Raw genomic sequence first — 144,179 nt, 5'->3', positions numbered from 1 at the left:
CCATGAAATCACCTACTATCCCACTTAAGCTAGTGCCATTTCAGGGTTTTCTGGCACTCCAGCTGATACCAATTCTAATGAGTTATCACCTACAGCAGGGGTCTAGAACACAAATTCCACCAGGAGCCAAGTAGGCAACACACCTTAGTGATGCCTTCAGGGAACAGGAGAATGTATTTATCCATTGACTTTTATTTATTTTTTCATTCAGTTTTCCATTAAGCAAGTATTTATAAACCCCATCATGTTCCAGGCACTCTTAGGCAGCAGAAAGCCCAAGACAAATCAGATTTGGTCCCTTCTTAGAGGAGATCCATTCTGGTTGAGGAAGATATTTTAAACAGATAAATATAGAAAAAATGTTATGGAATTGCAATAGCTGATGTACAAACAGTGGTGGAAGCGCATAAGAGATTGAAGTCAATGCTAAATAAATATCTGAAAACAAGAAAAGATACTGCCCTCCCAAAAGATGAGAGATGAAAGGAATTCTAGATAAAGTCAGGAACATTCTATTCCCTGTTGTTGCAATTCCCTTCCCTTCAAGGGAGTTGCAGACCACTTGGTGGAATGGAGCCTAGGTGGGCTCCACCCAGAAGACATTGGGGAGGAGCATTAGTACAGTATCAGCAACTCTAGGACTTGGTCGGGATTGTTCTGCAGCTTTATTTCTCACTGAGCCCCCTTACAGGTTTTGATAGTATTGAGGAATCATAGTTCCTTCCCAGGAGCACATCATTGTAGAAGACATGATGTTTAAGGACTGTAGGCACCACACCTAAAGATCTGACCCATAGTAGGTGTTTATTAAATGTTGGTATAGTAAGACTAGTCTTCCCGAGGATTTTTGTCTCTCTGCTACTCTCCTGTTCCAACACCCCAAGTAAAAAGTCCTGGATGTGGATTTCCTTGGTGGCCTGGTGCTTAAGGATTTGGCATTGTCACTGTCATGGCTCTGGTCACTGCTGTGATGCGGGTTCTATTCCTGGCCCAGGAACTTCCACATGCCACAGGCACCCTCCCTCAAAGTCCTGGATGTTTGGGGTCATTAAAGTATGTAAAAATTCAGCATTGCCCAGGACTGACTAATCAGATCAGAAACTAGGTGTAAAAACAATCCACTTGGCACTATCTGTGTACACCCAGTGTGCATCAGCCCTGTCTGGAGGAGGTCCTTTAAAATAGGTGTAGAAGGGACATACCTGTATTTTTTAGGAGCATTAATTAAAAGAGAATGTTCAAAGCAAGAATTACAGAAAGCACAAGAGCACACTGATGATGACTTCTCACTAACTTTCACTTGGTTTCTATTGCTGCTTGGTCTTGGGATGCCTCCCTGCTCTAATTTCACTCTAGTCCAGTAGTGCCAGTTGCCAGGGTCTGGATGGGGTGTCATGGAAGCCTGAATAAAACAAGCCATCTCTGGGGCTCCAGGGTTTCCCTAAGGGCTCAGAGCTCAGTTCCCTGCACAGAAGCCCTGTTCACTCTTCAAACAGAGCGGCAGATTTCTGCTACAGACTCGGCATGACCCTTTCTCTTCCCCTTTCCATCTTTTACAATTTCTTGAGCTCCAAATTGCCGTAAAGATAACCACGGGGAACACATACCTGCGCTATTTTCCTCTTGGAAGTACTTTCCTCGTGGGAAAACTCTCTTCAAAGAATGCTTTAAGAGAATAGAAAAGAACAAGGCTGGGCTGCATTCGTCAGCTGATAAGGACCTTGGAAATAACTCCTCCAGCTGCTCATTTCTAAAAGTGGAAAGCTGAGACCCAGAAAACTGGAGTGGGTTGCCTCAAAACACAGAGAGCACTTTAACACAATTCTTCAGCAGTCTGAAGTGTGTGTACTTACCAGTCCTTTTCTCTGCCTACCTTTTAAACATGTTCAGAACAGATGGAAGAGTGATCCACCACACTTAACCCTGGGCACACACAAGAGCCTCCAAGGGAAGGGACAGAGCCCTCTGGGAGCCTCCTCAGTCCAAGTGTCAGGAGACCTGGGTGGCTCTGGAAAGCCAGTGGAGAGGGGCTGGGGTGAGGGTCAGACAAGCAGCAGGGATTCCAGGTGAGAGTAGAGGGCTGGCCTTCTCCTCCCTGGTCTGCTAGCTTTGAACCTCTTGGGCCCAGCAGGTGGGCAGCAGGGTTGGGGGCATTAGCATCTGTTTTTCCACTTTGATCTTTTGTCTTTTAAGTGTTGCGGAAGATCTTGTTGGCTGGAGCCTGACTAAGAAAATGAGTGTGAGAGACTGTGGCTTCAATACTGTGAAACCATTCTCTTCTCAGAGCCCACTGCCTGTCTCATTGCATCCTTGCAAGTCATTTCCCTGCACCTCCTGCCTTTCAGTTTTCCTAATCTACAAACTAAGAGCGTTGGATTCATCCAGTGATTTTCAGACTTCACATTTCAGGAGAGGAAGCTCACCCTTTTTTCAGTTTATATCCAGAAACTCAATACTCAAAGCAAAGCACAGTTGCTCTGCCTGAAGCTGGAGGTAGAGATCCCTATTTGGATAACCTTGAGATGCCCTTCCTGAGGGCGGCTGACCCCTAAGTCTGGCCAGAAGCATGGGGAACACGGCTTGAAAATCTCAGGACTCCTTGACTTTTAAGTCCCCTTCCTTTTCCCTTTTTAATTCTAAAGCTAAGCCTTAGGAACTAGGGGCTGGGGACGGGGAGTGGTGCAGGAACTCTAGTCCAATTGTAAAAAATGAACTGACTGAAAGTTCATGGGCACATGATTGGCCCAAGATGTGGAGCGACTCTGCCTCTTTCTGTCAGGTCTTGCCCCCTATTATGCCTCCATGTGGCCAAAGAGAAATGAAACAGGAGGGGAGGCGGCAGGGAACAACCTTTAAAAGAACGGCATAGTCGTAGAGGATATGACAAAAACTGGTTAGAACCAAGTAGGTCCAAGATGGTGGATGATTTGACTTCCAGTGGATCTTTAGCTTCATGAAATGGTCGTTGTAACACAGCTGAATGACACACGTACAGGGGCCATGACAATTCCGAGGCCAACCATAAAGGCCAAAACATGGGCGATGGCCCAATTCCTAGAAACCCACTTCCCAGAAATAGTTGGAATAATCCTCCCACTCATTAACCTATAAAATTTCCCAGCTCATAAAAACTCACCATTCTGTATTTCAGGGCCTTCTCACCTCTCACCTTCTGAGAGGGCCCACTCTCTCTCTGTTGAGTGTGTTTCTCCCAAGGCTGCTCTCTCACCTTTTGAGATTGGGTTCAAGTCCCAATCTGAGTTTTGGCTGGGTTAGAATCCCAGCGTGTGGGTCTGAGGCTCAATCTGAGGTGTAAGTTTTCGACAATACTTAGACTTCCCTGAATATGATGCTTTAGACTTCCCTGAATATGATGCTTTTATTCTTCTACGCCCCCATGTTCTTCCTTGTACTCAGAATCTCATTCATACTCTTGTCTCTTGAATGGGAACATTTGTTTCCAAACTGTAATCAGTGGCTCCTCTTCCCTGAAGACTGTCCCAAATACCAAGCTCCTTTTCTTTGTACCTGTATAATTCTCTGTAGCTGCCTCTGCCATAATATGTCACAGTCATTGGTGATTTATCCCCTTGACTTTTCCACTAGAGGACCATATATCTGATTTACATTTTATGGACTTTTCTCAGGGTATCTTGCACATAGTAGATATCCAAATATGTGTAGAGAATGAATGGATAAAGGAATGAAGGTGTTCTTGTCTGAGAGCTGAAACTATTTGCAGTGCATTCTGTCTTTCCTCTGCAATTGCTCAAGCTTACATTGCCCTCCTCATTTCCCTGACTTCATCAACTGTGCTTACACTGCTCAGTTGTATTTACAGTGCTTGAGCCTCTTCTGTCCTTGTTTGCCACGAACCAGCACCTGAAAATGCAATTCCAACACAAAGGAAAGAGACTAGTGTTCTCAGCAGTAATGTCCCTCATTAGTAACTGGTGCCAGGGAGGATCCAATTAAATGAAATAATATAGAAAAGGTGTTAAGATTGTGTCAGGCACATAGGAGGCACTCAATATATGTTAGCCATTATTATTGGAAATCTGTATCTTTCAAGCTGATGGTTACCTGGAAGAAGACTATTCATAAGTCTTTCTTGGCTCTCATTGTCAAAATGGCCCCTTGACCATCGCAGCTGGCATTTGGGCCACCTGCTTCCTGTTGCTGTTGGTTCCCTGCTTACTAGTTTCATTCCTACCTCTGCGTAGGTCATATCTGCTCTTTACTCATCAGCCCACCCTCACCTTGAACTGTCAGTGGGGGCAGAGTAACATGCATTCCCTATTCAATTTTAACTATACACCAAGGGCCATGTGAGGTCATTTATCCACTCAAAAAATATTGTGAGCACTGATTCTTTGCTGGGCGAGCTGTGCTGGGTGCTGAGGCTACCGAGATAAATGAATCAGAGCCCCTGCCCTTCAGAAACTCTAATATATAAACAAAGTGGTACATGTTAACTACATCTAGGTATGAACCCAGTGTCTGTTTCTGTGCAAGTGTTCCTGGACATTCCTATTCAAGTGGAATTATTCCACCTTATGACAGGAGCCAGCAGTAACCGCATACCCTCCCCCCCCCCGCCCTTTTCTCCAGAATCAAAACAAAATTTCATGATACTTATGGCAGGTTAGAGAATTTTTAAACAACCATTAACTCACTCCTCCTCTTGTGGACAAGAGCCCCCTTTCCCCATTCATGCTGAATATGGCCACGTGGGCTGCTTTGGTAGAAGTGGCAGTGTTCAAGTTCTGAGCCCAAGCTTTGAGAAATAGCCTGTGCTTCTAATTGCTCCTCTGAGAGCTCCCAACCCTCTCCATGAGAACAGCCCTGATAGCTGCTACCCTCTGCCCTGGACCCACGGTGAGACATGTGGTGCAGACCTGAACTTGCCCCCGAGTCTGAAACAGAGATACTGCAACAACCTGAAGATGATGTGCAAGAAATCAGTGCTTATGTTTTTTACGTTTTGTGATTCTGTACTTTTTTTTTTTTTTTGCACAGCAAAACTGACTAATACCGTCTTTAAGACTCAGTGCTCAATATGACCATACCTATACTCTCTGGCCTCCTCTCCGTCCAACACACCTAAGTCCTTTGTTCCCAAGCCCACTGTGTGAGGTACTTCCTCTGCCTGGACTTGTCTTCTTCACCTTCTTATTGTTCAAAGCCGGGGTCAGATTTTCACCTTTTTTCATGATACCCTTCTTAATCTCCACTCCCAAAATAAAAATAAATGAATAAAGACAGTGATAACTAACACTTTTATAATAAATTGCTAATCCATTCACTAAGTATTGATTGGGCACCTGCTCCAAGCAGATCTATGCTCTTCTCCCTGTGTGGCCCCCAAGCTCTTTATCCAGATCCGTCTCAGGGTCAACACCCGGCATTGCCATCGGCTGTTTAGGAGGCCTGCTCTCCCAGAACCATTGCTTCTTCCAGGGTGAAGGCTGTCTCTTTCATCTCCTTGTCTGGTATGAGGATAAACACAAAGTAAACGGCAGTTGAATGCAATCTCCTTGTGAATAGTAGCTGACAGCATATGTGGCCAGTTCCCTGAATGAGAGAAAGAGGCCAGAGGGTCCCACAGCTGGGGCTGATGCTGCTCCCACCTGCAGCCTGGCCTGGCCTCGGGTCCAAACCAAATCTGACCAGGGCAGGAAGTCCTTAAGCATCTTCAGAATCTAATCCAACAGGGCTTAGTGTCGAATCACCCTGTTTATTGGCCTCATGGGTGAGTCATTTCCCCAGCCCTGAGTTCAGGATTTTTCTGGGTCGCCTCTCCACTGGCCCAACCTGGAAGGTCATCTATATGATCACGAAGCTTCTGGGCTGCCTCCCTCAAACCTTCCACCAGCTAAGGCACCTCCACAAAAAGCTGGGCCTTCTTACTCAGTGCTCCCTGCACAGGACTGGCCTGCCTGGTTCCAAGTTCTGACAGCGTCTCCAGTCTAGGTTCCTCTAAGGAGGAATTCAGCTGTGGTTTTGCCGGTCCCTTCTCCTGTTACTGTAGTTCTGCCCTTGGAACCCAGCTCGTTTCTGGGGCCTGCTCCCCTGACTCTGAGAAAGTGAGTATGAAATCCCCATTAGAATTTAGTGACTGCAGCCACCACTAAATACTCAGGTCTTTGGAGACAGAGAGTTCATCCCAAAATACAGATAGGATCATCTTTTACATGCCACTGAAAAAAATATTGAGTGGATAAATGGAAGGATGAATGTCCAGCCTCCGAGCTCACCATCCAAAGGATAAGGGAACTAGAGTGAACACAGTATTTTATTTTATTTTGTCTTTTTTTTTTTGCCTTTTCTAGGGCCACTCCCATGGCATATGGAGGTTCCCAGGCTAGGGGTCCAATCGGAGCTGTAGCTGCTGGCCTATACCACAGCCACAGCAACAGGGGATCCAAGCCGCATCTGGGACCTACACCACAGCTCATGGCAATGCCAGATCCTTAACCCACTGAGCAAAGCCAGGGATCGAACCCGCAACCTCGTGGTTCCTAGTTGGATTCATTAACCACTGCGCCATGACGGGAATGCCGTGAACACAGTATTTTAGATCTCAGACTAAAACCGCATTTCTACCTCTCTTATTCTTCACTTGATCTAACCAGCACTTCTTGCTGATCCTAACAGTTCCCAACTCAGCCTAAGTCCTCCTCCATCACACTTCCCCCAATTGCCAGCCTACACCTATTTTCCTGCCTCCACTATTTCTGCCAGTCTCTTCTGGCACAAGGCTTGTATGGCTGGATGTGACAATGTTGAGACATGTCTCCATCTGGTAAGCTCTGGGACCCTAGTCCTTAGGTTCTTCCTCTACTGGCAGCCTCTGGTAAAATACCCCAGCCATTTAGAGGGTGTCTCCAGAGCTCAACTCTGTACCCCTTGCCCTTCTCTAAACCGTGATGCAGGGTTGGTTGATGGAAGGGGACTGAGTGAGGCTTTGATGAATCTCAGCATTTCCCCATTGCTGTCTAATTCCCTGACGAGCAGCCCTGCCTCGTTGCTGAATACTGATGGGGCACAGAAATAGAGAAAGTCCAGAAATCCTGCAGGTCCCTCCCTGGGCTGCAGGTCTCCGGTCCTCACAAGACTGGAAGCAAATGATTCTGCTAAGAACCCTCACTATGAGACCCTGCCACATCTGGAGAGGATGAGAGGTTGGAGACCCTCCCCTACATCGAGCAAGAGGAAAGTGCCTTCCAGAGGGAGTGTAGAACGTCAGACATGGCAGTGAGGGCTTCAGAGGGACACCAAGGGATGGACTTCATGGGAGCATATTCCTTTGCTCCAGAAACAGCTCTGGCTTTTTCAGCTACACTCAGATCCAGTTAGCTGCTGAGGACCCCTCAGCCTAGGGAGCTCACCAGGGGTTGGAAGGATGCCCTTAGGAAACACAGTCCTGGAAGAGGAGAGGGCAGATTGTGCTGCTCGGAATCACATAGTCTCAGAATCTTGAAACCAAAAGGGCCAGAGATACATTGCTGTCCAGCCAGATCTCTATGACTCCTCTGATGAAAGGCTATCCTATATTAGAACACCTCAGGCCACAGAGCCCTCACTGCCTCACAAAGCTACATATTTCTTCTTCACCCATTCTCTTCTTCCTTAAACTGAGCTGAAACCTGCCTCCCTGTGAGATAAAGTGTCGCATATCCCTCAGCTCCTCCGTCTGAGCTCCTGGGATGCCCCAGCTTTGGGGACATTTACTAATCTCCCAGTTTAATACACACTTCTAAAGTGGCCAGAATTCTATTTCTCTTTAAATGTCTCTCTGAGGCTCAGAAGAGTGTCAGAGAAGAAGATAAACTTGTGAGTTGGGTCATTGGAACATCCTGATGTCTTCAAGGTGTTTATTTATAGCCCTCATGTAAAGAGAAGCATCACCCCAGCCTTAGCTTGCAGGTTCCCTCCCACTCTGGGGTCAGGGTAGGACAGGACATGTGGCAGCTGAGGGCAGCTGCCACCCCACCACCTGCGCGCCCCCCACGCCTGTGCACACATTTTTCATCCCTAACACCCCTTTGCCACTGGGACTGCCTTTTTTTAACATGCAAATTTCGCATAAAATCCTTCAAATGAAAACAGGTACTTTTCATTTTCCTCCCATAAACAGACACTTTCTAAATATTTAGACATCTGTATATAATGCCCTTAAACTGTTTGTTCTAAAGCATAAATAGGTATCTCTGTGTTTGAGTTAGTGTCTGATATGTTTCTCATTTAAGGAGAAAACATAAAAAATAATTGGAATAACTACAGCCAGGAACAATGCTTACACAGCATGTCAGTGTCTTTTATTGTGTCTTAAAGTAAAAGCTTCAGTCCTAGGAGTCTTTTCTTCTCCATCAAACAAAAGCACAGCTCTTGCTTTTAACCCTTCATAGGACTCGGCTGCCTCAGGCAAGGGGGACCAGCAAAGGACCCATTTTTTTAGGGCCTGATTTGCTATCTAGTTGCAGTCATAATACTTAGGGGCAGTACACTGACTCCTCATCCTCAACTTTTCATTAAGCGAATGAATTCCCTTTTTATTCCTAAGGAGGGGAAAGTGCCCTCCCCTTCCCCAGCCCCTAATTGCTTCTCAAGGCCCAGATGAAATGAGGAAGAATGACTCCAGCACTTAGATCTGCTCTTCTGAGTTCTCTGGAATCTAGCTGAAGGGTCTGTGATCATCCATCCACCTCTACCAGAACTGGGTGGGAAATACAATTCAGAGGGGGGAGAATTAGGGAACCAGTGTGGATACAGGTCTAAGTTATTTCCTCCAATCAGCTTTATACTCATTTTTTAGACTCCATCTCTCTTTTTCTAGTTGCTTTCTTAGATGATCCAACCTACAGTATGAAGTCAGGTGAAGTTAGTGTTACCCTCAAATCCTTACTACCAAATGTGATGTTCCCAGCATTCGAAGCTCCCCTCTGTACACACAGATGAAACCTTGTATTTTTACTGCATTCTTAAAATGGAGCTTATACAAGATACTAATTAATGAATGGTGTTCCAGTAGATCTAATTCAGCCTTCACTGGATTGTCTTCAATAGCTCTGCCAAACTGTTATCTAGCCTTTTGTTGGCCCTCTTGGTGATGGGGCAGTCTCTCTTTTAGGAGATAGCCTCTTTCATTGCTGGACAGCTCTGACTGCTAGAACTTTTTTTTTTCATAAATAGGCTGAAATTTCCTGTAATATCCACCCCTTGGCCCTGCTATGGACTGAACTGCATCCCTACCAGATTGATATGTTGAAGCCTTACCTTCTAATGTGATGATATTTGGAGATGGGTTAGATGAGCTCATGAGGGTGGGGCCCTCATGATGGGATTAGTGCCTTTATATGAAGAGATACTAGAGAGCTTGCTCCTTCCTCAGAGGCACAAAGAAGAAGTCATGTGAGGACACAGAGAGATGGTGTCACCTACAGGGCAAGAGAAGAGGCCTCAGGAATAAAACTTACCTTATTGGCACCTTGATCATGGATTTCTAAGCCTCTGGAATTTCCATTTCTATTGTTTAGGCTTCAGCAATATGGTGTGGCCTCCAGTCTGTGGTATTTTGTTAGAGGAATTTGAACAGATGAGGACAGGTCCTGTTTATTCATTCTTTCACTTAGCAAACATACAATGAAACCCTAGTTGTATAAGACACTCTGCTGGGAGCTTGAGATTAAAATAAAAATGAGGAAGTTTCCATTTCTGCAGAGTCAGTTTGGAAAACAAACAAAAAAGCCAGTAATTTCAGCACAAAGTATACTCGAGTATAAAGACTACTGTGATAAAGGCAGCAAAGACCCAGCAGAAGGATCTGTTTGCTTCTGAGGCAAGACCAGCATCTGAATCCACAGAGCATGAGGGTGAACCATGCAGTCTCATTTCCGTAGTGTGGGATCTGATCTCCACCAGCAGGACAGACCATCCCCACAGAAGCAGTCTGGGCCAGCCCCCCCGCCCCACCGGCCTGCAGGAGAACCCTGAATCCCATGACAGTCCAAACATCTGCAGAGTCTCAGAGCCGGGGGGTTCTTCCCTTCCGACTGGAGAGTGACTGCAGGATGGACAATGTTGCCCAGGTCTCATGCTGGTCTAATGCAGCAGCCAGAGGGATCCTTCCAAAACATGAGATCACACCATTCCCCATCACAGAGCCCTCCATGAGCTGCACATCGCTCAGGGGAAATGCCAAAGCTCTCATGTGGCCAATGAAGGTGTATCATCCTGAACCCATCACCTTTCTCATTGTTCTCTTTTTATTTATTTATTTATCATTGTTATTTCCCCCTTGGAATGGATTACCAATGAGATCCTGCTGTGTAGCTCTCATTGTTCTTTTAATCTCCTGGTTGCCCCCTCCTCTCAGCCACCCAGGCTCCTAACTAAAATACCCCAGGCCTGTCCCCACCTTAGGGCCTTTTCATGGCTGTTCCCTCTGCCTGGGACGATACCCCTCCCCCATTCCATATGGTGACCACCCTCCCCTCCTTAGCATTTCTGCTAGAATAACACCTTTTCAATGAGCCCTCCCTAACCATACTTTTAAATACAGAACAGTCCCATGCTGTCTCTAGCTCTATTTTTGTTTTCTCTTGATGGTTCTTGTTTTCTAAAATAGTTTATTTGTTTATTAGGTCTACTTGTATTACTGCCCCTCTCTGCCCCCTTCAATACTCATACATACACATGCACTAATGTAAGTCACTAAATGCAGAGTGTTTGTCTGTTTTATTCACTAATACATTTCAGTTATCTAGAGCTGTGCCTGGCAGAGTAGGTACTTGCTATGGACTAAATTGTGTTCCCCAAAATTCATGTTGGTACCTTAACACCCAATAATATGGTATGTGGAGATTGAGGCTTTTGAAAAGTACTTAGGTTTAGATGACGTGACAGTCAACCTTATTAGGATTAGTATCCTTATAAGAAAAGACCGAAGAGTCTCTTTCTGCCATGTGAGGACACATCAAGAAAGTGGCCAGGAGCTCCCACTGTGGTGCAGCAGGATCGGCAGTGTCTTGGGAGTGCTGGGACGCAGGTTCAATCCCTGGCCTGACTTTAACACAGGTATTAAAGATCTGGTGTTACTGCAGCTTTGGCTTAGGTCAGATCTGATCCCTGGCTGGGGAACTCTATGTGCCTGGGGCGGCCAAAAAGTAAAAGAAGAAAAGAAAGTGGCTATCTGAGAGCTGAGAGTCTTCACCGGGAACTGAATTGATCTTGAATTTCCCAGCCTCCAGATTTGGGAGAAATAATATTTTTTTATAGCAGCTTGAGAAAACTAAGTACTTCTCTGACTCATTTAAGCTCAAGTAAATTCCTTCATTCATTTAGTCTTTTTGTTTATTTAACACATACTTACTTCCTTCCCATTATAGACAAACCTTCTAAATCTGACTACTGATCTTATTTCACCTTGGTTTCCTTTTTATACATTTACTGCCTCTGATCAGAGCTTTGACTTATGCTGCTATGACTGGGAAGGAGTAACTGTGGTTTCTTTGTGAACAAGCAGAATAACAGCTCCTAGATCCCAGATCCAAGGAAACCCATGTCTCCATCATCCAGGGGGGCCTAAAGTCTGTAGATAACTAACCCCATTAGCCTCTTCCAAGGCATGTGGGGGAAAACTCCCATGAAGATACTAGTTTCTGAAGTTAAATGCTCTCCTGGGACAAATCCCAACCAAACCAAAGAATATTTGGTGTTCAAATCTTTTCTTTTCCTTCTCTGAATTTCATGCATTTCATTTGTACAGTGGAGAAAAGAAGCACCTACCCCATAGAGTTTTCATGAGGATTAAATGAGATTGTCTGTGGTATGGACCTAGCACAGCATCTGGCTCATTATAAGGTTAGTTGCTATAAGCTTTGATCAGAAGAAGCCAGAATGTCATCTGGAGGTACCTTGGATTTATCAACTGTCCATCAGCATCCTGGCACCAACCTGCATCCATAAGGAATATTTGCAACACACACTGTGGGATCAGAGGGCCTAGGCTTTGATAAGGAGCACCACTGGGTTTCTGGGCCTTCTATGCATGAAACTTTTGGCAGTGTGAGATGGTGAATCTAGGTGCCCCTTCTTTCCCTATGTTCTGATTGCTGCTTATATGCATTTACTGAGAATTCCACCTGCATCCCCAGAGTTGCCTGGTCCCTGAGATAACCCTTAGAATGACAGAAATGACCAGCCAGTAGGGCTTGGAACAAATCTTGTCATTACAGACGTGGCATCTTATCTTCCTGAGAGGAACCCTTGCTCTCCTTTCCCATCAAACTACACATTTATTTAAACCCCAAGGGGTATTTATTGTAGATTGAGTTTCCAAGAAAGTCAACTCTGAAACAGAATATAGGACACAGGATGTTTATTTAAGGAGTGCCCTTGGGTTCAATACTTGAGAGAGGGCAGGAAGAAACTAGCAGAGAAAGGAGTCTAGTTGTGGTACAGGCTCAGTGGCAGCCTCAGCCAACTCCCTGGGGCCTGTGAAGATGGGATGGCCCTTCAGGGATGTCTGGGATGGGCTGGCTGGTGGGGGCTTTACACTCCTGCACTGACCTGAATGTAGGCTAAGTGGGAAGGGGTTCCCTTGGGCAAGTGGATCTCCATAGCTGAGACAGATCCTAAAGGGACTGAAAACTGGTGGCCCCTCTGCCCACAGCACTCTCAGTGGCTGAGGTAACAGGTTCTTCCCCTGAAGAGGGAACTGGGAGGCACATCACAGCATGTGCAGCATCCATACAGCATGCTGTCCAGCCAAATGGCCTTCAGCCTCAGTTCCCCATTCAGGGTACTAGTGACCCAAACACACCTTTTTTGACCATGGTCTAATAACTTTCCAGTTCTTCCTGACCTTGGGAAATAGGACAAAAGCACTGTGTCCCAGCTCCTTGGATGGCCTATTAGTGCTATTTTTGACCAGTTACACAATCCCAGAGTGTCCTTGACCCTCCTCGCTTTATCTTTTTATCACCAATCACACTTAAAATTACTCATTCAACGTTTGTCTTTCCAACTAGCCTACAAGCTCTAGGAGGTCAAGGGCTCTCTTGTTGTCCAGTCTACGCCTTTAGCGATAAGCACGGAATCTGATGCACAGAAGAAACCCAGCAAATATTTTTCCAGTAACAGAGGGAAAAAAATAGAGTAAGTCAGCTCCTTTTTTCAGATTTGAGTAAATCATAGATGTGAAGGCAGTTATTAGAGCTCCTTGATCTTCTGTACACAAAATGTGTTCAGTTCTTTCACCTGTTCCTCCTAGGGACTGGCTTCCAGACCTCTCATCATCTTGGTGAGTTTCCACTGAACCCAGTTTAGTTCGTCATTTTGGAAAATGGGGTTTCAACACTTGAGTCTGGAACACTAGCGACCAAAAGAATAAAAACTCAAATTTACTCTACTAGTCACCTTGCATCTGATGCTTTATTCAATCCACAATAATAGCTCTCAAGGTAGGAATCACAAGACAAACAAGGGCTTCTGGAAGTGAAGTAACTTGTCTATCTAAAGTCACATTGTTTATAAGCAGAAGGACTGGGATTCAAACTTAAATTGTTCTGACTCCCCGAAGCCATGCTCTTTCTACTACGCCAGGCCTCTCTGTTCCATTAAATTATATTTAACCACCAAGTCAGGGACCATCTTGGGTCCAAATATCTCAAGCATGAATGAGTTGAGACTTTTCCAGGCCTGAAGGGTCAGAACTGGCACTTGGGTCCATGGAGAGCAACACATCGGGCCATTCCATTGCAAACCATGCATCAGCCTCACAAAGGAAAAGACGTCTTGGGCCAGGACAGCTGAAAGGATGTTTATGGGAAGAAAACCTGGTGGAGATTAAATCCTGTGCACCCACAACACCCTTGATCCTAGACTGTTGTTTATGGCCAGAGCAGCAAAAGATCCAAACAGAAACTTTTTTTTTTTTTTCTTTTTCCTGGTAATAGCTTTTGGGATTTATCTTAGGACAAAGAAAAACGGTTGCTGACCTGAGCCAACCGTCCCCACCTCCCTCCCCTCCAACCTCCAAAAAAGCAACATAACCCCCAAATCACAAATGGAAATGAGAGCAGATGAAGCACAAACTTCTCAACTTTTCACTTTTAGTCTGGTTTCCAGCTCTGGGCCTTTGGGACGTGTCAGGAACCAGATGAAGTATGTGAATTTGGAGGGTGATAGTTGTCATTCTGTCTCCTTATGGAGGACATTTCAAGACAGCTGGGCAAGAGGAGTGAGGCCAGAATTATTCTTATAGTCCAGTTATCTTTGAACAAGTCTCCAAAACATCAGCTGGAAAAAAATCAAAATAATGTTTGCAGAGCCAGCGAGCATATTTTCTGTCATTTCCAATCTTATTTTTATCTTAAAAATATACAAAAAAAGACAAGCGCATTAAAAAGAATTGGAGAGAAATTTTGCAGAAATAAATTAAGAAACAGACAAACTTCACTTCTAGTCCCATTTTCCTTATGCAAATACTCTGTATTTGTGTGGGTTTCCTTCCCACCTTTTTTTTTCCCCCTGTATGCTACCAGGTTGCAATCACAGCGTTCATATCATGCTTGTTTAGGTCCACATATTTTCAAGTAACATTATATCATAAACTTAAAAAATTAGTCTCTATTATCATTGAGAGCTGCATAATATAACTTAATTGTTCCTTGACTCTAGCATTTAAGCTGCATTTTTATTAACATGTTAGATTGCTATTATTAATATAATAGATTGCTAGTAAATTAATTATTGTTTCAATTTAGTTGTAGTTCTCAAAAACCAAAGATATATGACAAAAGAGCCCTTATTTTGTAGGGACATGTAAATTACACAGAACACTGATTAGAGAAGAATGAGATCCTAGAGTCTTGGCATTAGAAGGAAATGTCAAAGTCATTTCATTCAAAATTCCAATTGATGATGGTCTCCTTTATGTTTATGGCGAACATGTTCAATCACAGAAAGCTCTCTCCTAAGAGAAGCAGCCAGTTCTGTCTAGAATAAACTCTGCTGCCTTTCTATCTCTAACTTCCCCAGTGTAAAAAGAGAATGTCTGTCTCCACCCCTCCCCATTAGTGGTAATCAGTCCTCCCCCATCCCAATTAAGGGAGCAATCCCCAAAGTCACTTAATTTGTATCTATTCATGCCATAAATATTTATTGAGGGCCTCCTATATGTCAAACCCTTTAATAGGCACTGGAGATAGAAGGAGAACACAGCATGCCAGCCCTTTTATTCTAGTACAGACAAGTCTAGGAAGTAAAAGACATGCAGAATGGTACCTAATGCAAACTGGAGACATGGGGAAGACCACCCAGAGGAAGTAATGCTGAAGCTGAGATGCGAAGGCTGAGTTAGCCAGTCAAAAAGTATGGGCAGTCTTTTAGGCAGAGGAAAGGGTGTATGTAGAAGCCTATCACAGAGACACTAGTCGGAGATGCAGCCACTAATGCATAGATGTAGGCAGCATGGTCTTGCTTATGCCCATCAAGACAGGCTTTTTGTTGATGATTCTCCTGCTAATTAGAGAAGTACGTACTATCCTAGAACTAAGGATCCTCAGAGATCATCTATCTCACTGTTTCCCTGAATTTACACGCAGTGTGCCGAGGAGTAGAAGTTCCTTGGGTGATAAAGGCTTGTACTGGGAAAAAAAAGAAAAGACTCCTATGTTTAAAGATATTCTAGAAACACAAGGTTAGGCAAAGAGAAACAGATATTTTCATTCCAGGATTTTTGGAGCCTTTGACAGGCATATCAGTGCTGTCATTCTCCAAGGAACATCATTACACCTGATGTTTCCAAACATATTTTACCATAAAATAATTTACATGTAATATCTGATGGAACCAGGTTTCCCTGGAACTTTCTTTGGAAGATGCAGGTATAGACCAATCCTGGATTTTTACAGATGAGGAAACTGAAACGTAGAAAGAAAAAATTACTCCCTCCAAATCACACAAATAAATAGACCGTTGCAGGCTCTAATATAACTTAATGTCTCACTAAGCCAATGTCACTATAAGCTGTCCTTCAGCATGTCCTGGGGAAACCACAACATGTCCATTGCATTGCCCATGTCATGTCATGCAATACCCACAACTGTCCTGAGAAATTCTGGTTTGCCTGCAGACAATTCTTTTATGATTTTTGTTTTTTCCATTATAGTTGATTTACAGTGTTCTGTCCATTTCTACTGTACAGCAAAGTGACCCAGTCATACACACACACACACACACACACACACACACACACACACTTCTTTTTCTCACATAATCTCCTGTCATGTTCCATCACAAGTGGCTGGATATAGTTCACTGTGCTATATAGCAGGATCTCATTGCTTATCCACTCCAAATGCAATAGATTCCATCTATTAATCCCAGAATACCAGTCCGTCCCTTCCCCTCCCCTTTGGCAACCACAAGTCTGTTTTCCAAGTCCATGAGTTTCTTTTCTGTGGAAAGGTTCATTTGTGCCATGTTAGATTACAGATATAAGCTATATCATATAATATTTGTCTTTCTCTTTCTGACTTTCTTCATTTAATATGAGAGTCTCAAGTTCCATCCATTGTGTATATATACCACATCTTGTTAATCCATTCATCTATTGATGGACATTTTGGTTGTTTCCATGTCTTGGCTATTGTGAATAGTGCTGCAGTGAACATGCGGGTGCATGTATCTTTTTCAATGAAAGTTTTGTCTGGATATATACCTAAGAGTGGGATAGCTGGGTCATATGGAAATTCTATATTTGGTTTTCAGAGGTACCTCCATACTGTTTTCCATAGTGCTTGTACCAATTTGCATTCCCATCAACAGTGCAAGAGGTTTCCCCTTTCCCTACACCCTCTCCAGCATTTGTCATTTGTTGACTTGTTAATGATGGCCATTCTGACTGGTGTGAGGTGGTACCTCATAATAGTTACGATTTGCATTTCTCTAACAATCAGTGATGTTGAGCATTTTTTCATGTACTTGTTGGCCATCTATATATCTTTTTTGGAGAAATTTCTCTTCAGGTCTTTTGCCCATTTTTCAATTGGGTTGTTGTCTTTTTTGCTGTTGAGTGGTATAAGTTGTTTGTTTATTTTAGAGATTAAGCCCTTGTCAGTTGCAGCGTTTAAAACTATTTCTCCCATTCTGTAGGTTGTCTTTTTTTTTTTTTTTTTGTAATGGTTTCCTTTGCTGTGCAAAAGCTTGTCAGTTTGATTAGGTCCCATTGGTTTCTTTTTCTTTTATTTCTGTTGCCTTGGGAGATTGACCTAAGAAAACATTTGTAAGGTTGATGTCAGAGAATGTTTTGCCTATATTCTCTTCTAGGACTTTGATGGTGTCTTGTCTTACGTTTAAGTCTTTAAGACATTTTGAGTTTATTTTTGTGCGTGGTGTGAAGGTGTGTTCCAGTTCCATTAATTTACATTTGGCTGTCCAGTTTCCCCGGTACCACTTCATGAAAAGACTGTCTTTTTCCCATTTTATATTCTTGCCTCCTTTGTAAAAGATTAATTGACCATAGGTTCTGGGTTTATTTCTGCATTCTCTATTCTGTTCCATTGGTCTCTATGTCTGTGTTAGTACCAGTACCACACTGCCTTGATGACTGTGGCCTTGAAATATTGCCTGAAATCTGGGAGAGTTGTGCCTCCTGCTTGGTTTTTGTTCCTCAAAATTGCTTTGGCATTTCTGAGTCTTTTGTGATTCCACATAAATTTTTGGATTGTTTGTTCTAGTTCTGTGAGAAATGTCATGGGTAATTTGGTAGAGATTGCATTGAATCTGTGGATTTCTTTGGGTATCTGTGGCCATTTTTGCAGTATTATTTCTTCCAGTCCATGTTCATGGAATATCTTTCCATTTCTTTGAATCCTCTTTAATTTCCTTGATTAATGTTTTATAGTTCTTGGAATATAAGTCTTTCATCTTCTTGGTCAGGTTTATTTGCAGGTATTTAACTTTTTGGGTAAAATTTTAAAAGGTATTATATTTTTATATTCCTTTTCTAATATTTCATTGTTAGTATATAGAAATGTAACCAATTTCTGAATGTTAATCTTTTATCCTGATACCTTGCTGAATTTGTTGATTGGTTTGAATAGTTTTTGTGTGGAGTCCTTAAGGTTCTCTATATATAATACATGTCATCTGCATACAGTGACAATTTTACCTCTTCTCTTCCAATTTGGATAATTTTATTTATTTTGTTTGTTTGCTGTGGCTAGGACTTCCGATACTATGTTGAATAAAAATGGTGAGAGTGGGCATCTTGTCTTGTTCCAGATTTTAGCAGGAAGGCTTTTGGCTTTTCTCCTTTGAGTATTATATTTTCTATGGGTTTGTCATAAATGGCTTTTATTTTGTTACAGTACATTCCTTCTATACCCATTTTGGTAAGAGTTTTTGTCATGAATGGATGTTAGACTTTGTCAGATGCTTTTTATCTGCATTATTGAGATGACCATGTGTTTTTTGACTTTGTTTTGTTAATGTGGTGTATGATGTTGATTGATTTGCTCATGTTGAACCATCCTTGTGAACCTGGGATGAATCCTACTTGGTCATGGTGTATGATCTTTTTAGTATGTTGTGAATTCAGCTGGCTAAAGTTTTGTGGAGAAAAGATATATATTCATCAAAGATGTTGGCCTATAGTTTTCTTTTTTAGTAGTATCTTTGGTTGTGGTATTAGGGTGATGGTGGCTTCATAGAATGTCTTTGGAAGTGTTCCTCCTTCTTCAACCTTTTGGAAAAGTTTAAGAAGGATAAGTATAAGTTCTTTGTATGTTTGGTAGAATTTGCCTTTGAAGCCATCTGGTTCTGGACTTTTGTTTGTTTAGAGTATTTTTATTACATATTCAATTTCATTTCTAGTGATCTAGTGTTCAGTTCATCTGTTTCTTCTTAATTCAGTTTTGGCGGGATGTAAATCTTTAGAAAGTTGTCCATTTCTTCTAGATTGTCAAATTTGTTGGCATATAATTATTCATAGACCCCTTATGGTTTTTTGTATTTCTGCAATATCTGTTGAAAATTCTCCTTTTTCATTTATTATGTTGTTTATTGGGGTTTTTTGTTTGTTTGTTTGTTTGTTTCCTCTTTTGGTGATTCTGGCCAGAGATTTGTCAATTTTATTTACACTTTCAAAGAACCAGTTCTTGGTTTTATTGATTTTTTTCTATTGTTTTTTTGAATCTCTATTTTATTGATTTCTTCTCTGTACTTTATGATTTCCTTCCTTCTGCCGACTTTAGGTTTTGTTTGTTCTTCTTTTTCTAATTCATTTAGATGGTGGGTTATGCTGTCAGTTTGAGATTTTTCTTCTTTTTTGAGAAAGCCTGTGTCACTATGAACTTCCCTCTAAGCACTGCTTTTGAGGCATCCCATAGATTTTGAATGGTTGTGTCTTCGTTGTCATTTGTCATTGGATTTTTAGTAGCATGTTGTTTAGTGTCCAATTCTTTTCCTGTGGTTGATTTCTCATTTCATGCCACTGTGGTCAGAGAAGATACTTGAAATAATTTCTGTATTCTTAAATTTGTTGGGGTTAGTTTTGTGCCCCAGTATGTGGTCAATCCTTGAGAATGTTCCATGTGCACTTGAAAAAAATGTATATTCTGATTTTTTTTTTGTATGTAATGTCCTGAAAATGTCATTATGCCATTTAGGATATCTGTTGCTTTATTGATTTTCTATCTAGAGGATCTTCCATTGATGTGAGTGGGATGGTAAACTACTATTACTGTATTCCCATCAATTTCTCCTTTTATGACTGTTAGTATTTGTTGTATGTGTCTGGGTGCTCCTATATTAGAAACATATATATTAGCAATTGTAATGTCCTCTTCTTGAGTAGATCCTTTATTCATTAAATAGTGTCCTTCTTTGTCTTTCTTCATGGTCTTAATTTTAAAGTCTATTTCCTCTGATATGAGTATTGCAACCCCTGCTTTCCTATCTTCCATTGGCATGAAATATCTTTTCCCATCCCCTGACTTTCAGTTTATATGTGTCCTTTGCCCTAAGGTGGGTGTCTTGTAGACAAGAGATTGTAGGCTCTTGCTTTTTTTAGCCAATCTGCCACTCTATGCCTTTTGATTGGAACATTCAGTACATTGACATTTAAGGTAATTATTGACAAATATGTATGTATTGCCATTTTGAACCTGGCTTTTCAGTTGATTCTATGTTTCTCCTTCATTCCTTTTTTTTGGGGGGGGGGATTGATGATTTCCTTTTGTTTTATGCTTGTGTACTTTTCTTTTTGGTTTTGTGAAGTACAGTTTGGTTTTGATTTGTGGTTACACTGTTTTTCAAGGATGTTAACCCTTTCCTATATCTGCTTGCTTTAGCCTGATAGTCATATTGGCTCAAACACATTCTAAAAAAAAATAAGAGTCTAGATTTTCTTACTTCCCTTTCCCACATTTTGTGATTTTGAAGTCTGTTTTTAACATCTTCATGTTTGTCAGTTTTCTGTTCCTCTTGTTTATCATCATATTTACAATAGTTTTTTGTTTGTTTGTTTGTTTGGTTGGTTTTTTTTTCTCTCTTTTAGATCTGTATACTGGCTTATTTAAGTGATTGCTTTCCAATTGTGATTTTCTCCATCCTATTGCTTCTTACTGCTTTTTGATTTAGAGTAGCCTTTCAGCCATTTTAGAATGGGTTTATTAGTATTGCTGTACTCTTTTAGCTTTTGTTTGTTGGAGAAATTCTTTATTTTTCCTTCTATTTTAAACGATATTCTTGCTGGGTAGAGTATTCTAGGCTGCAAATTTTTCCCTTTTAGAACTTTGAATGTATCTTGCCACTCTCTTCTGGCCTGCAATGTTTCTGTAGAGAAATCAGTTCATAGCTTTATGGGGGTTCCCTTATAATTAACGTGTTGTTTTTCTATTGCTGCCTTTAGAATCCTCTCTTTAACTTCTGCCATTTTTATTATAGTATGTCTTGGTGTGTTCCTATTTGGGTTAAACGTGTTTGGGGCCCTCTGTGCTTCCCGTATCTTAATATCCATTTCCTTTAGTTTTGGAAAGTTTTCAGACATAATTTATTCAAATATATTTTCTTTTTCTTTTTTTATTACTCAATGAATTTATTACATTTATACTGTACAATGATCATCACAGTCCAATTTTATTTTCAATCCCCTTTTCTTTTTCTTCTCCTCTGGAATCCCTATTATGCATAGATTGGTCCGCTTTATATTATCCCATACAACTCTGATATTACTTTCATGTTTTTTCATTTGGTTTTCTGTCCGCTGTTCTGATTGGATGATTTCCATTATTCTATCTTCCATGTCACTGATTTGCTCCTCTACATTATTCATTCTGCTGTTTAGTGCCTTTAGCTCAGTTTACATCTCTGCACATGAATTTTCTAATTTTTCTTGGCTCCTCCTTATAGGTTCTAGTTCCTTTCTAAAGTAATTTGCATTACTGTTTATATCCACTCTTAATTCCTTCATATTCACTGTCTCCCTTTTGAACTCAGTGTCTACTAGACTGCAGAGGTCTGTTTCATTGTTTGCTGTTTCAGGTGAATTCTCCTGTTCTTTTAACTGGGAATTGCTCTTAAGCTTCTTCATTTCACTTATATTTTTCTTTTTGTGTGAGTTTAGGGAAACCAACTAGTCTTGGAGGGCTATTTCTATGCAAGAGCACCCCTTTGTGTTTTGTGAGGGGTTACTATTTATTTTTGGCATGGGGTCTGGATATTTGCTGTCTCTTTCTTCAAAGTGAACTATTATCCCCTTAATAGGGTGCTGAGTGTGTTTTCAGGGAGAAGGAGGCAATGGGCCGGGCTAGTAGTCAGTGCCTGATTGCTGGGCTCTTGACAAGAGCAAGGACCTGCAGGAAGATGGCATAGACTACTCCTTGTTGCAGGGCCCTAGGAAGTGGAATGAGCCTCAGACAGATTTAGGTGGTGCCTGAAGCATTTGGTAGTGGCAATAGGAAGGTGGTGTGAGTTCCCAGAGGAGTGAGAGCAACAACTGGTGGTGGAAGGTGGTGTTTTGTTGCAGTGCCCTCCTCTGTGGTGCCCTCTGAAGTGATCAGGGCAGCACATGGTGCCTGTTCACAGGCCCCTCATGGTGGTGGGCCACACCTACCTCTGGAGTCAAAGATAACAGTGGTGGTTTTCCCGTGCCGGCTGTAGACCATGCAAGAAGCACCCCATCCCTCTTAGCCCACTCAGAAGGTGCTGTATAAGCTGTTCCTTGTTGCAGGTCCTGGGAACTGCTGGAGAGTTTCGCAGTGGCAGCAGCAGGGTGGGTGTGTTCCCAGGGGAGTGAGAGCAACAATGGGTGGTGCTTGGTTGCAGTGCCCTTTTTTGCCAACCTCTGAGGTGACTGGGGCTGCAGGTGGAGCCTGTTCACAGACCCCTACTATTGGCAGGCCATGCCTCCCTGTGGTTTCTGAGATGACTCCTGTGGTTTGTCCCTGACACCTGTAGATCATGCAAGAGGTACCATGTTGTGCTTAACCCCCCACTTCCCTTAGCCCACACAAGAGGTGCCCAGCCACCCATAGCCTGCACAAGAGGCACCCGGTCTCCTGTAGCCTGAGCAAGTGACCTCTCTACCTGTAGCCTGCACCAGAGAGTCCATGTGTGTGTGTGCAGGGAAAAAGAGTTATGTGGTAATCTGCCCCTCCTCTTCTCACCCTCCCCAACAATGGCGCCTTGTTTTTCCTGCAGGCCCAGACCTCCTTCCCTGTTCCCTTGGCTGTGGCATTCCATGCCCCAGCCCCTGGCATTTGGCTCTCCAGCCCATAGCACACCACTCCCTAGCCCCTCAGGCTGTCTCCACACAGCCAACCCTAGACCTCTGCCCAGAACTGACCCCAGAGGAGCCTGAGTCTCAGTGCCCAGCCCCAACCCAAGCATCTCAGACTGTGGTGTCTGGGGTGGTGGTGCAGTTAATCTGTGTGGGTCTCACTTTGCTGGTGCACTTTTCTCCATGACTTTGAGGTCCCTCCATTTCAGCTGATCTCCCTGTCAGTTAGGTGGCTTCTCAGGGTGTGAATTCCTTTCCTATTTAACACCTCCCTCTCAGGAGTGCTAGTCCCATCCTGATTCCTTTTCTCCCTCTCTCTCTCTCTCTCTCTTTTTTTCCTTTGTTCTACCCAGTTATGTGGAGGGTTTCTTGCCCTTTTCGGAGGTTTAAGTTCTGCCAGCATTCAGTAGATGTTCTGTGCAAATCGTTCTACATGTAGATGTGGTTTTTTTTGATGTGTTTGTGGGAGAAGGTGAGCGCAATATGTCTTGATTCTCTGCCATCTTGATCCTTCCTCAGATAATTTAATTAAATAACCCTACTTGGAGTTACACTTATGCCTGTCATGGGGGCCTCTTCCTGAGGGCTGTACCTAGGCTCTGTATCCTATTAAGTCCTTCCTGGTTGCCTTTCTATCCTGGTGCCATTGCAAGACAGGTGGCAAAGGGGCCCTGGATTCAGGAGCTGTTGAGTAAAAAGGGGCTTTAGCAGTCATCCAGTATAATTCCTCAGCCAGTGGAGGAGCACTTGGTTGAGGAAGTCCCTAGTGCTTTTCAGGGATAGGGAGCTCTCTACCTCAACCCAGTCTGGGTCTGGATGGCTTCCAGAAAGAACAATTCTATAGGCCCATTACAGAAGCATAGTCAGCAACCAAGCACAGGATTCCCTTTCCACCACAGAAGACAGTGCCCTGTGGGTATGAATGTGCAACCTCAGACACTCCCACCCTCTCCTTCTCCAGCTGCACTGCAGAGATGAGGACAGAAGCTGACTCTGGGAGCTCAGTGTTGGCAGCCAGCAATCACTGTTTTTGACTTAAGTTGCAAAGCGTTTGAAGTTGATTTGTCTCAAGAGAAGCAGCTATGGATTTGGCTTTGATTGCTGTTAATTCTCTTAATGAGAACATATATAAATAAAAGTAGCAGGAAGCGAGACTTTTACTGTCTTATTTATTTATTTATTTATTTATAATGACAACAGGAGACAAAACAAATAGGAAAATGCTTTCTTGTGGGCGCTGGGCCTATTTGCCACAAGAAGAGGCTGGCTGAGTCCCAGCTCCCCAGGAAGGAACTCGTGAAAAAATGCGGCCGTGGGGGAACAATAAAACTTCTAGGAAGAAGCTTGTGGCTTCAGAAGGAAAACAGGAGCAGCTTAGGGAACAGAGAGCTCCTGATGAAATCAAGATTTGCATGTGCTTAGGTCTGGGGGCTTGGGATGAGGGAAAGGGGGAGCCTTGGTGAGAGAATATTCCCACCAACATGGGAAGCTTACAGACACCATAAATTTGCACTGGGCCTTATTCTGAACATAATCATCACACCTTGAGGAGTGACAGTAACCCTGGCAAAGGGACGGCAAAGAGGTGACAGAGAGGTGCATCCATCCATTTGTTTGTCTGTCAGCAGCTGAATGGCCAAGTCTGCCTTAGGCCCTGACTTTATGGACACAATTATTTGCTCCTCTAGAGCCTGTAGGTTCTCAGGCACTAGAGGAGCCCATCCCAGCACAAGGTCATGACCATAAATTAGTCCCCAGAGGCCCAGGAGCAAGCTTCTGGGCCTGGCCTAGCTCTTGCTGGCCTTGTTGCAGGCCTGTCCGAGTGGGACATTCCGAGCCAAGGAAATCAAGCTTCTGTCTGATGGATTCATGGACTGGTGGAATGTTAAGTCTAAAAGGCGCCACTGGGATAAATAATTTGCTTGACCAACTAACAGATGAGGGAACTGTAGAACAGGCAGAGGGAGGGGTTTGCTCACACTCACACAGTTGACAAGAGTCAGGGCCAGGTGTGAGAATCTCATATCAGCTTCCTTTCCTAGACTCATGACAGAATAGGTCTGGGTGCAAACAAAGAGAGCTATGCTGCCTTCTCACACATCCCTAGTGTCCAGTGTCAACCCACGCTGACACACCATCAAGTAGTGCTAGTAGGGAGGAGCACGACAAAAGAGCTGATCTCTGCTTCAGGTACTCACATCCCCCAGGTGACATCCTCAGAGCATGAGCACATTTAAAAAGTGAGGTAGTTATCAACATCCCCACATGCAATGTAACTTAATATTCTTTTGATTATGTGACTGTCTAGTCCAGAACATTCAGAAGCTTTCCGGTATCCAGCATATTAAACTTCTGTATCAGTCTAGGTTCAGTCAAGAAAATTTAGCCTTGATGATATTAGGGGAATAAGGGGGATTAATGCTGGAATTAGGACGCTGATGTAGAAAGAGGTGGTAGGCGGGGATGAAGATCTAGAAGGCTACTGTCTGAGGAGTAGAAAAGCATTCATTAGAAAAATCCTGATGAACTGGAACAGAGGTGTTTTCTAACCACTATGATCATGAAAGGGTTGAAAGGGGTCTTGAAGCCTGCAGTCTTCTGAAAAGGATGACCACTTCAATTCCACCTTCCAAAGCTCATGCATCTTCCCATTGGCAAATGAACCCAAAACCCTACAGGGAAATATATTTGTCCTCACAGCCATTTGGTGGTAATGCTGCTAAGATTACAATAACACAGTCTTAATTCTGCGGGCTGATTTTATTTTATTTTGTTTTATTTATTTTTGTTTTTTTGGGCCGCACCTGCGGCATGTGGAGGTTTGCAGTCTAGGGGTCAAATCGGAGCTGTAGCTGCTGGCCTACACCACAGCCACAGCAATGCAGGATCTGAGCCACATCTGCAAACTATACCACAGCTCATGGCAACATCGAATCCTTGACCCACTGAGCAAGGCCAGCGATCAAATCTGCATCTTCATGGATACTAGTCAAGTGTGTTAACTGCTGAGCTATGACAGGAACTCCTGCAGCCTGATTTTAAAAGGCACTTGCCGCTCAGTCCCTTCAGTCTGATACTCCTTCCTAGATAGACAAGGGCATGGAAGCACAATGCCCCATGACAGAGTTGTGTGTGTGTAGCTGAGGTTATCGCAAGTACCTAAATGGTCATCATTGCAGTATCCAAGTCCATAGTCTAAATTTAGGTGACCGAATCCTTGTGGAGCAAAATGAGATAAAAGGAGCCAAGGTGAGTCCAGTAGCTGAGACCTTGGGATACTGAATAGATGGTGAATAGAACAAACAGAGTGATGTGGAGCCAGAGGCCTAAGATGGATCCTCTAAGCTGGATTTCAGGTGTTTTCAGCGTTTTTTAGGTTGGTGGTCTACAACAGTGGCTGTCCATGGGAATCATCTGGGGAGCTTTTATGAAATACTAATGTCCAGGCCCCAAGCACTCAGTGAGTTTTGATAAAGTATATGATGTTGGCTGAGAGTGAGTGTGGCAGGGGGTAGGTAGAGGCTGACTAGGAAGCTTGAACAGTAAAGAAGATTGGTACAGTTTTATTTTATTTTTATTTTTGTCTTTTTTTTTGTCTTTTCTAGGGCTGCATCCATGGCATATGGAGATTCCCAGGCTAGGGGTCTAATCCGAGCTGTAGCTGCCAGCCTACACCAGAGCCACAGAAATGCCACATCCAAGCCATGTCTGTGACCTACACCACAGCTCACAGCAGTGCCGGATCCTTAACCCACTGAACGAGGCCAGGGATCAAACCTACAACCTCATTGTTCCTAGTTGAATTTGTTAACCACTGAGCCACAACAGGAACTCCATGATTGGTACAATTTTAAGGAAGATACTAGAAGAAATTGACCAAAGATGAGGTTAAAGACCATGAATTTGTAGAGTACCAAAGTTTAAGATTATTTGTTTTTTTCTCCAACATTTCTAAGCTGACAGGTATAGCAGCCAAAAACTAGAGTGTGAAAGATACCTAGAGTTGGAGTTCCCGTTGTGGCTCCGTGGTTCACAAACCTGACTAGGAACCATGAGATTGTGGGTTTGATCTCTGGCCTCAATCAGTGGGTTAAGGATCCGGTGTTGCCGTGAGCTATGGTGTAGGTTGCAGGTGTAGTTTGGATCTGGCGTTGCTGTGACTGTGGCATAGGCCAGCGGCTACAGCTCCAATTAGACCTCCAGCCTGGAAACCTCCATATACGGCCCTAAAAAAAGACAAAAAAAGGAAAGAAAAGAAAGATATCTAGAGTTGAAGTTTTGTCAGGCATATATGGCAAAAGATACAAGGGCCAGGAGACAAAGGGTGTCTTATCAACCATGGGGTCCTTGAGGGATAGGGAAATAAGAGAGAGGATGGCAGGACCAAGTGACAGTGTGTGCAGGGGTGGTGACAAGGAGGAGATGAAATTTCTGGGAGGGATTGGGAAAGTAAGAAGCAGAGGAAGGACTTTTCTGTAAGAATAGTTCCAGGTGATAAGATTAGCTCTGAAGTGATGTAGAGAGGATGGTGAAAGGAATCAAGGAGGCCCAGAAATCATGAAGAAGTGTGTTTGATAAGTGACCTATATAGATATTGACATTGCATGAGGTTGTGGAATGGAAAAATTGTGATGAAATTTCCAAACCCTCAATAACAGAAAGGAAGGGCCTGGACGTCAGCAGGTGACAATCGTAGGTGGGGGACAAGGGCCTTAGAGTGGATACTCGGAGGCTCTTCAGCCTCAGCCAATACATAGCACTGGACATGTCAGCTATGATGCTGACCTTGTGTATAACTCAAAAACCAACATCTGAGAATGTGTTTAGGACAAAATCAACTATATCCATAAACTTACAAACTTTATTATGTGCCAGGCCTTGTGTCAGGGGCTTAGGAAGGTACAAAGATAAATCAGTGATAGACCAAAGAACATTCTCTCATCATGCTTTTTTTTTTTAAATTTTTGGCCACCCCAAAGCATGTGGGGCTCCCAGTCCAAGGATCAGATCTGAGCCACAGCCCCAGCTGCAGCAACTCTGGATCCTTTAACCCTCTGAGCTGGTCCAGGGATTCAACCTGAGCCCTGGTGCTGCATCTCATTGCGCCAAAGTGGAAACTCCCATTCTCTCACTCTTGAAACATGTTTTCTGCATTGCTTAATACTTACTTTGCTCATTGATATCAGGCACATTTTGCTAAAACTCATCATCTTATTTGTGGTGATATTTTGAAGCATAACTTCAGCAGGGAGAGAGGGAAGGCATATCATGTGATTTTCCAGGCTAGGATTTGTAGTAGAGAGCAGGCACCATTTCATAACTTCTTTACTGTCTTAAAGAAAGTTTACTGAAAAGAAATGCATAACCTGAAAGTTGAGAATTATGTTTTGTTCAGTGGTCTTACTGATGACTTAAGCCTGGGAAGGCAGCCTCTCAGATAGCTCTAAGGGACATTTCAAAAAGTAAGGGTGGAGCCAGGATATAGAGGAAATTTTGCTGAAGGACAAAAACATGTAGTTGAACATCAAAAGATGACTGCTAAACACGACAACAGACATCTCAAGTTAATAATGTTAGTGCTTTTCTGTGTATGGGGAGATGCAAGAGGCTGAGCTTCTCGAAATTATTCCTTTGCTACTCATTTTAACTATCTAGGGCCAGTACCCTGTTTTTCTCCAACCTGAGTTCCCATCAGGGTGCACCATGGGGGCAGTTGCAGTGGTTGATGGCTTGATGGCTGCAACACCTTTTATTTACAGAAATAATAGGCAACATTTTTTATCCACAAGAAGGATAATGAAAGATTAGAAACTCAGCCTTCAAGAGAACACAGTTTTGCAAGTTCCATTGGAACCATCTAGCCTACAGGATGTGCAGCATATATAAAGGAATATAAAATGGATTCTTCTTTCTCAATTTTAGCTGAAGACAATATATTCAACATTCCATAGTGAGGTGATAAACCATGAAGCAGGAATTGCGAAAGATATGTGAAAACCGGGCTATGTAGCTCTTAACTCTCACCCACAAGAAAAGTTAAAATGAGTTGGAGATTAGAAATGGATTTTGTAGAAGAGTCTATGTATTTTGAATCTCAGCTACCTAAGGGAGAAAATTGGAAGGTATTTTTACCTTTACTCTCAGGTCAAAAGAGAGGAACGTCAAAGAAATGACTAGTGAAACTTAATATGTGTTTTCTGGGCATGGGATTGGGGGACTTTTTGTGGACATGTCTAATAAATCTATGGAAATAGTTATTATAACCAGCCAGCTGCTCACAGGAGGAACAAAGGAGAGAGAGCTACATTTGGGGTAACCTCTTCCGATTTGAATGAACAAAGAAAGCAGGACCCCATGTGGGCCCATGTGAGAGAAAGCCTGCATGGGGTCATCTCAAGTGTTACCCAAGAGACCTAATGGAAAGGGATGGAAAGACCTTAACAGAAACAAGCAGGGGACACCATCAAGTGTCAAGAGCCTGTGAAAGTAAACGACGAGCTGGAAGGGAGCTCTTCATCAAGAGGGCTGCAGATGAAGCCCTCCAGCGATGAGGGTGGGGTGGAAGTCCCTGGAGAACCCAACCATAGGTGCTCTCACTCAACAAGACCACTCACATCAGAACTCTCTTGCTTCTCTTCCTTGTGGATCACTGTGCTCCAGCCCTAAAGGCATACAGAGCAGGAGGGGGAGAGAAAAAGAAAAACACTGGGTGGGGAAAGAAAAAGTGGCCACCCGTACCCCATTTTCTCACCGCAGCCTGCCCCTCTGCAGCAGAACCAAGGTGAGAAAAGGAGAAAATCACAACTGTAAATTTAGATTGGAAAATGCATTGCTACATAAGATCAGACTCCTCAATTTGTAAATTAAGAATATGTTTTGAGACTCTAAGTGGCTGGTGAGTTTTTTTTTTATTACCTAAGAATAATTCAAGGGATAGCCCAAGGTTTTCTCCAGGGGCCGCAGAGGAATTGGCCTCACCAAAATAAGTTAAAGAAGACTAGGAAATAAAAATTAAGTGGGCTTCTAAGGGATACAAAGGGTCAGAAAGAAATTCTGAGGGAAGATAGGTGTGTGCACCAGCTTTGGTTTGGAGATGGTTTCATGAGTGTGTATCCATGGAGAGTTGTGATTGTACCCTTCAAATATGTGAAATTTATTTTATGCCAATTGTATCCCCCAAGAAAGTTGTTACTAAAAAAAATGAATTTGCTTTCTGAATTTACATGAGTTTAGCTTGTTGGTTGTAACACATGTAGAATTCCTTCCACTCCACCTTCCTTCGGCCTTAATCATCCTGTCCTGGCGACACATTTCACCACCACAGGAAGTGGGCTCATGCGTTACTTCATTCAAGTCCAGATAATACTGACTATCCAAATTGTATATTTTTATATAATACATTTGAATTATTTATTGATTTATTTTTGAGGTATTATTTAATGTATTTCAGAGCAACGTTGATGGATAAAAAGTTTAGACGGTAGGAGTTCCCACTGTGATGCAGTGAGATTGGTGGCACCTCTGCAGTGCCAGGACACAGGCTCGATCCCTGGTCCAGCACAGTGGGTTGAAGGATCTGGTGTTGCTGCAGCTACAATATAGGATCTGATTCCTGACCCCAGAACTTCATATGCCATGGGGTGTCAAAAAAACAAAACCAAACCTAACAAACAAACAAAAAATTAGATGGTAAAGATATGGATGTCTTCATTTTCCTTCATAAGTCTTTGTACTATAACTTGCATTTTTCTTAATTTAACTTAGCCTTGATTTTAATTCAGAATATCCATAAACACATGTGAACTCATGAAAACAAATCCTTCTGGGCTTTAATTTCTGTGAATATTATAGACCTAACATTAGCCATGTGGAAACTCAAAGAGTCAACAAAATTATAAACTGTTAAGAAGAGCAGAAGAATAAAAATGATTTACTCCCCTTCTTTCTAAATCTACCAACCAGGGATATGGCATTATTTTCTTAAATGTTATTTCCTCTGCTAGCAGTTTTACAATGCTTCTATTATACCCCCATTTTTCTCATGAATAATATTTTATCACTCCCTAAGGAACTTTGTCTATATTCTCTGATAGAGAGTCTGAAAGGGTTAGATATCTTTTGAATTCAAACTGCTTAATTGGAGTGTCAGAAGAAAGTATCAGAAGTCACTCCTACTGACCCCCAGTCTATATTCCAAAATGTGAATTATCATCAGACTGGAATAGAATTAGAGGACATTAGGAAAGCTACTACACTATTTTAAAGGATCTAATCTATAAAATTTCTGTGAACATTTCTTCCCTGAGATTGTCTTGCAACCAGATACTCATTGTAGTTTACATCCTTGATGTCCACAGAAGCTTTAGTCAAAACAATTTGCTAAGTTTTAAAAAGATAGTATCTTCTTTACATCACTCTGAGACCCAAAGGAGAAGTAATGAAATGGGAGTGAGGAAGGACCATGGTCAAACTCTGCCTACAAGGAACAAAGTACACTTGTGTAATCACCACATTTCTGGATTGGGATTCATCCACCCACTGGTACTTATTAAGTCCCTGTTATGTCATGGTACTTTCTTAGGTACAGTAGGAATGGCTAGAGATACCTGTACCTCAGTTGTGGGGCAAAGATACTGCTTTGGGTCTGATTTCCCCCAAATTGAATCTTGTATACTGAGGACAGGAACAGGAAACTGATACAGGGAAGGGAAAAACGACAATGTCAGTGACCAAGCCGATCACTGCTATAGACCTCAGCCAATCAGCACAATTCTCTATCCTTCCCTTTGTGGTTGTTCAAAGGTGGGCTTTATGTCAGTACAATACAGAAGCTAGATTGTTTGCTAGTTGGGAAAGGGTTTCTCTGGACATGGACCAAAAGAGAATATAGACCCAGATAGATATCTCATGACCATGAAGCCAAGCCTAAGATGAAGCTGACCTGTGAAATGTGTTAACAAGAAATGGAAGGAAAGGAGTTCTTCTTGATATCTTTGATCCTTTGAACTAAACCAGCCTCAGGATTTTCCCTTTAAACAAGCTAAGGTGCCCACCTATTGCTGAAGCCAGTTTGAGGTAGTTCTACTGCTACTTGGCACATAAAGAATTTTAATGGATATATTGTTACGGTATGCAAAGCATTAGTGTAAGACCTGACATATAATAAGTGAATCACAAATGATGCCTAGGATTACACAGAAGGAAGGGATGGAAAGTGAAATTAAATCTTATATAAATCCCTCAAAATTGTGAGTTGCATATGTATATACATGGAAATAGGAGGAGGATATAAAAACTTGAAGAGGATAGTATATGATAAAAATCACCAGCACCTGCCCATCTCAGCCAGCCAAGCTTGAGAGAATGAAGCCCTTCAGCATGCCCCAATGTCAATGAGAATGCCCAATGGCAGAACATTAAACACTCTTCACCCCAGCAGGTATGATAAATCTTTCTACTCAGGACATGGAGGAAGTTTCTGCTTTCCTAATATCCACTGCAAAGGCTCCTTTCATGGGTATACTTCTCAGTTCCTGCTTAGCCTCTGGTTCACTGCTACATCTGCATCTTGAGCTGAAATCCACAAACTTTGCCTGGACACTAACAACTAAATCATCCCATCCCCATGTACCAGCCAGATTCATCTTTCACATGCATGCACATCATTTCCCCAGGAGAGCCCACTGTGGCAGGGCAGCTGAGGTTGAGGACAACTAAGAAGTAGCTCTCCCCCATGATTGTGGGGTAGTATATGCTCTCCATGAGGACTCAGACAATTCTCAGTTCCCTGAATTGTTGCTCATCGAGACAAACAGTTCAGAAACAAAGCATCCACCACACTAACTCTCCCTGGAACTACCATTGATGGCCAGTAATAGAATGACTTGAAGTTAGGGGCACAGCTCACCTGGCCTGCTCCAGGAGTCAGGGGCATTCACCACCATAATTATTCCCCAGTCTCCCAGGGCATCCCTACCCAACCCCCAAGGCCAGAGAAAGTCCCTCCCTTCTTTATATCTAAGACCTGCTCTATTTCCCACTCGAGTTCCGATTCATAGATGAATTGGTCTCATGATCTTCTCCACTGCTTCTAATGACAATAGGAGAAGCAAAATAATCTGAGATGGTTATATTACCCTCCATGGTTCAACAGGTACAATCTCATACCATGGTTACTTCATTACATAATTATATATAAATGAGTCTGCCCCTCTCTCTGGAGAGGAGGTTTTTGGAGGCAGGAATCATACTATATTTCTAATTCACGCCTGTATTCCTAGCTCTTGTTTGTGTATCTCGTATGTAACAGAAAGTTAATCTACATTTGTTAAATACATAGAAAGCTAGATAGGTGAATGGAGACATGGATGGATAAATATGTGGATAGATGGATGGACGGATGGGTGACAGATGGATGATAAATCAATAAATTTGAAATTGTCCCTAGAGCCAAAACAATGCCTCAAGGGCCAAGCCTTTTGACTTAGAAAAGAGTAACAAACATCAATATTTTCTATTAGAGCTTAAAAGACTTTCTCAGAGAAAATCATCTATTGACCCTCCCCCCAAAATTTCAAGTTATGGATTCTAATCTGATTTTGTAGTTGAAACCAGAGTTGAGAGAAGTCAAATAAGTTGCCTAAATTGAATAGCCAGCTTGCTACTATTACATCCTGGGCCTAAAATCAGGTCCTATGCTCCAGGGTACAGACTCTTTCCTCTGCTGAATTGCCTCTTATAAGAGAGAATGGGGAACCTCTCATTTCTTGAAGTTAAATTAGACTTTCTATAGAAATAAATGTTTAGTAGGTAGATTAAGAATCTGATGGTAACATGAAAGAGTACAGGATAAAATGAACACAAAGGCAGAGTGAGTTATTGCTGAGGAAATGCACATTTGTATTTAATGTGATTTTACTTTCTTTTCTATTCTTTTTTTGTAAACCACCAACTTGCAACAATTAGATTATAGTTATAGGCAGCTTGGAGAAGGATGTTTTGAATTAACAACCAAATTGTCAGGTTTCTTTGTGGAGCATTTTATTGTTGGGTACATTTGGAGACAATCAGTGCCCTGGGAGGCCCATTTGTCATTCACATCATTCTGCTGAGCAGATGACTTACCCACAAAGCATTCCCCTTGCTTTCCTCCTCCCAGCTCTCAGCACTCCAGCCATGCTTCCTTGGGCTACCAGAACTGTGCACAGTATCAGAAACTGGAAGGGACCTCAGAGAACAGTGAGTGTGAGCCTTGGTTCACGTAGGAATCGCTGTGCAAGGTCATCTATCACAATCAAGTCCTGTGATGGAAGTTCAAATACAAGGTCTTCCCTAGTTCTTCACTACGTCTTGTATCTCAGATAAGCTCCATAACTTTTCTAACTTCTGGTTCTCTCATCATATAAACTTTCAGAAATAAGGTGAGGACTCCATGATCAGATACCTCATACTGTTTGCTGAGTGCTTATAGAAGGCACTCAACAAACAGGAGTGTTCCACTTCCCTTCCCTTGATTGTTGGGACCCTTAAAATGTTGTGGGGATATGTTCCTTTGCATCTTTCCAGCTCTGGCTTCTCTGACCGTGAAGAGTAAGTCTTTCTCGTAGTCACCTTTCAGATATTGACAAATAGCTCTCGTTGCCCCTGTGCCCTCTTTTCTTCCACATGAAACAGTTCTGAGCTTTTCAGATCTTTCTCATAGCATGGTTTGTCAACCCCTCTTTATCCTGGTCTCTCTGATCTGCATGGATCCTGTTTTCCCAGTCATCCTGATGCAGTGTCATAATTCATATCAGTAGGCCGGCTATGAGGGTGGTAGTTTGTACCTCACACCTCTCCATCTTTTCTTCTCTCACCTCAATCTCAAACTCTTCATGCCTTCACATGCCCCAGACTCACCTACTCAGCATAAAGAAGGCCATATTGTTGAATCTGGTCCAGATGCAAAAGAAGATATTGAGAGGAAGGTGGGCCTCCAGATGTTTCCATGAGCAACTTTCGCCTGTATCCTCATAGCAACAACTCTCCCCACCTGTTTTAAAGGGGAGGGCCCATATCACCTCCCTTGCCCTCTGATGAGGCTATTAAGGATAATTTTCCTTCTCCAAAGGCTTCTGCAGGAACACATGAGAAAAAAAAATCTGTGGATTCTTCTACAATACTTTTGGTTCCTCATAAGCATCAGCTAGAGAGACAATGCCAAGTAGTTGGGGCATCAGTTAATGTGGGTCCCTTACTCATTCCCATGCCAACTATTGATACATTAGTAAAAGCTAAGGTAATGTTCAAAACTCTAAATATGGGCCAAAGGCTTTAACATATATCCAAAGCATCTGGAAATATAAAGAGATTCATGATAAACTGGGGGCAAAACAGCAACTTTAATCTCTGATTTACTCATTGTTAGAAAAGCAAAGACCCCAAATACTTAATGCCCAATGAAATCTCAAGCCAGGACTTAAAATGTGTAGACTTAAAATAAAACTCAGAGTAGAGGTGTATAATTTGACATCAGCTCAAGTCTAAGGGTTCAAAACCAGGCCTGGGAAAACCAGGGCCAGGGCAATGGGATCTCCAGCTTGTTTCAAAGCTGAGTCACCAAAGGTGAGTAGAGGTAAGTGGGGTTAGAGAAAAGCACTGAGCTGTGTGTACCCTGCTGGAATTCGCAATGCTTTCCTTCTTCCTGGAAACGGGGTTGGAAGGTTGGCATGGGTCTTTGCTCAAGCACTTAGAAGGGAGCAGTTTGGAGACTCCTAGTCACAAATGATGTCCTGAAAACTCAGGGGACTGAAAATCCAAACTTTCTTTAAAACCAGTGGTCAGTGGCAAAATGCTCACTCACTTGGATCATTTGGAAGGTGGATACTACTCTGATTTAAAGACTGATTCTGGAAGTGTTATAATAGTGCATAATGACTTTGAAACAGACTACTCCATCCTTTCGCTTTCTGAATGGAAGAAAGAAGTATCTCTGCTCTTTCCTGCCTTTGGGCATAAGCTGAACCCAGAATGTTAAGAAAGGGTAGACCCATCATATAGAATAAGTTACTCCAAGGTCATTGGGCCCAAAGAACTCCCACTTCCTGTATATGCCAGGAGGTCATATGGGAGTTGCCTGCCTTAAATAATATTGTAAAAATATTTTTTATTCATATTCATTAGAGTTAAGGCATTATATCATCCTAGAAAAAGCTAACAAATGTCTTATTAAGGAACTAGTTTTTTTTGAGCCATTTGCTTTGAAATTTTTTTTATTATTGCTTTATATTTTATTTTCATACTTACTATCATTCATTTAAGTATAGTTGATTTACAGTGTTGTTTCAGTTTCTTCTTTACAGTGTAGTGATCTATTCATACATTCTTTTTCTCATATTATCTTCCATCATGGTCTGTCCCAAGAGATTAGATATAGTTCCCTGTGCTGTAAAGTAGGACCTCATTGCTTATCTATTCTAAATGTAATAATTTGCCTCTGCTAATCCCAAAGCCCCTGTCCATCCCACTTCCTCCCTCCTCCCTCTTGGCAACCACAAATCTGTTCTCTGTGTCTGAGAGTCTGTTGCTATTTTGTAGTTAGGTTCCTTTGCGCCATATTTTGGATTCCACATATAAATGATTTCATATGGTAATTGTCTTTCTCTTTCTGACTTACTTCACTTAATATAAGGATCTCTATTTGCACCCATGTTGCTGTAAATGACATTATTTTGTTATTTTTTAATGTCTGGATAGTGTTCCATTGTATATATGCACCACATCTTAATCCACTCATCTGTCAATGGACATTTAGGTTGTTTCCATGTCTTGGCTATTGTGGATAATACTGCAATGAACATAGAAGTGCATGTATCTTTTTGAATTATAGTTTTGTCTGGATATATGCCAGGAGTGGGATTGCTGGGTCATATGTTAGTTCTATATTTAGTTTTCTGAGGAACCTCTATACTGGTTTCCATAGTGGTTGTACCAATTTACATTTCCACCAACAGTGAAGGAGGGTTCCCTTTTCTCCACGTTTGTTATTTGTTGACTTGTTAATGGTGGCCATTCTGACTGGTGTAAGGTGGTACCTCATTGTAGTTTTGATTTGCATTTCTTTAATAATTAGTGAAGTTGAGGCAAGAACACACAGTGAAGGAAAGATAGTCTCCTCAATAAATGGTGCCAGGAAAACTGGACAGCTACGAAAACTGGACAGTTACATGCAAAAGAGTGAAATTAGAACACTCTTTAATAACACACACAAAATAAACTCAAAATGGATTAAATATCTAAATGTAGGGCCAGATGCTATAAAATTCTTAGACGAAAGCATAGGCAGAATGCTCTTTGACATAAATCACAGAAACATCTTATTTGATCCACCTTCTAGAATAATGATAATAAAAAAATAAATAAACCAGTAGGACCTAATCAAACTCAAAAGCTTTTGTACAGCAAAGGAAACCATTAAGAAAACAAAAAGATAACTCATAGAATGGGAGAAAATCTTTGCAAACGATGCAACCGACAGGGGCTTAAACTCCAAAATATACAAAAAACTCCTACAACTCAACAACAACAAAAAATGATGAACAATCCTGTTGAAAAGATGGGCAGACTTAAATAGATATTTCTCCAAAGAAGACATATGGACAGCCAAGCAGGCACATGAACATATGCTCACCATCACTAATTATTAGAGATATTCTATATATCTTTTAACAATCACTCCTTACAGAATCCAGTCCTCTAAGGTCTAGATGATTTCTTCCCTTCATATCAATGAGAACACTTAGATGTAAAATGTCTCAGAGTGACTTTCTCAAGGTCCCAGGCTTTAGTTCATAAATCTGACATGACTTCCCCTGGACAGTATCTGTCAATGGTATCCTCCAAAGGCCTGGATCCCAAGGAGAGAAGAGCTAGGAGTAGAGGAAAGAAATTTAGAGGAATTTGAACTACCCAGTAGTAAGGTCTGGGCCAAGTCATTGTGCCTCTCTGAGTCTCAGTTTTCCATTTAAGAAGTAACGATGCCATTCCTTACTTCACAGAGTTGCTGTGATGATCAAATGGGATCATAGGCAAGAATGTTCTGTGCATGGTTAATGTATATGGTCAGTGCTGCATGTGAGTAAGCAGAATCTGATTCTGTCACCAGAAACCAATTTCAACAAAGAAGCTGGGAAGAAGTTACACAGAAGAGGCACAGGACATAGTAAATGAGAGGACCCATTGTCCAACCTTCAGGGCTCTCAGAGGCCAGCTTCCAGGGCTGTAACCTCTGGAAGGATCTGGTAGAACTGGGAAAGCAGACTAGAAGCTGCCTTGATACTTATTCAGCTCGTAGAGACCAAATATCCCACTGCACATGATGTCCAAGGAGGAACAAATATAGATGCCCTCATCTTCCCTGAATCATTGATTGTGTTTGTCTTTTGAAAAGTCCTATTGCTGTCTTTATGGCAAACTGTAAAAAAGTATTTTTGCTCCTCATTTATCCAAGAATAACACAATCCCCCCCTAAATAGCTATTTTATTATGACCGCAATCAAAGCTGAAAACAATTTCATTTTCTCCTTTGAGGTACTTGGAAATGATTTTTATCTCATAATGAAGTGAGACAGCCCAGGGCTTGCTTCTTAGAGAAAGCAGACAAGGGGTATGAATCCAGGGACCCAGGAGTCAGAGCTGCCTGTGTTGGGGGAGGGGGTGCTTCCCCCAGCCTGTGACCAGATGGCATTTCAGAAACCATTTGCAGTGCTCTTTCTCAGCAGGCTCTCACCATACACAAGGGCAGAGCCACAGATTCACATCACTTGGAAGCAGGGAAATATACCCAGGTGGGAGAAAACCAGTGCTTCGACAGATTCCAGGCCAGGGTAGGGATTGAGAGAGGAAAAATGATCTGTGACAGGGGATAGGTACGTCCCAGTGGTGCCCTCTCAGCAGCAAGGCTCCATCTGGGGCCCCATCCTGGAGAACGGCCTCACCACTGCCCCAAGACAGTCGCCTGAGTCCTATGTGATGCCCCCATGTCCCCATATGTCTTCAGGTGTCAAGTCTTCCTTGTTTCTCTCTTTTTGTCCCCGCTACCCCCCCCCCCCCGAATTCACCTCCCTCTGTGGGACCATCTTTGCTCAGACACTATTCTAGACACTCACCTCTAGATAATCACAGCATCCCCTGAGTGGTCTCTCTGCCTCTACCTTGCCTCCACCCATTCCTCCTCCATGTCACCAGGCCTGTCTTACACTTCGGTCCTCTACTAAAATCCTCCAGGATCTCTCAATTACTTTGAATTAAGTCCCAATTTCTCAGTCTGGTATATAAGAATATCCAATTATTTGGCCTCTGCTTAACTCTTGCTACTTCGAAGAATTATCCTTATGAGATTATTATATAAAAATGAACCTAGACTCTTCTCAACATATTACACAACATTTTATGATGAGCAGTTTCAACAGAAAATTGAAAGAATTGTAGAGTGAAACCCAAAGACCTTCAACTTAGATTCTACAATGAACATTTTATAATATTTGCTTTATCTCATACTTATCTATCCACTCATCCATGCCTCCATTCCCTGCATAAATTTAACTTATTTTTTTGATGCATTTCAAAGTAAGTTCTAGACATCAGTGTCTTTACTCCTTAACTTTCCATATACATGTAGTATGATCATTAGATTTGTATACCTTACCCCTTTCCTCCAAAATGGTTTCTGAAAGCATGGGTACATTAGGACTAACAGATTTGCAAAAGGCAAGCTAGGCATTAAAAAATAAAGGGAAGAGAAAAGGTTTGTAAAGAATCTCTGACTGAAGAAAATTATGCAAATGAACGCAAAAATACCTCTGAGCTTCCTAGAAACCAAAAATCATATTAGGCATATTGCTTTAATCTTCTTGTAGAAGGCCTAGTAGGGACAAAATTTTTCAAGTCTTGGAGTCTGTGAATTTGTCAGAAGGGTATATTTTTAAAGGGCACTTAGTATCATAGGAAACAAAGCCAATAGAGTTTAATGGTTAAGAACTCAAGACTCTGAAGCCAGAAGTCTTGGATTCAAATTTAGCTTCCACCACTTGCCATGTGTTGGAGCTTAAGCAAAGGCTTTGAACCATACAGATTCCTCATCTACAAAATAAAGATTTCACAGTACCAACTTCATCTTGTTTATTTAATCAGATCATGCACTTAAATCACTCAATGTAGTGCTGAGCACAGAGTAGGAACTCAATAATTATAGTTGTTATTTTAGCAATAAAAAGAAAGGCTCCAGTAGAAGGTGATATTAAGCATTAAAGCATGGTTTTATAAAAGTTTTTATATGGGTGGACACAAGTGATAATATTCAGGAACAGTGTTTTCTTTCAATCTGGCTTAGTACAATGAAAAACCTAGACACTCTTTGAGGAATGTAGATGTCGTTGATTGCTTACTCACCCACTAATGATACCTGCTTCTTCTTTCTAGAAGAATCTAAATTTTTTTCAGGTAACAGACAAAATTTAGGGCAATATGTTCATCCCCAGAACATGAATAATTCTAATTCTAAATCAATCATGCTGATTTCACTCCCATACGACAGTGATTGATCTAGAAACAAATAACTAGATTTAAAGATCAATATGTGAATGTGCAGAGAGCCATCTTCTAGTAAAAAGAGAGAGAAAAATCCAAGGGAAAGGCCTATTCCTCACTTTCTGTTTTAGATGTTAACATGAGGATGTGATGCATGGTACTGTAGCAGCCACTTTGTGATTATAAGGAGAAAGCTAAGGAATTGCAGAGAAGCTGACCCAAAGCCTTGTGTCCTAACTGCTTGTTATGTGATCTGAATGAATATTTTCAGCCATTTTTAGATAGTCATTCCATAATATTTAGCTGTAAGTATTATCTTCTTTAATATGATTTTTTTCCATTATAGCTGGTTTACAGTGTTCTGTCAATTTTCTGCTGTACAACATGGTGTTCCAGTTACACATATATGTATACACTCTTTTTCTCTCACATTATCAGGCTCCATCATAAGTGACTTGACATAGTTCCCAGTGCTACACAACAAGATCTCATTGTTAATCCATTCCAAAGGCAATAGTCTGCATCTATTAACCCCAAGCTCCCAATCCATCTCACTCCCTCATGCTCCCGCTCCTCCTCCCCCTTGGCAACCACAAGTCTATTCTCCAAGTCCATGCTTTTCTTTTCTGTGGAAAGGTTCATTTGTGCTGTATATTAGATTCCAGACATAAGTGATATCATGTGGTATTTGTCTTCCTCTTTCTAATTTACTTCATTCAATATGAGAGTCTCTAGTTCCATCCATTCTTAATTAATCATTAAGCAAAGAACTAATATTTCCCTTCAGATTATCCCCATGGTTTATTAATATCTATGACTGGTTTGACAATAGCTGGAAAAGGTTTTAAAATGGGTTAGTCTTACATTGTACATAGTCACCAAGAGGAGATACCGGCCATGCTTTAGGAACCTCAGGTTTGAGTAGATCATGGCAGTCATTTTCTCCAGCAGTTGCAGAAGCCCTGCTCACTGAGTTCAGCAAATGTTTGGTCAAATAGCCATACCACCAAATGGCCCGTTACCCAGAAATTCCATTTAGAGAGAGAGTAAGCTTATAATTTGTCAAACGCATTGCCTGGAAGCATCTTGAAATAGTGTCTTCAAGAGGCTCTTGTAGTTAAGGATTCTTGATATCTGTTAGCACAAAGACCAAGCACCTATGGCAGACGGATAAGTCAGGCCACATGGATGAGGGAAATGGCTATTTGCCCTGTGCCATGTTAAAACATTAATTTATTGAAACCAATGTTCAAGGCCATAGAAACCATTGTGTATTTCATCATCACATAGCAGGGTTTGGGTGGGAGGAATGAAATTCTGCTGTCAAAGCTGAGGTGCTACTTGGTGTAAATATAAGTATTCATCAATGGGACCTTTATTCTATGTTTGATAACATATCTTCAAAATCATTATGAAAGTAAGGGGGAAATGCATGATTAAATATAAAACACCCAGAAAAATGACTCTTTAGGAAAGTGTTTAATATGAGCGATCATTATGGGAGGAGTTGTGAGCGCCTCAGCAGAGTTGTAATCTATGTCCTCTGCAGAGTATGAGGAAGGGAAATGGAAGGGAACTAACTTTAGATTGATGTGGTGCAGACTGCTTGCTCTCCACTAAAATCCACCCCCTCTTCTTCCTGGGCACACAGCAAATGGCACTTCCTAGCTGCCCTTGCAGTTGGTCATGACTATTTAACTAAGTTCTAGCCAGTGGGTTATGAATGAAAGTCATATGTCTTCCATTTTCAGGCCACTCCATGCTCTTATCTACTTCTGCCATTTTGTTCTATATGAGGCCATGCCCTACAAGAGAATGAAGGCTCAGTATGGAAAAAAAGCTGGATCCCTGAATTGCTGCGTGGAGGAGAGCTGACCACCACACCTAGACACCTACTTGGAATTATCATGTGAGTGTGAAATAAGATCACATCGTGTTTAAGTTATCACACATTGTTTGGTTCTATTTGTTGCAGCAGTTTAGCCTGCACTAAGGGATACACATTTGTGTATCTACCAAGTGCATGGATGTTTTCCCCCTCTGGAGTCCTATATCTATTATAACACACACATGAATATATACAAGACCAATAGAAGTACATTATTTTAGTCTTTGTTAAGGTAATTTCCTCTAGAAACTCAGCTTTCTTAAAAGAAATAAATAAAGGAATGAATATTTGAAAATCCTGGTAAGAGCAGAGGTGGCCTCCTGTGGTTTGGATTCCGTAGCCCTTTCCTATGAAGCAAGAAGGTGGTCCAGAAGGGGAAGGAGGCAAACTAAATGATGGAAGCCAAGGTACTGAACAATGTGATTCCTTCCTCCTGACCCCCATACTATTCACAAAGTTTGCATGGCTCACCAGTGCTTTTAGGTGAGTACTGCATCCCTAAAATGGTTTCTTTCTGGAGGGCATCCATAAAGAAGTTTGGAGTCCTGCATTCATTTGGGTATGGAGAAAGGTTCAGATGCTCACTTAATTAGGGCTCTTCCAGAAAAATGCACAAGGGGCTCTCAGAGTGCAGGAGAGGAAATGCTTTCCCTGGCAAAGTCAGAGAAAGCTTCAGGAGGAACTGACTCATGTTGAGAGATGAGTCGAAACCCGCCAGTCTAGAGAAGGGGCAAGGGCATTCCAAGTAGAGAATAACAAATGGATTTCTGCCTTGTCAGGCCATGGCCTTCACGGATCACCCAGATTACTGGGCCTGGGTGCCTGACCCTGCCGTCTCACCATGGTAAATGCAGTTAGCATCACCCTTATCATGGCAGCTTGTATCTCTGAGGTTATCTAAGGACAGGGATAGAAAACTCTGATAAGGGGCTTGTGTGCATCCCAGCAATCTTGTCAATTAGCCCCGGGCTGGTCTGTGTGCCTGCTCCTTCCAGCCCTAACACTTGCTGGTGAAGGGGACACTTCCTTTTATCGCTGCCAATTGTGCTGTCAAGTTTGGTTTACAACACAATAAGCTTACAGACACTTAGAATTAATGAGTTTCTCATAAGTGTTCGCAAACACATTAAAAATGAGCGGAGAAAATTATCTATGGATCCCAATAAGCTGCATTTCCATGTACGTTCAGTTTTTAGTAGACTTGAATTGGCTAAAAGCCCTTGTCATTTGTCAGGTAGGGTGTCAGCTTAACGGGCCCCGGAGCTCATTTATGGGTCACCATCTCCCACTAAACTGTCTAAATTGTCTGCCTGAGCTTCCAGAAACCCAACTACACCTGAAGGGGTGGATCCAGAACATGAGCCTTAGCCGAACCTGACATTTGCATATTTGTACCCCAGTTCTTGGGGAATCCACTGTGGAATTCTGGGGGAAATTCCCTTTGTTTTTCTCTTCTTTTTTTCCTCCAAAATTTACATCTGCAAGGTAGATGCAAGTTGTGGACAGTATGGGAAAAAGCACTTAAGGATTTTGGATTTAGTTTGGGTCTCTTGGCTTAATTGCTGTGTAACTTTGCGAAAGTTAAGTTCTCCCAGCATCAGTTTCTTCATCTGTAAATGGAGATAATCATAGTGGACTTGACATAAGGATTAAGTGAAACAAAGAATGCAAGACACACCAAGTGGACATAGCACTGCGTGTTGAGTGTTGAGCACTGTATAGTAACTCAATTTATCCTCCTAACAGTCTTACCTGAGGAAAGCCCTATTTTGTAATCCCATTTCGCAGGTAAGATGACTGAACCCCTGAGTGATTAAATAATTTGTATAAAGTCACTGAGCTAGTAAGCGATGGATCTGGGATTCAACCTTGGACACGGTGATGTCAGAGACCTTCCTCTGTTGAAGGGTACTGGCTGTGCTCCCTGCTGCGGTACCTGGAAAGGAGTTGTCAGTGTTCTATGAATGTAGGAAAACTAGAGAGACGAATAAGATATGCACCCCAACTTTAAGAAAATACCCAGTGTGTCGGGGAGATTTGTCTTGACCAGTCTGTCAAAACCATTTGAGCCCTTAGTGTTAGAAGTGGGGCAACCACATGTATCAGTTTTGATTACAGCAAACAAATGACCACAAATGCAGTGACTTAAACCAACACCCATTTATTCCCTCACAGTGTCCATGGGTCAGGAGTGCAGGCACAGCTCAGCTGGGGCCTCTGCTCAGGGTCTCAAAGGCTGCAATCAAGAAGTCAGAGGTTTCCTTCCTGGAGTTCGGGGTCTGCTCTGGCTGTCATGGCTGCAGGCAGAATTCGGCTTCTTGCATCTGGAAGGCAGAGACCTTCAAGTCCTAGAAGCTGCCCTACATTCCTGCTTGTAGTTCCTGTGGCTCTCTCCACAGGCAGCTTCAAGGCCCCCAGAAGAATCTCTTTAGCTGCCTGGACAGAGTCTCAGATAAAGTACCATAAGCGACGGAGTGACCATTCTGTCACCTTTGCCATATTCTGTTGGCCAGAAGCAAGTCACCGTGCATACATGTGTGCACAGGGAAAGGATTAGAAAAAGACATGACTCAATAGGAATCACCAGAGGTGTGTCTGTCACACCACATAACCTATTGTTCAATGGGGACATTTTTGAGAGTTAAAAGATGTTACTAATAATTGCTGGAAAAACGGGCATAAACTGGGACTGTCCCAAACAAACTGGGATATATGATCATCCAAGCTGGAAATAGTACAAGCCACTTACAACAAGGGCAAGTGGGGGCAGAGTGTAATTCTGACCAGGTGGATCTGACCAGAATACTCCTTTGAGCAGATGATTTTTCAATCAGGCTGTGAAAGATGGGTTAAATTTCTACAAGCAGAAAGAGGACGGGGCAGGAGAGCGTTCCAGACAGAGGAAGCATGTGGAGAGAAGACGTAGCAGGGAGAAGGAAACAGGCCAAGTTCTCAGAATGAAGTGTGTTTCAAAGCCTTTATTCCAAGGAAGTGGGCATAGGGACCTACCTTGCTTTGTGGTCTTTGGCTGGGCTTTCTGAATGGAGGGCACCTCTCCAATTCTTAATGCATCTTGGATACTCTAGGAGACCCGCAGATTAGGGGAGAGAGGCCCTGGGCTTTCTGCTTCCTAGGAGGGCTTCTTTTGCACGCACATGTGGCTAAGGAGTCCTCTACCTCACCACTCTTATGGGGAAAATTCTAGAGAAAGAAACAAAAAGGGGGGTTGGCTCACTCCATAAAAGTGATCAATGGTTTGTCAGAATTGAGATTCAGTAGCCACATGAGTCTACAGATCAGCTCTGTGATTGTCTTGTTCAGAGCTGTGGGTGGTGCAAGTTCACTGCGTCCTTGTTTCTGCTGGGTCACTTCTGTGCAGCCGTTTGTGCTTGGCTAACCACCCTGCTTCAGGGGAGGTCTTGTTTATTTCCCACCCTTCCCTCCCCTCCTGTGACTCAGTGTCTGCCGTGAAAGGGGGGTTTCCTGGCCTTGTACCACTTCATCCCTCACTTAGACAAACAGGAGTGATCCTTGACGTGGCCACTGATGGGTCCTCTGCTGCCACCAGCCCACTGGTCAGGTGACACACGCAGGCACCACACAAGAACCATGTCCAGAGAAGGGCCAGAGAAGGTGCCATGGAGGATGAGGGCTGTGGTTCAGACAGGTCCTGAGTCAGCTGCCCAGGCTCCAGCAGAGAAGTTGGGATGGAGAGACCGAGCCACATCTGTGCCAAGCTGCTATGGCCTTGGCTTCCTGCGCAGGGGCAGCAGACTGGCCATACCCTCCAGCCTCGGAGAGAATGAAGCTAATCCACATGGTCAGCACAAGGAAGGGAGGGGGAGAGCTAGACAATCCAAAGAGCTGGATCACAGGTCTTCTCCACCAAAAGGCAAAGAATATACATTTCCTGTGATACCCTTACTCCTTTACGCACAGCTATTGACCAATCTCCATCTATGTGCCAGGCCCTGCGCTTGGCACTGGAAGTTCAGCAGTGACCAGAACAAAATCTCTGCCCTCATGGATTTTAGAGTCACAGGGAGGGAGGGGCAGGGCAGAGATAATAAGGAAGGAAACAAATAAATCCAAGGTAGCATAAATAAAATGGAGTGGAGGGAAAGGGAGTTTTCTCTAAGGAAGTGACATTTTATCTGAGATGAGCTGGAAATAACAACAGCATTGCAGGTAGAACGTGTACAGATGTCCTACAGTGGGAAAGAGAAATTGGGAGAAAAAAACAAAACTGTGTGTCTGGACTTAAGGATGGAGGAAGGGCATGGTCTGAATAAAGTAGGGTTGGAGGCAGGTCACAAATGTACCTACCACTGTTGAAATGTTCACCGCAGGGGGTGCCTGTGTGAGGGCGTGGGTAATTAGGATATTTCTGTACCTTCATCTTTTGATTTTGCAGTGAACCTAAAACCACTCCAAAAAAAATAAGACCTTTAAAATGAGGTAGGAGGAAGCTGGGCCTCTTTTTCAAAGGCAGTATACTGGATGATATAGATCTAGTCTTCCCTGGTGATAACAGTCTGACAAGGAACAGCGTTCCTGGTTCAGAAAGCAACAGCCATTGCTAGAGAGACTAACAGAGGGGCTAGACAAATACCCTGACCGTCCAACCCAGCAGCCACAGGAGTCTCCTGAAAAGGCAAAGTAGGCTGATGAGTGTGGTCCCACTGCTGGAACAACTTCTCTAATCAGCAAGTCCCACTTGGTCTTCAACAGGCAATGTCTTCAGGGCAAAGGATTCATTGAACCCATAGTGGAAACAGAGCATAGAAAAAAATACATCTGAAGGGAAGAAGAAGGTAGGAAGGAGATTAAATGGTCCAAGGCTGGGGATGATACTGCCAACATCGACACCCACCAGGAGAGGGGTTTCCAGGTGCCTGGGGCAAGTGGCACTCCCAGCAGCGAGGCCTGAAGAAGCGTGTAGGGAGATGGGAGAGGCAGGCTTCCTTCCTTCCCCATGCTTCCAGCAAGAGAATGGCCACATTCAGAGTTCCAGCCCATCAACGGCACACTTTTTAACAGAGAGGAACTGTTAGTTTTCACCTCTTTCCCAGAAGGCAGTTCCCCGTGGAAAAACAAAAAGACCAATGGTGTGGCAGACACTTCTGCATGTAAATTCACTCCAAAGAAAGAGTTAAAGTGCTTTCTAATATAAATTGGTTTTCGGTATTTCAGTGCCAATATAATTAGATTGTAACAAGCAAAGCCCTGTAACATAACACAGCGAAAATTTGAAAATTTGATTCTGTCTGGCAAACAACCAAGTCCCTGCGTGTGCGCAAACCTGACATTAATAAGCTACAAGAGATTACATGATTTAGAAAAGAAGCACTTGGTGTTACCAAATCAAATAATAGATCTCTAGGCTATAATTAGGAGAATTGGGACTCAACAATGAAGTCATAATACTGTAATTTAGCTGTGAGTAACAGAGCCATGGAGGCACATTAGGAGGTGGGTGGTGTCTCCGCGGCATGCAGCTCCCAGGGGGGCGCCTGCTCCAGCACCCCGCACGCAGACACCTGTTGGCACCACAATGCCACAGGATGGACCCTGGCCCGCCATGGCTGCATGGCAGGGAGCTCTGGGGCCCTTGTGCTTCGGATGCAGGACTTTAAAGATGGAGCTCCCCAGGGGACAGCGGAGGAAGGCAGAGAGGCCCCCAAGGCGATGCGGGCAAATTGCTGCCCTGCAGTGTGTTCAGGGCTTACAAAGGACACATTAAAAACGCAGAAATGTAAACAAGGCAAAATAAACACTGTAAAAAATAAAAAGAGAGTGAGAGAGGCCAGCAGCCTCATTCATAGTCCCTGGGCTGCAGGGGATTGTCAGGTTGGGCGAACACATTTTTCCTCTGCAATAGTTTCTGCAGAGACTGTACAGAACTTAACCACCTCCTGGCAGAGTAACACAATCCAGGCTCTTAGGTCATCAAACCATACAATTTCACATTGAAAAGAAACCTTAGCAGGGCTTCTTAGTCTGGGGTCCCCCAAGGGGTCTGTGGATAGAACTGAATTTCAATGTAATTGGTTTTCTTTGTAATCCTATGAATTTTATTTTATGCATTTCAAAACATTATTCTGAGAAGGGAGTCTGTAGCAGACGTTGGAAGCGTCCCTCTGCATATCCCCGGACCTTTCTGGATGCTTCAGCTGGCTTCTAACATCCAGTGTCTACGTCCCTGGGCCTGAAAACTCTCTATCCCACCCACTATGTAAAGCAGCATTGCTTGGTACCCACGTGGTACGCAGGCTGGAAGTGCCAGAGCAGGGTGGCTAATGCTCAGGAGCAGGCATATAATTATCTCAACTCTCTCCCCTTTCAGGTGGGTAAATACTGAGAAGTGGTTTTGCCCTCTTTGTCCCAGAAAAGCCTGCAGGATTAAGTTCTCATTGTCCATTTTTTTGGCTGCCTTGCCTTCCCACTTCTCTGGAATTATTTCCTATATCTCTCAAATCAGTTGGTTGCATTCAGGATCTGCTTCTGGAAGAACCTAAACAAAACAGTAGGGTCAACAGGTGGGTCAACAGACTGTCAAAGGAGTCAAAAGAAAAAGATTAAGAAGCCCTTCAAGGTGTGATTCAGGTCTTCTCTGCACCCTCATCACCATGTCACAAGTGATGAAACTAGAGCTCAAAAAGCTGTGTCATAAGTGCTATGTAAAAAAAAAAAATTCTATGTATCTTGCCTACAAAAGGGAGCTATGAAGTATGATATTCACTTTCTATGGCTATTGTTGTTGTAGGAATGACTTTCTTTTTTCTTTCTTTTCTTTTTTCCTTTTTTTTTTTCTTTTTAGGGCTGCACCTGCAGAATATGGAATTTCCCAGGCAAGGGTTCGAATTGGAGTTGCAGCTACTAGCCTATGCCACAGCCACAGCAGCACCAGATCTGAGCTACATCTGTGACCTACACCACAGCTCACAGCCATGTGGGATCCTTAACCCACTAAGGGGGCCAGTGATGAAGCCCACATCCTCATGGAACTAGTCGGGTTCTTAACCTGCTGAGCCACCATAGGAGCTCCTATACTCTGAGCTTTCAATCTGACTTCTCTTTTCTCTTCATTCCTTCCCAAATCCTCTCCAAAAGCAGTCATTGACCTAAGACTGCTCGAAAGCAGGGTCCATGGCTGGATGCTGTTTTCCATTCTTCTTGAATGCAGGGCATCTGGCAGGGGCCTGGCACTGCATGATCCTGTACCTGTTCCAAGGCATGAACCAAGTTCAGGATGTAGGATAAGCTATAGCAAAGCTATAGCTACCACATTCGACACAAATACTGTTTCCATTCAGTTACGCCTTGAGCCAGATGTTACCTGTGTCCAAGCTTTATCTGTTCCAGGGTTGCACAGTAGGCTTTAGTGCTGGGGTAGCAAAGAGTGTTCTCGTTTTATTTACATTTATATCATTTATGTATAAAGGACAATGTTTTAATTATTATTTTAAAAGGTTTTAGAAATACTGCAATATAATAAAATGATATAAGGACATCAGGGAGAAAGACAACAGAAATACAATTATAGTAGGAAGCCAGCATAAAGTTAAATAGAAACACACAGTAATAGTAGTAGTAGTAATAATAGCGAGCTCTTCAATGTATTGATTACCTCATTTAATCCTCATAATAATCTCGGGAATTTAGTATTATTGTTTTTAGATGGGGGAAGTTCCTTAGCTTCCTTAGATGTGGAAACTTGCAGGAAGAAGTGTAATATTTTGCTATTCATTCCTCATGTGTAAAAGTTACCTCTTCTTTCTGTACTGACCCTTCTCATAAAAAAAAAAAAAAAAAAACGGGCCCCCTTCCCCTCCAAGTCAAAGAATTAGTCTTGGCTTGTTGTTAGGACAACCATCTAATTTATTTCTTTACCTTATTTTGAATAACTTGTTAGATATTACTATAATTGTCTTTTAGTTAATGACTCTGAATCTCTTAAGTTTTATACGTTTTGACACAGAACAAAAAGCAAAACCAAAGCCATTTCAGGTGTGGTGGATAAATTGTCCCCAGGCAAGGTGACTTTCCCACAAGTTTACAGAGCCAGAAGTTCTAGCCAGGTAGCAAGTATCAAAAAAGGAAACAGATGAACAAAAAGAGAAAACCTAGGCCAGGCAGGCTTTATCTGTGGGTCTTGAAAGATGATTCCTTGGACACAATAGCCTTGGCCTTCATTGTCTATTCTGCAGCATCTCAGCATGACGATTGGAAAGAAGAAATCCAGCTATGCGATTTCCCTACTCTAAAGCATTCCATACATCACCGTCAGAAAGGATTCAGATTCAGTCTTCTTAAAACAGCATTCACAGCCCACTCTTGCCCACATGGCTTTACATCTTTCCTCACTCCTATTAACTCTCCTCCAAACTCTCACAGAATGCTTCAAATATGTCATGTTGTCTTATCCTTTTTCTCATGATGTTTCCTCTTTTCGAGGAACCACTATTTCTTTTTGCCCTCTGCTAAAGGTTTGGCTGACCATCCTCTGAGCTCATACATTAATAACATATTCAAGCATCTGACTTCTCCCCCTTTGACACTTGTCTCCCCGGATTTCACTCTGCTCCAGGCCGATCCACAATGGATACCTCCTCCTACTCAGGAAGGACTCAGTTCAAACATCACTTTCTCAGACAAGCCTTCTCTGACCACTTTTACGTAATGCTTTTCACCTCTCATTCTTATAATGGGAAATAGTTTTGAAAAAGATTGACGGATTTCCTCTTTTCATTTTATGTCCATGATCTCTTTCCTTTGCCACCTTCTGAACCTGTGGTGGTAAGATGGGAGGGGGGTGAATTGCAAGGAGGATTAAGGATTTTGCCAAAAAAAAAGGGCAGGAGGGAGGAAGGAAGGAAGTTAATTTTTTACCTTTACAATTTTGAATTTTGTGAAAAGTCAGGCTTGTAAGTCAGATTTTCCAGATTGTAGAGAAAGATTTCTGAATTCTTCCTGTTTAGCATGTCAAGTGCCAAGTCTGCTAGACTAGGTCATATTCCTACATTCCCCACCACCTCCCTCATGTTTAAGCCATGAGCATTTTTTCTTTTCTTTTTTAACACAATAGTTTGTACTTTCTGTGTTATTCCAAGTTTATATAATCAGCATATATTCATTTCATAATTATAAAAAATAAAGAAAAATTGTGTCAAATGTCCATAACAGTTCTCCAAGAGTAGAGAATTTCCAGTTGTTTTCTTAGATCTTTTTGTTCTTGTTGCTAATTTTTAATCCAACTTTTTACTTTAAAAATTTTATTTTTTTTGTCCTTTGTCTTTTTAGGGGTGCACCCACAGCATATGGAGGTTCCCAGGCTAGGGGTCGAATCAGAGCTACAGCTACACCACAGCCACAACAACGCTGGATCTGAGCCTCATCTGTGACCTACACCACAGCTCACGGCAATGCCAGATCCTTAATCCGCTGAGCAAGGTCAGGGGTCCAACCTGTGTTCTCATGGATATTAGTTGGGTTCATTAACCACTGAGACATGATGGGAACTCCTAGAAATTTACATTTATAGAAAAATGATGAAGATAGTACAGAGCGTTCCCATATGGCCCATACCAAGTTTCCCCTATTATGGACCTCTTACATTTGTATGGTATGTTTGTCACCATTAGTCAACAATGACACATTATTAACTAAAGTTCATACCTTATTCAGATGTCCTTCATTTTTTTACCTAATAGTCTTTCTCTGTTCTAGGATCTCATACAGTATAGTATACTACAAGTAGTCATTGCATTTTCTTAAGCTCCTGTGGCTATGACAGTTTCTCAGACTTTCCTGGTTTTTGATGACCTTGACAGTTTTGAGGATACTGGCAAGGTATTTTGTAGAATGTACCTTGACTGGGATCTGTCAAGACCTTCCATTTTCTCGTTATTAAACTAGTTTATGTTTTTGCAGAGAAAGGCCACAAAAGACAAAGTGCCATTTTCATCATATTAAACAAAAATACATGCCATTAACATGATTTATTATTGTTGATATTAACCATGATCACCTAGCTAAGGTAAATGTTTGTCAGGTTGCCTCACTGTCAATTTGCTCTTTTTTCTCTTTTCCCATACTGTGTTCTTTGGAAGGAAGCTACTATGTACAGCCCATACTTAAAGGCCAGGGGCAGGGGAGGGAGTTATGTTCTACTTCCTTTAATGCAGAGTATTTACATAAGTAATCTAAAATTATTCTTCAAGGAGATTTGTCTTGCTTCTCTGTTTATTGTTTATTCAAATATTTAAATCAGCATGAAATCATGAATATTTATATTGTATGGGGAATAACCCAATACTATTTTATTTACCTCTTGCTTGAATTGCCCCAGCTTTGACCATTGGGCAATCTTTCATTTGGCTCCTATTTTCCTTTGACATGACCTATCATTGTGTGTGTGTGTGTGTGTGTGTGATTTGAATTTTTTAGCAATTTCTTAATTACTGTCACTACAGAATACTTTGGGTACATCTTGAATGCCTGTTACCCCACTTCTAGAACCAGCCATTTCTCCTTTACTGGAGAATGGTATTAGAAACCAAGATCGGGGTACTAGGGGTGCTCATTGCTGCTGGAGTATCATTGCTTCTAGGCTCTCTCAGCTGACAGAACAAGGAATTATATATGTGTATACTAGCTTATATGTGTGCATATATCTATAAATATTTCTTTATGTAGCCATCTATATCTTTATGAAGCTAAGCATGAGTTCATACTGATGTCTCCAGTACTAATCAGTTAGCATATGGATCATTTTACTCTCTTTGCTTATCTCTAACCTCCTGCTCCAACAGTAAGAAACTTGGTTCCCACCATACACCATCCATTTATTGGTTCAATTCTAGATACATATATAGTGATATCAGAATTGTTAACACATACTAGCATGGGGAAATTTTTTCTTCAGCTAAAATAGAGTGCTTGGGTATAGTTTCATTATTCTGTTGTCTTCCAGAATACACTCATTTCCAAAGTTACTTATGTCAGCATCTTTTTACCCCAACACTCTAAACGAAGTTTGTTTATACGTTTGTAAAACAGTCATATTGTTTTGTCACATCCTGCTTTCTATCCTGGGATCCCTTGACCTCCTAAATGATTTTTAATTTGCCTAATTAATGATTACTCTTTTGCTATAAAAGGTCTTCACAAAAGTATAATGATGAAATGTACTCATCATTACAGCATCACGCAGAATAGATTCACTGCCGTATAAAAGTTCCTTGGATATCATCTATTCCACCCTTCTCTGCACGCTTCTGTTGACCACTGATCTTTTCATGGTCTTTGTAGTTTTGCCTTTTCCAGAACATCTCATAATTGGAATGGCATTTTATGTGGTCTGTTATCGCCTCTCTTAGCATATAAACTATGCTTCTTCAAAAAAATTTGGTAGTTTCCCTGGAATTTCCAATGGACGTGTTTAACAGGTCTAATTGCACATTCAAATAACACTATACTGCCTTGTCTGTATGTATGAAGATACAAAATATGCCCAATTTCTTCCTTCTTTCTCTTATGCATTGTCATCATTTATCTCACTTACCCTTATGCTATAATCACCCAATACATTGTCATTATTATGACATTAAACAGTTACCAACCAAAAGTAAGAGAAATTAAATTTTATTTTATTTTTTAATGATTTTTATTTTTTCCATCACAACTGGTTTACAGTGTTCTGTAAATTATCTACTGCACAGCAAGGTGACCCAGTCACACATACACATATACATTCCTTTTCTCACATTATCATGTTCCGTCATAAGTGACTAGATATATTTCCCAGTGCTATAAAGAAAAATTAAATTTTAAATTTACCTTCATTCATTACTTTGTTTATTCTTCTATGTAAATCCAAATTCTTACATATAAAATTTTCCTGCTGCCTGAAAAACTTATTTTTACATTTCTTGTGATAAAAATTTGTTAGTAATGAAGTCTCTCAGTTTTTGTCTATCAGAAAATGTCTTTACTCCTCTTTCACTTTTGAGGGGTAGTTTTATTGGTTATAGAATTCTATTTTGGCATTTTTTCTTTAAAACTTAAATGCTTCACTCCATTCTCTTACTTGTGTGGCAGTCTGCTGTAATTTTTATCTTTTTCCTTAATAGGTAAGATTCTTCCCACCACCATGGTTTCTTTATTTTCTTTTTATCTTTTTTTCAACTTGAATATGATATGCTTAGGTGTAGATTTGTGATATTTCTTGAGATTCTCTCAGCTTCCTGGGTCTGTGATCTGGTGTTTGTTACTAATTTTGAAAAATTCTGAGCCATTTTTTACTTTAAATATTTGTTCTGCTCCATTCTCTCTTTCTTCTCTTTCTGGTGTTCTGATATACATACGGTATACCTTTTGAAACTGTCCAACAGTTCTTGGTTATTCTGTTGCTCTTTTTCTTTTTTCATTCATTTTTCTCTTTGCATTTCACTTTCAGAAGTTTCTGTTAACCTATTTGCAAACTCACTGACAATTTCCTTGGCTGTGTCCAGTCTGTTGATAAGCTCACTAAGGGCATTCTCCATTTCTGTTACAGCCTATTGAATTTCTAGCATTTCCTTTTGAGTCTTTCTTAGAATTTCCAGATCCATTTATATCACCCATGCATTCTTTCATGTTGTCTGCTTTTTCCATTAGGCCTTTAGCATATTAATCATAGCTATTTTAAAAGCCCTCCCAACATCTGTGTCGTATCTGAGTGTAGTTCTCAAGTTCATTCTGTCTCTTTGGACTATATTTTTTTTCTTGACTTTTAGTATACTTCGTAATTTGTTTATTGTAGTTGAAAGCCAGAAATGCTGTATCAAGTAGTAGGAACTGAAGTTAATAGGCCTTTATGTGAGAATTTGTGTTAATTTGGCTGTTTAATGTTTGCTGTAGGTGCTAGAGGCTCTAAATTTCCCCTGTGTCTGGTTTTGTCTCCCCTGTTGTCTTTGAGCTTCTCTAAGTACTCTTCCTCAGAGAGAATCTTATAGTTCTTCTAGCTAAAATTAATCATTGTTATGCTGGAGTTCTGTGGGTATAGTGTCCAGGTAGGTAGAAAGGGAAACATTATATAATTTTAGGGTTAAAGCTTGGTCTTCTAAAAGGCTTGTGTCTCTGTGCTATGACCTTTACAGTGTTTCTGTATTGGTATGGCTTTTTCCCCCTTAGGTGGGGTGGGAAAGCTAGAGAGGGATGGAGTTGGCTACTTGCCTTTCTCCTAGGTGGGATAAAATTCTGCATGCTTCCTGGAGGATAGGGATTTTTATGGAGAATGCTCTGAATGTGTTTCACAATGTTCACTCTTCTCCTTTCCTTGCCAGAGCCACCAGGGGATTCTTCTTGGATCTTCACTGTGAGAACCTAGTGAGGTTTCTAGAGGGAAAACTCATGAGGGTGTGACTCCCCTAAGGCTACAGCCCTCTGGATTTTTCCACCCTCATGTAGCCCACAGTCAGCCTCAAAACAAATCATCAACACTACCATTTTAGTGTTCCTGCAAGTTTATGGCTCCAGGGCTCCAGCAGCTTTGGCTGCAGGTAAACATCTCATGAGTGTCTCTCTGGATTCACCAGTTACTCTAGATCTTGTGGTGCTGGTTTACCCTGTTACCTTGGTTCTCTGACAGGTCTAAGAAAAACCATTGATTATTTGTTTTCTCATCTTTTCTAGTTGTAAGGCTGGGAGTGATAACTTGTAAGCTCTTTTCAAGACAGAGCAGACACTGGGAGTCCAATCCCAAGACTTTTAACCTTAGAGTAGGAAAGCTTGTGACATAGAAGAAGAATTCTATTCTATTCTACCTGGGGGATTTTGAGAGAAAGAATAGAAACAGAGGGATGGGGAGAGAAGGTCTAATGTCAGGGTTTTCATTTGTCTTCCTCTTCATCTCAAGGCTGAACCTTAAGGAGAGTGGCTTAGAAACAGATTGGGGTGGAGGAAGCATGAACAGCGAGTTTTCTGCCCTGCTCCAGTCATAGGACTCTGGGGAAGAAGCAGCCCCTTACAGCTGCCCCTTCCTCTGCTACTCTGATAATGCAAAAGGGTTAGCAGAAGGAGATACTAGATTATAGCTCTGCTAGGCTTCTCTTGGTCCCCATTGGGTGTATAAAAGACTCACAAGTTCCTGAAAGGTGACTCAAAAGGAAGCCAATGGACCTGCCGTGGAGTCTGCCCTAACAATGGTAACCATAAATCCTGGATAAGAACCCAGATGGAGGTCAGGGCTGGTGGTGTCTGGGCAAAGGCAGGACCTCAGATGGGTCTCCAAAGCCAAAAACAGCTGAGATGAAGATCAGTTATCCAGGGAATCCAGATTAAGCTGAGAGAGAGAGAAGCAAACCTAGGAAAACACATAGGCACAATGGGTCATCAGGCAGAAGAAGCTGTTTGCTTCAAAGACCAGAGAAGCTGGAGGACAGTACAAAGTACCTCAGGACCTCAGGACTCTTTCTCCTAGAATAGCACAAGGTCCCAGGGAAAACACTCTCTTCCCCTTGTCACCTTGATTTGCAGTCAAAGGTAGGGAAGCAAAATCCTTCAGACTTTTTAGATTTTTTGCATCAGACCAAAATTACAGATTGAACCAAGAAAGATAATTATTTTCTATGCTAACCATCAGGAAACACATGAAGAATTGTAAAGAAATTTAGAAATTTAGATGAAATATGTTTTCTCTCTGCTCATCTGTGTATAGTAGGCAATTTGTGACTCCACTGTATTCTCCTTTCTATTACTCTAATATGTGTTCTTTATAACATTTTTCATTCTCTGAAAGCACCTTATTTATTTGTCTGATTAGTCTGCTTCCCTGGCAGAAAGAGACCTCTGAGAAAATAATAGCCTGGCCTGTCTCAGTCACCACTGGGTCCCCAGCCCCTAGAGGAGGGTCTGGCACACTGAAGGTGCTAAATTACCCTTGTCGAATAAATGGTGGTTTTTATCAGGTGAGAAAAATGGGTATAAGGGTTTTGAACCTCAATTATTGTATTAACTAATTATATTAATTTATTAACTAATGTTTATTAAGCACTAAGTATCTATTGATTCATTGAAATACTTTTTTTTTCTCTTTTTTTGGGCCGTACCTGTGGCATATGGAAGTTCCCAAGCTAGGGGTTGAATTGGAGCTACAGCCCTACAGCCGCCAGCCCAGACCACAGCCACAGCAATGCAGGATCCCAGCCGTGTCTGTGACCTACACCACAGCTCAGGGCAACACCAAATCCTTAACTCACTGAGCAAGGCCAGGGATCGAACCTTCATCCTCATGGATGCTAGTCAGATTCGTTAACCACTGAGCCGTGATGGGAACTCCCTCATTTAAATCCTTTTAAGAACACCATGTAGTCAGTACTATTATTATCCAGTTTCCAAATGAGAAAATGGAGGCGCAGAGAAGTTAGGTAATCTGTCCAAGGTCACAGAGCTTAGAAGAACAAACAAGACAATGTGACTGCAAAGCCTGAATGCCCATCTACCCACACCACACTGTCTCTCAAAGTCTCCTGTGTGGCCTCAGCTCACCGCCTCCTTCCCCTCCTCCCTACAGCCAGATGAGCCACAGACGGCTAAGTAGGCAGCGAACACTTCTCAAGATGTTTTCATCGATTTTGCCAACACTCAGCTGCTTTATCGGCTCTGATGAAACATTTGTGACAACCACAGCAATTGCAATGATCATTTCCATGCTGAAAACATTTGCCTACAAAGCAGACATTTTCTCTTCAAAGTAAACATTGGTGCTGCTGAGAAGCTGCCACCCACACCCATACATGCTGCTTCCTTAGAATTTAGAACGCCTCCAAGGCAAAGTCCCCCCAAGCATCCATGGTGACACACAGCAGGATGTGGACTTCTCCTCCAGGTGGTCTCACCTGCCACTCCCAGGCCAGTCGTGAGGTGTCTCTCTTCATCTCTATCTCCCTCCCCTCAACCTCACACTTACTTTACACACACAAGCAAAAGCAGGCACAGGGGTTAACCCTTCCCTATGATGTGTATTTCGTGTCTTGACTCTGCTTGATATGAATGATGCTTTATTGATCTTAAGCCCAGCACTTAATGCCTTTGCTTTATTAATTTGTTAATAGTAAACAGAGAAGACCTTGAAACCCTCTGAAGCTGGTCCTTTTACTGTCCAGAGAGAAATAAGACAGAAGGCAATAGAGTTGGATGGGAGGAGGAAGAAGTAGTGCCTTAGGAGAAATTCCCAAAGTATGTTTTAGTAACTTCTCCTCTAAAGAATATTAATAGGGCATTTGGTGTGGGGGGTGGGTGAGGAGGCTCGCACTGCCAAATAAGATTAACAAATGCAGAGTTAAGCTGAATTTAAAGTAAAAATTTTCTAGTCTGCAGGACTTCTCAGAGCCTTTGAATTTCCAAGGTGCATGGTGAATCTCTAAAAGGGCATGTCCTGTGTAGCTTTTTGCAAATGCATTTGACCACGGAGCCATTTCTTTGCCAGGCTCTTTAGGGTCCTAGCAGACATAAAATCAACTGAAGAAATGCCATCTGCACAGGCAAGGAGAGAACCTCCTCAGTCTAACAGTGTTTTTGCATGGGTGTGAATGGGCAGACCACAGCAAGCCTGCCATTGGCACAGATGAAGTTTTCCGGAAAATGGAAGGACTATCTCTAGGCCCAGATGGCAACTGTGTAGGAAGAGCCTCCTAGGTACCTGGGAGAATGTGCTGTAGACATAATGCAATGAACCATTACCTGCTAGGCATCATGCTGGGTCCTCTCAGGAAGCTAATTCAGCTCTGGACAGCCCTGTAAGGTTGGCATTATCATCCCATTGCACAGAAAAGGAATTCAAGGACCATGAAGGCTGGGCCATGGACTCACACGGACAATATAAAAGGCTTCTAGATACCAATCCAGTGCCTTCTCTACTTTAGCTTCTCAGATGAAAAGTAAAACCCAAAAGATCAGGCCGAAGTTGGAAGCAGTTACCTCTCTTTCAAAGGTCTGGCATCTGTAAGACCTGCCCTTTCCTGAAGGACCTGATCAGAAACCACCTTTACCTGGGGCAGCTGGTGGGCAGGACAGGGACCCCCCTCCGCAAATCAGTCAGAGTCTCTTCTCGCACCTCATCTACACACCAAATCACGAACTTTGCCAGTGCTCTTAAGTGATTGTGACTGTTGCGTTTTCGAAATATCAGTCGGCCTGTTCGAGTAATTTTATACTTAAATTATTTAAATGCAATCTATCCATTGAAGCAATTTCCCCTGCACAGGAGAAGTGTTTTCTTTTTTAGGGAACTGAAGCATGATAAATAAATGAATAAAGACTTGTAGCAGTGTCTCTCTCTCTCTCTCTCTCCTGAAGAAAGCACTTCGGCTGCAAGTCCCTCCTGTCAGAAATCTTGGAACTCATAATATTCCCTGTGGTTCCTCTGCTCAGCATTAAAAATAACCAAAGACTCAAGTCACAGTTTTTTTTTTTTTTCTAGACATGAAGCACATTTTACGCCACAATGCCCGGGATGACACAGGGACCGCTCAGAGCTTGCTAATATTCTCCGCTGCCTCTCTCCCCAGGCCTGCAAGCAGTTAGAATGGCTTAGTGGTGATCACAAATGCTGTCCCATTTGGAAAGCGCTTCTTTAAGGCAGTGCAGATTAAAATTCATGAAAGGAGGCTTGCTTGCATAAATAAATTAAAAGCTGCAAAACTAAAGTTTAAACACCCATACACAACTAGCATTTTGCAAACACCATATGCATCGCGGTTCTCAATTCTGGGCTGTCATGCAAGAAGTCAGGAAAGAGGCCTCATTGGGTTTGAATGCATAAAACTGGAAGCACCTTGATCACCTTTGGCACAAAGGAGCCTCAGCCACAAATTGTGAACTAATTGATTTGAACCTTGTCTAAATGCATATGGATTTTAGGAGAGCATGCCAGTATCTGGAGAGTAACGTAAAACCAAGAGAGAAAACAAGCACAGGCTTTGTAATCAGACAATGCCAGGTTCAAAAGCTACCTTGAAATGACTCTGTTGACTTGTGCAGATCATGGGAAGCCTTGGCTACCCAGTTTTCTCAACTGTAAAACAGACATAAGAAAACTAACCTCTAACCTTAGACTGTTATGTGGGCAGTAAATGATACACTGTGCCTAAAGCAGCTAACAGAGAGGAGGTGCTCCTAAGCTGTCAATCTCCTGCTTCCTGCTTTTATCTTACATTTATACAGTGCTAGCACTGTGGAAGGGAATGAGTTCTGGGGTTGGGAAGCTTCAGATCTGAGCCCCAGCTCTGCCATTCACTGTCTGTGTGACTTCAGAGAATACATTTCGCAAGAGAATACATTTCCTCTCTGGGAACCTCAGTTTCTCCCTTTGTAAAGTTGAGATGGTAATATTACCTCTCTCCCACACATACATAATATTTGCTAGTTATCTGGTCCTTGCAAAGCTACAAGCTAGGCATGGACAGCAACTCTGTCTCCATTTCCTTAGTAAGGAAACCTGTGCTATCAGAGAGAGGGCAAAGTGAGTACAAAGTGACTTAGCAAATGAGTGGCAGGCCCAGGACCAAGGGGCAGATGAGCCTAACCTCCCTGGCATCCTGGACCTTCCTTCCATTTCAGTACCTTTTTGCTGCCCCATGACTTCTCAGGGCCCACAGGGTAGTACCTGGTCCCAGATATAGCATTAAAGTGTCTACCCCACCCTGATGGATTGAATATGTCTTCACCCCTATGCTCCAAAGCCTTGCTGCCAAATTTTGATTATTCAGTGCAATAGGTTGAATTTCTGTCCTTCTTATGTAACAAGTATGCTTCTTGGTGGGGTTTTCTGAATCCCAAGCTGCTAGTCTCAGAACTGGAGTTCCACAAAGCTTGCAGATGGGAGTAGTGAGTTCATGGGGTAGCTGCCTAAGTCAGCTTGGAAGAGGTTCCCCTTTATGAGTTACTCTAATAGAGGAATCATATAGGGAGCCTGGAAATACCCATCTTTCATTCTCTACCTAGTGCTCTCTGGGAAGATATTAAACTTCAGGGATCATTAAAAATCAGGCCCCGGAGTTCCCTGGTGGCCTAGCGGTTAAGGATTCGGCACTGTCACTGCTATGGCTTGGGTTCCATCCCTAGCCCAGGAACTTCTGCATGCCATAGGTGTGACCAAAAGAAAAAAAAATTGTATACTTTGGAGTTCCGTGGTGTCTCTGCAGGTTAAGGATCTGACATTGTCACTGCTGTGGCTTGGGTTCCCAGGAATTTCTATACACCACAAGCACAGCTTAAAAGACGAAAGGAATCAGGCCTAAATTCAGTGGGGACAGATTTTAAAACGCAAGTTGTATCTGCCAGTATTCTTGGGGGCAAGCAACAGAAATAAAATTCTAGCTATTATAATCAAATTAAAAGTGTGAAAACATAGACAGGTAATCTGAAATCCTCCTGCGACAAAATATCTAGAAATGCTGGAAAGAAATGCTAAACACAGTATGTATAAATTCCTAAGGGTTTGTGAAAAAGTAAAGGAAATCCCAAGGGGGTTAAAATGAAGAAGAACCTATTCTTCTGTAACTACCTTGGTAAATAGGTGGGGAGGTAGGAAGGGACCTGGGGGTATCAGTCTCATTGACCTAAAGGCTTGGATTTAATATCTACCTTAGAACAAAAGACCAAGCCTTGGATCTGCACAATTTGACACTGCAGCAAAGGCTCTTTGATAAAGCCAGGACCCTCAATATGATATACCATGAGTAAAAGAATTGACTTAAAAAATCTACTCAGTCCATCCTATGTTCAGGGCTGCTTATCTATCTTGATTGATCTCTAAGAGAGAAAATAAAATTTTCTCTAAGAATATGTAACCATTAGGACATACCTCACATAGGTTTGGAATTCAGATTTATACTATGCTTGTTGTTTGGTGGCCCTGCCCTCTCAAATCAAGAAACTAACAAAAAATTTAAATCCCAAACAAGGGATACTTTGGGGCACCTGGAGCAAGACTCAAAAACTCTCTTGAAGTTTAGGCCTTTAATCCAGGTAGTATAGAATACAAATAAAGCCCCACTAAATGTGGGTACGTAATTCAATATAATGAAACATTTGATTATAGGAGAAACTCTTTGTTGCTTATCCCAAGAATTTCCATTCTCCCTGTTTATATCCAAAACTAATAAAGGTAGACAATAAAATAAAAATCAGAATATGTATTCTCTCCACATAAAATTGATTTTATTAAGTTGGTCTGCCAAAGATATTAAAGCATGAGTATTTAAAAATTTCAAAGATAGCAACTAATAACAAAATTTAATTAAATAAAGAGCAAGACATGATAAAGCCAAAAAAATTGGGAAATGAAAAGATATATGTGAAAAGGAACCAACTCACGTTCTTAGAAGTGAATAATATAGTCATTGAAATAAACACTAAATAAAATAAATTCTGAATCAGATGCAGTTGAAATGAGAATTAACAAACTAAAAGATAACGATAAGGAATTCACCCAGATCTTAGCAGAAAGAGGAAAAAAGTTTTGTTTTTTTTTTTAACTTGGTGGAAAGAACTGTTAAGAGGCTTAACTAGAGAGGCTTCAACATATATCTAATTGGAGGTTCTCATAAAAAAGATAGAAGAAATGAAAGAGAAATAACATTTTATAGAATAGACCTCTGCAGGATTGAAGAAAGATAGGAGGACTTTTGGTTAATGACAGAGGACTGGATGCATTCATTAAACTTTAGTCATTCCCTAAATATCACTAAAATGATAGTAGTGTGATTTAAAAACATATTATCAAAGGGGGAAAAAAAGAACAAGAGAGAAGGCGATATCAACAAAATTTTGAAAGCTGGAACTCAAAGAAGAAAAATCTGACTTAGAAAACTTGAGGAAAGCTGAATCTTAAACCAGTAGCAGGAAAAATCAAGAGGCAATTCAAATAGTACTACAGAACTCTCCAAAGTCTCAGGAATTCACAGCAGCTAAGAATTTCTGAAAACCAGGGTGAAGATGGAGCTAAAAATAGGTGAAATGGTGGCAAGTCTGTTTAAAGACCAGTTAGACTCTATACCACACTTCATAGCCAGGCAACTGCTCCCACTCACCCAGCAGAAATTTGGAGCTTCATTCTCTAAAACAGAAGTTCTTATAGTATAGTTTCAAGACCAGCTTTGACATCATCTAAAGAATTTATTACACAAGCAAATTACTGGGCTCCACTTCTGACTTCCTGAAGCAGAGCTTTAAATCTGTGATTTAACAAGACTTCCAGGTGAAGTTTGAGAAAAACTGCTCCAAAACAAAGGAGTATGGACTGCAAGGCATCAAGCACAATTGAGGTAGATCACATACTAAAAATAGGGAGATTTAGTTAAAGTTTACTTACTGAATGCTGAGCTTCAGCATTATGTCCTCCTTGGCTCCAGGACACTGGCAGATAGAATGCAGATGGTTCCAGGATCAAAATATTTTCTCTGGAGAATACCGACATGGAGGGTTCTACAAATTAAAACCCACTCAGGGCACAGTTGACAAGTCTCACAAGTGCCTACCTCCTCTATTCAGCTTTGACATCAGAAATATGATCAGACAATTGAGGACTATCAGAAATCCAGACTTTTGGTGAAAGTTTTTGACATCATAGATATTGAAAAGGAAAAAAAAAAATGGTGCAACTCAGAGGACACAGAGACTAAGGAGAAGCAAACTTTGAAAAGTACCCATTATTCATCGCTTTTGAAAATTAATAGTGTGACCAGGCAGAGAAAACTGGAAACTTAGAATATTTGAGGAACAAATGGAAGATCTTGGAAATTAAAAATATGATAAAAAAATAAATGAAAAACACCACAGAAAGTTTTAAAAGTAAGGTCTCCAAGAAAGCAGACAAAGATGAAGAGAGGAAAAATTAAAAATTAAATTAAAACTTTTAAGTCCAAGAGATCTAATAACCAAACAATAGAATTTCTAGGAACTTTGAGGAAATTAGATGAATGCAGTCCACAAAAACTAATTCAAAAATTTTTATCAGGGTTAAAGAACATGAGTTTCTTGATTAAAAATATTCACCAGAACAATGGATTTTTTAAAAAAATGACTTAAAACAAGGCATGTTATTGTGAAATTTCCAAATAATAGGGATCATTAAAAAAATTCCCTAAGTTCCCAGGAACTAAAAAAAAAAAAAAAATCACATAGGCTCAGGAATCCGAATGGCTTCAAGCCAACATCAAACTGGAAGTTGGAAGGCTATGAAACAATGCCTTCAAAATTCCAAGGGAAAATAATTTCCAACCTTGAATTCTATTCCCAAGCTTTTAGTAGATAAAATAAATAAATAAAGTATAAGAGTAAAATGAAAACATTTTTAGACCAAGACGGTCACAAAAAAATTACCTTCCATTCAACTTTCTCAGGAAGTCACTAAAGCATGTACTCCAACAAAATGAGGGAGTAATCTGCATAAGATGATGACATGGGGTACAGTAAAGGCAAGAAACAGCCTAGGATGGAGGAGAGGGCAGCCCCTAAGATGTTGGAAAGGCAGATCCCAGAAAGATCGCTTATATACAAGACAAAGGTGATTGAAAAAGGTCAAGAGGCTGCTGGAGAGTAAATGATGGAAAATTTGATGTAAATAGAAGTCTTTAGGGGAGAGTTAGACATTTGGCAAAGAGTTTGGAATTTGGTGTCTGATTTGTAGACACAATCCTGAGCAAATGAAAAATATGACAAATATTAACTCTAGGAAACCAAATGTGAGGGAAAGGGAAAAAAAAAACAGTTTGCTAAATGAATTCCCTGTAAAGATCATTATAGGGAGATAAGAATATAAGTACTAAATATTTATCTCTCAGAGTTATAATATCATTGTATTATAATTACAAGGATGTGCAACTATAAATGTAATAAAATTTGTTGAGTAATAAAAAAAAAAGAAGGATGTGGAATCTGGAAAGAATGTATAATGTGAAGTTAGGGAGAGCAAAGATTGCTAAATTCTCCTCTTCCATCACAGGAATTCCTTAGATAATGCTTGAGCTGAACACGTAAAAAAGTAGCAATATAAGCATGTTGCTTAGAGGTATGGGGATAAGTAACCAAATAGCCAGCTCAGAGGGTAAAGTGGTGGCCTCTGGGAAATGGGGGGGTGACCACATGGGGACAGGGTGCTTCTTTTTGGTGACTTTATAAGTGGAATTCTCCAAATTTTCTCCATAATTAATTTAAAAATAGAAGAAAGGAAAAATTAAAAGGGGAAACATAGCTTAGATAAAGGCTTGTGATTTGGGTTAGGACCTTGTCTAGAGTATTGTAATCCTTGGGGGACAATTTCTATTCCAAGAAAGAGTGTTAGTGTTTTTCCTACTTAAATTGGTTCATTTTAGTAAATATAATTTTAGGGGGGAAAAAGATTGTTTCGCAGGTGAAGTGAAATGTTCCAAGGACAAGTTGGCCTTTGACTGATCTGGGAAGACAAAGCAGGGGAGAGGAGCAGGAACCATTTCTTTCGGTTTCTGGGAGACCTTGTTGGAGTAACGTGAGAGCACCAAGGGCATCTGAGACATGCCTGACAATGTCAAAACAGCAAGTGGCCTCGTCTTCCACTTTATATTTTGAAATAGGAAAGAAAACAGATGAAATAGCTTTTTCATTATTTTCCACATCCCAAAAGGAAATTCACTTCAATTTTAATAACATCTCTATTTCTTATTTATCATCATGCAGACCTTATAAAAATCGCAAACTCTAAATTTGGGAGGATAGGGTTGCCAGATGAAAAAGAAAACGTTTCTGTCATCTACTCTCTCTTTTTTTATTAAACCAAAAATAAAACCCACGTTACTTCTGAAGGAGAAAACAGATGGATAATAGCTAATTCAACAAATGGCTGTGAAGTCTCACGAACCTGGCTCAGGGCTACACAGCCAGGAACAACACCCAAGGTCATGGCCCAGACACAAGGCCTGCCTCACCTCGCCCTGACCTTGCAGCTCACACTGATGACACGGCTAGTCTTGGACAAGGTCCACCACCACTCCCACACAGCCACGAATGATGTGCCACTTCTCTACCACCCCAGGAAATGCTTGCTCCTTGTCCCTGCTCCTTGCATCACTAGAAATGATTCAAAGGCCAGGTGGTACTCTGAATTCCAGGACATATAGCCATTCCACAGTTACAGAGAGAGATAGGAGAAAGAGTATCTGGCATTGTCAGCTACCCACTAAGACTCCTAAAATAGAAGAGGGGCTTTAGGTCAATGGCAGAGACATATACTATACATACAATAATGTAAGAGCAATAGTGACTATCATATTGAGCCCCATTAGATGGTAGTAAAGCATATAGATGCTGCAGTCAGACTAACTGGATTTGAACCCTGGCCCTTACATTCTTTAGCTATTCTACCAAGCAGATTTCCACCTCAGGGCTTTTGTTTCCCATTGATCCACCTCCCTGGGATTCATTTCTCTCCAATATGGGGTTCTTCATCTGCTTTATTTTCTCCATGAGGCATGCTGTTCAAAGCTCCATCCTCCCTGGCTTTCTCTAGCCTCCTTCCATGATTTTTGTTCTTCCTAGAACTCATCACCATGGAAAAACTTATATAGTTTATTTGTTGATCTTTTTCCTTATTCTTTCTTCCCTCGTACCCTCACCCCACTTGGAGGTAAGCTCCAGAAAAGAAAGGGTTTGTCTGTATAGGTTACTCTTGTATTCCCCAAAAGCCAGAAGAATGCTTGGCGCATAGTGGATGTTCTATAAATAGCTGGTGGCTGAATGAATTGGGTCTGACACTCAAGTCATTTCTTTGAAACTTAGTTCATCAATTGTGATATTGGGTTAATAATAGCATCTAGAGGGTAGGATGGTGTGAAAAATTAATTAAGATTGTGTGTAGGAGGATGAGTGTCTCCTTGCTCAGCCAACTTGCCTTCCAAACTTCCATCTCAAAACTCCACCTCCAAATTGAGTCTGTTAGAGCAAAGTCCCTACCACTTTAGGAAGGCTGTCTCAGTAGAACCAGAGAACAAAGACATCACATTCTTGGGGTTTAAGTTCAAAACTCTCAATCTATAAGTAAGACAAAATATTTAGGAAAATCTGTGATCAAGTAGAACCAGTTTTTCCTGTCTCAACCTCCCAACCCCACAAAATCTTCCCATGTAAGAAGGAGGTGAGAGAGCATGTGAGAGGAAGCAATAGGACTCTCAGAAATGGCTCTTCCATGTCTCACCATCCTACCCCACCCCACCCCCTGGTATCATTGCAAAAGGGGAAGAGTGGTCAGGATACTCAGGCAGAGGCTGTAGGCACCCGTGAGTCTCCAGTGGCTCCAGCACGACACTGGGAAACACCCAGGATTTCCCATACCCCATAGAATTGTGTTAGAGTTAGGAGAGCAAGATACCACAGCAGAAAACAGCAAGGTGACCAAAGACTAGGAGATACATCTTGGAAGCTTCCATCATTGAAAAAATAAGGGCCTTGGGCCAGAAACCTCAGCCTTTCCCCCACCCACACCCATGCCAGGATACTACGCAGCACCAGAAGGCAAACACCACACCAAGGGGAAGGAAAGAAAGAGAAACATTCTGAATTGACTGAGCTTAAACCCAATGCAACTTAGAAAACACTGAGGTGACTGATTCCCAGCCAAGACTAGAATTGGGTGTCCGCCATCACACAAAATGGGAGCATGAAATAAAGTTTTGTAAACGAATAAGTGATTAATAAATAAAAATAAAAATGAAGATTATATAAAAATACACAGAGCATTACGTTTATTTGACTCACAGAATATGTGGCCTATGAAAACCACCCCTACTCAAACATGTGAAGGAGATATTACAGTGTCTGGCACTCAGTAAGCAATGAAGTAAGTGGCAGCTGCTGCTAGCACTGCCTCGACCGGCCAGACACCAGGCCACTCACTTTATGTGCATCATCTCTAACATCCCCAACAATCCTGCAAGGAATCTTAGAAGACAGGGAATTACTATTTCTAATTCTTATAAGACAGATTATTATTTCTATTCTGTATTTAGTATAAATGGAAAGATTTGGTGATTTGGCCAGAGTCCCACACTTAGGAGAGGTCAGAGGTGGCTTTGAACCTGGGTTGCCTGTTCCCCTCCTAGGTGCTCAGACATCACTCTGCTTCATAGGGGAGGGCAGTCCTGCTCAGTTAGGTAGGGGTTTGCTCTGTTAACAGGTTAGATGGGGCTGCCCTGAACTGGGGGACTCCCGTCAGTTATGACAAGAATTACAGGCAGTGAACAGAAGTCAAATCCATGTGGGCCTCCCCAGGGCTACACAGATGGAGACAGGGATTGCTCCTTGGTGTGAAGAGAATCCAGGGGTCTGTGGACTCTGAACTGAAACACTGCTGGGTATTTTCTCTGGGTCTTGGGTGTGTGTGCACGTGCATGCACATGTTTAAATGTCTGTTTGATTGTTTATATTCAGGATGGTCCAAAAACTTAGAAAAAAGCTCTAGTATAATTTTATTCACAGCATTAATAAATAAGATTTTTCTTCTTTTCCATTATGGTATGTTACAAGATATTAGATATAGCTCCCTGTGTTATATAATAGGACCTTGTTTATCCATTCTATATGTAATAGTAATAGTTTTTTCCTGCTGGTCCCAAACTCCCAGTCCTTCCCTCCCCCAGCCCCTCTCACTTGGTAACCACAAATCTGTTCTCTATGTTTGAGGGTTTGTTTCTGTTTCATTTGTGTCATATTTTACTTTCTGCATATAAGTGATATCATACAGTATTTGTCTTTCTCTTTGAGACTTATTTTGCTTAATAATCTCTAAGTCATCCATGTAGCTGCAAATGGGCATTATTCCATTATTTTTTATGGCTGAGTAATATTCCATTTTATGTATATATGATATCTTCTTTATCCATGCATCTGTTAAAGGACACTTAGGTTGTTTCTATGGCTGGTTATTATAAATAGTGCTGCTATGAAAATAAGGATGCATGTATCTGTTCAAATTATAGTTTTATATGGATATATGTCCAGGAGTGAGATTGCTGGATCATATGGCAACTCTATGTTTAGTTTTATGAGGAACATCCTTACTTTTCTCCATAGTAGCTGCACCAATTTACATTCCCACTAACAGTGTAGTTTTCTCCACACTTTCTCCAGAATTTGTTATTGGTAGGCTCTTTTTTTTCCTTACATGTGGCATATAGACATTCCTGGGCCAGGAATCAAATCTGAGCTGCAGCAGCAACCTATGCCACAGCTGCGGCAACGCTAAATCCTTAACCCACTGTGCCAGGCCAGGGATGAACCCTTGCTGCCGCAGAGACAACACTGGATCCTTAACCAAATGCACCACAGCAAGAATTTCGTTATTTGTAGACTTTTTAATCATGGCCATTCAGACCCATGTGAAGTGGTACCTCATTGTAGTTTTGATTTGCTTTTCTCTAATAATTAGTGATGTTAAGAATCTTTTCATGTTCCTATTGGTTATCTGTATGGCTTCTTTGGAGAAATGTCTATTTAGGCCCTTGTCAGTCATTTCATTTGCAAATATTTTCTCCCAGCCTATAGGTTGTCTTTTCATTTTGTTTATGGCTTCCTTTGCACTGAAAAAGCTTCTAAGTTTGTTTAGGTCCCATTTGTTTATTTTTTCTTTTATTTGTATTGCTTTGGGAGACTGACCTAAGAAGCATTGGTACAATTTACATTGGAGAATGTTTTTGCCTATGTTCCTTCCCTTCAAGGAGTTTAATGGTGTCATGCCTCACATTTAAGTCTTTAAAGCCATTTTGAGTTTATTTTTGTGTATGGTGTGAGGGTGTATTCTAACTTCATTGATTTACACGTAGCTTTTAAACTTTCCCAAAACCACTTGCTGAAGAGACTGTCTTTTCCCCATTGTATATTTTTGCCTCCTTTGTCGAAGATTAATTGACCATAGGTGTATGGATTTAATTCTGGGCTCTCTCCTCTATTCCATTGATCCATATGTCTGTTTTAGTGTCAATACCATGCTGTTTTAATTACTGTAGTTTTGTAATATTGTCTGAAGTCTGGGAGGGTTATGCTTCCTGCTTTGTTCTTTTTCCTGAGGATTGCTTTGACAATTGTCTTTTATGGTCCCATATAAATTTTAGGCTGATTTGTTCTAGTTCTGTGAAAAATGTCATGGCTAGTTAGATAGAGATCACATTAAATCTGTAGATTGCTTTGGGAAATATCCCTTAAAGGCTTCTAACCAATCATTCAGCCCAAGATCCTTTTGTCAAAAAATATGTATGAGAAGGGCAAAGGCCTCCACTGGGAAGGAGTGGAGATATCAGTGGGAGGAAATCCTTTCCATTTCAGCTGGGGCATTATCTGGGCAGCACAGTCTAACCACAGCGGCAACAGTGTAGTTAGCCCCACTTTGTGAAAGCAAGAGAGGCTCAGACAGGGGCGCAGCATCCACATAGGAGCTGCAGAACCCAAATAAATGCCCACCAAGGAGTGCCAGCATGTCACGTGTGTCTTTGCTGGAGCTATGGGTGAACTGGGTAGGAAGTCAGGTAACAGCCCATCAGGCATGACGAGATGAGGATTTTGGAAAATGAAGCAGTAGACTGTGATGGAGTCTCTGTTTTTCACAAGGACCAATTACCAAAGCCATAAGAGCTGGTACCAGAATTGAGGCCAGCTAAAACTGCCTGATAAAGTTCCGCCCCTTCCCTGCCTTCTAAGAGCTCAATGTCCACACATAACAGAGGTTGGGGGTGGGGCACTTCAAATGGGAAGTTTTGGACCGAAGCCCAGGAGGGCAGAAACAGACTCTTCGGCACTAGGAAACTTTTAAGAGATTAAATGAAATGCTCTGGCCCATGACATGCGCTAACCACAATCAGCGAAAGAGAAGGGGGTCCCTGTGTCCAAGATGCAGGCTGGAATGTGTGTATTATAAAAGGGGAGGAGATGCAGCTAGGGAAACTGCACCATCAAAAGCCTTATGCTCCTCCCCACCCCCAGTGGTGGCTTCTCTGAATCCTGATGTCTTCATCCTCATAAAAGCGCGCATCTCTGCCAGAGAAAGAAATTGCCCAAAGCCAAAGCATCAGTTAGATCTCAAAGAGGTCTAAGATAATAACTAGCTTTACTGAGCTCTTCTGATGTGCCAGGCCACATTCTAGGTATGATTTAGTTCTTAAGTCGTGGAATCCATACAACCATACTTTGAGATAGGTACCATTTACTATGCCCATTTATAGGTAAGCACAGAAGAGTTAACACAGATTACACAGCCTGAGATCACACAGCTAGGAAGTGACCAAGCTGCGATTCAAGCCCAGGGAGTCTGGCTCCACCACTGAGAGCCAAGCCACTTCACCACTCTGCCTCCTCTGTGCTCACTTTTACCAAAGCTCTGAAGCCAATATGTTGCCATTTTCTCCTTTGCCCTCAATCATGAGCTCCTTGAAAGCAGATATCATACCTTAAAAAATACGACTCTAGTAAGTGTTCAGTCAGTGAACACTTGACTGAACATTGAATTGAACAATAAGTTTAAGCAATCTCCATAAGTCTTGCACTATAGCAGAGGAGAAAGGTGACTGGGAGAAAAGAATATTTGTTGACCTCTTGACATGTCAACAGCACCATGCCAAGAATATTGCATTTATTCCCCTCTTTAATTCCTTAGAATTCTCTGGGAAGTAAGTATTCCTATTAGTCCAGTTTTACAAGAGAAACTGAGACACAGAGAATTTAAGTAGCAGGCGCAAGATCCCACAGCTAGGGTTCTCTTTGAGACATTTGACTCCACTGCCTCTGCACTTAGGTGTGACCGGATATACTACTGTGGGCTAGAATGGGCCACAGGAGAAGGAGGCAAGCCAACAAAGGGTCTAAGGAGGAGGGTATGCCTTCCAACTAGATGATCAAGGAAGTCCTTCTGGAGGAAGCAGCATATGGTCTAGCTCTTGAAGGATGGGTAGGATCTGGACATGCATAAATGGCAGGGCTGGGCATTCCACAGGGAAATTGTTGAGCAAACACCCAGGCAGAGAACTGTAGCATGTGCAAGAAAAATCAGAGTCCTTTTCACTTGGCTGCAGCTCAAGATGAGTGAAGAGGAATGCCTGAGATTCAGTCAGGAAGGAAGACGGGAGCCAAATTGCAGAGCGTTTTGAGTGATAAGCCTGGGGACTTGGATGGCGTTCCTAGGCAGTAGGGAGCCATTGAATGCTTTTGAGCAGGGAGTGATATATTAGAGCTGTGCTGAAAATGACGTAGCAATCAGAAAGAGGATAGTTTAAGGCAGGGAGATAGGGGCAGGATAAAGAGCAATTAGGATTACTAGAAAAATGGGCTCAGGATCTTAACCAGGCAGAGAGAGAAGAGAATGGAAGTAAAAGATAATTTGAAGCCGGAACCCATTACTTAGCTGTGGGTAAAATATGAGGGCTGTGATGGAGGAATGAGTTAAGAGCCGTGTTAAGGTTTTCCCCTGGACTCAGAGAATGACCATTCCCTTAGCAGAAAGCATGTATGTGGGAGCACAGACCTTGTCAGGGCTGGTGGGTCAGTGAAGCTAATGAGCCAATCCCCTCACACTGAGAGCATCTTCTAAAGGGTCAAATCTAAATTCCAGGCCATCTGCCCCCCTCAGCCAGGAGAGGTCCAGTTGGTAAGTCAGGGCTCCATTTCCTTTGCTTAGACAAATTCTCTTTCTAGATTTGATTTATGCAGGGCAATGTGTATCCGATATCAGGGTCAGGCTTTAGTAGCTGCCAGACACACACGCACACCCACGCAAACACACACACATGCACGCCCACCACCACACTAATGACCAGCAGCTTAATGAAACCCCCTCCTCTGTGTGAGCCGCGTTAGTGAGTTGATCCAGTAATAGAAGACAAGCCGTACAAATTGAAAACTAAAAACTTCCAGATTTCATCCTGCTTTTCCTTATGTCACTTATTTTATGCTGCATGAATTGGATATTAGTTTCCCCGTTTCGCTGAAATGTCGGATCACTAGGGTAGCTTGAGCAGACTCAATTTCGCTTCGAGTAATAGAGTGAGATTATTCAAAATTATTTCCAGTGGGCTGAGCCTGCCTGTTCCTTCTGTTATGAGAATAGAAGTAAACAACTCGCCACCCTCTTCGCAAGCTGACATCCTTGACACTGCGCCCCTTTGCCTAGCTCCTTAATCGCGAGAGCATTTTGGTTTTAGCCACGCTCAATTAATTCATCCAGGAAAGGGTCCAGTCAGAAAGAGTTGATTTAAAGTGAGATAAACTGGGCATCTGCTTGGAAAACCAGATGATCCCAACTATGTCTTTCATCGTGAGAAAATGAAGAGCTCTCTCCACGTTTAGAGCAGTAACTTCTCAGGAGCGTTTTTTTTTTTTTTTTTTTTTTTTAACCCTAAGAGTTTAAGCAACAGCAGTGGCAGAAGCGATGCATGGGCTGCCTCTCCTGGAGTGTGACAGGCTGTGCTATTGAGGATGAAGAGACTCCTAAGCCACCCACCACCCCCGCTCACCTCTGGGTCTGGCAGGACCAGGTGAGAAGGGCTGGGAGTCAGGGTAGGGTTTTTAATCCCCAGCTAGACATGCAGCTGGTCCCTCTCGCCGTTGAACACGAAAGAGCTGAGCTAGCACTTGGGAAAGTGGGATGTCAACATTTTTTGCTCAAATTTGATAAGCAGCGGAAGATTAGCACCTTCCTCGAGTCTCTGTTTCGAACAATGTTCCTTTCAAGGCATCCAAATTTGGCAGAAAATCCAGACCCTGCAGACAGCCCTGAGGCTTGCGGGGAGGGGTGGGAAGAATTGAGCAGGGGAGGGAAGATATATGGTGACAAACCCCAAACCCACAGCTTTTCATGCAGCAACGCTCACTTGGGGAAAGAAGGAAGCCTGACCACGTGCGTTTTCCACCATAGGGGCCCTCCTTGGGCTGGTTTTGGGGTGTTCCCGGCTGAGAAAGAAGGCCAGACGGAAAAGCATCTGTCCAGTGGGCAGGCAGACCCTGGCCCTCAGTGGCCTCGAGTCACCCTAGGCATCCTGCTTCACTGTGCCGAAAGCATTACATGGCACAAAGGAGCTGGGGAAATCAGGGACCAATCAGAGCATTAAAAACAGGCTTTTCTGGCCTCCCAGGGAAGGCTAGGGTTTCGGCTCGGCTGCCATCTCCTCACATTTTCCACTGATGTCACCCCAGGCAAATAATTGGTGGAGAAGAGGCTTAAAGGGGAAGAGAGGGGCTGTGTGAACAGAACACAGCAGGATGGGGAGGAAAACAGGGCTGGGACTGGCCCCAGCTGTGACCATGGGGAGCTCTCCCTCACTTGGGAAGCGGGAGTGCAGGCCAGCCGTTTGCTGGGAAAGGAAACGCTCCTCTTGTTTCTTGATCAAAAAAAATGCGAGGGGAGGTTGCTTCTCTCAAGAGTGGAGAGATGTCTCTTCGTGCCAGCCCCGACCGTGGCTCCCACTGGCCCAGCCAGAAAACACGAGGCTGCTGAGCAGGAAGGGGGTTCTGGACCTGCCTCTCCTGCCCTGTGCAGCACTGGGAGATCCTGGGCCCTCTCTGGACTCAGCTGTAATGGGTGGTGGCCCAGGATTTGATTGTTTAGTGGTGTGTTCAGTGACTGTGTTCCCAGAACCCACTCTGAAGGTCTTTGCAGATAAATTTCTCCAAACAGGCTGAAATTCAAAAAATATTAACTAAATGTCTCCTATGTGCCAGGCGTTGTGCTAGATACTTTGATGTTAATCACTGATGATTTATTTTTTTAAAAAAATTGTGAGTGGCCTGTGTCATGTGATCACTTTGCTAGGGTCTTGGGGTGAAGCAGTAAGCAAGACAGATGCTTCTCTCTCCTCTCAGAGCTTACATTCAAGCCTCCCTTTTGTACTTGGCAATACTATGATATAGTATATTAGCTGCATGTCACAAATGAGGTGATAGCAGCTCAGAGAGGAGGAGTGACTTACCCAAGGTCACACAGCACGTGAGAATAGAGTCAGGAAAGAGAAAACCTGCCTTCTGGCTTTAAACTTACATCCTGAATTCCCATGCAAAGTGTAGCAGGCAATGCTGAAATGATCTCCCCAGCCTACAAGGAAGAAGGAGCAAGAAAAAGGAGAGAAAGAGAGAGAGAGAGAGAGAGAGAGAGAGAGGGAGGGAGAGACGGAAGGGAATCAGTTTCTGCTTTGAAATTCTCACACCACAAAATATTTCTGTACATGCTGTCTCCAGCCATCACTCTCCAGGAGGCCAAAGCTCTGACCTGCCCAAATTCTGTTCCTCTACTCCAAATATTTCTTATACCAACCAGGCAAGAAATGCTGAAGGGGCCGACCAAAAAACTAAGGCTCTAATAATAATAATAGGCTTACATTAAACCAAATAAAGTCATTCTGAAATGACTAAAGAGAAATAGCAGAGGAGAAATGCCCCTAGGCTCACACTCTGTTTATGCACCGCACATTATACCTTTTCATCACAATTACCTAAAGTGGTACATTTGTACTTCCATAATGTATGGAATTCATTACATAGTTTTGCAATGAAATTATCACACTGTGCCTGGGACATCTGCACCCTGTCATACATCATTCTATTCATTTCTAGTTAATTTAATCCCAATATCTGCCCACATGATAAGACAGATGTTCAGCTACACTGCAGCTTCAATGGTTTTCTGCCTTGAAGAAACTTGAAGCTGTTGAAAGAAATGACATCTCTCAAACAGAATGCTTACAGTATTACAAAGTTTGGGGGTTTTGCCACTTGACTATTATCAGTTTTATTATTTGTTGGTCTATCACAGTAACCTCTGCCGTGAGGATCAACATGTGAGATTAACAGAGGCATAAGTCTAATGGGAATATTTCTACGAGTATCTCTATAGCCACTGAAAATGAATCCCCATCAAAACTGGTTTAGGGATATTTGCATGTCAAGCCAAAAGAAAGAAAATCTAGATTTTTCGGGTAGTCTATTGATCACGTTTGCTGCTTCACAGGGAGAAGGAAGGATGGCATTGTTGCTTGAGTATTTACCATTTGCCAGCATCAGTCTGGATCCTTGGCACACATGATCTCCTCCACTCTGCATTGCCACCTTGGGAGGTGACCTCTACAGTGATGGCCCCACCATAATCTGTGACTTTTATCCCCCCCACTGCTTCCCACCACTTCCCAGATTGAGTACCCCACATGAGTTAGTGTGTGGGCCTCAGAGAAAGCTAGCCTTGGGTATGAATTCTGTCTCTGCCACTCACTGTCTGGGTAACTTAGGGTAAATTAATCAACCTTCTTGGAGCCTCGATTTCACTATTTGTCTAAGGTAAATAATGACAGTTATTTCATAGTGATGTGATGACTAAGTGAGATAATACATGTAGAGTGTTAAGCATAATGCTTAGCTCAATAACAATAAGAGTAGCACTTTTCATATAGGAAAACTGTCTAGCACAACTCCTACCTGGTGGTGGCCTCTAAGGATGTAGCCAACATTTTATTCCACAATGAATCCTATTATACAGAAAACAAATTTTACTGCTAGAAGCCACAGGTTAAAAATCATTTTTGATATTTTGCGGTGGTCAACTAGTTTCCTTATTAGATTACGCAAAACTTGCCATGGACCCTGGTATTCTGTGTGCATTCAAGAGACTTTAGGTAGGGAATCACAAATGAAATATAAACATCATCTGGAGCAGAGATAGAGGTGTATAAATGCATCATTTGTAAAATCTTGGTAGGCTGCCCTCTGAGGACAGGAGGAATCATTGCACTATAGAAAAAGAACCTAATTGTTTTGAGCTCCATTTATTCAAAAAACATCCAGTGAGTAGTGAGCCTCAATTAAGTACCAGGAAGTGTTCTGGGCTATTTTGCAGAACAGGACTGATAAAGGTATAGATTCTATGTTAATGTGATCATATATATAGTTATATAGTATATATAATTTATATATATACACACATATGTGCACATATTTTATATGTAATATCATTTTAATATAGAGATATATTTTAGCACAAAATCATGGACTAGCCCATGGGTATAGATGAGCCTCTTCATATTTTGGGATCCCCTACGATCCTAGCAGACACATTGCTCACCAGTTGCAGGCATGTTGCTTAGGCATTATTCTAGCTCCAAGAGAAACTTGCAGATCCAACCTATTTAATTTTGTCAGCAGAAAAACCTTCAATGTCCTTTTTCCACCATCTAGGGAAATATGGTTCAATATAGGCTCTCTACTTTCTGTTCTTACTTCTGTTCTGGTCTGAACTCTCTTATTTATATACTCATGCATTTATGGCTCTTTTACCTTCTGCATTGTACTTTAAACACATCTTCTAAATACACACATGTATACGCAGTATTTTTCTTAATTGTTTTCTTTCCTTCTAACTTTGTCATAGGCACAGCAAGTGACTTTTTGGTTATTTCACAGGAAGATTGCTTAAAGATTGCTTTTTGGTTATTTCACTGAAAGATTGCTTAAAGGCTCTATATCTGCCCCCATCCCATCACTGAAAATTACTCCTTCTTGAATCACTCTTTCTGGAATGACTTTGGAAGGAATGGTATACTCAGCAGCTAACCTACAGAGGAACTGTGGTCAGGGAAAAGACAAGGAAGGCACATACATTGTCTCTGTTTCCTCTCATTTAATAAGAAGTCAGAAGGCCTTTGCCTCTGGATGGGTCAGTAGGATATAATGACTCAAAAACTAAACCAAAATTGAGCAAGTGTCTCAGTGCTCAAGATACTAAGAAATGCTGTGGGAGAAGAGGCATAGGAATGGGATTCACCACAAAGCAAGCAAGCAATCCCTGACCAACAGGCCTTCACAGTCAGCAGCATCAATGAAGAGCCAAGATACAGAATGACCTTGTTCCCTGGCCAGAGTCAGGAGTCATATTCCTGAGATGGCTGCCCTACGTGGTATAGAATATCAGAGATGAGTGTAGCCTTAGGGATAGTTAGTCTAAGCCTCTCTTGCAGAAGAGAAATGTGAATCTGAAAAGTATCCATTTCCTAATCTACCTCCTCTTCTCACTGTGCACATCCTTTTTGTCTTTGTGTCCCAGTGGTAGGCCCATGGAGGAAGCTCAGTGACTGTTCAAATGAACTAAAGTGAGATGAGGTCCAGAGAGCTCCAATGGCCTACCAAATTTGAGGCAGAGTCCTCAGTGGAACCCAGATGCCCCCCAGCTCAAATGCCCTTCTTTCTGGTTCTGGCCATCAGACAGATTCACCTTCCCCGAGCCACGAACCCCAAAGGCCTTGTGATCAGGAATGACGTGCTGGAGAGCCAGTCCCGGCACTTGCGTCACTGAAGTATCGCCCATCGTCCTAAGTCCTGCAACATTTACCTCATCAGGAATCCAAGGTCAAGTCCTTTTGCTCTCTGGGTATGTTTTTCACCACCTGGTTACCTTGAGGTGATTAGTCCTCATCACTCAAAAATGTGTTCCAAGACTGTACGTTTCTGTTCACTGCTGAACCCTTAGTGCTTAAAACAGTACCCATCATGTAGGAGGCTCTTCACAAATATTGATAAATATAAATGAACAAATGAATAACCCAGGCATTCAAGTAAGTTTCAGCTCATGAGCCAACAACTATTGGAAGTAACCTATTGGGCCCATCCCTGGCCCATCCCTTTTCCCCTTCCAGAGCTGGGCTGTGTAGGGCCTCAGAGCCATTCTTTCCTATCTGCTCTGGTTTCTGCCATGTGTTTCCTTCCCTGTCCAACTGAAGTTTGTTTCTGAAGTCGCCTTGGATCTGTGGTCACCCTCACAGACCTCTTCTCAGGTCATTGCCACAAAATTAGGGGCTGAGCTTCAGGCTAGTGATGTTGCCATCTGGCTAAGATGCTGCTTCTCCAGCCCCACTGGCAATCAGAGCAGGCAAGTCATTCTACCTCTGTGTTCCTCAGAAACCTTATCTATAAATCAGGAGTGATGTTTGGTGGATGTCTCAGCAACCAGGGCCCTTGGCAGATAGTAGTTACAGCACCAAAGCTTTTTTTTTTTTCCCCCTTGCCTTTTAAAAGGGAAAAAGAGACTTGCCCCCACTTCTGTCTGGACCACAAGGTATCCGCGGTTTGTTTTGGAGGGAGGGGCCACGGGGTGGGATGGAGGGATCTAGGCAAGGCCTCCTGGTACAGATACCTGCAAAGGATCAGGTTGGGCTGGTGCAGAAAGGAGGAAGGCAGTACCAGCCAGTGGCTAGACTGCAGGGCTTTAGAGTCAGGAGTTCCAAATATGACCTTGGGCAAGGTACCTGTAAGAGAGAGAAAGTCAATAACTTGCCCAGGGTCATACAGCTGGACATGACAGAGCTGGGAATTGGACTTTGAGAAAGCAAAAGTTTATGCTTTTCCTATCACATCATTTTGCCCCCTGACAGAGTCTCTCAGGAACAATTGCTGCTGCAGGCCCCAGGGCTGAAAAGCAGCCAAAAACAGTGTTGCTCTGCCCAGTGTATGACTATTTGAAGGAATGCTCCAGGTTTCTTGATACTTTAGGAATCAGAGGCACAGATGATAGAAATCAGTATGCACTCCCCAGGCTGTATATGAATTTGTCTGTGATAATCAGCTGTGTACACATAGGTGAGCATGTGCACACACACACACACACACGTGCGTGCGTGCGCGCGTGCAGCCCACCATGACCACCACCATACAGACGCGATTCCACCTTGGGCCAGCTTGGGACGTCAGCATGGTTCTGGGCAACCACAGAAAAATCAGCATGGCTAAGGCAGAAGCTCTGTGCAGGTAATGGAGAGGTGATTGTGCAGGGATCATCGCCTCCATTTAGGTGTCAATTGTGTAATTTCCAGCTGTTCCTCAGCTCAACAGCTGGAGTTCAATATGCTCAGGGCTTATCTGGAGGCCCCCAGCCAGGGAACTCAATATTAAGCTGGCTTCCAGGATCTAGGAAAAGTAGCTACTCTTGCAACAAACCACAGAGGAGAGGCCCCTTTTTTCCATCCACTTAAGCAATGGTGGCTCTTTGGGAGCAATATTGGTGCTGCTTATAAATGCTGGCCTAAAGCAGAAGGCAGCTAGGGAGCGGATGCTCTCCTGACACAAAGATATAAAGTGTGCTAATCCCTTCACAGGGATTATTTCATTTTGCCCAGTCCTACCGCCTGGTCGTCTTATTATTATTCCCATTTTACACAAAGAAGATACATAGTTTGTCCTACATCAAACAAAGCATAATTTGCAGAACTGGCTGCTGAAGCCAGATCTGTTTGACTCTGGACCCTGAGCTAGGTATCTCCCTGTAATCAGAACCAGTCTCCAGGCAAGGCTGTGTTGCCATTTGGAAATGCTGCTGCCAGTGCGATCAGGTTCTGCCACTTAGAGATCAGAGATACCAGGGGGCTGGTAGGAGCACTGAGCTAGACCTCAAGTGAGAGCCAGAAGGAAACATCACTTAGTACACCAAGAGGGTATCTTTTCTTCTGGCGTCGGCATTGTCATTGGAGTCATTTGGAGGAGGAAGATAGTGGCTTTTATTTTCTATCCCACATTTGATTCTTATTTTTTTGTTTTGTTTTGTTTTGTTTTTGTCTTTTTTGTTGTTGTAGTTGTTGTTGTTGTTGCTATTTCTTGGGCCGCTCCCGCGGCATATGGAGGTTCCCAGGCTAGGGGTTGAATCGGAGCTGTAGCCACCGGCCAGAGCCACAGCAACGGGGGATCCGAGACGCGTCTGCAACCTACACCACAGCTCACAGCAACGCCGGATCGTTAACCCACTGAGCAAGGGCAGGGACCGAACCCGCAACGTCATGGTTCCTAGTCGGATTCGTTAACCACTGCGCCACGACGGGAACTCCTGATTCTTATTTTTACTCTTTGTTTCCTACAAAACCACAGTGCACCCTCTCCCGACTCTCTCTTCTTCTCACCACCTAATTATCTTGTCTGGTGATAACTAATACCCCAGCCACACCATGTGCCCCCGAGTCTCTGCCAAGCCTTACTAATTAATTTCAATATTCTTTGCCAAAAGGTCTAGGAACTTCCTTAGGTTTCTTCTTAAGCAGAAGAAACCTAAGGAAGAACTGGGACGTGAGGGGAGCCGGGATGAGCCTGGACACATCCCTGGTTAGTTTTCACAGAGGATGGAGACCTATCCTCTGACTCTCTGGAGCAGCCTAATGGGAAACATCTATCACACATTTCTGGAAAGGACACCCCCATCCTCTATGTGCATTCGGAGTATATGTATCGAGTGCCTGCTCAGGCCAGGCATTGTTTGACTCAGGGGATATGGCAGTAAGCAAGATGTAAGCAAGACAGACAAGGTCCCTACCCCTAGGGGCTTTCATTCCTGTGACAGGAGACAGATGATAAACACATGGACTGGTGGTTCTGACCTTGGACTGGTATTGCCTGCCACGTGTGCCATCTCATGTTCCTGGGAGATAACGGGGCAGAGCAGGGGCTGGAGGGTCGGTTGTCACAAAGACTTTCCCTCCGTACCTCAGGCTCATGTTGGCACTCAGATGGGCGAGGCATGTGAAATGCTCAATGCTCTGCAATGAAAGACCTGTTTCTGCACAGTGAAGATTTGCCCTGCTCCACATGCCAGAAGCATCCTGGTTGGAAAAACATAAAGAAAAAGAAGACCCTGGGAGTTCCCATCATAGCTCAGTGGTAATGAACTGGACTAGTGTCCATCAGGACGCAGGTTTGATCCCGGCCTTGCTCAGTGGGTTAAGGATCCAGCGTTGCCATGAGCTGAGGTCTAGGTTGCAGACACATCTTGGATCCTGCTGCAACTTCGATGCAATCCCTAACCTGGGAATTTCCATATGCTGGGGGTGCAGCCATAAAAAGACAAAAAGCAAAAAAACAAAGGCCCTAGACAGTGAAAACTGCTATGCTATTTAGGGAAGAAATAGGGTAAAGAGATAGAGGAGCCAAGGGGATCTACTCTGCATTAGACAATGAAATAGGTTGAATGATATATCCATGTCCTAATACTCAGAACCTATAAATGTGACCTTATTTGGACAAAAAATCTTTGCAGATGTGCTAAGTTAAGGATCTGGACATGAGAAGGTCACCCTGGATGATCAAGGTGGGCCTTAAATCCAACAACCCGGATTTAAGAGAGCTGCAGGAGGATATTTGAGTCAGATGGCAGAGGAGACACAAACATACAGAGGATACAGTCCTTTGAAGATGGAGGCAGAGAATGGAGCGATGTGTCTCTGAGCCAAATGGTACCAGCCACCAGAAGTGAGGAGAGAGGCATGGAACAGATTCCTCCCCAGAGCCTCGGCAGGAAATGTGACATCCAGAACTATGAGAGGGTAATTGGTTACAGCCGATGGATCCAGGGAGGTAGCGGTTATACTGAGACCTGACTGCTGGAGGGCCCAGCCCCACAGAGAGAACCAACACTCCACAGACTGACGTCTCTAGAAATGAGCAGAGATGAAGTCCCCGGGTCAAAAAAATCCATGCCAGGGGCAGAATAGAGGCACGTAACGGTGACGTCCTGGACCTGACTCCTGGGGTTTAAATCCTGCTCTACTCATTAGTAGCTGGGGGACTGTAGGCAAGTTGTGATCTGAGCCTCTTCTCCTCATCTGAAAACAACCTTAATAATGTGCTCCTCCCGAGTTGAATGGAATGAGTTAATAATCATTAACTCAGTGCTTGGCACAGAGTGTGAGCTCTCAGTAAATGTTAGCATAATCAGTATTATTAGTACGATTATTTCAATTTGAAGTCACAAATGGCCAGAATGCTCTTTCTTGATCACAAAGACTGAAGCAGGAAGATGGAAGCTGTTTGTAAAACTATGGAAGAACCACCTTTGACCCACTGGGTCTTCACGGTTGAGCCTTCCCATTTCAAATCTGCAGCCTTGATGGGTCTGGGAAGGTGGCCACCAGTGAGCTGGGGGAGGACAGGGCCTGAGGACGACACACCTCAAGCTGGAGCTGCACACGGCTTGCAGATTCCTGTCTTTCAGAGATCTGTGTACGTGCCACCCAGCTCCCCCTATAAAGGCATAAAGCCGCCTGATAAACAGATGACTGTCAGATCCTCTGATCTTGCACCTGAGGGCCAGAGGGTAGGGAGAGGCCCATGCGGCTCCTTTTACAGGACCCAAGGAGAGGAGCTGGCTTGGCAAGCACAGTCCTTACCACACCCGCCCCTCTTCAAGCATCTGAGGGCTCCAGAAGAAAATCTAGTGCAGATGAAGAGGTTTCAAGAGGACGAGCTGGTGCCCTCTGTAAGTCACCTCCCAGAGAGGCCAAACACTGACTCCCAGCCTGCAATCAGCAAGTCCATGCCCTGAGCCCCTCCCCACTCCAACACCAGACTGGACAAGGTCAAGTTGGGGCCCTGTCGGTTCCCACCCCTGTGGATCTGCAGGGAGAGGATGCCAGGCTCAGGCTGAGGAGGGGAGGCCACTGGGACATGTTGAGGGCTGAGCAAATAAAAGGTTGCAGTAAGGACTTGATTAGGAGGTAGATTCGTTTAGCACGTGAGCAGTCATGGTGGACCGACTATTTCCCAGATCTGTGCTAGATTCTGGGATAGAACTGTAAGCTGAATTAGATAGTCCCGCCCTCCTGGAGCTGACAGTCCAGTGGGGAATCTAACCTAATAATTGCCCAAACAAGGGCACAGTTAGAGAGTCACATCATCTTGCTCAAGCCCCAGTTTCCCCAGTGCTCTCCCTGGGGCTTCTTGCTGTGCTCTAAACCTCTCTAGACTCTGCAGTTAGTCCTCAGAGTCCAACTCTGCTCTCCACCCACCATACACATAACTCTTGCCACTGTGTCTGTCTGTCCTGGGCCCAAAGAAGGACCTCCCTCGTACTTCTGTCTGGGCCAGGTCCCAGCCTTCATCTCGGACTTAGCCTTTCCCACCAAGGGGTTCCCATTGTTTTCCTCTTTATGGATTTTCCAAAAGAAAAAAGGTGATAATTACTTAAGTGAGAGGAATTCGATCATTTTAACCAAAAATTCTGTCCTTATCAAGCAAAGAGAAGTTGCTAGGTGTGGGCTGAGCTTACCACCAAGATTCACATAAACATTCCATCTTTTTTTCCTCTCGCAGTTATAAGGTTGTCAGGTGCTGGCTTCTGTTTCCCGGAGTGCAGCCAAAAAAGATAACTCAGAGGCTGATTTCTGCTGATGAAGCGAAAAACCACACCCCAGTTCTGAACTCCCAACAATTCCAAAGCTTGCTTTGCTTATGTTAATTTTATCTTTTCTTCAGAGTAGGAAGAGTTGCCAGTTTCAAAAGTATCTGGCTGTTTGTACACTGGTCAGTCCAGCCATGAAGACAGGCACCCTTAACGGTGGCTGGCAAGCAAGGATAGGTGGGCGAAACCAGTAATTATCGTGATTTGAGGCAACAGGATCTTTTGGAATTAGCTGCTACCTTTGACACTGGATGACATTACCTGCAGGCTTGCAAGCTAATATGGAGCGGAGGTGAAAGTGTCACACACAGGACTATGAGAGGACCCTCTATTGTTTGCCAAGACGTCCGCTGGTATCTCTTAGGGCTGAGAACTAAGACTAAGTTCTGGATTACAAAGGTCCACTGATGGGCATGCCATCCCAGATATTTCAAATGCCAGCCTTGTGTGTATGAATGTGCCGGCAGCAGTATGAGTGTGTATGTGTGTGAGTATGTGTGTGTGTTCACATGTACAATCACTGAGCATTTGAAATGAGCTTTATGGACTGGCTTCACCCCATCTGCTCAGCAAAGATTATAAGGCCCAGTTCCATGCACTCAGACATACAGACGTAAATAATACACAGAGTTCACAGCTAGTCAGGGAGACTCGGTGGATACACAAATAATGATGGCACACAGCACAGCAGGAGTGTCGAGAATGAGGTCCAAACAGGACACACAGAATTCTGGAGGGAGGGAGAAACATTCCCTCCAGTAGAATTCATAGATGGGGCCTTGGAGGTTTCATCAGTCCTTGAGGGTTTCACTGGACAGGTGAGGTCCTTTCAGACAGATTGCATGACATCAACAAAGGTGTGGAGGTAGAAGTTCAAAGCACAGTGAGCCAAGTCATGATGAAGGCCCTCCCTGGTAATAGGTGCTTATTTCAGGGGATCTCCTGGAGACTTCATCCTAAAGCATCCTTTGTGTCCTTCAACCAGTCACTTCTCACCTTCTAACCCATCTTCATTCTCCTTCTCAGCTATGATGACTCTAAACCTGGACTTCCTACAAGTGCTTTAACTGCTCTATAAGTGGCCAGGCCAGCCTTGGGAGTTGTTCCCTGAGGAGGTAACCAGACCTTAATTCCCATAAATGTTTAACCTAAGGCAGAATGTCTCCTTCTTTGAAATATTATAAATAACTTCTGTCTGGGCACTATCAACCCAAACTGGAAGCAAATGTTAGTTGCTGATGTTAGGGTTGTGACAGTCACATTGAGGATGACAATATAGGGAACGTGTCCATCCAAGGAGGGGGCGGGCTGGAGACCTCGTAAGCTGAGGAAAGGAAGTTAGTTTCCAAGAGAATAAGTGACTGGCTCAGGTTGTCCAACCAGTGAATGGTAGGGTTCACATCTTCCAAGTCCTTTTCAGAGCCCTGTGCTAACTAGTGTTGCACATTCAAACCTAAGAACACTATCCATTGCCATCTGCCTAAATAAATGATAGGTTTCTAAAACTGGCACTACTAGATGTTAGCGTTGACATTAGAAATCCCAAAGTTAAAAATAGTTCTCAAACATTTTTCCTTCAAAAGTTGTGTTCAGATGATTCTATAATTTTGGCAATTAAATGCACTCTCATTATCTGTCCATTGACACTGACTTCCTGTCCAATTGGAGAAGTCTAGAGTAGAAATTAAGGACTCTGGAACCTGATTGCCTGGTTTTGAATGACACACAAGGTGCAGGGGCTTAGGCAGGATTCTAAACCTTTCAATTTCCTCCTTTAGAAAACAGTGATAAAAAATATCTTGTTGTGAAGAAAAAACAAGTTAATAAATACTAAATGGTTAGAAAAGTGCTTGTCACATGCTAAGAGTATAAAAAAAGCTTGCTACGGAGTCCCCGTCGTGACTCAGTTGTTCAACGAATCCAACTAGGAACCATGAGGTTGCGGGTTCGATCCTGGCCTCGCTCAGTGGGTTAAGGATCTGGCGTTGCTATCAGCTGTGGTGTAGGTCACAGATGTGGTTCAGATCCTGCATTGTTGTGGCTCTGGCGTAGGCCGACGGCTACAGCTCTGATTAAACCCCTAGCCTGGGAACCTCCATATGCCGTGAGTGCAGCCCTAGAAAAAGACAAAAAAAAGCTTGCTACTATTATTATCTTTGGTGATATTGTTATTTTATATAGTAGAAGATTTCAACTTCTATATTTGGGGCTCAGCATTTGATTAGAATCAAGCATGCCACAAATGATCCTCGTCCATGATTTCTGCTTATGACTAGATTTGGATTACTCAAACCCATAAATCAGTTACGGTCCAGGCAGGAAAGAGATGACATACTCAAACAGGTAACAAAGAAGAACTTAATGGAGGGACTATCTGTAGAGGTGTGGGAAGGTCTGAAAGGGGAATGATTGGGGACATCAAAAGACAGAGCTGTCGAAGAGCACCTGGGAGGAGCTGTGGCCTTCAAAAAGGGATAGAACCATCCATAGTAGCTGGCAGACAAGGAGCCAGGTCCCATGTTGCATTCTTCTGCTGGTGCTTCCCATTGACCAAATCCAGCCACAGCCAAGGATCTGGCAAGCCTGAGCAAAGCAATCCAGCGAGTTTCCTGGGGCACAGAGCTGGATGGAGACTGGTGGAAGGTCTGGAGGCACCAGTGAAGAAGATCCAGCATAAGATCCTTTCTCACTTTGCTATGATGTCCTACAGAAAAATTTATCAATGATAGCAATAGGAACCTAACCATAATTAGGGGGTAGGAGTTATTCCTTAAGCATACCCAAGTGGAACATGGCTTATGAAAACTTTTTGGTTCAGTAGTTTCCATGCAGTATTAAATCCTACTAGAGCTTTGTTGCATTAGACTACTAAACTAAGTAAAACCCACACCAGATTGCAAAGATATGGGACTTTAGCACCTAAATTCTGAATTCAAATACCAGTTCTATTTTTTGTGACCTGAATGACCCTGGAGACTGAATGAATTAAATGCAATGAGGACAGTGAAGTAAGATATGAGAAAAATTTAAATAGCACAAGCAGCAAGTCTCAAGATGTTGCTTAGATATTGAGGGTATGTACTGAAGAGTAAGGTGGAAGAAGCCAAGAAGATGGCCAAGCTATGGACTGAGGCTATACAGGGTAGGACATGGTTTCTCTTTCCTTACAGGAGCACCTATTATCCTCACTCTTTTTTCAAAGCCCTAAAGTCTTTCACTTCTTTGGTTAAATGGACTCAGGGGGAAATATTCCTGCTGGTGGCCTCTTGGCAGCTGAGGTCTGTACTGGCCCAGGTCCCCAGCACAGAGCTGCCACCTTGGAAACTCGGCAAGTAGTTTGGACTGATTCCCCTATTAACTAGGCATTTGCAATCTCAGGAGAGGGATAATTAGCACAAGTGGTGCAATTTGGCTTGTCCTCAACTGAAAGCTACAAGGAGACAATCAACATCAAAAAGCCTCTGGGTCCGGAAGTCTGCAAGGAAGTGACTACGGATGGAGGAATTTTGATTTTGTGCTTTTAATTTTCAGCCGAACCAGTCCCTAATTGGAACAATATCATTAATTACACATTTGTCTCCATGTGGTATCTGGGCCCCTTAATCTGCTGCAGATAGGAATCCCTTCCATGGGGTAGTTTATTACCACGACTTGTACTGTATTTAAAGGCAGTGTGGGATGGTGTGTTTTACCGCTAGGATAGCAAATGCAGCTGGCACATTTATTGGGTTTACCCCTCCCTATCCAAAGAGATTGCTCTTTTTGTCCTCCCTTACGGATGACATACCATGCAAAGAACTGAAATAATTAAGATGTCTGGTCACCAATGTCCAAAAAGGAGGGAGATGTTCTTTAATAGCTAACTCCCAGGGGAGCAAGGCTTCCCAAGAATTTGCTTGGATCAAAGGCCTTTTACTCTCTTCTGAACCAAGTATAAACTTCTATTGAGCCTCTGTTGTATACTCGAATGGTGGGGACACAATATGCATTAAAACATGGCCTCTGCCATCAGTCACTTAGATTTAAGTTAGGAAGATAAATGCATACACATAAGCAGGTGACCAACAATGTAAGCCAACCAGAGGGCCTAGGCTTCATCCCAGCCCCACGGAGCCTAAGATCATGGAATATCTCTGAGGCATGATCTTCCCCTAAAAAAGGCCTCATAGGATTCTTGTGAGAATTAAAGAACAAAATGATGCCATTTGCAGCAGCATGGATGGAACTAGACTCTCATACTGAGTGAAGTAAGTTGGAAAGAGAAAGACAAATACCATATGGTATCACTTATATCTGGAATCTAATATACGCACAAATGAACCCTTCCGCAGAAAAGAAAATCGTGGACGTAGAGAATAGACTTGTGGTTGCCAAGGGGCAGGGGAAGGGAGTGGGGTGGATTGGGAGCTTGGGGTTAATAGATGCAAACTATTGCCTTTGGAGTGGATTAGCAATGAGATCCTGCTGTGTAGCACTGAGAACTATGTCTAGTCACTTATGATGGAGCATGATAATGTGAGGAAAAAAAATGTATACATGTATGTATAACTGGTTCACCATGCTGTACAGTAGGAAAAAAAAATTGCGTTGGGGAAATAACAACTAAAAAAATAAATAAAATTGCTGGGAAACCTAGACAGCTGCATGCAAAGCAATGAAACTAGAACACACCCTCACACCATGCACAAAAATAAACTCAAAATGGCTGAAAGACTTAAATATACGACAGGGCACCATCAAACTCCTAGAAGAAAACATAGGCAAAACACTCTCTGACATCAACATCATGAATATTTTCTCAGGTCAGTCTCCCAAAGCAATAGAAATTAGAGCAAAAATAAACCCATGGGACCTCATCAAACTGAAAAGCTTTTGCACAGCAAAGGAAACCAAAAAGAAAACAAAAAGACAACTTACAGAATGGGAGAAAATAGTTTCAAATGATGCAACCGACAAGGGCTTAATCTCTAGAATATATAAGCAACTTACACAACCCAACAGCAAAAAAGCCAACAACGCAATGGAAAAATGGGCAAAAGACCTGAATAGACATTTCTCCAAAGAAGATATACAGATGGCCAACAAACACATGAAAAAATGCTCAACATCACTGGTTATAACAGAAATGCAAATCAAAACTACCATGAGATACCACCTCACCCCAGTCAGAATGGCCATCATTCATAAATCCACAAATAACAAGTGCTGGAGGGGCTGTGGAGAAAAGGGAACCCTCCTGCACTGTTGGTGGGAATGTAAACTGGTACAGCCACTATGGAGAACAGTTTGGAGATACCTTAGAAATCTATACATAGAACTTCCATATGACTCTGCAATCCCACTCTTGGGCATCTATCCGGACAAAACTCTACTTAAAAGAGACACATGCACCCGCATGTTCATTGCAGCACTATTCACAATAGCCAGGACATGGAAACAACCCAAATGTCCATCGATAGATGATTGGATTCGGAAGAGGTGGTATATATACACAATGGAATACTACTCAGCCATAAAAAAGAATGACATAATGCCATTTGCAGCAACATGGATGGAACTAGAGAATCTCATCCTGAGTGAAATGAGCCAGAAAGACAAAGACAAATACCATATGATATCACTTATAACTGGAATCTAATATCCAGCACAAATGAACATCTCCTCAGAAGAGAAAATCATGGACTTGGAGAAAAGACTTGTGGCTGCCTGATGGGAGGGGGAGGGGATGGGAGGGATCGGGAGCTTGGGCTTATCAGACACAACTTAGAATAGATTTACAAGGAGATCCTGCTGAATAGCATTGAGAACTCTGTCTAGATACTCATATTGCAACAGAACAAAAGGTAGGGGAAAAATTGTAATTGTAATGTATACATGTAAGGATAAACCTGACCCCCTTGCTGTACAGTGGGAAAATAAAAAAAATATTAAAAAAAATAAATAAATAAAATAAAATAAAATAAAATAGAGAGTGGGAATTCCTGTTGTGGCTCAGTGGACACGAATCTGAATAGAATCCATGAGGATGCAGGTTTGATCCCTGGCCTTGCTCAGTGGGTTAAGGATCTGGCATTGCTGTGAGCTGTTGGTGTAGGTTGCAGACAGGGCTCAGATCTAGTGTTGCTGTGGCTGTGGCATAGGCCAGTGACTACACTTCTGATTCCACCCTAGCCTGGGAACCTCCATATGACATAGGTATAGGCCTAAAAAGGCAAAAGACAAAAAATAAAAATAAATAAATAAATAAGAGATTGTGAAAACATCTTAAAAACGAATGTATTCAGTATTGCTATTACTTATTGTGATTTGCAGAAGTAAATTGGAAATAATTTTCCAATGATGCCAAATGCAAACATACTTTTTGGCATTAACCTTTCACAAAAATTATTTAATCATCTAAAATGTTACTTGGGGAGTTCCCATTGTGGCTCAGCAGTTAACGAACCCAACTGGGATCCATGAGGGTACAGGATCCCTGGCCTCACTCAAGGGGTTAAGGATCTCACATTGTTGTGGTGTAGGTTGCAGACCCAGCTTGGATCTGGTGTTGCTGTTTCTGTCCACAGGTGAAGCTCTGGTTGGACCTCTAGCCTGGGAACTGCCAATGCTGCAGATGTGGCCCTAAAAAGCAAAAAAAATAAAAAATAAATAAAATGTTTCTTGGAATAACCAGAAAATACTGTTCAATGAAAAATCAGGAATGAAAATTTCAGCATGGTTCAATTTCATGTTTGTAAAAATAGTTTATAGGAAAAAAAGCAGAGAAACACCAGAATGTTAAATTAAATATTAAATGTTAATATATTTTCCTTGGTAGCAATAGACCACCTAGCATCCAGATCTTTGTTTCTAAATACCATTCATTCCCCACAAGAAGGAATCAGAAATCCTTAGAAAAATGGCTCACTCCAGGGCTGAAACTGGGAAAGTATAAAATGAGTTTATAATATTGTCTTGTCTGAAATAGTATGAAAGTGCTAAAAAAAAAAAAAAAAAAAAGGAGGGAAGGGGGTTTCACAAGGACATAGAGTTCATCTTGAAGTGATTCCCACTGGCTAAATCTAGGGCAGTTTGAGAATCCAAAAGAATGGTAGTAATGGACTATTACCCATGGACTGAAATAAGAATCTATGAGCTCATATTGAAATTAATTAAATAATCTCACCACAGTACAATAAACTTGTAAAAATTATATATATGGGAAAATGTGTTAATTACTTTAATACAAAAAATTGAAAGTTCTTCACAGTAGAATTTCAAGTAATCAATGAATAAAAATCATAAAATTAGAAAATCTCTATTTGACAACCATAAAAATCAGTGATTTAAGCAAGAATTAGCAATATAAACTAAAACTAAAAGATGAAACTTTGATGAGAAACATGGTATCTACTTTGTCCCAAAGTATGTTCTCATGAAATACTCCCTAATTTCAAAGAAGGAAAGAGTAACTTCATGTGAAGCAGCCTGTAGATTTCACCTTAGCCAAGTGATCTAAGCTAACATCCACAGTAATGGGATGTTATTACTGTAGCTGATATACTGTAATGATAAGAACACTATATTTTATTTCTCTCATGTTCATGACAAAAATGCGTAATTTGAATGCTATTATGAAAAAAGTCACACCAAATTGAAGGATGGTGTACAAAACTGATCTGCACTCTTCAAGAGTGTCAAGATCATAAAAGAAAATAAAAAGACTGAGAAACTAATGGTTTCAGTCTGAAGGAGACTACAGAAACATGAAAACTAAACACAATGAATGACCATAGATTAGATCTTAGAGCAGATGTTTTATTTCCTTTGCCATAAAAGACATTATTGGGACAATTAGCGATATTTGATTACGGTTATATATTAGACAATAGCATTGCACCAATGTTAATTTCCTAATTTTGCTAAATAAACATTCATCATATAAGACATTATCCTTTTTTAAAGGAAATACATCCCTAAGTATCTAGAAATAAAAGGCATTATGTCTCCAATTCATTCTAAATCGTTTCAGGAAAAATAATAATGATAAGCGCACACACATATGGCAAGAATGCTGATACATATGTGATAAACTGTAAACATTTAGGGAATCTACAAGATTATATGGAATTATTTATATGATCATTGAAATTTTGTGTAAATTTGAATTATTTAAAATATATTAATTTTGGACAGTAGGTTCATCTTTCCTATACTTCTCATGTATTCTATAGTTAATATGAGAGGGAGAGAGAGAGAGATAGATAGATAGATGCATACATACATACACAGATATATGAAATAAGGTTTTTATATCATTTCATTAATACTACTCTCACTGTATTTTATATACTTGTACTATAATACATTAGTGTATTGCATACTAATACACTGTACTGTAATACATATCCAATGTAATACAAGTTATGAGTGTTTCCTCCAGGAAAAATAGCAACACTCACTTTCTTAGGTTTCTGAACAGTGGTAGGTAAGTTATTATTAATAATCAGGTGGAAACTGCTTAGTGTAATTCTAAGAATGTAATCCAGGGCCCTGGGCCCCAAAGGGTTACTCATTCAATATCCAGATGTTTCAGTCAGCTATGTGACTGCAGTAAGCCTACTATAACAAAAATCCAAAAATTACAGAGACCTCTTACAACAGGGGCTTAATTTCTTACTCGTGTTACCTATGGACTGTTAATTGGCTGCATTCTGCATTCAGTTACATATGGCTTTCCTATCTTGGAAATCAGACTGGGAAGAAAACATTCTCTATTTTGTCATTATGGCAAAGAAAAAAAGATCAAGAGACCTAGTGGGAAAATGCCATGGTTCCTAAAGCTTCTGTTCACACATGGCACATGACAATTTTGCTCACATTTCATTAACTAGAGAAATTAAATGACCAAGTGAAAAATGGGGCAAAGAGCTATAATCATCCCATAGGGAAGCTCTTTCAAATCACATGAAAAGAGGCAGGGATATATCTTCTTGTAAAGGAGTAAGCAAGAGTTGGGAACAGTTATACAATTTTCCACAGTAAGTATCTTGATCATAAATATTTTCTTCCCTCTGTTCTGCACACAAAATATAGCACTTCTCAAAGGAGAAGGCCAAGAATCTGATGGGAAAATGACAGTAAGTGGAAAGCCCATGTTCTTATAGTAATCTCTACCTTAAATATGGTCAAAATATGGTTCCTGTTGAGCCAGAGACTCATGGGCTAAAACAAAACAAAAACAAAAGACGGTTATCTTTTCTTATCCCAAACTTAACATACATTGGTAGAACAAGGTGAGGATAACTACGATGAACACTGCTGTATGTAAAGGAGAGTAATAAAATAGAAGCATCAAGTGATCACTGGTCCATAGCAATTCTGAAATATGGCTGGGCAAATGCCATAAACCCATACCCTGGAGTAGGCAATATTCTTTGATTAGATACCAGTCTGCTCCCTGGCTGTAGTCACCGTTCTCCACGGCTCTTGGCTTCATACTTGGATAAGTTCTTCCTTTTCCAGGATCCTCTTTGGATACATCTGAAGAGAACATTAGGGGACCTTCTGTCTTTGGGTGCTGAGTGGCAAAAATTGGGGGGCCTTAAAAAGTTAGTTTATGTCTTTAACAGTTACAGTCTCTTAATTCACACTGATAGCTCTTTTCGAAATAAAAATCTCTCAAAACCATTATTGACTATTCACCAAACAACTTTATGTGCCAATAGCCACACTCAGAATTCTTTTCAAGTCATGCCTCTCTTTCTAGAATTAGAGGTGCTTCAAACTTACCATGCTTTCATGAGAGAGCAAACCTTTCATTTCCTTTCCCTGCACTATTTTGTACCAAGTTAAATAATTTACTGAGGATCACCTTAATTAATTTAAAGATTTTAACAAAGGTATAGCGGTTATACCCTTGATTTGAACTTTGCTTTGGGACTATAATATAAGTAACTTTTGTTGCTCAACCCGTCTTACAGTTTGTAAATGAGAATCAGTTATACCCTACAAGTCCTGAAAGTTCTGGATTCTCTCTTTTTCCTTTTATTCCTTCTTGAAAACTGGACAATTAATTACTTCTAAACTCATCTCTCTCTTATAGTACCTTGTCTCATGAAGCCAAGAACAAGCAAACACATGGTCTCATTCTGTTTGCCGAAGTCTTCACCTAAAGCCACACCTTCATTATGTAAATTATCTATCTTCCAAGTTATATCAGGAAATAGTTTTACTAAGTGCTTAGCCACTGCCTAACGTGAGTCACTTTGTTGTCAGCTTCAATAATAGTTTCCTCCCTGCCCACTGCTTGACTCTGAAGCCAGTGCCACATAATTTGGTTGTTTTTGTTTCATTTTGTTTTGTTATGGTAACACCCCACTTCTGGTACCAATTTCTGTATTAGTCAGCTTTCATTGGGTAAGACCATGGTAACAGCCCCAAATCTCAGTGACTTCCAAAAACAGTGGTTTATTTTTGTTCATGTGTAATGTGAGCCTTACCCAGTGAAGATTGACTTATGCACTTCTATACTAGAAATGTGAGCTCAAGGGAAACTCCAGTACTTCAGAGATGGTGTTATAATAAGAAGAAATTCTACAAGAGGGGAAAAACTGCCTTCTACTGCTGTCTTCCTTAATACAGCGAATGACTTCACCATCTAGCTGGCTTCCTGAAGCTACAAATAGATAGATGAGTAATCCTCTAATTCTTCCTCTCTTTCAGCCCCTACATCCTCCAACCTTCAAATAAAAATATTCTTGGCAACAAGAACATTACCTGACTTATTGTGTAGCCTCTTGAAATGTTGTTTATGTTCATGCACAAAATTATCTGATTAAAAGAAAATCTAATGTTTATTAAATTCCTATTCTGAAGCAGGGACCATAGCTCCCATAGCTGTTAAGTGAAAATACAAGGAACCAAACCCAAGCCTGTCTCACTGAAATGTCTCTGCTCTTTATATACTTTATACATCTATCAGTAATTGCTTTGGGGCTAACTAGAGGTCCATAAAAACAGGTGTAGGCAGATCCTCATTTGCCATTATCTCATTTCTGGCTGTGTATTCAAACATGTTGTCTACAGGAGGGAACCTGGCCTGCTTACTCATTAAGGCCAACAGAGGACACATGTCCAGGGTCATCTTCATCTTCATCTGAAGGGCTTCAGAGCATCTCTTCGATTTAAGGGAATCTTCTTGTGAAGTATAAGTGCCTCCCTCTAAGCTCTAGAATTACCCAAGAAGGAGAGTCTTACGTTGCTGCTTTAATTACCTGACCATTCTTCTCACTACCTAGGAAATTATGAGACAAACACAGCACTGAGAGCATTATATCTAAGAAAATGATACAGATCACAGAAGCTAGTCTTCAAAGATAAAAAGACCCCCAATAACTGGCAGTATTCATGCCCTGGTATAGTCTCCTCCCACCTTGAATCTGGCTTGGTCTGTGACATACTTTCATGGATAAAATGTAGCATTATGCGGTGCCAATTCTGAGCTTAAGCTTTAAGAATGCCTGAGTTTTGCACTTTGGGGACCACTGAGCTGCTCTGTGAGTAATCTTGCTCCCTGCTGGAAGGCACACTTGGAGAAACCAAGTGGAGTGGCCACTCAGGGAGAAAGGTCCCAGTCAGAAAGAAAGAAAGACCCAGTCATCTCAGCATGCCAACTGAGTTCAGCTTTCCAGCCAACCTTTCCTGATTTCCCCGGCCATTGTGAAAGGTGAGATGAAAGAGTGGTTGGGGCCTCTCATCTTCACACAAGTACATAAGTTTGTGTTATGACACATTCAGTCAACCATACATATGTGCATTGAGCATTGCATTCAGTCAGTCTGTGCTCGTTGGAATAGGGAAGGGGATGTCAAGCCTATCCTGGAGGACCTTCCATTCAAGAACAAAATAAACTTGTGTGCAGAGGATCACTCTGTATGCTCAGACATTCTTCCTCTCAGCTCTTGTCAGAACCACAGGGATGCGAGAGAAGCTAGGACAATCAGAGTGGGTAATGGGGGTGGGGGCGAGGGATATATGCCTCTGAAGGTCAGAGCACATAATGAAGCAGTCACACCACCTCTCCTAGGGGAGGCAGATTTGTTATGGCACATTCTGGGGAAATCAACTAACTTGTCATGGGCTCTGCTGGTGAAACTTTATCTCAGACACAGGATCTTGGAGGACAGAGAGCTAGGTGATGTGGCACTATCCCCAAGGTGCTAGAATTCTGGTCAAACCTTCTCTAGGGGATAGAGAGCACTTTTTGAAGCCAATTATCCTCTGAATTAGCCTGTAGCTCCTGGAAACTCCTTCTAGTCCTTGGAGAGAGATCAAAAGTTCTTGGAAAAGAGCCACTACAGGAGCAAGACTAACACACTAATGGGGAGAGAGCACCATGGATTCACAACATGTGAGGCCAAAAACTAAAAAGGAAATAAGTAAGAGAAAGTCAAATTCAGTCCCAGGTATAGTGGCCACCATAGCCCTCAGGAGTCAGAAAAGCTCTACAGACTACAGGAACCACAGAACCAACTCCTGGACAACCTGCCAGGGCTGACACTGACCTGCATTCTCTGTAACCCCTTCACGTGGCTGGTCCTGCCCCTAAAAGAGCCCTTCTCTATGTGCACAGAATTCTAGGATAAGCAGAGCTTTAAGATTCCAGCCAAAACCTTGCTGCTTTCTGAACATCTCAGCATGAGGTGTTCATGGTTCTGAGCTGGACAGACTTATCTCAAGACCTACTGGCACCTCAGTACAGACTGATGTGATAGGGAAGAAAAATCTTGACTGCTCCAAGGAGAATGCCAAAGGACCTTTAGAGACCGCCCCCCCCCCCCCCCCCCCCGCCATGCTTGAACTAGGCTGGAGTTTCTGTCAGACAAAATCTATTCAATGGGTCAGTATAACAATAAGAACTCAGTTGGTATGGATCCATGCATTAGGAATAATGGTAAATTAGCAATGCAGAGGGCACGTGGGGTTATGAATGACTTCCAGGCCACCAATGAATGGGCTGAATGCAACAAGGCTAATTCTAGGCTCCACTCAGCAGAAGGACTGATCCTACAAATGCCCTGCCAAGTCTTGGTCAGAATTCCCTCAGCAGCCTGGGCCTGATGGAAGACCCCACTGCCTACAACTTGGGAAGTCAAGGATGGATCATCTCAGTGATGAGTGCTCTCAGTTTCCTCCAGTTTTCTGGAAATTTCCCTATTAAACCCGTTCAATCCCTGCATGTGCATGACCATATCAATGCTGGGCTCATATTCTGGGAACCTAGCTCTCTGTTCATACACATCTCTGTATTTTTTGTTGTTTTTCAAATGTTTATTGGTCATTTGGGAATACTCTTTTACGAAGTGCTTGTTAGGTCTTTGTAAGATTTTGTTTTTTTTTCTCTTTTTTTTATTGAAATATAGTTAATTTACAATGTTCTGTCAATTTCTGCTGTATAGCAAAGTGATCCGGTCATATATGTGTGTGTGTGTGTGTGTGTGTGTATACACATATATATGCATATATATATACACATATATACACACACATATATGCACACACACATATTATATATATGCATTCTTTTTCTCATATTATCTTCTATCATGTTCTATCACAAGTGATTGGATATAGTTCCCTGTGCCATGCAGCAGGACTTCATTCATTCTAAATGTAATAGTCTGCATCTACTAACTCCCAAACTCCCAGTCCATCCCACTCCCTCCCCCTCCCCCTTGGCAACCACAAGTCTGCTCTCCATGTCTGTGAGTCTGTTTCTGTTCTGTAGACAGGTTCATCTGTGTCATATTTTAGATTCCACATATAAGTGATATCATATGGCATTTGTCTTCCTCTTTCTGACTTACTTAGTGTAAGACTCTATAGTGTCATCCATGTTGCTGCAAATGGCATTATTTTGTTCTTTTTCATGGTCACGTTGTATTTAAAGTACTTTAAATTCCTCTTCAATGCTGTGACTAATAACTCAGTATCTCTCTCCTGCCAGTGCTTAGAACCAAAGACACCTTCCCAGATTGAAACTTCACTTTGACCATACTGACCCTGCCCTTGAAGGTCCATAAGTCAGTCAATGATTCCCTCATTACTCTACCCCAGCAAGTTTCACTAAACAATCTCTCACCCTATTTACCATGACTTACATACATGACTAGACCTCTTCTCCATGCAGGTAAACCCCATATACCTCACAGGGACATTTTAATAAAATGATGTAGAAGTACAAATTAAACAGATACCAAAGGACCATAAAACTGTTTAAGTTGTCAACCTTACTTTTTCTAAATAATATTTTCCACCACGGACTGGCAAGTATATATAACAGATAGGTGCTTAGCTGCTCCTGATGAGGGAAGGACAGGCAAAGGAGTCTTCCAAGGCAGATCTTTAGGCCACCAAGGGACTTGGGCTCTCAGGGCAAAGAAAGCAAGCCACTGACCTGGACCAAGCCACTTAATTTACAAAGGGGACCACCGAGTCCTGGAGTAGAAGGAGTTTGCCTGGAGTCACAGAATAAATTGGTGCTAGAGCCAAAACCAGAAACAATGTCTGCTCTGACTTTATACATGGAGATTTTTATGGTCTGTCTCTAAATTTTATCCAGGATATCTATGGAGTCAGATAATCAAGTTGTTCAAATTTTATCCATTTGACTTGGTCCATCTTATTTGGGAATTGCATAAAATAAATCTGACATAATGTCAAAACATACTTTGTTAAATTTCATAGATCGCTATTAGGATCATCATAAATCTTTTATTTTAGGAAAATCAGAAAATGCTCAAATTGAGTAAAAAAGAATAAGTTGATTACACAAGAGAAATAATGCAAATGTGCTTTGAAAAATAATATCTTTTCTAGAGTCCCTGAAATAATCTTTCTATGGAAAACTAAGTTATCAATTTAAATAGACTTGTATATGTTCACAATCAATGCAAAGAGCTGGAATCAGCACTTATTTGAAGCACATGTAGAAAATTTAGCAGAATATGGGATTTGGTAATACCTGCACAGAAGGGTGAAGTTAGTCTAGGGATTCACGTTTTATAACATGCATATGGAGACCATATTTTCTAAACGAAAAATCAGGACACACGGTTGACAAGTAGGAATAGCCTTGTGGGGACAATGGAACAGATATAGCTACCAGGTCCGTTCCAGAGAACCTGGAGCAGATGGTCCAGAAAGACAGGCTGCAGAAGCGATTTTGTGAAGCTTGTCTCCTTCACGATTAATCGTCTTATTCACGGGTTAGGAAACCAATGTGTATTCCCAGTGTCTGGGTTCTTAACTTTCACTTTGTCCTCCTAAGGCAAACTTTATTAAGAAAAAGAAAAGTCTTTAAAAATTAAAGTGCTATAGAAACAGGAATGTTCATAATTATTAATGACCCTATAAAATATATATAATTTATGGCTCAACACACTGGACCAAATATTTGTTTACTCATCAATTCAATAAATAGTTTATCTGCCCATTTCATATTAGGTAGTGTTCTGGGCACTGCGAATACAGTGATACATGAACCCTGATCTTTGCCCTCATGACGCTTACCGTCTAAAAGGCTGTATGTTAATATAACAATGGTCATGGCTGACTAGTCATGGTCATGTGAACAATCCACTTGTCATCCTTTCAACCAAACTTGTGTAATGTGGCAAATCATACATACCTATTAACATCAGACCAAGGTTCAGATATGTACTAACTGTGTAATTTGGAACAAGTCACTTCATTGCTTTGAGCCTCAGTTCCCTAATCTACATAGGGATAATTAACAGCTTCATTGCACAGGAAAAAGGAATACATGGGATCGGGCATATAAAATGCTTTTACAGAGACAGCACTATAGTCTTATTCTTTACAGTAAAGGCGAGCAGGTAAAATGCAACAATAATCTCAGTTTAATAAACAATCTTTGCAGAATAGGTTATGAGCTCCCTAGAATACCAGTGTTTACGCAGCCCTAAGTCTAATTCACTGAGACTCAGAGAGGTGGCTTGCTTCAAGTAAAGAATTGTCCTGCCTTCCCTTCTGGTTGTGTACATCTCTAGTATGAATGTGGTGAAAGGCATCGTACTGAAGTCTGAAAAGTCTGGCAATGGGCATGGCCTTGCAGTCATCAGTGTTCCTGCAAAGAGCTAGGTCCTCATGCAGGAAACAGGAACTCTTTTGCAGGTGGGAGAGGACTCCCCACTTTTCTTTAAGGGATCTAGATTTGAAAAATGATTGGTAGATATCTTACCCTAGGAGCTAGATGGTGAAATGGCTTTTGTCACAAGGAGGCAGATCTGGAGGTAGGATGGTAGAGGTCTCTGGGCAAAATCTTTCAGGCAGATACGATTGTTTCCCAGTTTCTTCTCTGGATACATTTCCCTTTTTCCCATCCCCGGCTTTAATAAAACTGTGGAAGTGGCCGAGCCTTTGTATGACTTTGCAGAAGCATATTAAGGCAGTGTCTAGCAGGACACTTTCAAGCCCTTGTGACGCATAAACACATGCTCAAATATTTGCTTTACTCCTTTCCAAATACCTGGGATGTCACACTCCCAATATTACACCCTGGTAGGTTGATCCTTAACCCAAGAAATAACTGTGGTTGGACTTTAGACAAAAGAGATAAAGGGGAGTCTTGATGGAATATGATCTAGCAACACCCCTCCATCTCCCTCATGCTTATGACATAAATCAGGTTGTAGCCCGAGACTGCACCAGTTGCCTAAATTCCAGCCTCTGGTGGTCTTCCTCTCATTTTCCTCCAGGCCATGAGTCAAAGGAGTGTGTAGCTCCCCACCCCTCTACCCCCAAACCAGCCTGTGGGCAGCAGAGGAACAGGAGTTATTTTGCTCGTAACACTCAGTCCCAAAGAAGCAGTAGCAGAGAGATGAAGAAAATGGTAGATGTCACCAGAGGCAGGAAGCATGTGACTCAGAGAGCATCTCGGCAGCCTGTGGTTCTGTGCTGGCTACACTCCAAAGGGCCAGACTCCAGACATGTAGGCAGTGCAGACAGAAAAGAATTCTCGGGAGGCCAGAAAAGCCAACCGGGCACCTGGGAACTTAGCCACCACTGACATGTAGCGCATTCTTGCCATAACAACTAGTTAAAAGTAATAAACCCCCTCTTATTTAAATGGCAAGTGACTAGGAATGTTCATTTTTGCTTTCAACAAAAGTGTAAAAGAAAAGGATTCAAAGAGAAGAAAAATAACCCCGACTTGTTCCCTGAGCCGTGAGGCAAGAATTAGAAGAGACAGCCTATATTGAAATAGAGCCCATCACTACGGCCCCAAATGGGTCCCCTCACTTTCATTGTCCCCACACATTCCTTCTGTCAAAACTCTTAAGCAGGAGATTTTCTTTTCTTTCTTTCTTTTTTTTTTTTTTTTGCTATTTCTTGGGCCACTCCCGCGGCATATGGAGCTTCCCAGGCTAGGGGTGCAATCGGAGCTGTAGCCACCGGCCTACGCCAGAGCCACAGCAACATTGGATCCAAGCCGCGTCTGCGACCTACACCACAGCTCACGGCAACGCCGGATCGTTTAACCCACTGAGCAAGGCCAGGGACCGAACCCGCAACCTCATGGTTCCTAGTCGGATTCGTTAACCACTGCGCCATGATGGGAACTCCATTTTAAGCAGGAGATTTTCTTTGGGGGACTATAATAAAAAATATGATGGCTATGATAGCCTGCTTTTTAAATTTATGGACTCAAACTCCCTATGCCTACTCCTTCAGACACCAGTACATTTATTCTGACATCACATACATTCAGATGATAGACATGCTCACTCAGGTGCCATAGCTGTTACCTGCATCATGAGACCTGAAGTACCCACAGGTAGGTGACCAACTGCTGATGAGGGAAAGTTCTGCTCCTACTGGAAAGTTCCACCTCTCAGAAAGCTATTTGCTTCCTCCTCTTTCCTCACAAAAGTTTTATCTTCCTCATCATTTTATGTTACCTTGTCCCATGTTATAATAGAAACTTCATGGACTGCAGCCTCATCTAAAACTCTAAGATCAGCTCTGTAATTGAAATTTTAACTCTCAGGGAGATTGCTTTCTATCAGATTTTTTCTATTGGTCGTTGATAATTTCCAAGTTACTTTCAGCCATCTTCAGGAATTGTGTCTGCTTTCTCTCTCTCACACATACACACATACACACACACACACACACACACACATACACACACACACACTCTCTCTCAAATATAAACACCATTCATTCCACCAGTTGGTTGGCTAGCATCTTATAATTGTCTTAGAACAGAGGCTTGTCTCTATGTCAGCCTCAGTTCTCTTCTTGAAGAAATGTTGATCCCTCTGCCTTTCAGCCTGAGTAAGCCCACCTGCATCACTAAAAGTTACCACATCATTTGCCCTGGAAAACTCCATAGACCTCGAACAGATATTCAAAGTGTTTAGGGGGAAAATAAAATACCTTAACAGCATTGCCAAATAACTTGTGGGAGGGAGCCTCAGAAGTCACCACGGGCCTGACTGGAAGCCTATGAATCTTTGCAAAGTAAAATCCTTTTAGCCCAGGATCCCTCCAGGCCACAGAAAGTGCCCTTGAGTACATAAAGATGGATGCGAGGCTGCTGTCCACACTTCAGGCTGCAGGAGAACTTGTGCATTTTTAAAAACGATGTTTATCAGGTCTACGTTGTTTTTCCAGCTCAAAACTGAGACATGAAAATGGAATTTTTAGCCAGTAACTCATACATTTAGATTCCTGGTTTTTAGGTTTTGGAAAAAATGCACCTAGTTGTTTTCTTATTACAATACTGCTGGTTTTGTTCACCGGTCCGTGTTTTTCTTGGACTGTGGTGGAGTGGAATGTTTTAAATTATGGGCTTTTGCTTTTTACCCTCCGATGTCTACTAAATAAGTCCATCGTCTAATTCTAAAATTGTGAGGCAGCAAACATGCACTTGTAGCCAACAAAGCTGCATTTTTATTCCAGAAAGGGTATTTCTGTTCTAAATTTACAGCAAAATAGCTCCGGAGACAAAGGCAGGATTTCGGCCAAACCAGACGTGCTTCTTTATAATGGCATGAGGCTTCCAGCACGTTGCTAAGTAGTCTGCTTTACTGAATGTTTCTCTTCATTATTAAAATCTATCCTAAGTGTTTTGAACCTTCAGCTGATGTTTAAAAAAATTGGCTAATGTTTTAGCCAATAAAACAAAGCTCAATAACAACAACAAAAATAAACCCGCCACTCTGCGGGATAAAGGAATCTGATATTATTTGGAATCAAAGACGAAGTCATATTTTAGGCTTTCGTTACCAACAATATTACCAATCCAAAGCAGTCGTAAATTACATTTAAGTGAAATGGATTAAATCTCTCTTGGTAGAGCTACTACAATCTGGCTAGACTCCTCGTCCCTCTCTTTTCTACTGTAATACTTTCAGGCAAGGGGCTGGGGGCGGATACTGCAAGACCTTCAATGCCCTTCCTGATCGGAGATTCCAGAGCTTTATAGTTCTGAAACGACAAGCTGCTCTGAGTTAGCAAGTCCAAGCCCCTACAATTCTCTGCCTACCTGTCCCTCAGACATCATGGCAGGTCCCTGGGGGTGCACTCCTAGCCTTCGAAAGGAGCCATGACAAAGAGAGCACCCAGGTAAATACTACTTTCCCTTCTAAGCAGGCAGCTAATTATTGATCCTGATTATGCCAGCTCCTGGAAATCAAAGGTAAAATGAGAAGCACTTAGGGCTTGTGACCCCAAGTTGCTTATGACAGTAAGAACAAAGCCATGAATAGACCATGTCAAGGATTAAACTCTGTTTCATTAGTTGGTATTTCTGCTTAGGTCTTGGAAGGAAAAATTCAAATGTCGACTAGAAAGAACTTTGGCAATCTTTCCCTTCTCCCAGTGTCTTTCATTTTGTTTTTCTTTGAGAATTTGAATGTCAGCTTTACTACCATTTGAAAACTGGGAATTGGGACAAGCATAATGGTGTCGCTGTTTGGATGTTGATGATGTTATGTCTTAGAGGACAGAAGCAATAACTGAACAGTGTCCACCACCTCCCAGCTCCCAGATTGGCTTCAGTTAATCAAAGGTCAGACCCTTGCTTGGCACCCAGGCCAATGGGGTGAGCACTGACTTTCCTGTGTCTTTAAGATGCCATGTGAAACTAGTTCCACTTATGAGGATTCCTTTCTTCCATCCTGGCTCCAAATCATATCCCCCCCATTTTATATCTATTTCCAGGTTAGTGCTAGAATCTAGGATTCTAACAGAAAGTTCTGTCATCGGAAGAGAGGGAAGGGGGAAAAAAGTCTCATGTTAGCAAAATGTATCCTGTGGGAATCTGACTGGTCTGCCTTGAAATCCTCCTCCAGTCCCTGTCTTTTGCTATTGCTTTGCCTCCTGCCAGTTTTCGACCTTGGCTCTCACTCAAAGGCTAGTTTTAGAATGCACTGTCTAGGCCCTTAAGTTGTCCATCAGAGGTAGCTTCTCCTGATGCCTCCTCAGCCCCTCTTGAATGCCATGATATTTGTCTGCTGTGACTTCAGAATCCACCTCTCCTGTTAAGCCACACTCAGCTCTAGCCAGGGTGGGACACCAAGAGTTTTCAGTCTTTTGCTGCTAAGAGAGAGGGAAGCAATTTTTGCTTAAGCCAAAATGCTACAGGATTCTACACTTGGGTGTTATATATTATGATCATGTTGACAGATGGCTGCTGTCACCCTGTGTGGTTTTAAAGACACAAAATAGCTCTCTCTTTCTTCTTCTCCCCAATACTTGTCCTGTCCTAGGATCTGGTACCTTTAACACTGTTCTGACTCTGGGTCACCCAATGGAAGCTCCTTGTGAACATGATATAGATAAGTCTTCTGGGAAGTGTGAATTAGCCTGAATTTGTTTTATAAAGAAAAGCATCTCAGCCTTTGGAACAGGCCCTCTGATTTTCCTTACTCTATTTGCTCAAACCACCATAACCCCCAAGGAAAATTCACTCGCCTTTGCACGGTTCTGCTTCTTACAAATTCAGTCCCAGTATTATAGTGATTGTCTCTAGGTGCGAGGGTCATGGCTGATTTTTGAATTTTTATTTATACTTTTGTTTTTGTGTGTTATAAGAATTCCATAATGAGTAAACATTATTTAATTTCAATATAAAGTAAGCTACATTGTTTTAAAAACAGGAAAAGAAAGTTCTTTCCTATATGAGCCAAATTCTGCATCCCTCACATTTTCCTTCATCTGTTTTGTTCTGACACCTGATAAATGAGCCTAATCCTTCTTTCCTTGACCACTTATTCATATACCTCAAAGTATCCAGTGCCTTCTTCTTTCTTCTCTTTCTAAATGTAACCACCTGGTCTGCTCCTTTTCTTCATGTAGTTTCTGATGTTTTCTCCAGCCTAGTCAAACACTAAATATCTCTCACCTATCAGCAGTATTTAATAATGGTTTAGATCTGAATGTAATATAGGTGGTGTGTTTTTACTCAATGCAGATAACAATACAGAATCGCCTCTTTTAATCTGAGCAATATACTGCTGTAAATACAGCCTTGTAACTTCTTTAGCAATCACAACACACTTTTGGTTTCTATTGACTTTTTAGTCATCTAAAATTCTTAGGACATTCCCAACACACACTCATGAACAAGTTTTAGTTCAATCTTAAAATTGAACAATAGGTTTTTCAAAGCTAAATGAAAGACCTTGTATTCATCTTGTCACATTACCTCTTGAACGTTGGGTTAATTATTTTGGCCCTTTAATGTTATTTCATTTCCTGGTCCTACAGTTTAAGCCTCAGTGATCATTCTGAGCTTTGTATCCTCTGTGACTGTGATTCTCATGAACCAACAAGCCTAAGATGGGCTAGGAGACTCATCACTTGGAGAGATGGGCCTCTAAGCCAACAGGAGATTCTGAACATGCTGAGAAAAGCACAGGAGGGAAGATGCTAATTAGCATATCCAGGTCTCTGTTTCCTCATTTTGGGATTTTTAATTTCGTCTTTCCAGGATTGTTGTGAGGATTAAATAATGTTAAGACAATGCTTTGAAAAATGTCTCTCACATAGAGGGTGATTGTGTTATTAGCTTCTCTTCCCACACTGGTAGAATTGTTCAAGTAGTTGGGAACCAGTGTAACCATATAGTAATCTAGCCCACAAGGATCTAAAAGGCTTGCAGGAAATTATCTCTGCCCTATCTCTGTTAGCCCTGCTCAGAGTCTCCCAAAATATTGAATAATAGGATGCCCTTCAGAGATGCACTGGAAACATCACTTAGAACTGATCTGAATGTAATATAGGTGGTGTGTTTTTACTCAATGCAGATAACAACACTTTTTCATAATGTCCTTGTATCGATTGCCACAACGGTATGAAGTTTAAAATGTAATTATTTGTAATAATAATTGCATCTTTTATATATGCAGATTTGGGGGGCTTCTAAGATATTTTTTGCAGGAATGATCAAGTCAATTGTTATTCACAGCAGCATTGTCCATTAGGATACCTAACCTCATGTTACCAATTAGCGAGCTGATATCCGAAGGGTTTTGATGACTTGTTCAAAGCCATGTAATCAATAACTGAGCAAGTATAAAATGCAGGTCTTGTAATAGTTGGTTTTGTCCTCTTACTTTCACTACACTCAAGTTCATTTTGGGTCTCAGAACAACCAAATGCCCCAAGAGTTACCTCTGAGTGGACAGATCCCCATAAGAGGACTTGGTTTAGTACAAATGGGACCCATTCCTTTCTGACTTATACAAAGTCACTTATCAGATTGCCTAAGCAAAGAACAAAGTTCTAAGGACTGGTAAGTTTTCATTAGGGGGCCTGAAAGAGGGACAAGTCAAAGGCACAAGGAGTCCATTTAGACTGAGATATGACAGCAAGAAGAGCCAAGTGCTAAGGAAGGACCAAGGAGCACTGAGAATGATTTTTCTCAATATCACACCTGTTTGCCGAAGCCAGTTCTGCCCGTCATTTAGAGATCGACATTCCTCTGCCCCAAATCTTAACTAGCACCTTTAAGCTCTCCAGTATTCTCCACCAGCCTTGGCTCACTCCTCCAAGAAACTGTATCACTCACCTGCATGCATTTACAATTATTGCTCATGGACTGTGCCAAGGAAAATACACCTACAATGTGGCCATGATCAGGGTCTGGAAGGCATGTTTTAACACTGTGGTTCTCAAGCTTTTCATTGCCAAGGACCACTTTTCATGCATTCCCCCAAGGACCTCAGAAAGTCCTACAATGGCAATGGCAGATAGTCAGAACTTCTGATTCATGTGAGATATCCAGGGTTACCAGACACAGTCAAAAGAAATTCCATCCCACAGAACAAAAACTTGACATACTCATAGGCTGTTTGACTTTATTTGGGGCAAGTGTACACTTTCCATTAGCCTTATTTATTTATCTGATTATTTGTTTGTATGTATTCATGCCCCATTTCTTCCCACAAAGTGTTTGAAGTGACAGTAGAGCAAAATGCAAACATTGAAATGAAAACAAAGTGAAATGAAAAAGTTGGGAAATGCAACTATACATAGAAAATCAAGACCAAGGAAAAGAAGACTGGAAATACACAACCATTAGGATCAATGTGAGCCCTGTGAAATGGCATCTTATTTCATAAGACTGTCCTGCAACCTGTGGCAAAAATGGAAACAAAACCAGTTCTTTGGTTTTCACTATTCAAAAGGGAGACTCACGTGGGACTTTTTGCAACATTGGATGTATAGGCCTAAGACTTCTGCTTTAACCTAATATTTTCAGACCTCAGGGCTTCTACACAATAAAGCCAAATATTCATTCTTGTCTGGGCACCTGCTCCCAACCCTAACAAATCCTTAATGAGTCTGCAGGAGTAACAACAGAGGAAACAGACCCTTGGACCACACAGCTCTCCTGTTTTCTCCCCTGAATTAGAATTTGTAGACAGAATATCACCCCTCCCCCACAGCCACAGGCAAAACTTATAAAAAGGGTGTGAAACCCAAGAAATCATTCCATCACTGTCGTGTATATACATAGGGACTCACATGTGCTAGAAACTGTGCCAGAATATTTACGTCTACAAATAACCAACTTGCCAAAGGTTTAAAAAACCAGGAATAGAATTAATATTCATTCCTGGACTTTGGGAAAGTGAGAAATTTCAATAAAAAGTGCTGAAGTGAGCTGAAAAATACAATAAACCAGGGGTCAGCAAACGTTTTCTATAAAGTCTTACAGATAGAAAATACTATAGTAAATAGTTTAGTCTTTGCAAACCATATATTTTTGTCACAATTATTAAACTTTCTCATTGTGGTGAAAAACCAGACATAGACAATATGCAAATGAACGGATGTGGCTACATGCCAATAAAAATTTTATTTACAAAAACAGGCCAAGGGCTGGATTTGGCCCACAGGCCACAGTTTGGGGACCCCTGCTATAAATGGAAACAGAAATGACATGCTATACCTTTGAACAGTGACCCTGAAAAAACAACTTTACAAGCTGCCATACATTAAAAACTCTGCTATTTCTAAGACTCTTGGAGTTTCCTGCACTTCCAACTAAAGAATGTACATCTTACTTTTACTTGTTTTCAAGCTTCTTCCAAAGGCACTGTGTCTGATACTTGTTTTGCTGCACATGAATGGAGACTTATGAAGTGTGCGTTCCAGTGAACACACTGATGATATGCTGCTTGACACACAGTAGGTGTTTTATCCATGGACCACTCACAGCCCTTTTCAAACATGCTAATTGCATTTGGGGTAGGGAAAATGAGATTAACTTCATCAGGTTATCAGCCTAGTGTGAGATCTTAAGCAAGTCACTTGATCTGCCCCAACCCTATTTTTTTTAATTAAAAACTTATTATACAATACAGTGTTATTGACTTTAATGATCATGTTTCACATTAGATCCACAAACCTTATGTACCTTATAACTGAAAGTTTGTACCATTTTACCAACCTCTCCCTATTTCCCCCATCTTGGTCCCCGGACCCTGGCAACCACTTTTCTACTCTGTTTCTATGATTTTGACATTTTAAATTTTGTTTTTGTTTTAGATTTCTCATATAAGTGTTACCATGCAGAATTTGTCTTTCACTGTCTGGCTTGTTTGGTAAGAATAATGCCCTCCAGGTTCATCCACATTGTCACAAATGGCAGAATTTCCTTTTTTCTCATAGCTGAATAGTTTCCTATTGTATATATATATATATACATCTTCTTTATCCATTTATCCCTTGTCATATAATTGTTTCCATGTCTAGGCTATTGTGACTAATACTGCAACAAACATGGGAGTGCAGATATTTCTTTGAGGTCCTCTTCTTATTTCCTTTGACAATATACTCAGAAATGGAATTTCTGGATCATATGGTAGATCTGTTTTTAATTTGGGGAGGAACCTCCGTTTTGGTGTCCACAGTGGCTTCACCAATTTACATTCTCACCAATAGTGCGCAAGAGTTCCTTTTTCTCCACATCTACCCCAACACTTATCTCTTATCTCTTTAATGACAGCCATTCTGACAGGTATGAGTGATAGCTCATTGTGATTTTGATTTGCATTTCCCCTGTGATTATGATGCTGAGTACCTTTCCAAGTACATGTTGGCCACATGTACATCTGAAAAATGTCTGTTCAGTTCCTCTGCCCATTTTTTAATCTGATCATTTGGGGTTTTATTTTTGTATTGCATTGTATGAGTTCTTTATATATTTGGGGTTGTCAACTCCTTATTACTATATAATTTGCAAATATTTTCTCCCATTCTGTAGGTTGCCTTTTCATTTCATTGATGATTTCTTTACTGTGCAGAGCCTTTTAGTTTAATGTAGTTTATTTATTTTTGCTTTTGTTGCCTGTTTTTTTGTGTGTGTCAAATCCAAAAAACCCTTGCCAATACCAATGTCAAGGATTTACCCTCTGTTTTCTTCTAGGAGTTCTAAGCTTTCAGGTTTTACATTCAAGTCTTTTTTGAGTTGGTTTCATGTACAGTATAACATAAGAATCCAGTTTTATTCTTTTGTATGCAGCTAATTTTCCCAGAACCTTTTACTCAGGACACTAATCTTTCCCCGTTGTATATTCTTGATTCCTTTGTCATGAATTTATTGACCATCTATATGTGGGTTTATATCTGGGCTCTCTATTCTGTTCCATTGATCCATGGGTCTACTTTATGTCAATATCATACTGTTTTGAGTACTGCAGCTTTTTTTGGTAATATAGTTCAAAATCAGGAAGTGTGATGTCCCCAGCTTTGCTTTTCATTCTCAAAATTGTTTTGACTGTTTGGGGTCTTTGGTGGTTCCATCAAATTTTAGAATTATTTTTCTATATCTGTGAAAAATGTTATTGAAATTTTGATAGAAATAGCATTATATCTGTAAATTACTTTGGGTAGTATGGACATTTTAACAATTCTCCCAGTCCAGGAGCATGGAATATCCTTCCATGTACCTGTGTTCTTTAATTTCTCTCATCAGTGTCTAATTTTTTCAGTATGCAGATCTTTCATCTCCTTGGTTAAATTTATTCCTAGATATTCTATTATTTTCAATGCAATTGTAAATATTACTGTTTTCTTAATTTCTCTTTCTTATAGTTTGTTGTTAGTATATAGAAAATCAAATGATTTTTATATATTGATTCTGTTTTCTGCAACTTTACTGAATTTTTTTTATTCTAATAGTATTTTTGGGGAGTCTTTAGGGTTTTCTATATGTAATATCATGTTGTCCACAAATAGAAGGAGCTTTACATCTTCTTTTCTGATTTGAATGCTTTTTCTTTTTCTTGCCTAATTGCTTTAGCTAGAACTTCCACTACTATGTTGAATAAAAGTGGCAAGAGTGGATATCCTTGTCCCAATCTTAGAGGAAAAGGTTTCAGCTTTTAACAATTTACTTTGTTTTTAGCTATGGGCTTATCATATATGTCCATTATTATGTTGAGGTGCATTTCCTCTACACCGTTTGTGGAGGTTTTTATCATGAAAGAATATTGAATTTTGTCAAATATTTTTTCTGCATCTATTGAGATAATATTTTTTTATCCTTCATTTTGCTTATCACAAAATGTGATATCACATTGATTGATTTGCAAATATTTGCCTATGCTTACGTCCCTGGAATAAATCTCATTTAATCATTATGTACAATCCTTTTAATGTGCTGTAAACTTGGTTTGCTAATGCACTGTTGAGGATGTTCACGTCTATAATCATCAGGGACACTGGCTTGTAAGTTTCTTTTCTTTTAGTGTCCTTATCTGGTTTAGGTGCTAGGATAATTCTGGTCTTATAAAATAAGTTTGAAAGTTTCCTCTCCTCTCCCACTTTTTTTGAATATTTTGAGAAGGATTTTAATTAATTATTCTTTTAAAAATATTTTTTATCATTTTTTATGGCTGCATATGGAAGTTCCTGGGCCAGGGATTGAATCCAAGCCTCAGCTGGGACCTATGCTGCAGCTGCAGCAACACCAGATCCTTTAACCCACTGCACCAGGCCAGGGATAAAACCTGTGCTCCATAGTGACCTAAGCCACTGCTATAGTCAGATTCTTAACGTACTGTACCACATCAGGAACTCTATTAATTCTTCTTTAAATGTTTAATAGAATTCACCAGACATACCATCTGGTCCTGAACTTTTCTTTATTGGGAGGTTTTTGATTACTGGCTCAATATCCTTACTAGTATTGATCTGTTCATATTTTCTATTTCATTGTGATTCAGTCTTGGAAGGTTATGTGTTCCTAGAAATTTATCCATTTCTTCTAGGTTGTCTTTTTTTTGGTGTATAATTTTTCATGTAGTCTCTTAATGATCATTTGTATTAGTATGGTATCAGTTGTAATGTCTCCTCTTTCATTTCTAATTTTATTTATTTGAATCCTCTCCCTCTTTTCTTGGTAAGTCTAGCTAAAGTTTTTTTTTTTATTTCATTGATCTTAAAAAAGAAGCTCTCAGTTTTGTTGATTTTTTTCTATTGTTTTTTTCTTGTTATCTATTTCATTTATTTCCTTTCTGATCTCTGTCATTTCCTTCCTTCTACTAATTTTGGGCTTAGTTCGTTCTTTTTTCTAGTTCATTAAGGTATAAATTTAGGTTATTTTTACTATTTCTTTTTTCTTAATAGAGACATTTATCGCTATGCATTTCCTGCTTTTGCTGCATCCCATAAGTATTGGTATGTAGTATTTTCATTTTCACATGCCTCAAAATATTTTATTTATTTCTTCTTTGACCCTTTGGTTGTTCAGTAATATGTTATTTAATCTCCACATATTTGTGAATTTTACAGTTTTCTTCTGGTAGTTGATTTTCTAGTTTCATATCATGGTAGTCGAATATGATATAATTTTAGTCTTCTGAAATTTATTGACTTATTTTTTGGCCTAACATATGATCTATTTTGGGGAGTGTTCCATGTATGCTTGAGAAAAATATGGATTCTGCTACTGTTGGAGAGACTGTTCTGTCAATGTCTATTAACTTCATCTGGTCTAACATGTAGTTTAAGTCTAATATAATCCTTATTGATTTTCTGTCTGAATGATCTACCCATTGTCAAAAATGTGGTAGTGAAGTCCCCTAATATTATTGTATTGTTGTCTATTTCACACTTCAAGCTATTGGTATTTGCTTTATATTTTTATGTGCTCCCTAGATAGCTTTTGATTCCAGATTAAAAAATCAAATAAATCAGGGTTCAAGCTCTGCCACTTAATTGTTTGTGGGTCCTGGGGAATTTCATTCCATTTTGCTGAGTCTCAATTTCCTTTTTTATCAAATGAGGATTAAAAAAAACAGGAAGTTAAATGTGAGAACTTACCTATCATAGTACCCAGCATATAATAAGAGCTTAAAAAATGTAAATCCTACCTCCCATTTATCTATCTTCACTGATCTGTGAACTGGAAGTAGTGGCTGCCTCTCTTATGGGCAATTTTCAAGAAGGATGAAGATGCCTTTTGTAAGTAGTGGGGAGATGAGAAGCTAGTTGAGGCACCCTGACTCCCACAGTCCTGTCACATCTCTCTGACTCTCCCCCTGGCATCTCAGATGATCTGTCTTCCTTCTCTTCATATATGGCTCCATAACTGTACCACAAGACCTAGGGTCTTATTATCAAACCAGAGGCTTGGCCATGAGTCTACCCACCAAGCAATAGCTTGTGATGTCCTTGAAAGTCACCTTTGGATCAATCCAGCACTCTTGGTTATGGTATCTTATGAACAATTTTCTTGTTGGTTCTTTGTTAGGCACAACATGGAAGGGCATCTATCTTATATTGAGGAAATTTCACTGATATTGCTTCTAAAGTGTTATACTGCATTAGAATATTATAGTTGAGGAGAACACTAGAGATAGCAGTCTGAGAATTCCTCTGCATCCTTCGCAAATAACAAATAGCCACTGACTTAATATTTCCAGCAATGGGAATTTTACTACCTTAAAAAGCAGCAATTTAGAACAATGCTAATAATTTGATAGTTCTTTCCATTGCCTTTGCTGTAGTTTCCTAGTTCATGTTAAACTTGTAATTATTCACAAACTGAGTAATATGACATCTGTGATTTCATCAGTGACCTCAACAAAAACGTGAGCCTGTACAGTAACCATGGAGAGAGTGTGTTGCCTGCTCTCATTCTCCTCCTGCCACTTTGGGTAGAATCATTAGCCCAGGTATGGAACTCATGTACACCCACCAGGTATGCTTTGTAAAGATCTGTGAAACTATACCACATTAAAAGGCAGAATCTCCCTCAATATCTCAAAAGACTAAGAAAAAATATATTTAATCAAGTGACCCAGACCAACCAGCCTAAAACCTTAGGCTGGATTCTGAAGGAATCAGGCTCTGGACAAATGATGGCAATAAGTCTCCATCTAAAAGTGCTCTGGGCTATATCACTGATGGGGTTAGTTTATATTCATAGGGAAAATGGGTGTGAGAGAATAGTACGACCTAGTAGATGGATTTTCAAACTTGGCTAAAAGCCTGATATGTAAAATAGACTAAAGCAGAGCTGTTCTGATTGAATTCCATCTAAATTGACCTGTCCCTACCTATGAGGCCCCTCAAGCAACTCAAAGACACTCTAGGAGAAGCATATCAGAGAGCAACTGGCAAATCATGGCTGCCAGACAAGTTTCAGGGCTGCCGTTGACTCACTGTCTACCTCTGCTCAAGTCACTTTCCTTCTGAGCATGATTTTCCTGAACTATAAAGTGAAGTTAGTAGAAATACGTTTTGTTTCATCTTAGTAATACTATAACTCCTTATATCACTACATCTACTAACCCATTTTTTTTTATTATGTTTGAGCCACTAGAGAGTGACTTCTCCCCATAATATCAATGGGAATATTTGGGAAGAAAAAAAAAGATGATTCTAAATTATGGTAACAGTCTTACCAGCTCAAAGTACAACTCAACTTGAAGCAATTGTTTCTAATTTAAAATCTCTGCATAACAGAAAATCTGTTAGGAGGAAATTAAGCATTTTTCCTGTTAAGCTAGTTTCAAGTAAATGATATATTTTGTTCACAAAATAATTTTAACAGAATCATTACTTTGCAATGAGGCATCTGAAGATTTTATTTTTAGATGTTCACCAACTTTATGCAACTTGATGTGGGTTTGTTTTTGTTTTTTACACAGACAAGTATACCTTCATTATAGAAAACCCAACATTACATAAAAGCATTAAAAAGACAACAAAAATATGAAACAAACCATCACTATCCAGAGAAACTGCTATCAAGATTTTGATACTTCAGGAGTTCCCGTCGTGGCGCAGTGGTTAACGAATCCGACTAGGAACCATGAGGTTGCGGGTTCGGTCCCTGCCCTTGCTCAGTGGGTTAACGATCCGGCGTTGCCGTGAGCTGTGGTGTAGGTTGCAGACGCGGCTCGGATCCCGCCTTGCTGTGGCTCTGGCGTAGGCTGGTGGCTACAGCTCTGATTCGACCCCTAGCCTGGGAACCTCCATATGCCGCGGGAATGGCCCAAAGAAATAGCAAAAAGACAAAAAAAAAAAGATTTTGATACTTCACTAGACCCCCTCAATAGTCAATCCTTGTTTTTCTTTCAAAAATAATATATAGACATTTACATGTTTTGAGAGTAAAGATAGGTTTTAATGGAATTTAAGAAACCATTAGATAGATATAAATCCATATAAGTATCTTTCATCTATACTCCATGGTATAGATGCACCAACTTTTACTTATGCACTCCACTTCTGTGACTGTTTCCACTGTTTCACTATTATACACAACTCTTTAATGAACATGCCTGTGTGATTAAATTCTTTTCCAGCTGTCTCCATAAACTAAAGTCACATTAGAAGGATCCCAGTCCTGCTGTATAGCACTGGGAACTGTATCTAGTCACTTGTAATGGAGCATGATGGAAAATAATGTGAGAAAAATAATGTATATATGTATGGGTGACTGGGTCACTTTGCTGTACAGTAGAAAATTGACAGAACACTGTAAACCAACTATAATGGAAAAAAATCATTTTTTTAAAAAAGAAGGATCTCAGGACATGTACATTTTATTTTTATTTTTATTTTGTCTTTTTAGGACTGCACCTACGGCATATAGAAGTTCCCAGGCTAGGGGTCGAATCAGAGCTGCATCTGCTGGCCAACACCACAGCCACAGCAATGCAGGATCCGAGCTGCATCTGCGATCTACACCACAGTTCACAGCAACACTGGATCCTTTACCCACTGAGCGAGGCCGGGGACCAAACCCACGTCCTCAAGGATTCTAGTCCGGTTCCCTAACCACTGAGTCATGACGGGAACTCCAGACATGTACACTTTAAATCTTTATGCATCTTCTCATCCAGGAAGATTGTACTAACTTTCACATCTATCAGCTTGTGCTTAACGTTCCCATTTCCCTATATTCTTGCCAACTCTGGATATTATCTCTATTTTCCCCCTTAACTCATCTGGCATGATAAACCAGGAAAACAGGTCATAGATTTTACATGCATTTATGTTATGGGAGGTTAAATGAACTATCTCTTCTAATATTTATGGGTTATTGATATTTATTATTTCCTCAAAGGCTGCCTGTAGTTTTTACCCATTTTGCCATTGGATTGTTTGGTATTTTTCTTAGTTGAGAATGTTTCACAGTTTGATTTTAGAATTTTGATTTTCTATAGCTTTCTCTATATAGAAATGTTTAACACAGTCACCCTCTTCCTTTATGGTTTATGAGGTATGGCCTCCATATCTCTAAGAAAATAAAAATATTCATCACCATTTTATAATAATTGTGACTTTAATTTTACATTTAAATGTAATAGCTATATGAGATTACTTTTATTAAAACAAAGAATTACCCTTCATTGTTTTCACTGTTTATTATTCTGTTAACACTATTTATTAAACAGTCTTTATTTCCCATCATGGATCTGCAATACAATTCTATCATATAATCCAGTCCCATATTTATATAAATCTACTTCTGAACTAATCAGAAAGTGTTGAATTATCTTTATAACCTAAAGTAATATCGCAACCAATGATTGCTATTTACTTTCATGTTGACAGTGTTCCATAACCATTGTGAAGATGATAGTTATGTTAGTTTTCCGTGGCTGCTATAACCATCTACCACAAACTTAGTGACTTAAATTATACAAATTTACTGTCTTATAGATACATACGTAAGAAGTCCAAAACAGATATAACTTCAGGGGAAAAAAAAGTCAAGATGTTGGCCCAATAAAGGCATTTTTCATTTTCATTACAGTATTTTCTTGATCTCTGGCATTTCTTCTTGATTCTTGGGATTTCCATCTCTCTACCTACATTGCCTGTCTGTTCATTTATGTTGTTTTTATCTAGTAGACAGCATTATGAACAGATGCCTTAGCATATTTACCATATCATTTTAAATTCCTAGTCTGATAACTTCAACATCCCTGCTGTGTCTGCTTCTGATGCTTGCTCTGTATATTCATGTTGTAGTTTTTGCCTTTCAGTATGCCTTGTAAGTTTTTCTTAATTGGAAGACCTGATGAACCAGATGAAAAGACCTGCTGTAAGTAGATCTTTGGTAATGTGACAATGAGATATAAGGAAAGGGGAAATGTTCTATAGTCCTATGATTTGAGCTAGTTTTTTAGTGAGCCTCTAAACTGTGGATTTCACATGTGTTTCTAGTTTTTTTCCTTCCTCCCTCAGGTGGGAGATAATTGCTCGAGTGTCCTGGAGTTGGATATTTTCCTTCCCCCATGTCAGTTAGGCTGTAACAATACCTCAGCAGTATAGGTGCTGATTAACTAATTTCTTCTGAGGACAGACCTTGTTCAGATGAACAAGGCTCTGGTTCCCTTTCCTATCTCTTGGCTAGAAGCAAGAGGGGATTCTTCTCCGATATTTACTATGGGAACCCAGTTGAGCTCCTGGAGGTAAAACTCATAACATGGTGACACACTCGGCCCCTGTGATTGATACCCTCTGGAGTTTTTAATTCTCAGAGTTATCCACACTGAGCCTCCAGCAATTCATTGATTACAATTCAGGTTTTCTTCCATGGCATCTGTTCCCACTGAGGTTTCCCCTTGTGATTCTCTGCTATTAATCTTGGGGGCAGTGGTTTGCCTATGTCCTCATATCTATTAAAGCATAGGAGATTTGTTGATTTTTCAGTCTATTCAGCTTTTACCTTATTTTTAAGGCGAGTGGTGACTTCCAAGATCCTTGCATGTGGAGCTGGAAATCTTTCCAAGATTCTGAATTATATTAATAGATGCCATAGTAGAAACCTATATTTGCCCTGGCATAAGTCATTCTTGATCACAATGTAAAGTGTAAGCTCCAGGAGAGAGAGTAATTTTATCTGTTAAAGTCATTGTTATATGTTTAGATCAAGATTACAATACAAACCCAATAAATATTTGGTAAATTAATCTAATTGAGTTGCTAATATTCAATTTGTCTTGGCTTTTTCACCAATATTTATAAATGAGCTCAAAATACATTCTTCAAAATCAAATTTATTAACAGTTATCAATTTCACCCCACCCCAATGGTAAAAAAATATATGAAATATAATTACTCTGGGATTTCCCTCCCCAATCTATTATGATACTGTTTTCAGAATATTATTATCATTTTGTTTTAAATTTAACATTATTTTTTTAAATTATAAAATTTACAAGCCATTTTTAACTATTATTACCACAGTTATATAATTATACGTTTATCATATTAATTCTCAGTTCCCTTTATATTCCCAGATTTCCCCATTCTTCAGCTCTTTTAGTTTTATTAGTCTTACAATTTTCCTGGCTAAGTTATATCTTTTAGTAACTGTCTCAAGAGGAATACATGGGTACAATATTTCCCAAGATATTTTATATTTGAAAATAACTTTTGTATGTTTTATATATTTAACTAATTGTGGAATTCCTATTTCCTGCACAATTATGTTCTAGTATCCTAAACTGAACCTGATTTATGTTTGCCTTTAGGTAACCTGTTCTTTTTTTTAATTTATTTTTTATTGTTATTTCCCCCAACACACTTTTATTTTTCCACTGTACATCATGGGGACCCAGTTACACATACATGTATACATAATTTTTTCTCATATTGTCATGTGGTATATATACCACATCTTCCTAATCCAATATCTGTTAATGGACATTTGGGTTGTTTCCATGTCCTGAAGTTTAAAAGATTTTTCTTTTCATTTTCTTTGAAATCTAGCTACTTCATTAGACCATATTTATGGAATTTTTGCTATCTGTTATGTTTCCTGGAATGGGATGAACCCATCAAATCTGAAAAGTTTTCTTCTCTTAGGTCTTAGAATACATTTCCATTCCATTTACAGTGCTTCTTTTTTTTCAAATATCACGTTCTGCTTTCCAGTGTCTATTCTCCTTAGTGTGTTATTATGTTGGTAAATACTTTCATCTCTCATTCCATAAAATCTGTGTTTGCCTTGAGAGCATAAAGTAATTGCAACTAAAATGTTCTTTTAGTTCCTTGAATACAGTTTTCAAAATTTACTCTATTTGTATTTTCCATGTTATGTTCCATTTATTCATGTATTTGTTTATTTTGCTAATTCTTATTGTGGTTTCCCATTGCAGGGGTTTCTTTTCATTCCTCTTTGAACAGAGCCATGTATCTTAACTTGCTCTTTTTCCAAGTTGGTGTGCATTCACTGTTGCCCTGAGCACTGTGTAAATCTTTTCCTTGGAATATGAGCTGAAACACTGGGTGTTTTTGTTTTTTCCTCTAGTCACACAAGTGCCCAAAGGGTGTGGACAAGGACCTTGGGCTTTGTGTAACCACAATTAGAGAATTCTGTCTTTGCTCTCTTTCTCTATACTTTTTGGAAAGAACAGGATCATACCACTATAATGGTGACTCAGTTCTCCTGTCTCATGCAGGAATGGGAGGTAAGTTTTGGACTTGGATTTGTGCCTCTCTCTGAGTAACTGGCTATAAGAAAGTGTTGTCCTATTTCTGTCCTTGTTTCTCACATTCCTTTGATTTGGGCTATGCATTGATTTCCACACCCTATTGAGCCTATGTTTGCTGCTGTTGGATTAGCCTAAACAAGGAATCCTAAGAAATGATTCTTCCATGTCTCCCAAACCATCCGCCCTGCCAGAGGACAAAGGAAAAGCAGGAAGCAATTCAAACCCAGGTTTATAGTCCTTTTTTATAATCAGCAGTGGGAAAAAAGTTCTTCAACAAAAAGCATTCCAATTTTTCCTTCTGGAACAATGTGCTCCTTAATCCTAATCTCTCCAACTCTGAAACATCAGCAAAGTTCAGCTTGGCCTCCCCTTATTTCCTGTTCTCTTGCAGTGGTGTTTCTAAGGGGAGTTACACATCCATGCAGACAGCCATCTTCTTTCAATTCTGTTCAATCTGTTCTAAATCTGAAAACCACTTTTCACAACACTCAGAGTATGAGATGGAGATACTTCCTTAGTTTTGCGCTAATGGTTTAGTCTTTGCTAGCTTTGTTTCAATTTTTTATTCTCATTATTTTGGAAGGAAGGTGGTTTTAGGAATCTTCTTTTCAGGATGTCTGTCATTGATTTTTTTCATACGCTAATTCCAAAATCTTTCTTTTTTTCTTCTCTCTTATTCCTCAGTTCAGCCTGTACTGTTTTACAGTGTACTTTAATAAAATTACAGTGTATTCCAAAATATACTATCATATTTTTGCTTTTGGTTTATGACTCAGACTCACTGTATAATCTTCTCTATATACTTCACCCCTCTGGGAATTATTTTGCTCAGCTACTAAGTAACCAGTTTGCATCAGGTGGTCTCTCAGCATGCTGGCAGTGCTAGAAGTCCATGAAGTGGTAAATACTGAACCTGGATTTCTGAGAATTGCCATCATCCTTGGTTTCTGGGCTGCACAGGGAAGGACTGGAAGGGCAGGAAGGTGTTGGGTTTTTATCTGTAACTAAATCATCCTGATCTGAGAGCACACAAACTGTGAACAGCACAGGGATACATCTTGAATCCCCAGCCCTGAGACTTCAGGAGTCTGACAAACAATCCCAAAGGAAAACAATGGTTCAGGTTTCAGCCATTGGCCTAGAAAGTTAACACATGCACTTGGCAAGGCTTCCAAAATAGTAGCAAAAGGAAAAGACTCTGAATCTGAAATTCCCATCTGAAAATATGTATTATTTGAGAGTTGTGGAGAAATTTGATCCAACAAAACTCATTCCATTGTCCATTGGCATAGGTTCATGGGGAGTTAATCACAGCCAATTCAACCTTATCTAAATATAATTTAAGAAAATAGACAAATATCTATCCCAGGAAATTTTGTAGAACCCAGTCTTGTTTCAGAAGCAGTTCCATGTCCAAGGATGAGGAATAGCTGCCTTCTCCACAAAGATATCTTCTTATTTCACTTACCTAAAGTTTAGAGCCAGATACTAACCCTGTCACTAAAGATATTGGACCGCTGGATTTCTTGATAGACAAGATCCTCTAGAGCTTGGCATGTTTGTGGTCTGAGTGGTCATGATAAAGCAGAGAGGAAGGTAGAAAAACAGGGGCCAGGCTGGGAATCCAGCAGGACCTGGAGAGAGACCTATGCTTCAGTGCTGGCAAGATTGCTGGCTTGTTTTGAGCCGTAAGGCCTGGTTACCCCCAAGTCAGCTGGAGTCACCCTGCACCATTATAGTCTAGACAAAAATGAGTCAAAAACTCATTTCTTGTTTTGTATGAGTCTATTGCAAATTCCCAGGGTACATATGGACTTTGGTCATATTTGCCTTGAGGTTCCTGCTTTTGTGGGTATGGTCTCTTCTGTAGCATCTCAGAGATGACATTTATCCTTTTTGTGAAATTTCATTAAAAACTGATTCTCACAAAATACTTGTGATTTAAGGGTGGGGCTGAGATGAAGGAGAGTTTCCACCATGGCTGGGTTAATGACTTCAATGAGATATTGCTCATGCCTTTACCAAAAATCACCCTTAACCACTCTACCATTAGGAGTATCCCCTGGCCACTCCCCAGAGTTTCCTGCTTCCTATAATCTGTATTAGTCAGGGTGGGCTAAACGCTATAACAAACAACTCAAATATTAATAAAATGTGTTTCTTCCCCACATCACAGTCTGGTAGAGTATTTAGGAGGATGTCAAGTGCAGTGATCCGAGAGTCGAATCTCCTTTTCTCTAGCGGTTGCATCTCAGAGTTCTACTCTGGATCTTCTGCATCCAATTGAGAGACAAGGAAGTGAGTATGAAGAATTGAATATAGAAAACCTTACAGGATGTCTCCGGGGCCAAGCCAGGAAGTGGCATATGCTATTTCTGCCAATAGTCCATTGGCCAGAACCTAGTTACATGGCCCCATGTGACTGCAGAAGAAACTGGGAAATATAGTAATAAGTGGCCCCAGGAAGAAAATGAAAACACAACACTTTTTCTGTCATACTATCTTTTTGGTTCCTCCCTCGTATTTCTCCTTTTCCTTCCTTCTTCCCTCCCTACCTCTCATTATCTTATATAGAATAGTTTAAGCTAGTTTAAGCATTCTTTTGTTCTTTTGTAATTTTTTTTTTCCCACCAAGTATGGACATGACCCCAGAAATCTACTCAATGCAGCAGGCACCATCACCAGAGCTGGTCTAAGAATTCAAACCTATTTGCCATATAATCATCCAATTATCTCATTTCACAAAGAAGGAATTTGACACCCTTCAGTTTTGTAAGCAGAGGAGCTAAATCTGAATCAACATCTTGAGCTCAGCACTCTTTGCTCTACATTGTAAACGATCATCTCTTCAGGGAGATTGTGAGCAAAACATCAGATGAAAGCTCCTGCTATATTCACCTCCAAGCAGCCCAGCACCTAGCGCAGAGGAAGATATATGCCAGGGCGACAGGCTACTCAGTAACTGTTGAGAGGAGCAACATTCCCAACAGGACAACAGAGTGTTCTACTTTGGTGGCCATGAAATGCCTCCCAAGGCAATATGATTACATTCACCTTGGTTTAATTGAGGCCAGTTGGAAACAATAGAGCATCTTTTGATCCAATTAGAAATGTTGCCCATAAACTGTGAAGGTTTTCATGGCATTCTTCAGACCAGAGCACTGTTTTACAGCCAAGTTTCTGAACACATTTTTTTTCAAAGGAGATTTTTATCGTGGAAAATGTGACAACAGAACTCCAGGGGCGTGAACATGCTGTTGTAATTATTCCTCCAGACACAATGAAACCAACCCAAGTTAATTATTTATCAAAACCAACCCACTCTCTGGAAACATCTTTGTTTTGGCAGGATTTTTTTTCTTTCTCCAGGAAATAGGTCAATAGTTTTTTTCCTCCCATGTTTCTTTATCATAGCATCTGACTTTTGCAATTAGCTGTGTCACATCTTGAGACATTTGCCAAGCAACCAGGTGGGCTGGCAAGGGTGCAACAAGAGACCTGGGATTTCTGCTTCCTACATTCTTCCCATTTCAGCATCCCACTAGAAGTGAACCTGAAAGAAAGATATGCAGACCAAGAATTGTTTAAGTGGCTTGTATATGTCAGGCTCTATGAGAAGCATGATATTGTTTTGCTTAATCCTTTGAGACAGTTGTGAATATGCCCATTTTGCAGACAATAGAATTAAGCTCAGAAAGGTTAAATCATTTTTACACACCATTTCTTATATCTGATTCCCTGTACATGGTTATATCTAGTTTCCGTATCTGATAAGCAGGAGTACAAACTGTGTAAACAAAATTGCTATTGATCTAAGACTGGACCCTCGTGATTTAGGGAAGCTGATGGTACCAGATTTGAGTAATGGCATCAGATATACCAAATGAGTTCATGGTATTAATGTTGTGTTTCTGATATCATTGCTCCAATTTTCCCTACAGAGGTCCCTAAGTTCCCATAAGTTCTTTAGCTTTTCACTGCCCATGCCTAGCCTCATCTGTTTGACTGAGATCCAGTAGAAAAGATGAGTTCAAAAGAAATATGAGAAAAGTAGGCAAAGAAACAAAAAGAAAGGGATACTAGAGAAGAAAAGAAAAAAAAATGACTTGTACCTTGAGAATTTCTAGAGTTTTATGATCTTACTGTGAGCAGCATGATTCCATAGCTGCAATCCTAAGGACTGAACTGGGGAGTAAGGAGATTTGGGGGTGAAGCAAGCTGGCACTGACACTCTTCTTTGTTTTAGCTCAGGCCAGCCTTTTGTCTGGGCCTCAGCTTTCCCATCTGGGTATAATCAGTGTGAATGTCTCTACAACTCTCTGGGCCAGATCCCTTCATATCTCTGTCATTTCCCAAACTCAATTTCAAATAGGTTAGAGCTTCCAGACACCAGATAAATAATACATTGTATCACACTCTTGAGCACTTTACTCTCCAATTGTCCAAGGACTTGAGGGCATGCATAGTCTCAAAGAGGTCTACAGAACATCTACTAATGAGTAAGCATGGTGCCGCTATAGAGCACTGGCCCCTCCTCTGTCCCTGGCATTACTGGTACTTGCAGAGCAATGTCTGGTTTGTCTCAGCTCTGGCACAGCCCAATGTAATCCTCCCAGGAAGGGTGGATCCTGGGTGACTCCACTCCTAGAGGGCCACCCTTATCCCCGGGACTGCTCCCCACTGAATTCTCTAGGTGGCGTCTCTTTTAGCCCAGACTGTAATTCATACACAGCCAGCCCACCTTCATCCTGCCCAGCCCCAACGATGTGATGCCCAAGATGAACCATTATATGCAAGCAGATCAAGTTCTTCTGGGCTTAACCTCAAAGCAAGGCTAAGCATTTATAAATATTCCTGAGCTCTTTTTCATAGATTCAGTACATCTAGGCTAGAACTTAGATACCATAAAATAGAGGATTCTGGTATAGCATGGATTGAGTGCCTGAATTAGAGAAATGGTGATTTAGAAACACTAATTGTTTTATATGCCTTCTGAGTTTATATAAGGAGGGGGCATATCTTCCATAAGCTTATCATCTAGGTTCTAGCCTGCCCCATGCTGAGCATTGATGGAAGCTTTCTTGCCACTCTGCTGTTAAAGCTGCAAGAGTCAAAACAAAAATTGATGCTTTAGTAGGTCACTTACCAGTTCAGGACACCTGATTTCCATGCCAAGGTCAGCCTGGAAGTTCTTTCTGAGGTTCCTCCAGCTCTGTTATTCAAAGTCATATAGTTTATTTCTTTTTATTTTTACTTATTTATTTATTTATTTTTTATTTTTTGTCTTTTTGCTATTTCTTGGGCCGCTCCCGTGGCACATGGAGATTCCCAGGCTAGGGGTCGAATTGGAGCTGTAGCCACCGGCCTACACCAGAGCCACAGCAAGGCGGGATCCGAGCCGTGTCTGCAACCTACACCACAGCTCACGGCAACGCTGGATCCTTAACCCACTGAGCAAGGGCAGGGACCGAACCCACAACCTCATGGTTCCTAGTCGGATTTGTTAACCACTGCGCCACGGCAGGAACTCCAAAGTCATATAGTTTAAAGATGGGGAGATGTTTTCGTAATGAATTGCTCTGAAGCAAAGACTGTGATGAGCACTAACATGAGGAAGAATGACTCCATCTGTCAACAGTTACTTGAGAATTTAACCAGAAGAAAATGCAATTTTTAAAACAATTTTTATATAGCTATCACTCTTGTAGCAGAGCAATTAGTGCCCACCATATATCCATGTCCTCACCTTTATTTTTCAGCTTCTCTGGCAGTTAGGCTTGAGCATGTAGCTAGATCAGGACAGTAGACCATGAGTGGTAGTGACATGTGTCATTTCCAAGTCAGGGCATTTAATAGCCTGTGGACCTCCTCCATCTCTCTTATCTGTTGCTTCAGAACACTTAGAGACCTTGCATTCCAGATTGTGAGGTTATAAGACTATGGAGCTTTGTCAGCTTAGGTCCTGAGTGACTGCGTGGAGCAAAATCCCTTGATTCCTGGTGTTGATCACGTAAAATGAGTGAAAAATACACATGTATGTTATGAAGCCATTGTGATTCCAGGGTTAATGCGTTCTTGTAACATACCAGAGTCTATCTTGCCTAATATAGCTAGACCAGTAGAAAAAAAGTACTAAAATTAATCAATTTAGTAAATCAGTGTTGTAGAAAAATTGGATCAGCAGGCTAAATGTTTTATTCAATCTTGGAAGTTTTATCAGCCTGTGGCAGGTCTTCTAACTAATCCCTGTGCTCAATCTGTCATTTCTTAGTCTTATGGGATAGGGAATAGAACCACCTTTTATGGAACTTCTTTATGCTAGGCAATTTGCATAAATTACTGCACTCAATCCTCCAAATATCCCATGAGTTAGGCCTTATGACCAATTTATACAAAAGAAAAGAGAAGTTTGATGGTCATACATTACTAGTTAAGAGGTGTAGCTACGATTTGAAGGCAGGAAGATCTGATGCTATGCTCTCTTTATTAAATTACATTGTCTTTCCATAACTCTAGAAAAATAGAACTCCAAATTGGGACCAACATCTAGTGATTGTGAAGAGAGGGCTGGAATGGCTCAAGTCCTCTTTGTTTTGTCACCTGGAGTTTATAAAGGCCTCCCCAAGAAGTTTCAGTATATCTGGTTGCTCTCTCTTTAAAAATCCCCCCGGCACACCGGCTACAAGATCACTCTAAAACACAAATCTGATCATGTTGCCTCCAGGCTGGAAAACCTCTTTGGCTCCCCTTGTTCAAGTTCAAGTTCAAACTCCTTTGCTTGGCAGGTAGAGCCTTTCTTATCATCTTTCCTACTGCCACCCCACTGAACTTGTGGTGCTTCCCACGCACAGGCCCTCCAGGCTCTTTCATCTCCACACCTTTGCTCAGCTCTACTCTTTATGAGGAACACACGTCTTCCCCAGCACCTTCTATTTTTCTCTGTATTTTTCAAGTTCCAGATCAAATAATTATTTGTCTTTCAAACCTTCACCAACAGGATTATTACCCCCCTTCTCAGCTTCCCCAGCACCAAATACATAGGATCCTGAGAGAATTTAACTCATTTGTGGGGCATCTGCCTTTCACTTGGCATAAGGGCTAATTAAATGTGCATATGCTCTTGGATTAAATACCACTTCTACCTCTTGGAGGCTATATGACCTTGAGGAAATTGCCTATCAAATTTTTGGTTTCCTTTTCAATTAAATTGGAATAAATAATAGTGCTGAGCTATAGGTCTGTTTCAGAGGATGAATTGCAATAAATAATACGATGCAAGTGCTTACTGTCCATGCTCACACATAGTAAGGGTTAAATAAATATATTTTATTTATTATTTTATTTATTCTTATGGTCCCCCCCTCCAGCCTTAGGTATATAGTTTCCAGGAAATATTTGTGAAATGGATAAATGACTAAATGAATAGTTCAGTTCATTCAAGTGAGCGAGTAGAGTGAAAAGACTTACTGGGTGCACAGAGATCTCCTAGAAAACATCATCTCAAATAGGAAAATCACTGTTTTAGTTGTGTGTGTGTGTGTGTGTGTGTATACGCATATGTGCTCACATGTGTGCTTTCAACTCTTCAGCAAAATTTGGGCAGCAATTTGTATTTAATTTCAAAGTGAGAATTGCTTAGATGAACTGAGGATTTTTCTTCCTCAAATCCAGAGCTGAGGATTTTCTCTTCCAAGCCCCAAATCGGGACTGTATGGATCTTACAAAACAGCCCCTGCTTTCATCCCAAACGGATTTCTCTTTGGTGGAGTCAGTGATTAGTAAAGCATGGACTCCGGCACCTGTTGTAAGGTGCTGTGTGTTTGGCAGCATCAGGATTCATCCAGATGACCAGCTGGGCACATCCCAATTCCCCGAGACCATCTAGAATCTGGCCAGTCAATCAAGAGAGAACAAAACCATCCCTCCCTGGAGACGTCATTCTTCCTTTCTCCAGTCTGTGATTTAGCAGGACCATCAAAATGGTCAGATTAGATCAGATGCGCTGTGATAGGGCTGTCGGTGCTGAGCATCGTGGTAAAGGGCTTTCCCTTGCAGGCATTTCTACTGCTTTCCTACATTGCTTGTGTCCAGGACTCAGATGAGACTTTCTAGGCCTCTTCCTCAGGTTCTTTTCTCCCACCAGTGAAGTCAGACACATACCCTCGCCGTCTACAATCCTTTCTATTTCTATCAATGGAAAACAATCTCTAGTAGCTCTGTGTGTTGGGGCTCTTTACACGATTGGAAATAAGTAACATTATTTAAAAACAAAAACAAACATAAATGTCAAACCAACTTCCCGCTATATAAGTTCACTCAACAGAAAAACTCAGGAGTTCCCTTCGCAGCTCAGTGCTGATGAACCCGACTGGTATCCATAAGGATGCAGGTTGGATACCTAGCCTTGCTCAGTGGGTTAAGGCTCCTTCGTTGCTGTGGCTATGGCATAGGCTGGCAGCTGTAGCTCTGATTTGACACCTAGCCTGAGGACTTCCATATGCCTTGGGTGCAGGCCTAAGAAAAAAAGAAAAGAAAAGAAAAGCTCTAAGGTCAGGGGGCAGCAGCACTACTCCTCTGCCCTCTCTTGGTCTTGGTTTGGCCTGTAGGTTGGCTCAAGTTTTCAGGGTGGCCACCAGCAGAGTAACTGCCCCAGTCTGCTTGGCTGGAGCCTGGGCTGGAAGGAGGGGTTACCATCACCGATTTATACTAACCAAGCCCCATCCCTAGAGCTGGGCTCAGGATCAGTCCCTCCCAAATCTCAAGGCTAAGGCAGGATGGGGGCCCTGGCACGCAGGTGTCTTTTCTCATTCTCTCAATCCCTTTTATTTGCCACGCTTGAGTTCAGATGAATCCCCACACTCATTTTTCTCTGATAAAGGCCAGAAGAGAGTGGCAAGATATATTCAAAGTTCTAAAAGGGAAAAATTGCAGCTGAGAATACTCTACCCAGCAAGATGATCACTTAAAAGAGAAGGAGAAATAAAGAATTTCTCCGACAAACAAAAACTAAAAGAATACGGCAATACTAAACCCATCCTAAAAGAAATACTGAAAGGCTTCCTCTAAATCGGAAAGCAGTAAGAAGGTAGAGGATGGAGGAAAGCACGATTGGAAAGAATCACTTAAATAAGCCAGTATACAAATCCAAAAGAAGAAAAAATTATTTTGTTTATAAAAATAATACATGTTTATTTCAATCGAAGAGAAAAAAGAGAATGATACAGAATGTCCATTAAGTAGAGGAAACACTTGGCAGGCGTGTTTTCTGCTGGGCCTTTTCTGTACATGGTCACATTCCCACAGTGTGTACACAGGTTTGATTGGACACCGTGATGTTAGCATCTCCACAAACTGTTCTAAGGGCTACATATTCTCACACATAGAGGAACTATGGTTTACTTTAACATTCCTGTGTAGTGGTACAATGGGTTTTTCTAATGATTTCTTATGATAAATACTTTTAACAGATATCTTTAGGTTCCAGATTATTTCTTTATGACAAATTCCCACATACCAATTCCCAAATCATTTTCCAAAATGAGTGCCTCATTAGCATTCCCATGGTGGCGCAGCGGAAATGAAATTGACTAGGATCCATGAGGATGTGGGTTTAATCCCTCGCCTTGCTCAATGGGTCAGGGATCTGGCGTTGCCGTGAGCTGTGGTATAGGCTGCAGACTAGGCTCAGATCCCAAGTGGCTGTAGCCAGCAGCTATAGCTCCTATTTGACTCCTAGCCTGGGAACTTCCATATTCTGCAGGTGTGGCCCTAAAAAGCCAAACAAACAAACAAACAAAAAAAAAAAAAGAGTGCCTCATAGTAAACTCCTCTCAGCAGTTTAATAGGGTGACTGTTGCATTATCTTTACACCTGCACCAGGGAGTCTTTGTAATCTTTACTAATTTGGGTAGAAAAAAAGGGAAAAGGAGCATCCTGTTGCTGCTTTCATTTTCATTACTCTGAATAGTATCACAGATATTTTGTTCAAATGTTGATTAATCATATATTTCCTCTTTCATTTATGTTCCTATCCTTTCCTCATTGTTCACTGAGAATTCAGTGTTTTACTTATCAATTTTATAGAATCTCCACATTCCAGCAAGGATATTAATCCTTTGACATTTGTGCCAATTTTCTATTTTTCCACTTTAATTTGTTTATGTTAATTTTCACATACAGAAGTATTATATTTCTATGTAGTCAAATATATCAATCTTTCCTTTTGGTATTTGTATTGGTGTTAAGATTATAAAGCCATTCCTAATTCAGATATTTAATCAAAATTTAATTTAAACTTTTCTTTCATTTCTAGGGTTCGATCTTAACTCCTAATCCTATGTCCTTTAAATGTCCTTCCTTGACAAGGTCTTTAGTGAACATCTCTCAGTGAATCCCAGTATAACACAGGGCAGATCTGTCTTCTCTATATAAAGAAGTTGGCTGACCCTTTAAATCATCTGCTCTGAGAAATCTCTTCTCCTATGTGGGTGGCTCTGAAGATGGCTTCACAGCCAGCAGTGAAAGAAGAAGCAATGTAGAGTCCTGATGTTGATTTCCTTCTCGAATGCTCAAATTTCTCCACTTGTATTATAGGGACAATTTGATAGGGTTTTTTCCAAGGTACGTCTTGGGACTAACTTTTGTGGTTCCAGAAAATACCTTTTTGTTTCTGTGTACATCCTTCCAGTTTCTTCTTTCCCTAATTCCTTCTCCCACTCCTAGGATGCCTTGCATGGAGACCAAAGTCAGATGCACCTCTGGTTACAATGTTTATTTTATGGGCCTTGACCCCCAGCTTCCAAGTGCTCTGCTATCCAAAACCAACCCTCTTTGCTGAGGGAAGTACCCATAAGCTGTTCTTAGTACCTGGTAACCAGCGATTGGCTTACAGGTGGACATCCCATCCAAGGTGGCTTGCCCATTGGCCAGACCATACCCCCATGAGGCTGTCATGAAGGATAATGTTCAGTGGAACCAACAGGAATTGGCTAAGCCAGTCACACAGACTCCTTCCACAACTTAGGCTGCAGTATAGAGACATGACTATCCACTGGATCTTAGGATGTGATTGGAACAGGGGGAAATAGAGATGCTATGATCACAAGTCCTCTCACAGCTCATCAGAGAGAGAGGGAGAAAAGTGGATCCATTGGGTGTCTTTGGTTTGACGCATAAGAAAATTCCATTCTGATCTACACTCATTCTAATGATAAACCTCTCTTGTCTGAAGATGGTCTTTGTTTCTTGCCACCAATAATCTGAGTAGCACTCCCCAAATGGTTTCCTAGTCACATTCTTTCATTAGTCTGTATGGGGTGGGGCATTACACCATCAGCCAGGAGACAGCAGGCCTTTGGGGAAAGAAAATGACCAATTGGACATAGGAAGACTGAGAAGGAGCACAAAGATGCACACTCCCAGCTTCTCTCCCACTAATGGTCTGATGCTTCCCCTTATACACGGAACCTACTCCCAACCTCCACTGGTCCCAGAGAACTCTTTAACTCGGCAGGATGTACTTAACTGTGGAAAGGTACTCTTTGCCGTCTCCTACCAACCTTCCTGAGAATTGTTTTATAGAAACGTTATCATTGTGCCCAGGGCTGGCCCCAGGCAAGACTGGGAAGTGGGAGAAGTCAGCATTTGGCTCTGCACACACCTCCCTGGGCCCGCTCCCTCCTGCTGACTGCCAGCTGCGCCTGGACCCTTCATCTTGCCATTAAAAACTATGCTGTCTGTCTCTAGCCTCCTCAGGGCCCTGCTCTCAGCTTGAAATATACCAGAGGGCTTTCCTTAACAGGAATCTCCTAACATTCAGTGCCTTAACCCCCAAATATTGTCAAATCTGAAAGATGACTTCGAGCATTAAGAACCTTGTCTGTTTAAAAAAAAAAAAAAAAAAAAACAATAAACTCACAAATCCAGCCCCAGACCCACCTGCCAGTCAGAGATGGGAGCCTGAAGCTTTGCTCTATGGTTCGCCATATTCCTTTCTGGCTTTTTCTGTTTGTCTCTGAGATGCCCTGACACCATTTCTCACGTAAATCTCTGCTTTCCCTGTGATCCCAGTTCTCAGCGCTATGATCTTGGACTTGACCACTCCCTCCCCTCCCCCACCTTCCGTGCCCTCTCTAGCCTGGTCACCCCTCTTAAGTAGCCACACCCTCATCTCATCCCATGAGTGTGTCCTCCACTGGGCCTCTGACCAGGTCCTTCTACAGGATCCGGACAGAAGTGGTTCTAATGCGGGAACCCCCAGACTTTCAGGCTGGCTCCTGTAATGACTCTCACATCTTAACATCCTGGGGACAGAGCAGATTCAAGCCTCAATCTCCTTACTTGTGAAACGAAAGAAATAATAGAAGCTGTTTCTTAGCATTCAATGGCAAGTGAGCATTTAGTAGCATAATAGACATGAACAGTGCCTGGCACAGCGTATGTGCTCTGAATCTTGGCCAGTAGTAATAGAAAAAAATATTGTTTGTGGTGATGCTAGCCTGTGTTAGATCCTGTGGGCCAGGCCCTGCAAGTGAACTGTGGTAAGAGCCACCTGGGCCAGATGGGGGCAGCAGAGAGCTATCTGAGGGCAGGCTGGGACCAGTGGACCACCTGGGAGTCCAAGATGGAGGGCTGGGACCTGAGGCCAGTCACCAGGAAGAGCATGGCAAGATAAGACATAGAGCTAGGAGGAGTCTATTCCAACAGCCGTCCTCCTGGTCTTCCAGTCTCCTATCTTAAGCCTCCAATTTCCCATTCACTCTTTGCTAGAGTGATCTTTCAAAATTGCCATTCCAATGTAGTCACTCCTCTGATTAAAACCTTTGGATGATTTCTCTGCACATAGGGAATGACCAGTGCCATTAGGCTGATATTCAAGCCCTCCAAAACCAGATCATCACATTCTCCTGTCTTGCCCTTAACTCCTCTGCTCATCTCCCCCCACTGGCCAAGTCAGTTACTCCCAAAGACACCTCCAATTTTCTTGTCTTTATTAAGGACATTCTCTGACCTTTTCTCTGCATGTCACAATTCTGCTCATTTAGCTCCAATGCCCTGTTTGCCATGAAGACTTGCTTGACTTTAGCCGGCGCCTACTAAATGACGTCGCTCTTCAGGTCTTGCCCAGACCTTCACATCTGCCTTTCTAGCAGTATTTGTCATGGCCAATGTTATTCAAGAATAATAAAGGATGCCATCTTGCCTTCTCCAATGCAATGATTTCTCAGGTTCTATCTCCTCTTTTGTAAGGTAGAGTCAGGATCATTTCCCCATAGCGTGTTGAAGGGTATAGGAGATAATGCATGAAAAGTACCTAGGATTGGACCTGGCACAGGGAAGGACTCAGTTAGCAAGGTCTCCTCATTAGCGAGGTCTCGTCATTATCCTTATACAGCATCATCATCCTGATTGTCATCATTATCACTAGAGGGACACTGCCCCTGAGTGGTCAAGGATTTGCTCAGCCTACCCCTAAGACAAACTCACTTACGGGGGCGGGGGGGGGGGAACCACTACTAAAAAGGAGGGAGCCTTCAGGGAGCCACAGAACCATGGAAAGGCAGGAAAACCTCCCATGGAGGAGAAGTGAGTGCAGGTAAAAGAACAAACCAGTACAGTGACAAGGGAAGAAACTTTTTTTGTTGTTGTTTAGAAAGATAGTGATGTTCGCAATAAAAATTTCAACCCGGAAATTAAAATTTAAACAACGTAAGTGCCTCCGAGAATCAAGCAGCAGCGAGCAGTCCCTTAATGGTACTATGCACTGCCTTTACTTTTTAATGTGGAGAAGGAAAGGATTTGTCATTAAAGTTTAAAAATAATCAGAATCAAAATCCCTTTTGTTCCTGCGGGCTGGCAAAGCTGAGGGGCCGATTGTGTGTGCTGAGTGGGTGTCCAGGAAACAGTAGTCATTTGTGTGCGTGTGACAGGAGTCCAGTCCAAATCTAAATTTAAGCAAGTGTTGGCCTTCTTGGAACCCATAATTTTTGGATCAATTATCCCGGACTAAGTGTCTGAGTTTCTTGCTCATGCTCTCTCTCTGCTGCATTTAATAATTACAACACTTGAGCCAATAATTTGCCAACCAGCTGCGGTGGCCTAACTGTCTAGTTCACTCATGATTTCTGGAACTTGATACAGTCGTGGCCTTTGAGCCAATTAGGGCAATATTCAGTGTGTTGGAAATCTGCTCCCCACTCTCCCACTATTCCACTCTGGTCAGAAACAAACACCCACGTCTCTCCTACAAGAGGAATCATGTGTTCTCTCTTACCCACCCATCACACCCATCGATTCTGCCTATTGATTTCCCACAGCTTGGGAAAGAAAGGTAGACTGATGGCCCAGAAAGAACCTGATCTAAGAGTCAGAGAGCCCAACCCTTCCCTTAAATTAGCTGTATAGCCTTGGCTGAGTGGTCTACCCTCTCTGAGTCTTAGGTTTATGTCTGTAAATAACCAGACTGCTTGAATTCAAATCTTGCCTCCCTCGCTTTCTAGCTGTGCAACATTGGGCAAATCACTTTACCTCTCTAAGCCTTAATGTTCTCGTTGGCTAGATGAGAATGACGATACTATTAACTATCACATACAGTTTGTGAGAATTTAATGAATTAATACAAGTAAAATCAATCTCTCTCTCTTTTTCTCTCTCTCCCCTCTAGAATTGAAATGCCGTAAGGCCATATTGTTTGTCTTGTTTGTGTGCTACTCTGTGCCTAGGACATAGGATAATGCAGTGATTTTCCATGGATGAAGGAATGAATAGAAGAGATCAATATATTTTTATTTGTGCACTATTAAGCTTAGGTCCAATGATTTGTCATGGTTCACATTTACCACAGAGCGATCACAATGAAACCAGAACATCAAAGACCAGAATAAGGAAGAACAAAAGTGTCATGTCCTTTCACTCAGAGTTTCCTGGTACCAAAGCTAAACCAGGCGGCCTAAGAGACTCCTTCCTAATCTAACATTCCAGGAGTCTGACTTTTAGAATCAGAACCAATGTCTCTGACTTTCAGTGTGACTTTGGCAACTCTCCCACCTTCTCTTAAGTCTCAGTTTTCCCATCTGTAAAATGTGAAGACCAGACCAAAGGAGCTAAAATTCATTTCAGGATTTGAGCTTTTCTTTTAGCACCTGGCCATGAGGGCATAAAGAAAAAAGAGATTTGGTTTTTACCATCAAAGAGTTTACAAACCTGCAGGAGAAATAAGTTGCATGCACACGTAACTCTAACTGAGAAAATGGTACTTTAAGAGTGCTACCAAAAGCTAAAGGCATGTTGAAGAAAAATATGCCTGCTTATTTCTAAAGCTTGATAATAGCTTTAGAAAAAAGCTGCACTTTGCAATGATCCATGGAGAATATTAACAGATAGTCACAAGGAAAGAATTCCTAACAAATGAGAAGAAATGGGAAAAGGCAGAGAGGTATAAAATTGCAGCTTAGCTAATAAAGTGAACGTGCTAGGCAGAGATAGGGGATGGCAGACTGCCGCACCCTCACCTACGGCAGCCCTCCCTAATCGATCACAGAGCTTCACCCCCCTGCTGAGTCAGGACGTAGCCTCAGAATCCTTCTCAACAGCAGTGTTCCATTCAGTCACTCCCACGTGATTGCCGCTGATACATAGAATGGGATCTCTTTACCCTTTTGATTTAAGGTATATATAAGCCAGCAGAGAAAAAGAAGACTGGACCAAAGTTCAGAGGGCCTTGAATGTCAAGACCAAGAATAGGAATAATTGAAGCATTCTGCCGAATGTGGATTCGGCTGCTCTTTACACTGGTATGAAAACCACGGAGTTTTGTGGGCAATACTCATTATTGTAATACACACACACACACACACACACACACACACACACACACCACACACACACACACACATATACACTGAGCCTGGAGTTACTGAATCCCTCCCCGCCAAGGCTTTCCGCCATCATCTGGGACGTAATCCACCTCCCAGGTGGCATAGTGCCTGGCTTGTGCTTAAACAAGGATTGTACTGTAGCAGGGTTCTCACATCACACCACGGGAAGGAAAGCAGTGCTGGGGATCTTTGCCAAAGTTGTCAAAGGGGCTGCCCTAAAACGTAAATGTGGCCTCTGCATATTCGTAAAGCAACGCTGGTGATCATCTCTGTGGTAGCAGAGCCCACACAATTATCCTGTTACCATCCAATGGCTGCTCTTAATGAATGCGTCCCAGTGATGGTTCCATTTAACCATACTCCAGGAAAAGGAAAAATCTATCGAAAGGAACGTGAAACAGAATTCCATGAGCTCATGTCTGGTGAGGAAAGAAAACGGCATCTGAGGGTGATGGGAAGTGAATCATATTGTTTCTCGGCTCCAAGTGTAATCCTATCCTTCTGCCCTCCTCCAGGGGACCTCCACTCTCAGCCCCAGTGTGTGGGGACATTCTAGCAGCAGGAAGTGGTGGGAGCCCCCAGCCGTGGAGTGGCTGAGACCTCAGCCCCAGGCCCTGTGTTCTTGGGTGAGTTACTCTTAGTATCAGCATTCGTTCATAAGCTACTTCCTTATAAAATGGTTTCCAGGTGGCGCACCTAAACATAATAGAAGAACGTAAAACTAAAACTTAAAAATGCATACATATTAAGAAGGCCAGATAAGGGGAAGGCCAGATAAGGATGATAAAAATGAAACCTGGATTAAGGAGGGACTAATTCTGAGCCTTAGATTCCACAATATAAAAGAGAAGAATATCTTCTTTAGAAGATTGTCATGAAGACAAATAGTCCAAAAAAAAAAAAAAGAAGAAAAGAAAAATGAGTTAGAATGAGAAAATTACTGAACAGGTTGTCAGTATGCTGAGGTCCAGCACAGCACTGCATCTGAATGAACTAGGTGCTCCCTGGGGCCCTGCCCAGCTTGAAGAATCTCTAATTCCATGATGTAGGGGTGTCTGAGGGGGGATAGGGGAGCAGAAATGGCAGCGGGGAGGGATGAAGTGTCATGAAATATCTCACTTCAGTTATAAGATGTGTACGTTTTGGGGGATCTGATGTACAGCATGTTGATTATAGTTACTAATACCATATTATTTATACCTTTGCCCGAACACTCTAAACACTGCTTCTCTTTCTGCAAATTCTGATAGTCTCCCAAGCTTGATGGCCACACTGAGTACTCCACCAGAACACTGTTAGAACGAATAAGGAAATTCAGTAAAGTTGCAGAATGCAAAAATCACTATATAAAAATCAGTTACATTTCTATACACTAAAAACAAGCTGTCAAAAAGAACAGTTAAGAAAATATCTTATTTATGTTAGTATCAAAAAGAATAAAACACTTAGGAATAAATTTAACCAGGGAGGGGAAAATCCGCCCACTGAAAAATATAAGACACTGATGAAAGACATTGAAGGCACAAACAAATGGAATGATTTCCCATGCTCATGGACTGAAAGAATCAATATTATTAAAATGCCCATACTACCAAAAGCAATCTTCAGATTCATCGCAATCCCTATCAAAATTCTAATGGCATTTTTAATAGAAATAGAGAGAACAGTCCTCAAATTTGCTTTTTTAAAATTTTATCATGATTAAAGTATAGCTGATTTACAATGTTTCGTCAAGTTCTATTGTACAACAAAGTGACCCAATCACACATATTGCCCTGTGCTGTACAGTAGGGTGCCATTGCCCATCCATCCCATTCCTGCCACTTTCCCCCCAAGGAACCCCAAATCTGCTCTTCTTGGCCATGATCTGTTTCTGTGTTTTGTTTGTAATTTTTATATAGGATCATCTGTTCCATATTTTAGATTCCACAAGTAAGTGATATCATATGGTATTTGCCTTTTTCTTTCTGGCTTACTTCACTCAGCATGAGAGTCTCTCAAATTCGTATGAAACCACAAAAGACCCCAAACATACAAAAAAATTTTGAGAAAGGAGGACAAAGCTGGAGGCATCACACTCCCTGATTTCAAACTATATTACAAAATTATAGAAATCAAAAAGGTATGGTATTGGCACCGAAACAGACACATAAATCAATGGAACAAAATGGAGTTCAAAAATAAATACATATATATAGTCAATTAATTTACAACATGGATAGAACTTGAGGGCATTATGCTAAATGAAATAAGTCGGAAAAAGACAAATAGTATGTAATATCACTTCTATGTGGAATCTAAAAAGCCAAACTCATAGAAATAGAGACTAGAATGGTAGTTACCAGGGGCTGGTGGTGGGACGGTGGGTGGGTGGGGTTGGATAATGAGGAGCTGTTGGTCAAGAAGTAAAAAAACTTGCAGTTATGAGTAAGTTTGGGGATCTAATGTATAGCATGTTGATTATAGTTACTAATACTGTATTATGTACTTGATGGTTACCAAGAGAGTAAACCTTAAATATTCTCACCACAAAAAAGAAATGATAATTACGTGACATGATAGATGTGTTAGCTGATCTATGGTGGTAATTATTTGCAGTTTGTAAGTGTATCAAATCAACATGTTGTACCCCTTAAATTACTCAATGCTATCTGTCAATTTTGTCTCAATGAAGCTTCAAAAATAATGTTAAATAATAATCACTAAGAATAAAAACTAGCATTTATTGAGCATATATGAGATGTCAGGCACCACTCTAAATGATTTACTTTGAAATATAACTCACTTAATCCTTAGGACAATCCTCTAAAGTAGGTACTGTTAATACCCCCACATTATAGATTGAAAAATGAAACACAAAGAAGTTAAATAAGTTGTCCAGCCTCAAAGTAAATAATCACTATAGTCAGTTACAAACCTGGATGTCAGCATCCAGAGCACACAAAGAAGTTAAATAAGTTGTCCAGCCTCAAAGTAAATAATCACTATAGTCAGGTTACAAACCTGGATGTCAGCATCCAGAGCCCACCAGTTAATCACTACATTATGCTACCTCTCCAAATGCATTCCACGGGCTTTTCCCATTTTGTGGTTGTGGTAGACTAAATAATGGTCCCCAACTATATTCACATCCTAATCTCTAAAACCTTTGAATGCTAACTTATATGGCAAAAGAGACTTTGCAGAAGTGCTCAAGTTAAGAATCTTTACTTAAGATAAGATCTACCCTAAATTATCAGGGTAGATCTTATCGAAGGTGTCTTTAAGCTAGGGAAGCCAAGGAGATTTGACTACAGAGGGGAGAAGGCAATGTGAGGATGGAGGCAGAGATTGGAGTGATGCAGCCACAAGCCAAGGAAGGCTGGCAGCCATCAGAAGCTGAAAAAAAATCAATGAACAAACTCTCCTACCTTCCAGCCAGCACCTTGACTTTCCCCCCAGTAAAACTGATTTTGGACTTTGGACCTCTAAAATTTCTAAAGGAATAAATTTGTTTTGTTTTCAGCCATCGAGTCTGTAATAGTTTGTTATAGCAGTGATAGGAAACTAATACAGTGGCCCTAGCACAGACTGCGTTTTCTGGCACACCCTTTGCTTCCTTAACTCTCACTCTTCAGCTCATACCTTTAATTTCACTTTCTCAAGCCAGCCTTCCTTAACACCTGAACCTTATATTTGCCCATTGTATGCTCTCACAGCACCCCAGATTTCTCCTTAATATTCACTGCATTTGCAATTGTTAATGATTGTGGCTCATGTGACTAAATCCAAGGGGCAGGGCACTGTGTGTGTCTATCTTGTTCCCCATTGTATCCCAAGAGTCTAGCTCAAGGCCTGACATGTCATAGGTTCTCAATAAATATTTGATGAAATGAATATATACATACATACAAACATACATACATATACATACATAGTTGTTCACAGGGCAACTGGATGCTTTAAAACAAAATCATGAAGGTGTACAGCTTGGTCCGGGACCTGGTATTTAATGAGTTCCTAGGGAGTAGAGCTTTATATGAGATCTTGGACTTATCCATAATTTGAACAAAATCACAGACCTGATCTTAGGTAAGTCCCAGTAGGAGTGCCTTGTGGTGTCTCCTTTTCCCTAACATTCTAAACACTACTCTTGGCGTTCCCATGAAGGTGGCTCAGTGGTAATGAAACCAACTAGTATCCATGATGACATGAGCTTGATCCCTGGCCTTGCTCAGTGGGTTAAGGATCCAGGCTTTGCCATGAGCTGTGGTGTATGTAGGTCACAGACACAGCTTGGATCCCAAGTTGCTGTGGCATAGGCTGGCAACTACAGCTCCAATTAGACCTCCACCCTGGGAACTTCCATATGCCGTGGGTTCAGCCCTAAAAAGAAAAAAACAAATAAACATCACTCCTCTTTCTGAAAAGTCTGGTAGTCATCCAGGCTTGATGGCCACACTAAGTGAATATTAGCATTTTAGAAAGAAAAGGACCAGGGCAAACTGGAATTCAATGAAACATGGAGGACTCCAGCAAAGCTGCCTTCTGCTTGATGCCTATGGCAAGCCCTTTGGGCCAATCAGCAAGGCAGACAGAATGGGTAATTACAGCCCTTCCTCATCTCTGTAGTGTATGTGTGAGTCTCCAGCTGGGCCAGGGACTGACTTTTCAGGCCAAGAGGAGTTCTCATCGTTTCTCAGGGATCCCTTAGCTTGAGTTCGGTCCTTGCGCCAAGGCTCTGACAGCTTTATTAGCACCTATAATTCAATATAAGCATCAATGTGTTGGGAAACACTTTGAGGCTATCTTTTAAAGTCAACTTAATTCCCTCTCAAATGCCTCTTTGTTTGCCAAAGTGCCAGCCAGAAGACTTCCAGGTAGGCAAGAGATGAGCTCCAGACAGGGGATCAGCGGGATGTGTCTGCCGGGCGCCCAAGTCACTTTGCTGGTAGCTGATGTCATTTCCAGTTAGTGGGCTCCTGGCAGAGGTGCCTGCAGATGCTCAGATGACATCACTGGGGACCAGCCTGTCACCAAGGGAGATAACAAATGGAGCTCAGCCTTGAGTCCCCGCTGCCCCAGGAAGTCACAATTCATTTCATGGGTTTTCTGGGAGCCTGGAGAGTAGACGCTCTGTGCTCCCACCCTGACCAAACCCCGGTGTGCCAGTGCACACCCTTCTGCTGGCTTTGCTTAAACTAAATAGAGTGGGGTGTGCTGAGCTCATCCAAGAGTGTAGGGTGACTCTGTAATGATAGAAACTGGACAAGCCCAGTGTAGCCAACTCTACTCAACATCCATTTACCCTTCCTCCTAAACCCAGTTTTGCTCACATCTGTACCCCCCCCTCTAGTGGAGACTTGGCCCATCCTCATCCTCGAGGGGTGAATCCTCAAGGGTCTAAATCATTCATTCATTCAACAAATATTATGGAGCACCTATTTTTTGTAGGGCATTGTTCCAGACACTGAGGATAAAAGCATGAAAAAAATCAAAGTCTTTGCCTTCATGAGACATTAATTCTAGTTGGGGTGATAGGAAATAAACACAGACATATGTTATATAATAAATATACAATGTCAACCCAAGCAATGATAGGTTTTATGATGAAAATAAGTCCATATCAAGGGATAGAGAGGAACAGGCTTGCTGTTTTAGACAAGGGGAGAGAGGGAGGTGATTATTTGAGCAGAGACATGAATGGAGGGAGGGCACCAACCATGTAAATCCCGGGGTAGGGGAGAAGCATTCCAGTCAGAGGGAACAGCAGGTGCAAAAGCCTCAGGTCAGGGTTGAACTTGCATGCTGAGACCCACTGGAAGGTCAGTGTGGCTGGAGTGTTTTGAGCAGGGAGCTGGTCATGGAAAAGATTTTTGTTCTAAATGTGATAGGGATTTATCAGGGGCTCTTCACAGAGAGAATTGATCTGATTTACATTATCAGAGGGTTACCACGGCTGCCACGTGGAAAGGCAACTCAAGCAAGGCAAAAGGGAGGACAGGTGACCAGTGAGCCTGGTGAACCAGGGGGTAACCAGGGATGGGGTATAACTGGTTGGATTTTGGAACTATTTTGAAGGCAGAGGCAAAAGGCTTTGCTGATGGATCTGAGGTGGAGAGTGAAAGTTTGGAGGTGCCACAACTGAGTAAACAGGAGTGCCATTGACTGAGATAAAGAACACCAAAGGAGGGATACTTCCGAGTGGAAAGGGGTCCAGAGCTTGAGTTGGTAGGTGCTAGGTTTGAGGTACCTACCAGACACCTGGATGGAGATGTTAAGTAGGCAGCAGGTGGATACAGGAGTGTGGCTATCAGGAGAGCAGTTGGTCCTAGTTTCCTGACTGGTGTGTGGGTTAGGCTTTAGCATAGGGTGCAATTCTAACCAAGGCGATGTTGCTGAAAGAGGCCTCTGGGCAAGGCTTCCTCATTTTTAATGAGGAATGAAGTTCGGTTGGTTGAGTGAATGAATGAATAAATGAATGAATGAATGAATATCTAAGTTTCCATTCATCTCTGATGGTCATTCAAAAATTTTAGGTGTTTTAGAATTGGAGCTAGGAGACCCAGGTTCTATCCTCCACTCTTCCATGAACTAATTGTAACCCTGGTCATAGGTACACCCTCTCTGAGCCTCTGTTTCTCCATCTGAACAATGAGGACATCAGGCTAGATAGTCTCTGTGGGCCCACCTGGCCCTGCCACTCTATCAAGTTGTAGGAACATAGGCTTTGGAACTGAAAGCTCTGGGAGAAATGATGATTTTCCCTTATTAGTGTGTGACCTCGACACCTCAGAGCTCTTTCCTGTCACCGTTTTCTCGTCTCTGAAATGAAGATTTCTGGTCCCATCCAAGATGAATTTCCACTAAGTCACAGCATAGTTACCTGATGACTAGCATTGATGGAAATAATGAGAACTTCAAGGCGAGCAATATTTATAAAGCATCCAGCTTCTCCGTGCAAATGCACACATTCGCACAACCTGGGAGGGGATACCAAGCCTTTCCTTGCAGAGCAGCTGTGCCCCAGCTCCTTCTGAGTCCTGCCTCTGCTCAGGATGGGCACTAGGCTCTTCTTGAGGTCAACAGGGTGGTCTTGGAGGCTCTTGGCTTCCCTTGAGCCTCATCCCTGGAGCTAAGAGCTGCCCTAAGAATCCCAAAGTTTAGCCCTGCTGGAGCGCTCCTGTGGTTCTACCATAGGGCTTGGGAATGAATAAAAGGAATTACTAAAGCCCCCGGCATAGGCCTGGCACACAGTGAGTGTGCAAACTGTTTTATACCTTGACCCTCATGGCCCACGGTCATTCATGGCAGAGCATAAGGGAAGCATTAATGACAAGGTATAAGGCAATTTTAGATCTCATATTTTTAAGGTGCTCAAAGGTAGTGATTGCCCAGCTATTTTGCTCATTTGAAAAGTCTACCAACAATTGCCCAGTTTTGAAAGAAATTATAAAATAAAAGACCAACTGAAAACCCTCCTCTTCCTATAGTTAAGCCCACCTAGCCTAACTAAAATGTCTTTGGTCTGAAATTCTATCATTTACACATTGTTGGTGTTATCTGATCAGTACTATCTATGAAAGTGGATTCACAGGGAATGGGCAAATAAGTATATTATGACTTAATCAGTGCTTTATGTTTGAAGTCTTGATCTTTTAAAACTCAGAGGGAGGGATTACTAAAAGAGGTCTCTGGAATCAGAAAGGTTGGGAAGCAGCAAGTAAAATGCTGAATGTTTTGACAGGGGGCTGCTGATGACTATATCCTTCCCTTTGATGTCTGGGCCCTAAGAACCTCCGAGCTGTGCCGGAGTGTCCCCAAGGCACAGATCCAAGGGAGAAAGGGGAAGAGACACTGTGCTAACAGTGACTAATGTCATTTCCAGTTAACTGGCTCTTGGCAGATACGCTACAGATGTTCAAATGACCTCATTAGGGACCAGGATGTCAACAACAAGACAGATACAAACAGAGCCCTGCTTAAGATTCCTGCACATTCCATGGCTTTGGAATCCCTTAACTCATTTCCCAAGCTTTCCAAAGGGTGGGAATTTCAGGCCATGGTATGTGGCATCATACAGGGCTGTAGGGAAGACGGAGCTTGTATTGGCTGAGCTGGCTGGCTTTGCTGTGATAACAAAGAACCCTCAAGCCCTCTCTCCTTTCCCACCCACTTCACTTAATGTGTTGTCTTCATCCTTTGCTATGTCAGATGGGGATGGGCTCCCTCCAGGCAACATGGAAAGAATAAGTGTGGCCTCCAGATATGTCTGGCCTTACATTTAACCAAGCTCTGACCCCAAAGGAAAGAGGGAGCTTATATCTCTTGGCCAACAGATATAAAGTCCTAAGGAAAGACTTGGGCCCAGGCTGGATCAGGAGTTGCTTTGCTACCATTGTCAGGGGCA

The sequence above is a fragment of the Phacochoerus africanus genome, chromosome 4 (genome assembly GCF_016906955.1).
Source record: "Phacochoerus africanus isolate WHEZ1 chromosome 4, ROS_Pafr_v1, whole genome shotgun sequence".
Lineage (NCBI taxonomy): Eukaryota > Metazoa > Chordata > Mammalia > Artiodactyla > Suidae > Phacochoerus > Phacochoerus africanus.
Note: the sequence above shows the minus strand (reverse complement) of the source record.